The sequence below is a fragment of the Salvelinus fontinalis genome, chromosome 7 (genome assembly GCF_029448725.1).
Source record: "Salvelinus fontinalis isolate EN_2023a chromosome 7, ASM2944872v1, whole genome shotgun sequence".
NCBI classification, from domain to species: domain Eukaryota; kingdom Metazoa; phylum Chordata; class Actinopteri; order Salmoniformes; family Salmonidae; genus Salvelinus; species Salvelinus fontinalis.
In genome coordinates, this window is record NC_074671.1 from 46,694,330 (window position 1) to 46,838,508 (window position 144,179).

Genomic DNA, 144,179 nt, shown 5'->3' on the forward strand with positions numbered 1-144,179 from the left:
ACAGTATTGTATAACATGATGTCATATGACTGTCATCTGATGAAGTTGTTCAAAGGTTAGTGATTCATTTTATCTCTATTAGTGGGTTTTGTGAAAGCTATCTTTGCTGTGAAAAATGGGGGTGTGTTTTTGGATATGGTGGTGAGCTACCATAAATATATGTTGTGTTTATGATGATGTTTATCTTTCATTTATATGATGTTTATCTTTCATTTGCTGTATTGGACTTGTGATTTCATGTTATTATATTATTTACCTGTGGCGCTATGCTAGGCTATGCTAGTCAGCGTTTCTGATGACAATGATCCCGGATCTGGGATGGGTGGTTCAGAGAGGTATTAAAACTGCCTGCTTCTCGGGCCCAGAAGATATGATATGCATAACTGGTAGATTTGGATAGAAAACACTCTAAAGTTTCCAAAACTAATTTGGGCATGCATTTCATCCAAAATGTCAAATGCTGCCCCCTACCCTAGAGAAGTTAAAGGCCAAATAGCATTCTAGTTTGCTCTGTTGGTTTGTTAATTCTTTCCAGTGTATCAAGTAATTTTTGTTTTCTCAAGATTTGGTTGGGTTTAATTGTGTTGCTGTCAAGGAGCTCTGTGGGGTCTATTTGTGTTTGTGAACAGAGCCCCAGGACCAGGTTGCTTAGGGGACTCTTTTCCAGGTGTATCTTTCTGTAGGTGATATCTTTGTTATGGATGGTTTGGGAATCGCTTCCTTTTAGGTGGTTGTAGAATTTAACAGCTCTTTTCTGGATTTTGATAATTAGCGGGTATCGGCCTAATTCTGCTCGCTCTCTCACTCTTAGGAAGAAACTGTGAGGGGAAATTATGTATGAATATTGATAGTTTACAATTAATAGGAAGATATTTTTTTACTAATGATGTGCTTCTGTAACGGAATGGTTCTCCTCTAGCTCCTAGCAGTTGGTCTGGGCGTATCGTCAAGACCATGGTGTGACTCGGGTTAGAGATAGTTTTACTAACAGAACAGACCTGTTATTGTTTCTGATAATCTTTGCTTCTGAGAAACTAAGCCATTGGGGGGGGGGGGGGGGGGGGGGGGGGGGGGGGTAAACAACAACCGGTGCACATAACCACAAGAAGAACCCAAGGTAGTTTGTGATGCCCCGAGCTGCCGGGGAGTGGTGGAACCAGCCATGTGGAACCAGCCATGACAATAATTTTTTAGGTCTACTATGTAAGACCCATGTATTCTTTGGATGTCTGAGTTCTCGGTCCAACACTCAAAAGTGTGGTGTCGACCAGCTTCATTATTGCAATAATTAATCAACATTAGGTAAAGATGATTGTTTGAAGAAATAACAAAGTCTCTCTTACTTGGTTAGAATTTCCACAACAAAACCTAGAAAGGAAACAGTCTCTGAGGGGTGCCCAGTCCTCTTCTGGCTATGGCGGTTGGAGATTATAAGAGTACATGGCCATTAAGGCCTGTTGTTCTTCAAGATGTTAAAACGTTCATAGAAGATCAGCAGGGTCAAATGGTTGTAGAGGGTGCAACAGGTGTGCCCCTCAGGAGTAAATGTTAGTTGGCTTTTCATAGCCGTGCATTCAGAGGTCGAGACTGCAGGTGCGGTAGAGAGAGAGAGACTCTCTCTCTCTCTCTCTCTGACTCTCTCTTTCTCTCTCTACCACACATGCTGTCTCGATCTCTGAATATTCGGCTATGAATAGCCAGCCAACTGACATTTACTCCTGAAGTACTGATTTATTGCACCCTATGCACGCGATGCACCCTATGCACCCAACCACTTTTTCCTAGACACCGTGCCTCTATATCGGCATTGCTTGCTGTTTTAGGCTGGGTTTCTGTGTAAGCACTTTGTGACATCTGCTGATGTAAAAAGTGTGTTATAAATACATTTGATGTGATGTATAAAAGGGGTATAACTGCAAAAAAATTGTAAATAAGGGGCTGTTTGAAAGGAGGTCATGTAAACATTGCCTTGTATTTTTTTGCAGGTAACCACTGTGTGAAATAGGTATAAGTGTATCACATAAGCTGCTACCTCCAGGATAGCATGATGGTCCTGGATCTGACACAGTTTGACAACGTTCTTGATCATCACATTGTTGTACTTCTCCATGTTCCACTTAGTGTAGAGGCCCATCAAGCTTTTCTTGGGGTGCGCCAGATTGCGCGTTATACCATTAGTAAAAATGTCTGAATTACAAGGACACAGATTCACATTAATGGGCACTCATGGTTGATCTATTTTTAAAACATTCAAACATCTACGCTGATCAAATAGAACATGAGTTGGAAGTGGCTGTTATAAATTGTACTGAAATCTTGTGTTAAAAATGAGACTGGAATGTAACATCGACTGCTCATGAAAGCTACAGTATATCCTTTCCAATTATTCATCAGGAGGCTGTAGCAGGTGCTGAATACTACCATAAATTGGCCTGGGCATATCTGTCAATTCATAATAACATTTATTAAGATTACTTTCCCCCCTGTTTTCTGGGCTGCAGTTTAGAAAACACTCTGGATTTTACATTTTTAAAATTGTTTATCCAGTTATGATTATTTTATTACATCTCTATGAAACTGACAGGAATAAAATATCACATAACAGAAATAGAATATAAATATAAATAAAACGCATTACCTGGAAAGAGTGGAATATCTCTCAGTAGATCTTTATACTATCTATATTTACTCATAATGCTGTGGAAGTATTTATCTTTCAGGGATAAAAACACTAGAGGGCAAGTAAGCAAATGATTAAAGTCAAGAATTACACATATAGGAAACTTTTTTAAGCAAAAGCATTCTGACAAGATTTCTTAAAAAAAAAAAAATCCACAAAGACACAAGTAATGTAGTCTACAAATGCTTGATTGAAATGGGAACAATGAATGATTCACTTGCTCAGACATTGATTGAAAAAAAATACATTTATAAGGTAATGTCTCACGTCTACAATTTTATTCTACACAGAGTTCCTGGTTTAGGAAATAAAAGGAAATGTACCTGATTGGTTTGAGGGGTTCTGGGTAGCAGAGAAGACCAAACTAACTGTAACGGTTCTGACCTGTTTTATGTTGTTTTTGTATGTGTTTTTGGTCAGGGCGTGTGTTTTGGGTGGGCAGTCTATGTTTTGTATTTCTAGGTTGGTTTTTGTGTTCGGCCTGGTATGATTCTCAATTAGAGACAGGTGTGTATCGTTTGTCTCTAATTGAGAGTCATACTAAGGCAGCCAGGGTTTCACTGGGGTTTTGTGGGTGTTTGTTTCCTGTGTTAGTGTTTGGGCCACACAGGACGGTTTCGGTTTTGTCACGTTGGTTGTTTTTGTATTTTGTATTGTTTTGTTCACTTTCATTAAAAGAATGAACACTAACCACTCTGCGTTTTGGTCCACACCTTCTGTCAGCGAGGACAGCCGTAACAGAAACACCCACCTAAAGAGGACCAAGCGGAGTGGAGAAGGGCAGCGACAGCAGCAGAGACAGAAGGAGGAATGGACATGGGAAGACGTTTTGGACGGCAAGGGTTGCTACACATGGGAGGAGATCCTGGCTGGAAGGGATCGCCTCCCATGGGAGCAGCTGGAGGCAGTTAGGAGAGCAGAGGCATCCGGAGAGAGGAACCGGAGTTATGAAGGTACGCGGCTAGCACGGAAACCCGAGAGTCTCACCCAAAAATTTCTTGGGGGGGGGGGGGGCTAAAGGGGAGTGTGGCGAAGCCGGGTTGGATACCTGAGCCAACTCCCCGGGCTTGCCGTGGAGTAAGAGGGCGTCGTACTGGTCAGACACCGTGTTATGCGGTAAAGCGCACGGTGTCCCCAGTACGCGTGCTTAGCCCAATGCGGGCTATTCCACCTTGCCGCACTGGGAGGGCTAGGTTGGGCATCGAGCCGAGTGCCATGAAGCCGGCCCAACGTATCTGGTCTCCAGTACGTCTCCTCGGGCCGGCGTACATGGCACCAGCCTTACAGGTGGTGTCCCCGGTTCGCCTGCATAGCCCAGTGCGGGCTATTCCACCTCGCCGCACTGGCAGGGCTACGGGGTCCATTCAACCTGGTAAGGTTGGGGAGGCTCGGTGCTCAAGAGCACGTGTCCTCCTTCACGGTCCGGTATATCCGGCGCCACCTTCCCACCCCAGCTCAGTACCACCAGTGCCTACACCACGCACCAGGCTTCCAGTGCATCTCCAGAGTCCTGTTCCTCTTCCACGCACTCTCCCTATGGTGCGTGTCTCCAGCCCAGTGCCTCCAGTTCCGGCACCACGCACCAAGCCTCCTGTGCGTCTCCAGAGCCCTGGACGCACTGTTCCTTCTCCCCGCACTCGCCCTGAGGTGCGTGCCCTCAGCCCGGTACCTCCAGTTCCGGTACCACGCACCAGGCCTAGAGTGCACCACGAGAGTCCAGTGTGCCCTGTTCCTGTTCCCCGCACTCGCCCTGAGGTGCGTGCCCTCAGCCCGGTACCTCCAGTTCCGGTACCACGCACCAGGCCTATAGTGCGTCTCAGCCGGCCAGAGTCTGCCGTCTGCCCAGCGGTGCCTGAACGGCCCGTCTGCCCAGCGGTGCCTGAACTGCCCGTCTGCCCAGCTCCGTCTGAGCCATCTGTCTGCCCAGCGCCGTCTGAGCCATCTGTCTGCCCAGCGCCGTCTGAGCCATCTGTCTGCCCAGCGCCGTCTGAGCCATCTGTCTGCCCAGCGCCGTCTGAGCCATCTGTCTGCCCAGCGCCGTCTGAGCCATCTGTCTGCCCAGCGCCGTCTGAGCCATCTGTCTGCCCAGCGCCGTCTGAGCCATCTGTCTGCCCAGCGCCGTCTGAGCCATCTGTCTGCCCAGCGCCGTCTGAGCCATCCGTCTGCCACGAGCCATTAGAGCCGCCCGTCTGTCCCGAGCCAGTAGAGCCGTCCGTCAGTCAGGAGCCGCTAGAGCCGTCCGTCAGTCAGGAGCTGCCAGAGACGTCCGCCAGTCAGGAGCTGCCAGAGACGTCCGCCAGTCAGGAGCTGCCAGAGACGCCCGCCAGTCAGGAGCTGCCAGAGACGCCCGCCAGTCAGGAGCTGCCAGAGACGCCCGCCAGTCAGGAGCTGCCAGAGACGCCCGCCAGTCAGGAGCTGCCAGAGACGCCCGCCAGTCAGGAGCTGCCAGAGACGCCCGCCAGTCAGGAGCTGCCAGAGACGCCAGTCAGTCAGGAGACGCCCGCCAGTCAGGAGCTGCCCGCCAGTCAGGAGCTGCCCTACAGTCCGGAGCTGCCCTACAGTCCGGAGCTGCCACTCAGCCCGGACCTGCCGGAGTCCCTCAGCCAGGACCTGCCGGAGTCCCTCAGCCAGGACCTGCCGCCCCTTATCCCGGTGTTGCCCCTTGTCCCGGTGCTGCCCCTTGTCCCGGTGCTGCCCCTTGTCCCGGTGCTGCCCCTTGTCCCGGTGCTGCCCCTTGTCCCGGTGCTGCCCCTTGTCCCGGTGCTGCCCCTTGTCCCGGTGCTGGTCGCTCATTTAGGTGGGGTTAGTGGGAGGGTGGTCATTGGGAGGGGGATAAAGAAGCGGGGATTGATTATGGTGGGGTGGGGACCTCGTCCACCGCCAGAGCCTCCACCGTGGTCAACTGCCCACCCAGACCCTCCCCTGGACTTTGTGCTGGTGCGCCCGGCGTTCGCACCTTGAGGGGGGGGTTCTGTAACGGTTCTGACCTGTTTTATGTTGTTTTTGTATGTGTTTTTGGTCAGGGCGTGTGTTTTGGGTGGGCAGTCTATGTTTTGTATTTCTAGGTTGGTTTTTGTGTTCGGCCTGGTATGATTCTCAATTAGAGACAGGTGTGTATCGTTTGTCTCTAATTGAGAGTCATACTAAGGCAGCCAGGGTTTCACTGGGGTTTTGTGGGTGTTTGTTTCCTGTGTTAGTGTTTGGGCCACACAGGACGGTTTCGGTTTTGTCACGTTGGTTGTTTTTGTATTTTGTATTGTTTTGTTCACTTTCATTAAAAGAATGAACACTAACCACTCTGCGTTTTGGTCCACACCTTCTGTCAGCGAGGACAGCCGTAACACTAACTACCACGTAGAACTAAATCCTGGTTTGAATTACCATCCACTGAGCCAAAAGATGAAATATCAGAGGATATATATCCGAATACCTGACATTTTATTATATATATGGAGTAGACATGCTCCAGATACACATCTCCAAAATGTCATATATGGAGCTAGGATATACTTCATAATGGGACAGTTTCTACATGCATCCAATCCAGATCTCAGTTTTCACCCTGCTACCATATGAGTCCAGCGAGATATCTGGGGCGAGACCCCGTCAAGACACTCCCCTGATGCCTGCACTCGCTTACATAATTGTAGAATATTTTAAGTGTCAAATCAACATGTTGACCAATCGGTAAGCCTTCAAAATAAAAGTATGTCATTGACAGTGATGAAATTAATACAAATAGTAGAATTATGCCATAATTGAATAGATCATGCTAAACGAGGTTAGAATGTTGTTATATAAAAGCCTTGCCTATGGATTGTGGATCAATGACATGGGGTATCAGTCTACTCAGTGACACCCAGAAAACATCAGTGTCATAGCTCTTATTGCGGGACTCTGAAACAACTGTGAATTGAGACACATTTATTGTCAACCTATGTGTATTGAACACTATTCCTGAGGAAAAACAATACTGTGTGGATGTTTTGTAGTCTGACAACTCTGAGAAGGATGTTGGGACAAAATATATTGGGTATTGAGTAGACTAATACCCCATTTAATTGATTCCCAATCCTTAGGTAAAGCTGTACAGTGCAATATGAATGCCAATACACTCAATAGGCTGACTGGGGAGGTTATTTCACACAGTCACAGTCCCGTGATAAGAGCTACAACGCTAATAATTGCGTAAACTCTTCACAGTTGTGTTCTGTGGGTGTCCCCGAGTAGACTGAGACCCCATTTCATTGCTTCACATTGCAACCTTGGTTAACATTATCTAGTTTAAATATGGCATGATTCCACCAATTGTAACCTTCTGCATCCCTTTCAAATACCTACATGTACATACTACCTCAAATAACCGGAGCCCTCGCTATTGTTATTTCCCTGTTGCTCATTAATTACTTGTTACTTTTATCTCTTATTCTTATCTGTATTTTTTAAAACTGCATTGTTGGTTAGGGGCTAGTAAGTAAGCATTTCACTGTTGTATTCGGCGCATGTGACTAATATAATTTGATTTGAAATAGGTACTTTTATTTTGAAGGCAAACCGCAAATTCCACTATTGTGCCTAATCCTTATTGTGGCTAACTTCACAACTCATAACCCGGTCAGGTGGAGCCTCACTAGCCAGATGAAGCAAACTGGCTGCTTATAACTTTAATTTTGGGCAACAGGGTTACGTACCTGGCTAACTCAATTGGCGAACAACAAGGATTCCTAAATCATTGCTAAGAATAATGAAAATGACTGCAGTTTCTACTGGTCATCGATTTCAGGCTGGATGTATTGGTGTTAGCTAGGCACCGAGCTAAAGCTAGCTACCCCAGAAATTGCGGTCCAACAAATAATGCCTTATTACCAATGCGGTATTGTAAACACATCGTTCGTGGCCGGTGTTTGCAGACTTTTTTTTGTACAGCTTTGACAGTGCTACTGATAGTAGTTGTGGCGCTTGGCTTGCACGTGCAAATTCAGAACACACAACATTCTATAATAGAACTGTTATTTGCCTGACAAAGTGTTATTCGACGTGTATCTGTTTTGACAAGCAAAGACCCAAACGGCATTCCAAAGAAGCGCGCATCTTCAGAGGCGCCCAAGATCATGTAGTATCTCCACAAATGTCACTTGTCTTCGTTTTTCCAATCAACACAATTCACAGTACCATAGCAAAAATCACGGAATACAGTTATTTTGACAGTTCACATGAATCCAATAGAAACGAATCTTGTTCGATGTGAATCACCAGAGAGCAATCTTGCAAAATTCACGTTTCATATCACCTGACATGAATCTTCTTCATAAGGCTTCCAAACCACAATGATCCATAAGCCACCCCACAATTTGATGCTGCACAAACATTTCCAGACGAAATGTTGCATTGTTCATAAATCCATTCGAAACCGTCCCCGTATCAGATTATGTAATGACTTGGCTTCCATATCTATATGTCTACGTCTATAAACGCCTAAATACAGGTTTGGTTCCTTTTGCATTTTCATAGAAAACAGAAGTTGTTGAAGTTCAAATGTATTTATTAATTGTCTATTGTTGTTCCAGGTTGATAAATTGTCAAATAAAGCATAAACAAAGAAATGGTACCAAAAGCCAAATTAAATCCTAAAGAAATGGTAGCAAAAGCCAAATAGAATTTCAAAAGAAATGGTAGAAAACTGAAGCTCTACTAGGTGTCTTCAATCAGGTGCAATCACTTCCCCTCATGATTTACTGACAATGGTGTAAAGTACTTAAGTAAAAATATTTTAAGTATTTTTTTTGGGTGAATCTGTAGTTTACTTTACTATTTATATATTTTTTGACTACTTTTACTTTTACTTCACTACATAAAGATAATGTACTTTTTACTCCTAAATTTTCTCTGACACCCAAAAGTACTAATTACATTTTGAATGGCTAGCAGGACAGGAAAATAGTTAAATTCATGCACTTATCAAGATACCATCCCTGGTCATCCCTATTGCCTCTGATCTTGCGGATTCACTAAACAAAAATATGCTTTGTTTTTAAATTATGTCTTGTACATTTTTCCACCACTGGTTACGGACACCATCTTTTACCCATAACCATTAATTCTCTATTTTACAGGTTAACCATAGATGTCCACCAGGTGTCCCAATAGCATCCATAAAAGACTTCTAATATACATATTTTTGTACACTAGAGGGCAATATATGTTGGGGTCACTGGTGACATGTGTGTGTGTGTGTGTATATAGGTAGCACAGGTGATCAGGAAGGGTTAACACAGGTGAGAGGAGTTCTTACCGTATCACAGATACAGCATATAGAATGCATCTCTCTGCACCTTTTGTATAGGAATATGTGTATTGGAGTTATTTATATTTTTTATGCTCAATAAATGGGAACTTACCCAAAAAGAGTAACAATTCGGAAAGCTGTTACGTTATGGACGGCTCTCTACTGTGCCAATGGATTTCATAGGGAATCGCCATTACACCTCCTGTACACCCTGTTCACCCACGACTGCAAGGCCACGCACGACTGCAACACCATCATCAAGTTTTCTGATAACACGACGGTGATAGGCCTGATCACCGGCGACGATGAGAGAGCATTCAGGTAGGAGGTGAGTGACCTGGCAGTGTGGTGCCAGGACAACATTCTCTACCTCAACGTCTGTAAGACCAAGAAGCTTATCGTGGACTACAGGAAACGGGGTTGGACGAGCATGCCCCCATCTTCATCGACAGGGCTGCAGTGGAGCGGGTCGAGAGCTTCAAGTTCCTCGATGTCCATATCACTAAATATTTTAAGTGGTCCATACACACGCAAACTGAGCGAAGTACAGAGAGATCTTTGATGAAAACCTGATCCAGAGCGCACAAGACCTCAGACTGGGGTGAAGGTTCACTTTCCAACAGGACAACAACGCTAAGCACACAGCCAAGATAGCGCAGGTGTGGCTTCGGGACAAGTCTCTTAAACATTTTAATACATTTTAGAATAAGGCTGGAACATAACAACATTTTGGAAAAAGTCAATGGGTGGGAATACTTTCCAAATGCACAATATATACTGAACAAAAATATATATGCAACATTCAACAATTTCTACAATTTTACTGAGTTACATTTCATGATAAAATCAGTTAGTTTAAATGAATTAATTAGGCCCTAATCTATGGATTTCACATGACTCTCAATACATTTGTTGGTCACAGATACCTTTAAACAAAAGGGCCTCACAATGGACCTCAGGATCTCGTCACAGTATTTTTGTGGATTCAATTGCGATCGATAAAATGTAATTGTGTTTGTTGTCCATAGTTTATGCCTGACCATACCATAACCCCACCGCCACAATGGGGCACTCTGTTCACAACGTTGACATCAGCAAACCGCTCGCCCACACGATGCCATACACATGGTCTGCAGTTATGAGTCCGCTTGGACGTACTGCTTAATTCTCTGGAACGACGCTTTTGGTAGATCAATTAACATTAAATTCTCTGACAATAGCTCTGGTGGACATTCCTGCAGTCAGCATGCCATTTGCTTACTCCCTCAAAACTTAAGACATCTTTGGCATTGTGTTGTGTGACAAAACTGCAATTTTTTTCGTGACGTTATACTGTCCCCAGCACAGAGAGCACCTGTGTAATGATCATACTGTTTAATCAGCTTCTTGATATGCCACCCCAGTCAGGTGGATGGATTATCTTGGCAAATGAGAAATGCTCACTAACAGGGATGTAAACAAATTTGTGCACCAAATCTGAGAAAAAAGCTTTTTATGGATACGAAACGTTTCTGGGATCTTTTATTTCAGCTCATGAAACATGGAACCAATACTTTACATATTGCGTTTATATATATTTTTTGTGTACTTCCATTAATTTTTTCAATTGGTCCCAGGGGACCTTCAGAAGAGTCTTGTGAGGCCTGTGGGTGTCTTAGAGCAAAGCAAATGTATGTGTTTGTGAGAGTTTCACCTTTCCACAGAGGGGTAATATTAGTGTCTTAGAGCAAAGCAAATGTATGTGTTTGTGAGAGTTTCACCTTTCCACAGAGGGGTAATATTAGTGTGAAGCCCAAACTCAAATATAATAAAATACAATTTATTTGTCACATACATGTGTTTAGCAGATGTTATTGAGGGTGTAGTGAAATGCTTGTGTTTCTAGCTCTAACAGTGCAGTCATATCTAACAGTAATATCTAACAATTTCACAACAATATACACACCTCTAAAGTAAAGGAATGGAATTAAGAATATATAAATATTGGCAGAGCAATGTCAGAGTGGCATAGACTTAGATACAGTAGAATAGGATATAATACAGTATATACATATGAGATGAGTAATGCAAAATATGTACTGTAAACATTATTAAAGTGACTAGTGTTCCATTATTAAAGTGGCCAGTAATTCCAAGTCTATGTATATAGGACAGCCGCCTCTAATGTGCTACTGATGGCTATTTAACAGTCTGATATCCTTGCGATAGAAGCTGGTTTTCAGTCTCTCGGTCCCAGCTTTGATGCACCTGTACTGACCTCGCCTTCTGGATGATAGCGGGGTGAACAGGCAGTGGCTCGGGTGGTTGTTGTCCTTGATGATATTTTTTCATCTTCTTGTGACATTGGGTGCTGTAGGCAGGTAGTTTGCCCCCCGGTGATGCGTTGTGCAGACCGCACCACTCTCTAGAAAGTCCTGCGGTTGTGGGCGGTGCAGTTGCCGTACCAGGTAGTGATACAGCCCGACAGGATGCTCTCAATTGTGCATCTGTAAAAGTTTGTGAGGGTTTTAGGTGCTAAGACAAATTTCTTCAGCCTCCTGAGGTTGAAGAGGCGCTGTTGCGCCTTCTTCGCCACACTGTTTTTCTGGGGGGACCATTTCAGTTTGTCAGTTTGTCATATGTTTGCCGAGGAACTTAAAGCTTTCCACCTTCTCCACTGTAATTCCTTCGATGTGGATAGGGGGGTGCTCCTTCTGCTGTTTCCTGAAGTCCACAATCAACTCCTTTGTTTTGTTGATGTTGGGTAAGAGGTTATTTTCCTGGCACCACACTCCCAGGGCTCTCACCTCTTCCATGTAGGCTGTCTCGTCATTGTTGGTAATCAGGCCTACAGTACTACTGTTGTGTTGTCTGCAAACTTGATGATTGAGTTGAAGGTGTGCGAGGCCACGCAGTCATTTGTGAACAGGGAGTTCAGGAGGGGGCTGAGCACACATCCTTGTGGGGCCCCAGTGTTGAGTATCAGCAAAGTGGAGGTGTTTTTTACTACCTTCACCACCTGGGGGCGGTCCGTAAGGAAGTCTAGGACCCAGTTGCACAGGGCGGAGTTCAGACCCAGGGCCTCAAGCATGGAGGGTACTATGGTGTTGAATGCCTAGCTCTACTCAATGAACAGCATTCTTACATAGGTATACCTCTTGTCCAGATGGGATAGGGCAGTGTGCAGTGAGATGGCAATTGTATCGTCTGTGGATCTATTGGGGCGGTAACCAAATTGAAGTGGGTCTAGGGTGTCTGGTTAGATGGAGGTGATATGACCCTTGACTAGTCTCTCAAAGCACTTCACGATGACAGAAGTGAGTGCTATGGGGCGATAGTCATTTGGTTCAGTTACCTTTGATTTCTTGGGTACAGGAACAATGGTTGGCACCTTGAAGCATGTGGGGACAGTAGACTGGGATAGGGAGAGATTTAATATGTCCGTAATCACTCCAGCCAGCTGGTCTGTGCCTGCTCCGAGGACACGGCTTGGGATGCCGTCTGGGCCGGCAGCCTTGCGAATGTTAACATGTTGAAATGTCTTACTCACGTCGGCCACGGAGAAGTTGTTTAGCTTGTCCGGAAGCAAGACGTCAGTGTCCGCGACATGGCTGGTTTTCCCTTTGTAGTCCGTGATTGTCTGTAGACCCTTCCGCATACGTCTCGTGTCTGAGACGTTGAGTTGCGACTCTACTTTGTCTCTATATTGACATTTTGCCTTACGGAAGGAATAACTACACTGTTTTTATTTGGCCATATTCCCAGTCACCTTGCCATAATTATATGCGATGGTTCGCGCTTTCAGTTTTGCCTGAATGCTGCCATCTATCCACGTTTTTTGGATAGGGTAGGTGTTAATAGTCATCTCCTATACACATCATGACAAACTCACTCACCGTATCAGTATATACGTCAATATTATTCTTGGAGGCTACCCGGAACATATCCAAGTCCTCGTGATCAAAACAATCTTGAAGCGTGGATTCTGATTGGTCAGACCAGTGTTGAATAGTTCTTAGCATGGGTACTTCCTGTTTGAGTTTCCGCCTATAGAACGGGATGAAGAAAAAGGAGTCGTGATCAGATTTGCCGAAAGGAGGTCAGGGGAGGCTCTTGTAGGCATCCCGGAAGTTGAAGTTGCAGTGGTCAAATGTTTTAGCAGCTCGAGTACTACAGTCAATGTGTTGATAGAATTTCGGCATTCTTTTTGCTTTGTTAAAATCCCCAGTTACAATAAATGCAGCCTCAGGATATGTGGTTTCCAGTTTGCATTAAGTTCAGTGAAGTTCTTTGAGGGCCATCGTGGTATCGGCTTGAGGGGGGATATGCGCGGCTGTGACTATAATTGAAGAGAATTCTCTTGCAAGGTAATGCGGTCGACATTTGATTGTGAGATATTCTAGGTCGGGTGAACAAAAGGACTTGAGTTCCTGTATGTTATCACAATCACACCATGAGTCTTTAAACATGAAACATACACCCCCGCCCTTCTTCTTTCCAGAGAGATATTTATTCCTGTCTGTGCGATGAACTGAGAACCCAACTGGCTGGACAGACTTATACATTATATCCCGAGAGAGCCATGTCTCCATGAAACAGAGTATGTTACATTCCCTGATGTCTCTCTGGAAATAAATTCTTACCCTGAGCTCGTCAACTTTATTATCCAGAGACTGAACATTAGCGAGTAATATACTCGGAAGTGGTGGGTGGTGTGCGCGCCTCCTAAGTTGGACTAGAAGACCACTCCGAGTACCACTCCTTCACCAGCGTTGTTTTGGTTTGGCCTCTGGAATCAGTTCAAGTGCCCTGGGGAGTATGAAAAAAGGATCCGATTTCAGGAAAGTCGTATTCCTGGTTGTAATGCTGGTAGTGCTGGTGAGTTACCGTCGCTCTGATATCTAATAGTTCTTACCGGCTGTATGTAATAACACAAAAACATTTCTGGCTAATAATGTAAGAAATAACACATAAATTAACAAAATACTGCAAAGTTTCCTAAGAGCTAAAAGCTAGGCAGCCCTCTCTGTTGGCACCATTTCAAAAGCTCTGTTTGGACTCTACAGACAGAAGTTGACAGATCGGCTTTAGACGAGTCCCAAGACCCATGCGGGGGTCACATCGTGTTCATGAGAGTCTCTAGTTTGTAGGCAAAACCGTTCAGATGCTACAGACAATTTTGTGAGAAGACTGATTTCTTGGGATGTCTCATGGTCTGACAAACACTGCTCTAGCTCTGTTGTTACCTTTCATCACAGATGCGGAAGTGCGACATAGGCGAATGCTGTGGATTGAGATGCATCCAATTCACAAAATATCTCTATAGCTTAAACTAACTGATTTTTATGGGGACTTTTTTTATCATGTTAATTTGATTTCAGCGGGGACGCGCGGACATCGACCCTAGGGGATTTAAATATTTTCTCTTGCCCAATCACCCTCTGAATGGCACACATATACAATCCATTTCTCAATTGTCTCAAGGCTTAAAAATCCTTCTTTAACTGTTCTCCTCCCGTTCATCTACACTGATTGAAGTGAATTTAATAAGTGGAATCAATAAGGGATCATAGCTTTCACCTGGATTCCCCTGATCAGTCTATGTCATGGAAAGAGCAATGTTTTGTATACTCAGTGTATATTCCTCAATGTTGATAGATGAGTCCTGGTTGAATGAATCTTTGAACATATTCACTTTAACATTTAACATTTTAGGAATTTAGCAGACACTCTTATCCAGAGCAACTAACAATTAGTGCATTCATCTTAAGATAGCTACCTTAAGACAACATATCACAATCGTATCAAGGTGGACATTTCTGAGTTTCCTAGTTCCGACTAGTGACATGAACGCCACACAATTTATGCTGCTAATAAGCTATTTGCAATTTCCTGTCTATTTATAATGTTTTTTGCCATTGTTATTCTTTCCACTACCAATTGCTCACACAATGTATGTTACTGTTAATACTGAACAATCATTTGGTTACAAATTTAACTGAGTTCCTAGTTCCTGTTGTGGTTCGGTCCTTGTTCCTTGTCAATCATTGGCTCATTGGTGAAATTAGCATTCAGACAACATCTTTAATTAAATCATTCAAAAACCTTTATTAATGCAATTGCAGACAGAAGTTGACAACAGGAACATAGCACGCATGTTTCTGAGTAAGTTCTGCAAAATAGAAAAGTGTCCGAGTTGTTTTATTATGCCTACAGTCATATAGCTTAGTGATGTCACTGCCTACATCATTACCTTCTACTCATGAGACCAAACCCATGCCTACACAGCTATATAAACAAAAGTTTCAGTGTTTGCTAAAAGCTCAACAGTAAATGTCCACTCCCCAAGTTGATTTATAGTGTAATGTCTGACTAGTCTCCTATCTCTTACACTCCCCTGCAGAGTTCTGTCTCACAGGCACACATCTCAGAACGTTTCTTTATAAGATGCAGAGACTAGAAAAAACTGTGGAACAATATTAAACCTTTATAATGAATATATATATATTGTTAAACTATAGTCTAGGACCCCATACATGTAAGGAGGGAGGGGTCTTATAACCCCTCCCCTTCTATTAATACAACATAAGCATAATCAATTATTATAATACATCAAACATTTGGTACAGCCCCAATCATGACCCCAAGGTGAATCCAATATTCCAACTAGGAAGTTTCACTTGATTGACCCTCCAAGTCAGAATTACAAGTGGGAAACTACTGTATAATGGATAGGTATTTTAAGTATCATCTCACCACATCACATGTTACAGCAATTAGTCAGTCTATGACACAGTCAATAACGTGGCACGCAACCATTGGTTGTTGCATCGTCTTGCCTTAGCTGTAGAACGTGCCATTTCTCTGAACGAGCCCTTTCACGTCATGCAGGAAACTCGGACATTTCTGACTTCCTTACTCGTTTCCCACTTGGGAAGTATCGGAATCAACAAATAGGAAGTCCACGCAAATAATTGACTTTAATTTTAACTCGGAGGTCCAGAGTTTACGTCGTGACGTGAACGCGCATTGATATGATTTAAGCTATTTTCAGACATTAAGGAGCATTAGGTACTCCTGGAATATCAACGAATGGCATGTCCATCATTTGGAGCTGTTATAAAGTGCTACCCTTGTGTCTTTTGTTTATTATTTTTTTGTTAAATTATAACCCAGTTGTACCTGCAATTCAGCTTGTTGCTACAACTTGTACAATGTTTTGGTGAAGAACAGTACAACCCATTCTCTCTAAAGTGTCTGTGGAGAGGGATCTCTCTCCTTTTGAGGAAAAGTGTGTCTAGAAGCTGTCAGCTCTTCTTGATCCTCGCTTCAAGGCCTTCTGGTGCCCAGAGCAGGTAGGCTACCAGCAGTAACCAACCTTGCTCCACAACCTCCCCAGCCTGCCATTGCACAAGAACCACCTGCAAAGACAAGCACAAGTATTTTGCCTTGTTCTTACCCCTCAACCCCACTCCTACTGTTGTCCTCACAGAGGTATCAAACTACCTCTCTGCTCCTTTCCTGCTTGAAATGTCAGACCCCTTGTGCAATGGAATGACAACGCCTCCCGTTTCCCGAACCTATCAAAGTTGACTGCAATGTACCTGCATGTCCCTGCATCCTCAAACCCAGTGGAACGGGTCTTCAGCATCACTGGTAGAACATTCAGGCCTGACTGCTGCTCAATGAGTGACAAAACATTTGTGATGGATGTTTATCAAATGCAATCACCATCTTAAATTATTAATTAACCACCATCTAGAAAAGAAATTCTGAAAAATAAATGTTCAATAATAAAATAAAATCTCTTTGGTTTACATTTGTATTACTTTCCATTACTTCGATTGATACATGTTTATGTTTAAAACTTCTTTAGCATACTGGTTATTGTTCGGAATTTCGGATGACTGACATGCTCAAAGTAAACTGCCTGTTACTCAGGCCCAGAAGCTAGGATATGCATATATGGTAGCATTGGATAGAAAACACTCTGAAGTTTCTAGAACTGTTCAAAAAATGTCTGTGAGTATAACAGAATTGATATGGCAGGTGAAAACACGAGGAAAATCCATCCGGATTATTTTGTTGTTATTGTCACAGGCCATTTCAATGCTAGCCGATGGGATATACAAAATAATTCCTCTCAGATTGCAGTTCCTATGGCTTCCACTAGATTTAAAAAGTCTTGCCTTTATTTCAAATGCCAACTTAGAGAATCAACTAAACTACAAAGTACAATGATATTCTGCACAAGTCTGCTGTGTATAGTGAACTCCAAAGCAATCATACTCCATGGTAATTTAAAGCCGGCTACTACTATCACTATACTTTTCCCACCACTGCTTACTGTTGCTGTAGTTATGAGACAGTGAGCAAGACAGTGTTGAGCTCAGAATGTCAGTCATCATAGTGAATGAGTAAACATTTTAGGATTTATTCAATAGATTGTGAGGCAGGGATACTATCTTATTACACATCAATGATTTGGCCTGATTTACCCCCCAGGTCTGTTCATTCATGAACTTTGCCTGATAATTGCGATAAAACACTTGAATGACCTCTACGATGAAGAACCTTTAAACTTTCAAATGGTTCACAATGGTAAGGATGTATGAACAGAAGGCTACGCAAAAGCGGGTATATTATTGCTGGGAATTACTGCACAGACATTTACGCCACATTTTCTTTCATGTGTAAGTTCCTCCAGAGGAAATCCCATTCTATACATCATTTTGACAAGCAAGTTGTCATCAAGGTGAGTCCGCATGACATCATCTCAGTAGAAGACAATTTGCCTGCACACTATCCATCATAGGTTTTTATAAGGTTTCTATAGATAATTCTTAAGGTATCTGCATCAATATTGAAGAAATGTTTTCTTTCAGTTTGAATCGAGTCGATATGCTTGTCAAAGGTAATATTCTTTAATATTGGGTCCAGTTTGAGGGTTGGTTTTGGACAACCACTGAAAGACATAGGACCCCCGAACCATCCTCTCACGAACTGACAATGAATGACCTGATCAAAATGTTTCTTCCATGTGTATATTCCCTGTGTGTAAATAGAATGATTTGGCTCTACTTATTGAATAAAGTCAAGCAGTGTATGACCCATACTTGTTATAGCGATGCATGAAGATGAAACCCATTCAATGCTAAACGCTGCCATCTAGTGGTCCGTTTTCAGCACCAACATTATTAGGTAAAAACAATTCAGATTTCAGATGGACAACATCAGCAATGAGCAGTCACTATACTTTATTTTAGGGACAATAGCATACAATTTCTCTGTACAATATTTAACATCCACTTCCAACCAGGCATCTGAAAAAGTTTATTGAATAACTTGCAAACCATAAAAATTATTGGCAAGTCCACTAGAACAGTCATTTGTGCCAAAGTCACACCGTTTGACTATCAGCAAATACAGAACCAAAGCTAACCTAGGTTTAGCTTTAGTGTTGTTTTGAGAGGAAGTGTGTTACAGAAAACACTGTCTGCTGGTCACATACAAGGGATAACATTGTTGCAACATTGCTGGAATATTGTAGCAATGGTATCTCAATGCTGTAGCGTAACATCTGGGGTCTGAGCTAAAACAATGACCGGTTTCACACTACTGAGCCAACCCAAATCATAATTTGCTGGCTCTGATATTTTCCGATCACATTGTCATTTTCAGCAACTATGGTGGATGCTTAACCAGGCCACCCCAGTCCGACTCACCTCAGTAGTGTGAAAATGGTAAAACTATCAATATAGGGTTTCATTTGAGGGAATTTATCATTAGACCACCTTAGAAAGAAATTAGTCTCATCACGGGAAGGAAGAGTGACCGTTTTGGGCCATTTGGGTCATAAATTGATACAATTTAAAAACAGATATACAAAATAAACAGGTAAAATCTATCTTAATATGGAATAATGAATTCATCAGGGATCTTTTTGCTTCTTTGTAATATATTCTAAAAACAATAGAAACAACCTCATGCTATATCCATCATCTACAATCTAAAAATGGCATGTATATATACATAATGTGCATTTCAATATTCCAGTCAATCTGAAGTCAAATGTTATCGGGCTTTCTGAAGTTTATCTGAAAGAAATCAACTCACAAAAAGGCCAAGGTCTGATCAACTAAGAAGATTGTAGTGTGGTTTGGGGTTTAAAACGTCTGTACAGTGAAATCAGCTCTGTACAAGTAGCTGTGGTTTAAAAAAATAAATAAAATCAGGTAAACAAAATTATACCCTCAAAATACCAGAAAATCAGAGGATTTTCTCAAAAGCACATACGACAATCAAAATAATGCAGTAGTACTGTAGTGATTATATATCTGATTGTTGGTTCACCGCTAACTGCTTGGAAACTGGTGCCCCTTCCACTCTACCTCCAATGACCTTTGCTTGCTAGTTGTATTGCTGAGCGCTACAGGGTTCCAGTGTGTAGGGAGGGAGGGGGGGATTCACAGTAACGGCCACCATTCTATGGCTTTCTCAATTAAAATGTCCTTGAATCCTCACATCCCCTCTCCTCCTCCTCAACCATATTAGGCAAGGAGACAGGATGTGAGGAACCAAGGAAAGACAAATTGCGATAGAGCCTACATCCGCTGCGAGACCACTGGCCAACTGCAGCCTTTACCCCCGAGAGTACAGACACAATCTAGCAATGCAGTTGGGCCTTCCCTAAGTCCGTTCCACTGTCTTTCAGATAGAGGTAAAGTAATAATCGTTTGATTTGGCACCGGCCCACCTGCTCCCTGTCTAATACTCAAAAGCTCAGGTCTGCAAATAACTAAAAGATCAATAGACAAGATTAACTGTTTAAAAAAATGCTACAGTTGTGTGAAAGTCGCTCCTGCAGGATTGCAAGTATGTACGCCCTTGCACCATTCTGCACGGGTTGCATATACTGTGGTAATTACTGAAAAGCATAGTATTGAATCCCTGAACGTTGTTGTAGCTCCAGTTAAAACACTGACTCGGTGCGAAGAGAGAGAATGCAAAGATGAACGCATCATCATCATCATCATCCGTGTCAAATGTCACCCAGAAGACAAATCTGAGCTCATACGACAAGCTAGAAATGGTATACAGAACACATTCACAATTCATATCCCGGAAGGACGACGAGAGACACCCTAGTTTTGCCCAGGGTGGGTCTACAGTAGTAATGTTGTCACACTGATTAAAGGCTCAACCGAGTTTATCATCTCGAGAGGCTAGAAGTAGAGATGTCTTTAATGCTATGGTTAAGATGACACCAGGAAGAGATAGTCAGTGTGAAAGGTCACCCGGGTCTCAAAGCAGAAGGGTAGTAGTTAGGGACTGGAGAGACAGAAGGGTAGTAGCTAGGAACTGCGAGAGCGAGAAGGGTAGTAGCTAGGAACTGCGAGAGCAAGAAGGGTAGTAGCTAGGGACTCAGGTGAGACAGAAGTGAGAAGGGTAGTAGCTAGGGACTCAGGTGAGACAGAAGTGAGAAGGGTAGTAGCTAGGAACTGGAGAGACAGAAGGGTAGTAGCTAGGAACTGCGAGAGACAGAAGGGTAGTAGCTAGGGACTCAGGTGAGACAGAAGGGTAGTAGCTAGGAACTGGAGAGACAGAAGGGTAGTAGCTAGGAACTGGAGAGACAGAAGGGTAGTAGCTAGGAACTCAGGTGAGACAGAAGTGAGAAGGGTAGTAGCTAGGGACTCAGGTGAGACAGAAGTGAGAAGGGTAGTAGCTAGGGACTCAGGTGAGACAGAAGTGAGAAGGGTAGTAGCTAGGGACTCGGGAGAGACATAAGGGTAGTAACTACGGACAGGGTGAGACAGAGGGGTAAGTAGCAAGGGACTCGAGAAGTAGCTAGGGACTGGGAGATAAAGATGGGTAATAACTAGGAAGTCAAGAGAGACAGAAGAGTAGCTTCCTGAGCTTTTTAAAAAAGAATATCAAAGGCTAACCAAAAGGCATGCTCACATCATTAAATACTCAGTTGACACAGCAAGCCAAAATAAGGAAGTGTTAAAAAAAATAAAAATTTTAATGACTTAGGTGGTTATTGAAATACTCTTAAAATGTAGGATTAAAATGTTTCCAATAAAAACTAATTAAAACAGCAAGGGACAAAATAATGCAAAAAAAATAAAATCTCTTGGCGGACTAGTTTTAAAAACTGTGGTGATAATTATTATATTTTCACCTGCCACAGCTGTACAGTATACAGTTGAATAATACCAAAGTAATGACGTCATCTGAATAGTTTAGAGAGAGATTGTAGTAATCATAGAAATATAATTAACAGAACTAGAAACAATAGTAGTTCCATTTCTATGGTTGTAGTGTTGTAATGAAGATGGAACTGAGGTATACCTTGTTGACTTGAGGGAGGTCTATGGTTTTGCTTTCGAAGTAGTAATTCTTGGAAATGGATCCCCCCCCTAAAATAAACCTTGATTACCATTGTTTTGATATTATATACAGCAGCAGTACACGTGACATTCAGAAGCTGTTTCTTATTGGCATTATAATTGTCATTATCATACAAACACAGAAAGAAAACAGCAAAGGAATTTTAAAACAAGTTGCCCTTTTTTCTTTACTGAGCCGTGAGAGTTCGTCTCGTAGAGTCCATCCTCTTCCTCTTCTTTTTCTTAGAAAATAGAACAGAAGTCTGTTAGGAGGTCCTAGTGTTTTCTTCATATATAAAATATCCCTTTTGCCCAGCACACAGGGTTCGTTACAACCTAGTGTTGTTCCTCTGGAGGATTCTTCTTTACAGTTTGAGGCTCGCTATGGCCGTCCAACTGAGTCCAACACATCATGATACTATGAAGTGGGTAGAAACCAAACCAGTGTTGGTGGGCACAGCCAGGTATTTCCTGAATGACAGTAGTGTAGCGCACAGCACTAAAACACACCACGCCCATCTGAGGGGGTCAGGGGTCAGAGTTTAACCCGGGATCATCCAGAGTTCATGATCCTGTACGGGCCACTCTGGTTGATCAATGTATACCTGAAAACATCTAACCAAAATTGCTCCATGTCCACCACTTGACACGTCCAGTCAATGTCCGTCCATTCATAGGCTGGACTCTTTGGGAGGGAAGTCCACGTTGGTCACCATGGTGACGACGGTGACAATCTCCTCGGGGGCAATGATGTTGGTCTGGCGTTGCATCTGGATGATGCGTTCCTCCACGCAGCCTGCCGAGAGCCTCGCCTCGGCCTCGTGATCCCAGCACTCCTCGATGGTCTCACACAGCATCACCAGGCCCTGGGACAAGCATAAGAATATATACACTGCTCAAAAAAATAAGGGGAACACTAAAATAACACATCCTAGATCTGAATGAATGAAATATTCTTATTAAATACTTTTTTTATTTACATAGTTGAATGTGCTGACAACAAAATCACACAAAAATTAATCGAAGGAAATCAAATGTATCAACCCATGGAGGTCTGGATTTGAAGTCACACTCAAAATTAAAGTGGAAAACCACACTACAGGCTGATCCAACTTTGATGTAATGTCCTTAAAACAAGTCAAAATGAGGCTCAGTAATGTGTGTGGACTCCACGTGCCTGTATGACCTCCCTACAACGCCTGGGCATGCTCCTGATGAGGTGGCGGATGGTCTCCTGAGGGATCTCCTCCCAGACCTGGACTAAAGCATCCGCCAACTCCTGGACAGTCTGTGGTGCAACGTGGCGTTGGTGGATGGAGCGAGACATGATGTCCCAGATGTGCTCAATTGGATTCAGGTCTGGGGAATGGGCGGGCCAGTCCATAGCACCAATGCCTTCCTCTTGCAGGAACTGCTGACACACTCCAACCACATGAAGTCTAGCATTGTCTTGCATTAGGAGGAACCCAGGGCCAACTGCACCAGCATATGGTCTCACAAGGGGTCTGAGGATCTCATCTCGGTACCTAATGGCAGTCAGGCTACCTCTGGCGAGCACATGGAGGGCTGTGCGGCCCCCAAAGAAATGCCACCCCACACCATGACTGACCCACCGCCAAACCGGTCATGCTGGAGGATGTTGCAGGCAGCAGAACGTTCTCCACGGCGTCTCCAGACTCTGTCACGTCTGTCACATGTGCTCAGTGTGAACCTGCTTTCATCTGTGAAGAGCACAGGGCGCCAGTGGTGAATTTGCCAATCTTGGTGTTCTCTGGCAAATGCCAAACGTCCTGCATGGTGTTGGGCTGTAAGCACAACCCCCACCTGTGGACGTCAGGCCCTCATACCACCCTCATGGAGTCTGTTTCTGACCATTTGAGCAGACACATGCACATTTGTGGCCTGCTGGAGGTCATTTTGCAGGGCTCTGGCAGTGCTCCTCCTGCTCCTCCTTGCACGAAGGCGGAGGTAGCGGTCCTGCTGCTGGGTTGTTGCTCTCCTACGGCCTCCTCCACGTCTCCTGATGTACTGGCCTGTCTCCTGGTAGCGCCTCCATGCTCTGGACACTACGCTGACAGACACAGCAAACCTTCTTGCCACAGCTCGCATTGATGTGCCATCCTGGATGAGCTGCATTACCTGAGCCACTTGTGGGGGTTGTAGACTCCGTCTCATGCTACCACTAGAGTGAAAGCACCTCCAGCATTCAAAAGTGACCAACACATCTGCCAGGAAGCATAGGAACTGAGAAGAGGTCTGTGGTCACCACCTGCAGAACCCCTCCTTTATTGGGGGTGTCTTGCTAATTGCCTATAATTTCCACCTGTTGTCTATTCCATTTGCACAACAGCATGTGAAACTTATTGTCAATCAGTGTTGCTTCCTAAGTGGACAGTTTGATTTCACAGAAGTGTGATTGACTTGGAGTTACATTGTGTTGTTTAAGTGTTCCCTTTATTTTTTTGAGCAGTGTATATATGGTCATTTAAGCAGAAGCTTTTATCATACGCAGGAACTGAACCCATAACCCTGAAGTTGCTAGCTCTATGTTCTAACCCATTGGTTTCCAACCTTTTTCAGTTACTGTACCACCAACTGAATTTTGGTCTGCCCAGAGTATCACTGAAATACATAACTACTACTTAGGTAGTTTTGTGGCATCTGAACTTTACCATTTATATTTTTGCCAACTTTTACTTGAATACATTCTTAAATAAAATGATGCACTTCATAATCCATAAATTTTCTCTGACACCCAAAAGTACTCGTTACATTTTGACAGGAAAATGGTTTGCTTAAAATGTGATTTTTTAAAAACTTTTAATACTTAAGTATATTTTAGCAATTCCATTTACTTTTGAGTACATTTAAAACCAAATACTTTTACTCAGTTTTTACTGGGTGACTTTCACTTTTACTTGAGTCATTTTCTATGAAGGTATCTTTACTTTTACTCGAGTATGACAATTGAGTACTTTTTCCACCACTGGTCTTCACTCACTATGTGTTTCTGCCAGCACTCTCTGAGGCAGGGCCGTAGCTTCTTGTGGACCACCACCTCCTGCATGTCCTCTAGAGACGGGTGCTGGCCGACCTCCTCCTCGAAGGGCAGTGTGTACTCATCCACAGGACCTGCAACAAAAACACACACACACTGCATGAGAATACAGAGAAAACACACACACACCAGCAAAGAAACCACACACACGGTGAGTCCTTTGGGATCACATTCAGCACTAAGTATTCTGGTCACTTCCGTCAGCTCCACATGGAGTCAGCAGTCAGCCGTGTCCCCGAGTCACTGATCCTTACTGAGACGCACAAGGTCAACATACCCGTTGCAAACACACGAGGACACACACACACGTTTTTCTCTCACCGTCTGCAGCGGTGCAGCGAGCGGTCAGCTCCCACAGCACCAGCCCCATGGCATACATGTCTATCCTCAGGAAGGAGTCTCTCTGGAAGTTGATGGCCCCCTCCAGCACCTCAGGGGCCATGTAGCGCCTCGTGCCCACCTGGAGAAGCACAACACAAGGCTACACTCTGTCTCATGTCAACAACACACTGCCCTAAGTTCATAGTTCACTCCGAAATCAACGTTTGTCCGATATTTACACGCCTCTTACGGACCTCAATCGTGGGATATTACACCGCTGTTGAAGTCTGAAAATGTATTTGATTTTTAAGTGAACTACAGTACCACTACATTTGCGGAAAACGTATTGACAGATTCTGCTCTTTCTGCAGGTTAATACAGCATCAGAATAACCAGCGTCATTATTTTACCTGGCCGTGGGCGTCTCCTGCTGACTTCCCAGCTTCAAACTTCAGGGCCAGGCCGAAGTCCGCTATGCAGGCTGTCAGGTTGTTCTTCAGAAGCACGTTCTTGCTCTTCATGTCCCTGTTGGAGCCAGAAATAGAGTGATAAGAGAGAGAGTGCCGCCCCCCCCCCCCCCCAGAATAACGTTTTTTTGGGGTTCAAGGTAGGACCAGGCCGGCGAACACCACACCCTACCCACCTGTGTGCGACGGCGGGCTTGTGTCCGTCCTTCAGCCCAGGGATGTCCTCGTGGAGATAGGCCAGGCCACGGGCCAAGGTCCGGGAGATATGGCACAGCTCGTTCCACGACACCACGTTGGCCTTCAGGTAATCAGTCAGAGAGCCCTATGGGGGAAACAATTAGTGCTGGTCTTTTCTCTATTCACCCTGTAGGATTGTGCGCAGGAAAATTAGGACATTGGTTAATTTGACATCTCCTGCTACAGCTGTGACAGGGGGGGGGGGGGGGGTAAAGTAGTTGTAGTAACACTGTCCAACCACTGGAGGGCAGACAACCTGTAGTTGCCAGTCATTGAAAACCCACTTCAGGGGCTGACCCTGTGCTGCTTCCATTCTCTTGGTATATGTGTGGCAGAGGAGGCTGGTGGGGGGAGCTATAGGGGCACAGGTTTATTGTAATGGCTGGAATGGAATTCGTGGAAGGGAGTCAAATAAGTGGTTTCCATACGATGTGGAATCATTTATTCCATTCCAGTTGTTACAATAGTCTGTCCTCCTGTAGCTCCTCCCACCACCTCCTGTGGTGTTTGGTCGGTTGGGGGTTAAGAACAAATAGACCAGGGTTCCCCAACTGGCGACACGCAGGCCAATTTTATTTGCTCCCCCCCAAGTTGTCAGACTATTTTTGGGTGGTCTTTCAGCTCCAAGTGATTTTAATTTTGGAAATCTCTTCCAAAGTATTCCCACGCATAATAGAGAGATATGTGATTTTGAATGGAATATCTACATTTCTGTACAGAGGCCCATTATCAGCAACCATCACTCCTGTATTCCAATGGCACATTGTGTTAGCTAATCCAAGTTTATAATAAAAAAAAGGGCTAATTGAGCATTAGAAAACCCTTTTGCAATTATGTTAGCACAGCTGAAAACTGTTGTTCTGATTAAAGAAGCAATAAAACTGGCCTTTACACTGGTTGAGTATCTGGAGCATCAGCATTTGTGGGTTCAATTAGGCTCAAAATGGCCAGAAACAAAAACTGTCAAGTTTCAGAAGAAAGTTTTATTCTTGTTCTGAGAAAATAGTACCAGCAAAACACCAGTCTCAACCTCAACAGTGAAGAGGCGACTTCGGAATGCTGGCCTTCTAGGCAGAGTTGCAAAGAAAAAGCTATATCTCAGACTGGCCAATAATAAGAAAATATTAAGATGGGCAAAAGAACACGGAACTCTGCCTAGAAGGCCAGCATCCCGGAGTCGTCTCTTCACTGTTGACGTTGAGACTGGTGTTTTGCTGGTACTATTTAATGAAGCTGCCAGTTGAGGACTTGTGAGGCGTGTGTTTCTCAAACTAGACACTGTAATGTACTTGTCCCCTTGCTCAGTTGTACACCGGGGCCTCCCACTCCTCTTTCTATTCTGGTTAGAGACCGTTTGCACTGTTCTGTTAAGGCAGTAGTACACAGCGTTGTACGAGATCTTCAGTTTCTTGGCAATTGAGCAGTTAAGGACTTGTGTGGTGTCTGTTTCTCAAATCTTCAGCTGTGCTAACATAATTGCAAAAGGGTTTTCTAATGATCAATTAGCCTTTTAAAAATATAAACTTGGATTAGCTAACAACGTGCCATTGGAACACAGGAGTGATGGTTGCTGATAATAGGCTTCTGTACAACAATGTAGATATTCTATTCAAAATCAGCCGTTTCCAGCTACAATAGTCATTTGCAACATTAACAATGTCTACACTGTATTTCTGATCAATTTGATGTTATTTTAATGGACAAATTAGCTTTTCTTTCAAAAACAAGGACATTTCTAAGTGACCCCAAACTTTTGAACAGTAGTGTATCTGTTTGGGCTTCTTGCGGTCAATTTGCAGTCTACAAATTATGTGTAATTACGTTCCGGCCCACTGACCATCCTCTCAATAAAAAATCGTCCCGCAGCTGATTCCAGTTCATGATCCCTGAAATAGACAAATGTACATTTTAATGGACAATCAAGTTATATACATACGTTGTCGTGATAGGCTGTTATGAGCCAGAGGTCTATGTCCATGTTGTTGCCTCTCTTCTCCACGCCGATAAAGTGGAGCAGGTTCTCGTGTTTCATCCCAGTCAGGCTGTAGATCTCATACTCGTTCTGCCATGACAGCTTGTCCTGCAGGCGACACACCAACAACACAACGTTAGGTTCTCTGTAGCTCAGTTGGTAGAGGATGGCGCTTACCACGGCAGGATTGTGGGTTTGATTCCCGTGACCGCCCGTAAGGAAAATGTTTGCGCACATGACTAAGTTGCTTTGGATAAAAGCGTCTGCTGAATGGCATATATTAGCTATTCCACCGTGTGTGATGCACAAACATGACGCAAATTGAACACAATAACTAATAGTAGTTCATGGGACACTTCAGTCCCATAAAACATGCTGCTCAAGCCAACTTCCTACAACAGAGCTAAACCTCAATCAATCAATTATCTATATAAAGTCAGTCTTATATCAACAGTGTACCTCAACATCCAACTCATACCTGAATGGGGAAGACCTTGACAGCCACGTAGTCGTTGAGGAGCTGAGCCTTCCACACACAGCCGAAGCGCCCCCTGGCTTTGATCTCGATCAACTGCAATGGCTTCTGCCCCATGATGGGAGAGGGAGGGGTGTGTGGCCCCAGTGGGTCCTGTAGCAGAGGGCAGACAGACAGCAGGTTGATACTGGGATCAATGAAAACACTCACATGCTCTGTACTAGTGTGACATTGGGGCTACATACTTGGTGTTGGGCTCAATTCCATTTCAGTTCAGTCAATTGATTCAGGAGGTAAATTGAAATGCCAATTCTAATTTCCATCATTGCTTCTCAGTTGAGAATAGCGGAGAAAGAACAGGTGCACGTCCTCACAGTATTCAGTCCCCACCTGATGCTGATACACCGGATACAATTTTACTGTATCTAATTAGTTCCGTCATTGCGCTAACAGGAACAGCATTTTTTAACTCTAAAAGCTGTGTAATTGCTGGGCACACACTTGGGAAGACAGATCATTATTAAAAAGAGTCCAGACTAGACAAGACATTGATGAGAACCTGATGAGATTCATCTGAAAGATTTCTATCAAGGAAAACTGACTTAGGCTAGACACAGAGTGGTGTGACCGTTTAAAACACTGTCTGCAGGGATCATTCCAGGACAAGGAGAGAGCATTGTTGTATTCTACTTCAGTTATGTGGTCCTGTGTGGCTCAGTTGGTAGAGCATGGCGCTTAGTAACGCCAAGGTTATGGGTTCGATTCCCACAGGGGACAAGTACTAAAATATGCACTCACTACTTACTGTAAGTCGCTCTGGGTAAGACTGTCTGATAAATGACTAAAACGTTATAAGTTGAATGCAACGGTGATAGAGGTTGCATCCCTATGTAGTGCACTACTTTTGATCAGGGCCCATAGGACTCTGGTCAAAAGCAGTGCACTACAGTATATAGGGAATAGGGTGCCTTTTGGGGCACACCCAGAGTCTTCTCAAAAGACATCTCAAGGCCTTCACAGGGCATTAGCTCGGTCAGTCCTACCGTCTCTTCAAAGAAATGGACTGACATCCATTTTCAATTAGATCATTCCATGCTATTATAGGAATATTTGAAGACCAAGCGTATCTTCTACAAATCCTCCCGCATAAAAGGTGGAGTAAATAAGAGACAGAAGAGGAGAGGTCTGGGACTTAGATGAAGCTAGGTAATACAGAGAGGGGAGGGCGCCTTTAGCCTTCGATTGTGGTGATGCGTCCCAAACGGCTCGCTATGTTCTCAACTACATTTGACCAAGGCCTATAATGGCTCTGGTCAAAAGTAGTGCATTATATAAGCAACGGGGTGCCAACCCGGCAGGGTTGAAAACAAGGAGGGTGTGGCAGTAGCTGCTGTCAGAAGTAATGCCATGTATTTAGCATATTTATATCTGGGTACTGTATCGCATGAAGAGCAACCTGATATGAGTGGCCTGGATGGGTCAAGCCTCTCCCTCTGGTGATGGCTTAGGGCAGAGTTAGTTTCAAATCAACAATGTGCTAGAGGGAGCAAGTGTTACAAATTGTGTGTGTGTTCCAAATATAAAATGGGTCAAGTCAGCTGGTCCTCTGGATTAAACTAATCACTTCCACGTGTGACTTTCGAGAGAGAGAGAGAGTAAGATGTCACCATCGATGTGGAGCCCCAAAACCGAACGATACGTAGTGGCTGGTTCAATGTCCACTGGAGGGCATGGCAACCATTGATGGAAAGATGAACAAGTGAGGGGTGTTCGGGGGGGGGGGGGGGGGGGGGGGCTATTGTCACCCTGCAGAGCTGAGGAATGGTGAGAGGGGAGGTGGGGGCAGACTCTCGCCGCCATCAACAGCCAGCCAGGCAACAGCGCTGACATTGGCCACGGTTTCAGTAAACACACCAGACGCCTGCCTGCCCTACATGCTTACGCCTGACTTTTCCTCCCCATAGTTTCAATAATTAATCAGACGCTTGAATGCTGAGTCGTAAAAAGCAGGATTGAAAACCGTATTGTGTTTAATGGAGAGACGCCCCTGGGCACTAATAAATGGCCCTCAATAGAATTCCATCCCGTTTATGATGTTTTGAAAAAGGAGCTAAAAAAAACAAAACAATTGTGTTGTTTATTTTACGGCCGATTTACGATCTGGTCCGTCCTTGGTTTTGGTAAGAGGGTTATGAATCGTGGTGTGTGTCCCGATTGGCACCCTATTCGCTATATAGTGCACTACTTTTAACCAGAGTCCTATGGGCCCTGGTTAAAAAGTAGGGCACACTATAGGGGATAGGGTGTCATTTGGGAGGCATACCTTGGCTAGCAATGTAATGACACATGTGACAAGGAGTGATCACATTGAAGGACTGTTTTGTTTCTAAAATCCAAAGTCCTCAGGAACCATGACACAGCCAAGGAGGCTAAGGAGCATTCACAATAGATACCAGCTGTACTACAGGACAATTTGGAAGAGGTAACCCTAGGTAACCCTGCTAAGGAGGTGAGGGCAATTTGATCAGATCCACTGACTGTCTAAAGACCTAGGATGAGTCTCAAATGGCACCCTATTCCCTATATACGCACTACTTTTAACTGCGGCCCACGAGAGCTCTGGTCAAAAATAGTGCACTATTTAGGGAATAGGGTGCCAATTGGGATGCATCCCTAGACCAGTGGCAAACAGTTCAAGTGGCAAACAGTTCAAGTAAAGCACTACAAAAGCAGGAGCAGCATCTCTTTCTCTAGAATTGTTATGATCTGGACTGTGTACAGTGACCAGTCAGTCACAGTGTCACCTGACCCAGGCTCCGTTCACAAGGTGGTTGGGCGGCTGAATGGCGTGCATTACACTTTGTCAGCACACCACACTGTACCATAGGAAATAAAAAGATCTGACGTAATCTGCACAAAACCCACCCACCCTGATGTATGAGGCCTTCAAACAATCACACATCTCAGCTACTTCAATTACAGCAATTGACTTATGACATTGAAAGCATCACATGCTGCTGGGGGGTTAACAGTAGTCCTTTGTTGCGAAACGTTGGCTAAAATGTTGACCAGCGCCACATCAAAGGCCATACTTGTATTTAAATTGGTCCAATACCTCTTTCATCCATGTATCAGCACAAGAATGGTCCACGTTCCAAATGACACTATTCCCTACATAGTGCACTACTTTTGACCAGAATCCTATGGGCCCTGGGCAAAAGTACTGCAGTATATAGAGAAAAAGGCCTAATTTCAGAGGCAACCTTTCCGTATTCAATGGATTCCAACCCCTCTTTCATTTACATGTTGGCACACGACATCTTAGTTAGCTACCCTTGGTTGCATTGCAACAGACAAAAAAATGCAAAATATTATCATCCAAAGTGGACATCCATGCTCATAGAACGCATTTTGTACATTGACTCATGCATGCACTTTGTTTGGTCATTGGTTGATTCCACTGTATTTTGCATTACAAAGGATGAAAAAATGCATGACGTCCATGCAAAAATATGATTAAAAAGATCCATAAAAGCAACGATGACTCACATATAAAACAAACCCATCCCAAACAAATAAAAAATCGGGAAGCAGTCAGAAATTAAAACGGGCCCAGTTATCAAGCTCCCTCCCAACCAAAACCCACTGAAATTGAAAAGTGTTGGAGTTTAATTAAACGTATCTTACCTCTATCATTATATGAAAGGCGTGCTTGTTACAGGATAGAAAAGAGGCAAAAAGAAATGATTGTTTTCAGTGAGGGTGAAATGGAGGTAGATAAAGGAGCAGCAGTCACATCCCAGATGATAGATGACTCTGGTAAGAGAGAGATCTCTCCCCGTTTCTCCCCTCGCTCTCCAGCTTTACTCCTGGGCCTGTGATGTGAAAGCTGTGGGCCTCCTCCCTTTTCTTCTCTCTCGCCCCGCTCACTCCTCCTGGGTCTGGCGTGTGAAAGATGTGGGCCTGTGTTTGTAGTCAGCTACTGAATCAATTCCAGCTTCCCCTGATCTCTCATGGCTGTATGAAAAATAGAGCCCCGATAACAAATATGTGGACAGTATCGCCTGGCGCCGCAGCATCTGATGCCCATGTGTTTGTGCGGGAAAGCGAATATACGAAACATCTTTCCATGACAGACTGACCAGGTGAGTCCAGGTGAAAGCTATGACCTCTTATTGATGTCACATGTTAAATCCTCTTCAAATCAGTGTAGATGAAGGGGAGGAGACAGGTTAAAGAAGGATTTTTAAGCTTTGAACAGGGTTTGGTAGTAGGTGCCAGGTGCACCGATGTGTCAACTGCAACACTGCTGGGTCTTTCACGGTTAACAGTTTCCTGTGTGTATCCACCACCCAAAGGACATCCAGCCAACTTGACAACTGTGGGAAGCATTGGAGTCAACATGGGCCAGCATTCCTGTGGAACGCTTTCGACACCTTGTAGAGTCCACACCCTGACGAATTGAGGCTGTTCTGAGGGCAAAAGGGAGGAGGTACAACTCAATATTAGGAATGTATTCTTAATGTTTTGTACACTCAGTGCAGGCTAGTTAAAAGTATAGAATACTAATAGAGCAGCCATCTCCTTTTCTACCTAAGCCTTTTTTTATACTCAACTGTTTTCATACAGATGTAGGATCTTAATTTGATCACCCTGTTGCAGGAGAACTTTCCTGTAAGGTTTTAAAAGTTTGTAATTTCCACTTTGAAATGTCAGACTTGTTTCTCCCTAATGAAACGTGTATCAACCCCTACAAAAATATCCATTAATTATAATCCACATAAAAATTCAAATTTCCTGTTCCTGCAGGATTATTTTCCTGCTGTAGCGTACTGGCTCAAATTCAGATATGGACGCGATTGTGATTGTGGTGACCCTTGAAAGGTTGCCAATCCCTTCTCGCTCACTCTAACAAAGCACAGTAAGTGTTTACCTTTAAAAAGGCTCATTAATAATGGAGAGGCCTCAGCTCATGTTCCATACAGTAAGACAGGTAGTTAGGAGAGTGGCTGCTGTGCCCAAGCAGGACAGTCCTAAATGACATCCCTGCCAGAACTAGCCCTGGGCCTGTGTATGCATGTATTACTGCCAGACTCTGGCAACCTCTAGGACACTGGCTAACGGTGTCCTAGCATTTCCTGCAGTCCATTGTTGTATTCATAACAAATACACGGATGCTCTTAATGTACCTTCTCCAGGCTCACCTCACCTGTGTGTCACGACTGCTCGTCTGGCTACAGCAAAGCTTGAAACAAACCCACGTAGGGCAAATGAAACGGAGGGGCGCTCGTTGTAACAAATCAGACATGACGCAGAGATTAAGAGTCGAAGTGGGCAAGTTTAGTCCGGTGTCAGATCAGCTGCTCACAAGGCAATCAGCACTTCTGTTCAAAGGAGATGCGTTATAGATTAAACATGGACGCTTTAAGGGCCCAGGGTTAGAGCCAGCCTCCAGGGGAGGGAGAGAGGGGAGGAAAGGAGCGAGGGAGAGAGAGGGGGGGGGGGGCTGACTGCATTATTTATTTGTTTGTGCTTTACCCCTCACTTTCCCTTTGAGGCCTAAACCGCACCCTGGGTGCTCTCTCCTCCATGGCATCGTGGCCACGTAGTGCTGGGTTAGGGAGGCCAGAATAGTCCCAGCTCACCCCAGAAATAGATGACAAACACAGGGAGCCTGCCTGGCCCTGGGGTGGAGGAGTGGGGTCAGGACACATTGTTCCGTATATGACGCAGTAACCAAGCACAGTAACCAAACACTTCACGGCATCGTGGGCTCCCTCTCAAACACACTGCAAAGGGCAACAGGCGGAGGAAAGGCAGTGGCAGTGTTCTGGTGACATTTGTATTTATTGAACGGCAGTTTACAAAGAGCTGTACAGGAGCAGGCTTGAGTGAGCCACCCTTGTCCGACCTATGAGCACAGAGCCCTATCCTGTGAGCCTAACCAGGGTGAACAAACAACAGCTTTGTGTGTGTCCGTCGTGTGCCTGTGTGTGGGGCCATAGTAATGGCTTGAGTGCTGAGCAGATACACATTTCACAGTATTAGTGGCAGGCTGTGCCCACATACACTGCATGGCCTGCACGCACACACACACGGCCGCACGCGGTCCGAGTCGGGGCTAGGCTTCCTGTCACTCTCCAGCTAATCACGTGTGTTCACTTCAGATCAGCAGGTTCAATGTTCTCTCCTGCCATCCATTGTTTTGCATCCGTTTTCCTTGGAAATGTTAGTGAGTCACTCCTATATCAAGATTAAAATACCAAGCAGTGAGGAGTACGTCTTCCGTTTATTCTGGACATCGCACGCACACACTCTCACACTCTTACCTGTGTTGGCACCAGGACGGGCGGGTATGCCAGCTTGTGATGGCGGTACATCCAGAAGGAGAAGAGGACGATGGCGGCGATGCCCATAATGGGCACCAGAGAGTACAGCAGGGTGTTGAACAGCTGAGGCTTCTGGGTAAACGGGTTGGAGGTCGCTGTGGACGGGGGACCGGGGGGGAAGAGGGCGTTAATGGGGAGGAGGGGGAAGAAAATGAGAGGTAAGGGGTACATAAAGGTGCGTGAATGGGGAGGATGGTGGAAAGAGAGGGAAGGGGGTTGGTGAGGAGGCAGGGAGATGGAGAGGGAGAGAGAATACACCTTAATACAGGTTTGCAAATGGGCTTTGTTCCTCATATTTTCATCACGCCATACACAATGGTATCAGAAGACTAGTAGTGCAACACTCTAAAAATAGTTCCAACACAGCTCAACACATCTGGGTCGCTTCAACAAAATCCTCTAAATAGTGAGATTAATAGTGAAATGCATTTCATGAGAACTTAAGCCAGCAGCCAAAAATAACCACCGAAACAACCAAGTGACCCAAAAAACAAATAGCTAAGCCTTACTGTGCAGTGCGCCCACTTGTCATATCACAAAGATGTAGTATTTGATGTGATCAGCCACAGTTCTCTGCCATCACAGTTCTCTGCCATCACAGTTCTCTGCCATCACAGTTCTCTGCCATCACAGTTCTCTGCCATCACAGTTCTCTGCCATCACAGTTCTCTGCCATCACAGTTCTCTGCCATCACAGTTCTCTGCCATCACAGTTCTCTGCCATCACAGTTCTCTGCCATCACAGTTCTCTGCCATCACAGTTCTCTGCCATCACAGTTCTCTGCCATCACAGTTCTCTGCCATCACAGTTCTCTGCCATCACAGTTCTCTGCCATCACAGTTCTCTGCCATCACAGACATGGCTGGATTGCATTATTGCTGCGGTTTCCCTTCCTGTGACACTGAGGTTGTCTGGGGCTGGGCTTGGTGGCCCCGAAGGACGACACTAGTTGCTACACTCTTACTGGGCCTAGACTCAGACAGGTCCCTACTGGCCGCCATAGAGAGGAGGACAGTGGCCAGCCTGGACAGAGTTTCAAATTAAAGCAGTAGACCTACGGGCCCTGGTAAAGTAGAAGACCTTGTGTCTCCAGTGTTTGTTGGGGAATATGCCCCAGTGCCTCTTGGGTTATTCTTACTGACTGATTGTGTGTTTGGCTGGAAAACTGACAGAGGAGGATGTGACATTACATCAGCGTCCTGTGTGTGAACTTACATGATGATGACTTACTTTGGACAGCCTGCGTGTCGGGGCTGTAGAGGAACTTCTCGTTACACATGTTGCCTTCGCAGCAGCAGAAGAAGACGTCCGGACTCTCTTTCGTCTCCACACATTCACTACTGCGGCAGAGAGAGAGAAAGACAGAAGAGAACACCTCTGTCACAAAGGTAGAGAGCTGAGTGCTGGCAGCCCTCCACTGAACCGATCCACCTCTTTCTCTCTCTGGGGAGGAAGAACTACATCTTTACAGGAAGAGAGACAACCACTGACAAGTGCTGTAGTAGAAACGAGAAATGAAAGACAGGACGTAAGCAGAGCTTTATGCACTATACTAAAAGCCAATTTATGCTTGATCCGAAAATGTGGTGTGTGGTCGGAGACGCCGTATGGAGGGGTGTGATGCAATTGCGGAGCCTCCGGAGGCAGGCAGAGGCCAAATTGAGCTCCGTACCGCATCGCCATGCGCCTCTCAAATTTCGTAACAATACGGAGGGCTCCGTGTAGCGCCGCATTGACACAATTGGTTGACGGTAGGTGAGGGCGGGAGGTCCTGTATAAACACAAAACTCACTTCCTTGACAACTTCCTTCACAACAGCTCTGCGCTGCTCGGCGAAGGGCAATAAGTATGAACGCCCTGACGTCTGCAGAGGCCATATCACCGTACATTCTGCACGGCCAATGCAGATGTCGGATTCACCATGCAGCGCCTTTAAAAGACGTACTAAGTCAACCGTCATACAAAGGACAGTATGACCTAAACTAATTGTGTTAGTCACAATTAGACAGTGACTAACACCAGTGACTAACTATCTGGAAGAAAGGACTGAAGTACAGTGCTTCAGACCACCAACCCTTAAACACTAGCACTAAGTTTAATAAGAATATATGACATTTACCAAACACTTATCCAAAGTGACTGTTTCCGTGCATACATTTTCATGTATCGGAGGTCCCGGAAATCAAACCCACTATCTTGGCACCATGCTCTACTAACTGAGCTAAAGAGAACCACTAAGCCCTGAGGCTACAATCTTGCCTCAGAATAAGACACTACCTAACCTGTCATAGCAGTTGACATCGTCCAGCCAGCAGCCCTGCTTGACGATCTCGATGGTTCCCGAGGTGTTTTTCCAGGTGGCGAAGCAGTGGAGCCTCTTGTCCTTGTCTCCGTAGCAAGGCTCGATGCCACTGCGGTTGGTTCGCTCCTTCTCCCAGCTAGAGTTGTAGTATACGCACTCCTGTGTCTCCGAGCGACCCAGGATTGCACCTACAGGACAGAGCAAGAGACACACAAGGAGAACAGGTCATTCAGCCTGTACTCTACATACAGTGCATTTGAAAAGTATTCAGACCCCTTCACTTTTTAATCTTGCTACGTTAGAGCTGTATTCTAAAATTGATTAAATAAAAAATGTTCCTCAATCTACATACAACACCCCATAATGACATTGCTAACATTTTTTTTTTTAAACTGTTTTTGCTAACACAAAAAAACTAATTTAAATAACAATTCAGACTTTTTGCTATGAGTCTTGAAATTGAGCTCAGGTGTATCCTGTTTCCATTGATCATCCTTAAGATGTTTGATTGGAGTCCACCTGTGGTAAATTCAATTGATTGGGCATGATTTGGAAAAGCACACACCTGTCTATATAAGGTCCCACAGTTGACAGTGAATGTCAGAGAAAAAAACAAGCCATGAGGTCGAAGGAATTGTCTGTAGAGCTCCGAGACAGGATTGTGTGCGAGGCACAGATCTGGGGAAGGGTAGCAAAACATTTCTGCAGCATTGAAGGTCTCCAAGAACACAGTGGCTTCCATCATTCTTAAATGGAAGTTTGGCACCACCAAGACTCTTCCTAGAGCTGGCCGCCCGGCCAAACTGAGCAATCGGGGGTGAAGGGACTTTGTCAGGGAGGTGACCAAGAACCCGATGGTCACTGAAAAGAGCTCCAGAGTTCCTCTGTGGAGATGGAAGAACCTTCCAGAAGGACAACCATCTCTGCAGCATCCCAACAATCAGGCCTTTAAGGTAGAGTGGCCAGACGGAAGCCACTCCTCAGTAAAAGGCACATGAACGCCCGCTTGGAGCTTTCCAAAAGGTACCTAAAGGACTCTCAGACCATGAGAAACAAGATTCTCTGGTCTGATGAAACTAAGGTTGAACTCTTTGGCCTGAATGCCAAGCATCACATCTGAAGGAAACCAGGCACCATACCTACGATGAAGCATGGTGGTGGCAGCATCATGTTGTGGGGATGTTTTTCAGCGGCAGGGACTGGGAGACTAGTCAGGATCGAGGGAAAGATGAACGGAGTAAAGTACAGAGATCCTTGATGAAAACCTGCTCCAGAGAGCTCAGGACCTCAGACTGGGGCGAAGGTTTACCTTCCAACAGGGCAACGACCCTAAGCACACAGCCAAGACAACGCAGGAGTGGCTTCGGGACAAGTTTCTGAATGTCCTTGAATGGCTCAGCCAGAGCTCGGACTTGAACCCGATTTAACATCTCTGGCGAGACCTGAAAATAGCTGTGCAGCGACGCTCCCTATCCAACCTGACAGAGAATGGGAGAAACTCCCCAAATACAGGTGTGCCAAACTTGTATGGTCACACCCAAGAAGATTCAAGGCTGTAATCACTGCCAAAGGTGCTTCAACAAAGTACTGAGTAAAGGGTCTGAATATTTATGTAAAGGTGATATTTCAGTTTTTTTTTATTCTAAAAAAACGTTTTTTTTTGCTTTGTAATTATGCTGTATTGTGTGTAGATTGATGTTTAAATATGTTTTATAAATGTTAGAATAAGGCTGTAACGTAACAAAATGTGGTAAAAGACAATGGGTCTGAATGCACTGTACAACATAGGCTAACAGAGCTCATAACAGGGCAGCAATTGCCTCAACTAGTGTTCATTCATATCATTTGTTCAGTTCACTGGACAGTAGTGTATGGATGTCAAATAGGTCCGCTTTTACTATCGGACTGATTGATTAACTGACGCAGGCTAAAAGTGGCATTCTGTTTACAGCCTATGTGTCCTTAAAAAGACACAGACAGATGCAGTGCACACACAGGAAAACAACACGTGCATTTTCAAATAGAACAGCTAGGCTATTGATGTGTACAGCAGCTTCCATGTAACTGAGGTATGGGTCCAACTTTAGCTACGTCATGTATTTTTCAGCAGGGCACTGACAATCAGTCAGGCTGAAAGAAAAGGGCTACGGAAGTCAAGTGCTTTTGGCCAGAGTCGGGCTGCAGCGGTTGGTCGTTTTAAACTACAACGTCAACAGCATCCAGGCTGAGGGCACTCTCTACCAAAATGGTGGTGGATAAGGGGAGTTTCCCCCTTACTATGTAAAGCGCTTTGGGTACCTCAGTTGGTAGAAAGGCGCTATATAAATCCAATCCTCACTGTTGCTGTGCTTTGCACTTGCCTCACAGTTAGAGAACTGCACACACAGGGAGGGCCAAAGTCCAGCAATAATCATTAAGGAATGAGCTTCCCCCCTGATACAAGGGGGATTTGTTAATCCGATTTATAAGTGGTCAAAAAAAGATGATCCCATACAAACAGACCTCAGTTAACATCTATTAAACAGGTGAAACATAATTGTTCCAGCGGGTAAGAGAAGGAGTACTGCTCTCAGTGCTCTGTCCTACTGCTCTAAGCTACCATTCTTCCAGTGGGAATCCTGTAATTCCCACCTCACAACCCTGAGAAGACCCATGTTCGGGAACCAAACTCCCAGTCCTCTCTCCCTTGGCTTGGGTTGGCCCAGCCTGAAACTGATCCGGCCCTGGTTCTCCTGCCCCCTCAGCTTGCTCTGGTTGGTTCTCTCACTCAGGAACTAAGAACAGCTCTGGCAGTGGGCTGTGCTGCTCTGTGCCCAGGCTGTAGGCTGTTGTAGGGCCGTTTTATCCCCTGGTATCTCAAACCCTGGCTCGGCTTGGCAGACCTGGGCTCAACAGCACCACGTCACTGCCTCAGACACAGACTGCCAGGGCTGCTGTGTGTGGGTGGGAGGCCAAATGCTCTCTCTCTCTCCTCACAGGAGCAAAAGGCAATGCTGAGAATCAGATGCAGGTGGTTCTCTTCCTGTATTCAAGAATATGCTGTTTTATGGAAGCCTTTGGGCAATTCCATGGTAACGGAATTACGCTTCGACTCAGTTTTCAATTAAAATGTATGCCAAACAAAAACCATTGATTTCAAAGTTTAACAAACTAACTCCATGCACAATGTCTACATTTAAAAAGTTCCACAAATTGTCACAAAAACTAATTACTATTAAGAATGATGCAAACATTGCTAAGAGAATTACGGTAAAATATCCCTCTGTTAATGCAGGTTTTCCAAAAACTCTTAAATATCTGCTCCGAATTAAGACTGAAAAATGTCTGCAGAAAGAAAATGGTGTCAGCTATGACATGACAGCAATTTATTTTGGTTATTGAACTACGGTAGGTAGTAAGTGGATTTACATCCGGTAACGGAAATACGAGAGACAGAGAGAGAGGCAGAGGGAGATTGTCCAGACGGTTTTCACAGTCTTGCTTTGACCACCAGACAACAGAAAAAAACTGTTATGAGCTGAACATAACAGTATGCCAGTGGAAGGGAGAACAGTAGCAAGAGACCAAACTGTGGTTTGTGGCTACTATGATTTCTATGAATTCTGCTACTGATTTGGTAACAAAATTACCAGTTTTAAATCACAACCTAATAATTAATAACCAAACTTGTTATCAGTTAAAACACTATTACTACTTGGTAGGTCTACCTTTCCTTATCCTCCCTCTTCACGAGAGAGAGCGAAATGAGAAAATATCTTAAAAACAGGTCCAATGCAGATGTTTTTAACTCAATATAAAATAATTTCTGGGTAACAATTACAGTGACTTCAGAAAGTGTTCATACTCCTTGACTTTGTCCACATTTTGTTGTGTTACAGCCTGAATTTAAAAATGTATTAATTGAGATTGTGTCACTGCCCTACACACAATACCCCATTATGTTAAAGTGGAATTATGTTTTTAGAAATGCTTTCAAATTAATACAAAATTAAAAGCTGAAATGTCTTGAGTCAATAAGTATTCAACCCCTTTGCTATGGCAAGCCTAAATAAGTTCAGGAGTAAAAATGTGCTTAAGTAACAATACATTGTATGGACTCACTGTGTGCAACAGTGTTTAACATGATTTTTTAAATGACTACCTCATCTCTGTACCCCACAAATACAGATAATTGTAAGGTTCCTCAGTCAAGCAGTGAATTTCAAACACAGATTCAACCACAAAGACAAGGGAGGTTTTCCAATGCCTCGCAAAGGAGGGCACCTAATTGGTAGATTTATAAAAAAAAGACACTGAATATCCCTTTGAGCATGGTGAAGTAGTGACACTTTGGATGGTGTATCACCCAGTCACTACAAAAATACAGGTGTCCTTCCTAATGCAGTTGCTGGAGAGAAAGGAAACCGCTCAGGGATTTCACCATCAGGCCGACGATGACTTTAAAATCTCTGGCAAGCCATGAAAATGGCTGTCTAGCAATGATCAACAACCAACTTGACAGAGTTTGAAGAAGTTTTAAAAGAATAATGTTCAAATATATTGTAAAATCCAGGTGTGCAAAGCTCTTAGGTACTTACCCAGAAAGACTAACAGTTGTAATCGCTGCCAAAAGGTGATTCAAACATGTATCAATACTTATGTAAACTATATATTTCTGTATTTAATTTAATTACATTTGCAAACATTTCTAACAACATTGTTTTCAATTTGTCATTATGGGGTATTGTGTGTAGGGTGAGGGAAAAAAAGTGATCCATTTTGAATTCAGGCTGTAACAACAAAAGGTGGAATAAGTCAAGGGGTATGAATACTTTCTGAAGGGACCTTACTGTGATTGTTTTCTAGTAAAATGGTAATAAAAAAGCTTCTCGCAAAGAGAAATGTCTCAAGCAACAATTTTGCTAGGGCTGTGTGAGTGGTTTGAGTGGAGGGGGGGAATGGGCTGTTCTTGGCAGAGAGGTTTGGAACTCTTTCTTATTGGCCTATTAATTAATTTAACACATGGTGATGTCACAATGGAAGGACAAAACTCCATCCCACCAAAACAGGCTGAAATTTCAGCAGTCTTTTCAAACGCTCTTACACTAAAAGGGAAGTACACAATTTCAAAATATTATCCCAACCTCAGTGTGGAAATATATATAAAACACAGGAAAATCTCATTAGACTGCACTGCCTTTAACCTCTACAGGATCAGTGTCTCTAAACCGGGATGGTTGTTGCTAACATGCGCTAATGTGACTATAATGAGTTGTAAACAACAATCAACCTTCCGGGACATAGACATGTCTTATATGGGCAGAAAGCTTAAATTCTTGTTAATCCAACTGCAGTATTGAATTTACAGTAGCTATTACAGTGAAAAAATACCATGCTATTGTTTGAGGAGAGTGCACAACAAAACACTTATCATGGCAACTGGTTTGATACACTCACCTCTGAAGGTAAATAATGAATTTATATTCAGTAAACTTGCTCTGATTTGTCATCCTGAGGGTTCCAGAGATAAAACGTAGCATAGTTTTGTTTGATAAAATCAATAGTTATATTCAAATGTAGGAACTGGGTTCTACAGTTTGAACCCCTGCTGTCTGTTAGATTTGGGTATGTCATTTTAGGCGGAAATGGAAAGAAAGGGTCCGATTGTTACGCTAGGGGTCAGATTATTATTATTATTTTTTTTTTTTAAATAATGTTCCCAAGGTATACGGACTACATCTCAGGTCCAGAGCGTAGAATATGCATATATTTTACAGATTAGGATAGAAAACACTCCAAAGTTTCCATGCTAATTTGGGGCTAGCTGTTGTAGTATTGATTGATACACTCACAAAAGCTTGGATTGCTTTCGCTGCAAAGCATATTTTCAAAATCTGACACGATAGGTGGATTAACAAGCTACGCTGTGTTTTGGTATATTTCACTTGTGATTGCATGATAAATATTTTTAGTAATATTTTGCGCCCTGCAATTCAGCGGTTGTTTAGGAAAATGATCCCGCTAAAGGGATCCGTAGCACAGAGAAGTTAAGAGGTTTTAAAAGATGTGGGTTTTAGTAACGGAATTGGCAATGCAATGTTTTTTTAAACTTATAGGAGGCAAATCATTTATTTTGATATTAGTTGGCAGGGGTCTTTACTTCAACATGATTGTGTTTTGATGTACTGTATATCTAATAGCCTACTCTTTTCTGGTAGATGTCTTCCATTGGTGGAAAAAGTACCCAATTGTCATACTTGAGTAAAAGTTAAGATACCTTAATAGAAAAAGACTCAAGTAAAATCCTACTTGAGTAAAAGTCTAAAAGTATTTGGTTTTAAATATACTTAAGTATCGAAAGAAATTACAAATTCTTTACATAAAGCAAACCAGACGGTACCATTTAAAAAATATACATTTTAAATTTGTTAATTTACGGATAGCCAAGGTTACACTGCAAAAGTCAGACATAATTTACAAACAAAGCTTGTGTTTAGTGAGTCCGCTAGATCAGAGACAGTAGAGATGACCAGGGATGTTCTCTTGATAAGTGTGTGATTTAGACAACTTCCCTGTTCTGCTAAGCGTTCAAAATGTAACAGGTACTTTTGGGTGTCAGGGAAAATGTATGGAGTAAAAAGTACATCATTTTCTTTAGGAATGTAGTAAAAGATGTCAAAAATATAAATAGTAAAGTATTACTTAAAAGTATTTTAACTTAAGTACTTTACACCACTGCTGTCGTCTAGGACTCCTATTCCATCCATTTGACCAGAAATCAAAGCCTTTTCTTACTCCACATTTTTAGAATTGAAAAATCCACAAATACCTCAACTTCTCAAATATAGACTAGCTTTCATTTGACACCCAATTTGACATGCTCCTATGAACTTCACGTCGGTGCTCATGGGTCCTTTTAGATGGAAATTCCCCTTTACATAAATTAGCCAATGTAGCTCTACAGTACAAACGAAGCAATATTGCACACAATGTTCCTGTAGGATAAGTTTAACACTAGACTATTGAACAGAATGGAAGCAAAAAAACTTCCAAAAGAAATGCTCAATCAATCTCCTGACTCGATCGCTAGTTACTGCTCCTTCAGATACCAATCAGGGTGAGTGCATAGCATAGCCCACACAAAATGGCAGATATGCCTGAAGAACACATTCCCTCCCACACAACAGCTCTGTGTCCCAAATGGCACCCTATTCCCTACATAGTGCACTATTTTTGACCAGTGCCTCTGTTCAAAGGTAGTGCACTATGTAAGGAATAGGGTGCCATTTGGGACACATTAGTTTTATGGTACAGAACAACTCTTAATTTTTCAACACCTTTGATGCTGTTCTAACAATGATTTATTTGTTTGCAGAGAGATATTACATAAGTGAGAGTGAGAAACTTCTCGGAAACATCTTAAAGCTTTTCAGAATGAGTCATATGTTGTAGTGATTTGTGGGATTCAGGTTAAACTCAAGATTAAATAAATGGGTGGATGTTTGTAGCGTCATACTGCAATGAGGATTTCTGGGCAGGTGTGGGTATGAATAAATATTCAACAGATTAAAAACAGGCGCAATAAAACAAACAGCCTGAAAACAAACCAAAAAGCTTATAAATCTAATATCAAGATATTGAGGTTCAGAAGAAGAACTAAAAATGACTTCAGTCCAGGCTCACTGTTTAAAACCATTCCTAACCACAAGCCTCTGTTAAACAGAACGGATACGTGTGTGACATGTTTTCAATGAAAGTAGTTCATCCTTCTGTTTAACAAAAGTAATCCGCCAGAATTAACGTAATCCACAAAGCATGGAACAAAATAGTCATAACACTTTGCGAAACTAGTCTGGAGGAACCATATGGTTTCAAGCCCCATCATAATCGGAGCTGTTTCTTGTGGTTAGCCAAATAAACACTCAAGAGCCAGGCATTCAGACTTAACAAAAACATCCCTCACCACAGCTTTACAATGAGCTAACCCGCAAACGTCTGTCAACTCATGATCCCTTGTTAGAAGGAACTGCAGTTGTAGCGTTACGATAACCCAATGTCGGAGGAAATGTCAATATACAGAGGTCTTTGTGCTACAGAAGACATGGTGGTACTTAGTCATGCACCGATTTGACATTTTTGGCCGACACCGATATTTTCCTTGCCAAAAAACAATACTAATAACCGATATTTACAATTTTAGTGGCCTTTTAAGCATTCTAGTACAGTTAAATAGTTCACACACATGGATGCAACGGTCTCAGGCACTGCATCTCAGTGCAAGAGGGGTCACTACAGTCCCTGGTTCGAATCCAGGCTGTATCACATCCGGCCGTGATTGGGAGTCCCATAGGGCGGCGCACAATTGGCACAGCGTCGTCCGGGTTTGGCCGGGGTAGGCCGTCATTGTAAATAAGAATGTTCTTAACTGACTTGCCGAGTTAAATAAAAGGTTACACATACACACATTTTTTGGTCATATGTCCCCATTACCAGTAAAACATAATCAAAACCCATTTCTTTCACTTACTTGCTGTGCTGTTTTGTTCATTTGTTCAGTCGTTTCATTCTCAACCAGGATTTCAGCAAAAACTCAGCAAAAAAAGAAACGTCCCTTTTTCAGGACCCGGTCTTTCAAAGATAATTCGTAAAAATCCAAACAACTTCACAGATCTTCATTGTAAAGGGTTTAAACATTGTTTCCCATGCTTGTTCAATGAACCATAAACAATTAATGAACATGCACCTGTGGCACGTTCGTTAACACACTAACAGCTTACAGACGGTAGGCAATAAACGTCACAGTTATGAAAACTTAGGACACCAAAGAGGCCTTTCTACTGCCTCTGAAAAACTCCAAAAGAAAGATGCCCAGGGTCCCTGCTCATCTGTGTGAACGTGCCTTAGGCATGCTGCAAGGAGGGATGAGGATTGCAGATGTGGCCAATAAATTGCAATGTCCGTACTGTGAGGCCTAAGAAAGCGCTACAGGGAGACTGCGAGGACGATCAGCTGTCCGTCCTCGCAGTGGCTGACCACGTGTAACAACACCTGCACAGGATAGGTACATCCGAACATCACACCTGCGGGACAGGTACAGGATGGCAACAACTGCCCGAGTTACACCAGGAAGGCACAATCTCTCCATCAGTGCTCAGACTGTCCGTAATAGGCTGAGAGAGGCTGGACTGAGGGCTTGTAGGCCTGTTGTAAGGCAGGTCCTCACCAGACATCACCGGCAACAACGTCGCCTATAGGCACAAACCCACCGTCGCTGGACCAGACAGGTCTGGGAAAAAGTGCTCTTCACTGACGAGTCGCGTTTTTTTCTCACCAGGGGTGATGATCGGATTGGTGTTAATCGTTGAAGGAATGAGCGTTACACCGAGGTCTGTACTCTAGAGCGGGATTGATTTGGAGGTGGAGGTGGAGGGTCCGTCATGGTCTGGGGTGGTGTGTCACAGCATCACCGGACTGAGCTTGCTGTCATTGCATGCAATCTTAACACTGTGCGTTACAGGGAAGACATCCTCCTCCCTCATGTGGTTCCCTTCCTGCAGGCTCAACCTGACATGACCCTCCAGCATGACAATGCCACCAGCCATACTGCTCGTTCTGTGTGTGATTTTCTGCAAGACAGGAATGTCAGTGTTCTGCCATGGCCAGCGAAGAGCCCGGATCTCAATCCCATTGAGCACGTCTAGTACCTGTTGGATCGGAGGGTGAGGGCTAAGGCCATTTCCCCCAGAAAGGTCCGGGAACAGGTGCAGGTGCCTTGGTGGAAGAGTCGGGTAACATCTCACAGCAAGAACTGGCAAATCTGGTGCAGTACATGAGGAGATGCACTGCAGTACATAATGCAGCTGGTGGCCACACCACTGACATACTTTTGATTTTGATCCTCCCCTTTGTTCAGGGATACATTATTCTATTTATGTTAGTCACATGTCTGTGGAACTTGTTCAGTTTCTCTCTCAGTTGTTGAATCTTGTTATGTTCATACAAACATTTACACATGTTAAGTTTGCTGAAAATAAACGAGGTTGACAGTGAGAGGACTTTTGTTTGTTGCCGAGTTTACATGTCAAGCAGTAAAGTTTCAGCGCTGTCTGTCTGTGGCCTCACTTCCTCGGTGCGCACTGTCACTGTGTCCATTTCCATCATGTCCAGCTGTGTATGTAACATTTCACGTAAACCCTGTTTCTTGTCTGCGTCGAAGTAGCGGTCATTGTACATAGCATCGAGCATGGTGGCGACACAGTAAAGAGAGAATGCCACCGAATAGCTTTGTTGAGCAGGCGTTTCAATGCCACGACAGAGGGTATCACGTCAACTGCGCCTGCAGCACACAAGCTTATTTATCGAGTCAGTTGTTTGAATGGAGCTAGCTAGTGTGATCATGTTTCAAACATGTTCTCAAATGCCATTGAAATGGCAGCAGAGGTATGACAACCAGCACATTCATGAGCATGCACTATGACTTTCCTCAGTAGGAAATCCTCGACGACCCACTGTGCTGTCAGACTCATCATGCTCATGGGGTTGACATCGCTGGCCCAAATGTCAGTCGTAAAGCTAATAGCAGTGACGCAATGTAAAAACATTTTTTGTTGCAGTGACGCCATTACTGTGTAACTCCGGTAGGGCAAAATCTGAAAAATAGCACACTTGGTAGTGTGTACCGGTGCTCGACCAGTCGGCGAAAGCCAACATCACCCACGACAGAGAACAATTGAATGTCAAAGGCAATGAATTCCATTATATTGGAGTGAATGGATTTCGCCGCCTTTGAGTTGTCTCGCTGAAATGTTCTTACTCTTTCAAATGACTGCTCGATCCACACAGCAGACATTGAGGGCTAGGTTAGGAATGCTGTGTTGCACATGTAGCGCTACATTTTACGTGGCGTCATTACGTCATGTACCTACGTTATATAGGTATGCACGTCAGCTTTGACATCAGTTTTGCACATTGGCATTAAACTAGACATCGGGCCGATGCTGTTGGCATTTTTAGCTAATATCGTCCGATTCCGATATGTTCACTGATATATCGTGCATCCCAAGTCGTACTACTACTGTACATGGAGAGAGAGCAGTGCTGCTCACAGCAATACTTACTCTGATTTGCCCCCTGCTCAGTGTAGCTTAACTATCACTCTGCCCTGAGTGCCCTCCCTTTCTAGCTTGGAGAACATATTTGTCCTTATATGTACTGAAACATGCCCACAGTATAAGCATTAACTAAGTTTAAGGGAACTTTAATTGGCTACTTTCAGTACAAGCAAATGCAAAGTGAACATTGTCCACCAGACAACCTCCCATTCCCCACTCAACCTAAATGCAATCAAATGTTGTGGTTTAGACCGACAGGGCCATTGCCTTCATGTACATTACACTGACTGACAGGCTGGTGGACTGCAGTACAGGGAGCGAGTCTGGGCTTGGCAGCCTCACCAAAGGCTCCCTGACTCCCTGCCTGCCTGCCTTGTTGCCTGTCCAGAAGCCAAAAGGTGATGCTGGGACTGAGAAGGTAATCATACGAGCTTGAGGACCGGAGCATTTAAGGGCTCCGCTCAGTCCAGTGGCTATCAATGTGGCCCCCCTGTAAGGTCAGGGCCTCTGGGCAGGTGTCCAGTCGGTATTCCGCCATGATTAAAACAATTTTGTATAGCTGCCTAGACTAACTACCAATCTAAAATTGGTAGCTGACATGGCTAATTGAGTGACTGACAAGAGAAAAACTGCTGATACACAGCCACATTTCAAAATTGCACCTTGTGTATTGGGCCTCCCGGGTGGCGCAGTGGTCTAGGGCACTGCATCGCAGTGCTAGCTGCGCCACCAGAGTCTCTGGGTTCGCGCCCAGGCTCTGTCGCAGCCGGCCGCAACCGGGAGGTCCGTGGGGCGACGCACAATTGGCATAGCGTCGTCCGGGTTAGGGAGGGTTTGGCCGGTAGGGATATCCTTGTCTCAGTATGTAAAATGTAATGAAATGTAATAAAATGTATGCAATCTACTGTAAGTCGCTCTGGATAAGAGCGTCTGCTAAATGACTAAAATGTAAATGTAAAAATGTATTCTACTATTCTAACTCTCAACAGTAAGTTGAGACCCAGACTGAGTTCCTTAACCCTCCAGAAATGTAACTTATGTCTCTTACGTCTGGAACCGGCCCTGCATGGGGGACCTCCTGCACTGCCGTGTGTGTGTAAACCAAACTATTCATTAAAAGACTTGGCATAGTCATAGCAGACAGAGGGTGGAATTTCTCATGATGTTGATTAAATAAATTACAAGAATATTAAAATCGACACAAAGACACAGAGCAAATATCCTAATGAATAATGATTGACGATTCGCTTGTTGATTTTGTGAGAGATTGGCATACAGAACGCAAATAAATTCCACCGAATTACCTCAAGGTGGGTGCATCTTTACCCTTAAAAAAAAAACAATCCCTGTTCTCGCGATGATGCCCAGTGCCAAGATGGAGTGAAAGGGAATTCATTTGAGAAATCTCCAGTGAGTTATTAATTCAGTTGCTCCCCGAGTACAACATTACACCAGCCTTTACAACGGACTGATTTCAGGGGTCACTCCAGGATAAACTGAAGAACATATTTTTTTGTTTTGTTTATAATGTACTTTCAACCCCTTTTTCTCCCCAATTTTGTGATATCGAAGTGGTAGTTACAGTCTTGTCCTATCGCTGCAACTCCCGTACGGACTCGGGAGAGGCAAACGTCGAGAGCCATGCGTCCTCCGAAACACGACCCTGACAAGCCACACTGCTTCTTGACACAATGCTCGCTTAACCCGGAAGCCAGCCGCACCAATGTGTCAGAGGAAACACCTTACAACTGGTGACCGAACTCAGCGTGCATGCTCCCGGCCTGCCACAAGGAGTCAATGAGCGCGATGGGACAAGGACATCCGGCCGGCCAAATCCTCCCCTAAACCGGACGACGCTGGGCCAATTGTGCGCCGTCTCATGGGTCTCCCGGTTGCGGCCGGCTGCAACACAGCCCGGGATCGAACACAGGTCTGTATTGACACCTCAAGCACTGCTGCTAGTATAGGGGAATGGCAAGAAGTTAAACGGTAATGCTTTTACCTCCAACAGCACTGGAGCTAGCCAAAGGCAAGAGTGCAGAGGTCTCGCGAGACTTAAGAACTGGCTTTGTGAGGAGAGTAGTGGACATGGGCTAAGAATGAACAAGTTCAGTATATAGTATTTCACCCAGTTTCTTTGGATTGTGTTCTACCGTTTTGTTCCTACTGAATACAACCCGGGTTCTCTGCAGTTGGGACTAGGAGCAGCTTTTACTACACCTACTACAACTTTCTAGCTGGAATAGTGACTTGTTTCAGTCTGTCAAACTGAAAAATTGGGGCAATTACAGCCAGCTGTTTGTCTGACTGGAGGCACAGCAGCTGCCGAGGCTCGTAGCTGATACGTAGGAAGTGTCGCAAATGGCACCCTTTTCCCTATATAGCGCACTACTTTTGACCAGGCCCCATTAGAGCTGCATGGTGAAACACTGCTTACTTCTGCAAAGCTGATATCCTACGGAGTCAGCACTAATTGTAATGACATATAGCCTAATGTTTATTTTTCCAGGACCCTGATGCTTTCACGTGACGTTAGAAAAAACCTTTACGTCAGGCATTTTAGGGTCCAGGTCAGGTAAATAAAGCAGCATCAAGAAGCAGAGTAGCAGACGCCTGAAGAAATTGTTTTTCATTCTCTTCTTGGCTATGTCGAGAGTACCGGGGCATCATATTACAATACCAACAACAACTGGCAGGAAAAGATATGGGGTGAGAGAGGGGTCCCTTAAACAGCTAACAGCTCTACTGTCACTGGGGAGTGTTCAACTTCTAGAACCACTTGTTACTACTCAGTTACACTCAGTTGACTCCTTCAACCCAATAACTGTATTGCACAATTACAACCAACTTGAGTACGAAGATGTAGCGTTACCTGATTAAGAAAAACCTTTGGTTCTGTTCTATGCATTACAGATCTACTCGTCTCTCACCACAACCGCTGTGGGGGACCCTGAGTCTGGCGACCGAGACTACAGATATAGCTACTATATCCTGGACATTGCACCCACTGAATAACATGCCCGTGTTCTGCCATGATCAACGACATAGGAGGAGCTATGGAAAAACACTGGGCCTCGTTTCTCTCTCGGTGATGTGGCTGAGGGACAGGAGTGGCTAGCTATACAGCTGCAACTGCTGCAGTGTAGGGTTGCTGCTAACTATCAGCCAGCTTGCATTATGCAATGAGTAGAGAGACAGGAGACTCACTGCAGGCAGAATCATGTGGTTGTGCACCCTGCTGCTGCAACACACACACACACACACAAGGCCCCTATGCGGCTGGTTTCCTGGGATTGGGTTACAGTTATATAATATACAGTAGAAGTGCCACTGTAGCCCATCAGGAGGAACATTGCTCTCCACTACACCAGGCAGGCAGAATCACTTTACTGTGACAGGGTGAGGGATGCTGGACCCTTGGAATCAGCCACTTACAGCCAAATGTCGAGCAGCATCTCTAGTGACTGTTAAGAAGCAACTAACAATACTTGGAAATGGCTTATGTATCCTTATTGGTTATTCAATATAAATCATTTCTCTATTCATAATAAGTTGATACTGACTTCAAAACAAAGCACACTGAACCGGTTAGTTGCTAGCCAGACCCGGTCACAAAGCCTGCAGTCTTTCCATACAGGCCAGGAAAAACCACCAAACTCAGCAACAGCATCCAATCCCCTTAATCCTTGCTGGAATGTCTGACAGCCTATCAGTCTCAACTTCAATTAAACTGCTTACGGCCAAGGCTACAGCATTCAGGGCACCCAATGAACTAGTCTACTGTACAGGCACCCATATTCCAGGGCCCCGCGCCAGCCTAATAGGCTACATACAGCCAGCTCTGTGCATAGTGCACATTCTTACAGTTTATTCTACAGGAAGGAAATACAATTTTAAACGGCTAATCATCCTCAGCAGTGTTGGGTGTAGGGGTAAGTGCACTGACCCCAGCTAGCTAAATTGTCTGGAATTATCTTGAGGAAAATTGTGGTAAGCATAATTTATGACCAGAAGGGAATGGGGAAAGCTTAAATTCAATGCTTATCTTCAGAGCAATTCAACCACGTAAAAGCAAATGACTGCTCACAACCACCTATAGCTAGGACTATTAAGCCGAGAGGACCATTTCAGGCCTAGTTGATAAAAAAAAGGTCTTCCCCGGTATCTCTTACTACACTATTGTACTCTATGGCGCTTCTTTCATCCACAGGGCTCGAAAATACCTCATGCTCATGTTCTACAGGAAAAGCCTACATTTTCAAATAGGTCTTTAAAACAGGCCATGATTATTAGTAATTGGTCCTCCTCTAACCATTTAGTGTGCATTAGCCTACTGGAAGAAAATGAACCCGTCTGTTCAACAAGCAGCAGATACATATAACCCGTCTCCCTAAAACAGACTTCCCTTTGTGCTTTGGGAAGCGAGTCAGTGAGAGGGAGAAGAAAAAAACCTGATGACAGCAAGGCATGAAAAATCTTATCGGGAGCAAAAAGAGCAAGGGGAAAGAGAGTCTTGAGAGACTTGAAACAAGAACATGATAAATGTAGAACCAGTGTTAATCAGCCTGGATCTAAGCAAGGCCGTACGCTGAGCAGCCAGTCTGTCTAGACTACTGCAGTCCTGTGAAGCATAAGGCAACATCTGCAGGACACATTAATTACACTTAGGACTAGGCCCTTTTTACTTTAGGCCTCCTGAGTCCTGAGCACTGAGAAAATTGCATTGTGCTGAAAGTGAAACCCATGGTTTACTAACGGTAACCTTAGCCTAATTATGCACGTCTTACCATAGACATCATACCTTTGTGTAAGTGGGTAACTCCACCAATTGACAGAATAAGGGAAGTGCATCTTTCCCTTTCAAGACGATTCTATACGGCACAAAAATATAAAACGCAACATGTAAAGTGTTGGTCCCATGTTTCATGAGCTGAAATAAAAGATCACAGAAATGTTTCATACGTACTAAAAGCTTATTTCTGTCAAATCTTGAGCACAAATTTGTTTACATGTTAGTGAGCATTTCTCCTTTGCCAAGACAATCTATCCACCTGACAGGTGTGGCATACCAAGAAGCTGATTAACTTCTTATGGCTGCAGGGGCAGTATTGAGTAGCTTGGATGAAAGGTGTACAGAGGTGCCCATAGTAAACTGCCCGCTCCTCAGTCCCAGTTGCTAATATATGCATATTATTATTTGTACTGGATAGAAAACACTCTGTAGTTTCTAAAAGTGCTTGAATGATGTCTGTGAGTATAACAGAACTGATATGGCAGGCAAAAACCTGAGAAAAAAATCCAAACAGGAAGTGGGAATTCTGAGGCTGGTCGATTTTCAACCAAGATCCTATTGAATTCACAGCGAGATATGGATGAGTTTGCGAGGGGAATGAGAGGGGAATTAGTGAGAGGGGAATTAGTCAGGTCTGCCATGACCTGACCATGCGCGTTCAAATGAGGGAGCTCTGTTCCATCGCATTTCTGAAGTCAATGTAATTCTCCGGTTGGAACGTTATTCAAGAATTATGTTAAAAACATTCTAAAGATTGATTCAATACATCGTTTGACATGTTTCTACTGACTGTTACGGAACTTTTGGACATTGTCAGCTTTTAATGAACGTGCTTCCTGACGTTGGATTTGTTTACCAAACACGCTAACAAAAATAGCTATTTGGACATAGATGGACATTACCGAACAAAACAAACATTTGTGGAAGAGGGAGTCCTGGGAGTGCATTCCGACGAAGATGAGCAAAGGTAAGTGAAGATTTATAATGCTTTTTATGAGTTTTGTTGACTGCACAATTTGGCGGGTAACTGTATGGCTTGCTTGTGGCTGAACGCTGTTCTCAGATTATTGAATATTGTGCTTTTGGCGTAAAGGTTTTTGAAATCTGACAGCGGTTGCATTAAGAACAAGTGTATCTTTAATTCTATGTAAAACATGTATCTTTCATCAAAGTTTATGATGAGTATTTATGTTATTTGACATGGCTCTCTGCAATTTCTCAGGATATTTTGGAGGCATTTCTGAACATGGCACCAATGTAAACTGAGGTTTTTGGATATAAATATTAACTATATCGAACAAAACATATATGTAACATGAAGTCCTATGAGTGTCATCTGATGAAGATCAAAGGTTAGTGATTCATTTTATCTCTATTTCTGCTTTTTGTGACTGTCTTTGGCTGCAAAAATGACTGTCTGTGATTTTGCGGTGACCTAACAATCGTTTGTGGTGCTTTCGCTGAAAAGCCTATTTGAAAAAATCGGACACTTTGGTGGGATTAACAACAAGATTACCTTTAAAATGATATAAGATGCATGTATGTTTGAGGAATTTTAATTATGAGATTGTTGTTTGAATTTGGCGCCCTACACTTTCACTGGCTGTTGTCATATCATCCCGTTAATGGGATTGCAGCCATAAGAAGTTAACCTGTTGGGGATGGGGGCGCTGTTGAGACTATTTATGCTAATTGGGTAATTTTTGAAACGGCTTCCCACAAAATCCTTGATCGTACAATATGCATATTATTATTATTTTTGGATAGAAAACAGTCTATAGTTTCTATAGGAGTTGAAATTTTGTCTCTAAGTGGAACAGAGCCCATTCTACAGCAATTTCCCTGACATGGAGTCAGATTTCAGAAATGTTGGCCACTGTTCTGAAGTCAGTTAAAAGGGCAACGTTATTGCTATGACTATACGGACACTTCTTACGTCTTCCCCTGGATGCCTTTACGTGATGACGATTCCAATGGGGTCGATTGCGCGTTCACAGGCAATACAAATGAAAAAACCCTGTAGCTAGCAAGTCTTTTCTTGGTGCGTAACGCGCGTGGAGGACACCGACCGCTCCTGTTCCAAGCGTTAGTTTAGCCTGTTATATTTCTCCGGTCATCTTTTCACTCGTTATAGGAGTTAAAAACATCATAAGGTAGTTAATTTAAAGCGTTTAATAGCAATTTATATCCGTTTAGTGCGATTTTGGGACATTTATTTTTGAAACGATGTGAATAGCTGGGCACGCTTTTCAGTTCATCCCGAACGCAGTTGGCATTTCCACATGGCAAGAGGACAGCTTTCCACCAAAAGACGATTACTCCCAAGAAAGGATCCTTTGCCCAAGATACTGATGGAAGAACAGCTCAAAAGTAGGACATTTTTATTATGATAAATCGTGTTTCTGTCGAAACATTTTAGTGGCTTAGGACGCCATGTTTTTTGACGTAGCGTCGCTTGGCGCAAACTGTATTGAAAAGTAAGGATAAATTAAAAAATGTAATTCCGCAATTGTATTAAAAATTAAATTGTCTATCAATCCCTGTCCACCCTATATTTTTTAGTCACGTTTATGAGTATTTATGTATAAGAGTAGATCACTGTCTAAGTGGCGCAAGGACATTTTCTGACCAGCTGAGCTACATTTCACATTGTCTAACCATGATTTTGGTGGCTAAATATAAACGTTTTCGATCAAACTCTATATGGAATGTGTAATATGATGTTACAGGAGTGTCATCTGAAGAATTCTGAGAAGGTTAGTGAAAAAATTAATATCTTTTGGCGATGTTGACTTTTATCGCTCACTTTGGCTAGAATCAATGCTGGGCTGCTATGTGCTATGTGCTATGCTAATATAACGATTTATTGTGTTTTCGCTGTAAGACACTTAGAAAATCTGAAATATTGTCTGTATTCACAGGATCTGTGTCTTTCGATTCGTGTATGCTGTGTATTTTTACGAAATGTTTGATGATTAGTAAGTAGGTAAACACGTTGCTCAATGTAGTTTTTCTATTCCATTTGTGACGGTGGGTGCAATTGTAACCTATGCCATCTACCTGAAATATGCACTTTTTTCTAACAAAACCTATCCCATACCATAAATATGTTATCAGACTGTCATCTGATGAGTTTTTTTCTTGGTTAGGGGCTATAAATATCTTAGTTTAGCCGAATTGGTGATGGCTACTGGTGTTGGTGGACAAATAAAAGATGGTGGATTATGCTAATGTGTTTTTAGGTAATAGATGTACATCTTTACATATTGTGTCTTCCCTGTAAAACATTTTAAAAATCGGACATGTTGACTGGATTCACAAGATCTGTGTCTTTCATTAGCTGTATTGGACTTTAATGTGTGAAAGTTAAATATTTTAAAAAAATATTTTTTTTGAATTTCGCGGCACTGGTTTTTCAGTGGGGGGGGGGGGGGGGGGGGGGGAGTGCCGCTAGCGGCACGCTGATCCTAGGCAGGTTAAATGACACAGGTGCACCTTGTGCTAGCGACAATAAAAGGCCACTCTAAAATGTGCAGTTTTGTTACACAAGTTGAGGGAGCATGTAATTGGTTGCCAGGTTGCCAGAGAATCAAATGTTAATTTCTCTACCATAAGCCGCCTCCAATGTTTTAGAGAATTTTGCAATACGTCCAACTGGCTTCACAACCGCAGACGACGTGTAACCATGCCACCCCAGGACTGCCACATCCGGCTTCTTCACCTACGGGATCATCTGAGACCAGCCACCCAGACAGCTGATGAAACTGAAAAGTATTTCTGTCTGTAATAAGCTGTTTTGTGGGGTAAAGCTCATTCTGACTGGCTGGGCCTGGCTCCCAAGTGGGTGGGTCTATGCCCTCCCAGGCCCACCCATGGCTGCGCCCCTGCCCAGTTGTGAAATCCATAGATTATGACCTAATTAAATTATGTAAATTTACTGATTTCCTTATACGAACTGTAACTCAGTCAAATCATTGAAATTGTTGCGTTTCGATTTTTGTTCAGTATGAATGTGCATTTAACTTGTATTTTATGCACTGAGATTATTGTATAATGATAATGTATAAATGATAAATGCTGTACAAATGTAATACATTATTACTAATTAGTCATTTCTGCAGTTTCAAAGAGTTTGAGCTAGTAATGTATCAATATTTATCTCCAAAAATTAGCTATGATATAGCCAATGAATATGCAACTCTGGATTTCAGCCCCACCTAAAAATCTAAATGGTTAAGACCGTTTGGAAGTTTTATTTTCATTCTGCTTCAACCGTCAACTGCGGGTAGAAAATGTTATAAAAAAGGACAATCACTTTATCAACTTTACCCTGTATACAGTGCATTCAGAAAGTATTCAGACCCATTGACTTCCACATTTGTTCAAACCTTATTCTAAAAATTGATTCAATTGTTTTTTCATCAACCTACACAAGACCCCATAACAAAGCAAAAATAGGTTTTAGAAATGTTTTCAAATTCATAAAAAAATTCAACTGAAATAACATTTACATAAGTATTCAGACCCTTTACTCAGTACTTATTTGAAGCACCTTTGGCAGCAATTACAGCTTCAAGTCTTCTTGGGTATAAAGCTACATGCTTGGCACACCTGTATTTGGGGAGTTTCTCCCATTCTTCTCTGCAGATCCGCTCAAGCTCTGTCAGGTTGGATGGGGAGCATCACTGCGTTGTCTTGGCTGTGTGCTTAGGGTAGTTGTCCTGTTGGAAGGTGAACCTTCGCCCCAGACTGAGATCATGAGATGGGGCAGGATTTCATCAAGGATCTCTGTACTTTGATCTGTTCATCTTTCCCTCGATCCTGACAAGTCTCCCAGTCTCTGCCACTGAAAAACATCCCCACATCATGATGCTGCCACCATGCTTCTCCGTAGGGATAGTGCCAGGTTTCCTCCAGACGTGACACTCGGCATTCAGGCTAAATAGTTCAATCTTGGTTTCATCAGACTAGAGAACCTTGTTTCTCATGGTCTGAAAGTCCTTTAGGTGCCTTTTGGCAAACTCCAAGCGGGCGGTCATGTGGCTTTTACTGAGGAGTGGCTTCCGTCTGACACTCTACCATAAAGGCCTGATTGGTGGTGTGCTGCAGAGATGGTTGTCCTTCTGGAAGGTTCTCCCATCTCCAGAGGATCTCTGGAGCTCTGTCAGAGTGAACATCGGGTTCTTGGTCACCTCCCTGACCAAGGCCCTTCGCCCTGATTGCTCAGTTTGGCCCGGGCGGCCAGCTCTAGGAAGAGTCTTGGTCGTTCCAAACTTCTTCCATTTAAGAATGGAAGAGGCCACTGTGTTCTTGGGGACCTTCAATGTTGCAGAAATGTTTTGGTACCCTTCCCCAGATCTGTGTCTCGACACAATCCTGTCTTGGCGCTTTACAGACAATTCCTTCGACCTCATGGCTATGTTTTTGCTCTGACATGCACTGTCAACTGTGGGACCTTATATAGACAGGTGTGTGCCTTTCCAATAAATTGAATATAGCACAGGTGGACTCCAATCAAGTTCTAGAAACATCTCAAGGATGATCAATGGAAATAGGATGCACCTGAGCTCAATTTCGAGTCTCATAGCAAAGGGTTCTTAGTTTTTTATAAATTCGCAAATATGTCTAAAAACCTGTTTTTGCATTTTATTATGGGGTAATGTGTGTAGATTGATGGGGGAAAAATGTAATAATTTTTAGACTTTGGCTGCAAAGTAACAAAATGTGGAAAAAGTGAAGGGGTCTGAATACACTATCTAAAAATGACCATATATCCTGATGTTGAAAGCAAAACTACCAAAACTATTGATGTTGGTGAACCTGAACAATCAAAATAAATTTGAATGCATCCTAAGCCCTGATCAGCAGCTAGCCAGATGAGTCGTCTCAGGCAGTTGCTTAGGCTACTTTACTTCCGACAAAACACCATTTAACAGCACATTTGATAACAATAACCTAGCAAATTTCATTGGTTGTCACTCAACTAATAAAGCCTAAAATTGCGCCAGCCATTTCACAATCATTTGAATGCTGAAGATCACTCAAAAATGACACTTTTTTTAAATAGAAAACAACAAAAGTATGCTTGAAAACACATCAGGAGACCACTTTTGAGGTCTGGGAAAAAAATCAGAGAAACTTTTTGGTTGTTAGACACCCTTCAGTTCAAGTGCACAGCAGCAGAATTGTTTGGTTAGCGGAGTTTCTGTAGTGCACATGTGATTGCAGAGTTTGCTCAACAAATAGCACTTAGATTGATTAAAATAATCCTGATATCATTCTGCCAGGTAAGCATAGGCAACTTTGTAGTTAACATTTCATTGAAGGATTTTGGGAAAGCCTTTCCATCTATCATTTTTATCATTAGCATCATCGTTAACGGCTATACAAAGTAGAAAAACACACAGGCAGGGGAATTCCCGCGTTGCCTCTTCAGAAAGTTATAGGAAAATACAAATCAAATCTAATTTTATTTGTCACATGTGTCAAATACAACAGGAGTAGACTTTACCGTGAAATGCTTACTTACAAATCCTTTCCCAACAATGCAGTTAAAAAGAAAAATGTGCTATGAATAAAAACACAATAAAATAACGAGGCTATATACAAGGAGGGCCGGTACCGAGTCAATGTGAAGGGGTAAGAGGTAATTGAGGTAATGTGTACATGTGGGTAGGGGTACAAGTCACTAGGCAATCAGAATAGATAAAACAGAGTAGCAGCAGCGTATGTGAAGAGTGGGAAAGTGTGTGTGGCGTCAATACGCATGTGAGTGTTTTGTGTGCGTTTGTGTTGTAGTGTCAGTGTAGTTAGTATGTGTGAGTGGATGGACTTGGGTGGCTGGAATCTGACGATTTTTAGGTCCTTGCGCTGACACTGCCTGGTATAGAGGTCCTGGGTGGCAGGGAGCTCAGCCCCCGTGATGTGCTGGGCCGTACGCACTACCCTTTGTAGTGGCTTTGGTCAGATACCAAGCAGTTGCAATACCAAGCTGTAGTGCTGAGCAATTAGTGATTTGAGGACTGTATGGTTATAATTTTTTTTTGCGGTTTTCGATTTCCATAAAAAAAATTGATGTTAAATGCACTCTGGGTGAATTCTTTAAAACTGGGTAAAACAATAAAAGTCCATTGATGGTAGTAACTGCCAATTAATGCTCATTACTTACTAACCATAATTTACTCACATTAATAAAATGTTTGTTTTATTTGATAACCTATGTTCCCTCTAAGCTGCGCGCAGTAGCCCCGAGACCGCAGAGCAGAAATATGTGCACACAGAAAGCGGCAAGAGATTTAACTTCACTCAACTTTCTAGAGCAGTGGTCACCAACGGTCGATCGCGAAACATTTTTGTAAAAAACCCAACAATAAATCCTTGTGTTCCGAAAAAATATATATTCGTCTCGGGCTGTTGCGGGTAGATTCGCCTGCCTTGTGAACCAGGTAGGCGAATGGGTGCAATTTTAAACCATTTCATGTGTCTGAGGGTACAAACTCGATTTTCTCTCTGGGCCTGCCGGGAAAGCAAAGTGCACTATAGGCCTACAACTGGCCAATCGGATGGCTCAGATGACTGTGTCTGCAGTAACGCAGTAGGCATAAAAGAAAGCTACAGCAAAGTTGATAATGTGACATTTCAAAACGTTTAAAACCATGACTACAGAGAGACTCAACGAATACAGCAAAAGAGATGGTGTTTTAATGAGCGAGTTCATGTTTAAGTTAATACTCAGCACTGCCAAAACTTTGTATTCAACACTTTAAGCCATAAAATGCACGTTCTTCGTATTTCCAATCTGTGCTACAACAAGCACTGTAGCAGTAATAAATGAGTATCTATAGGCTTGCGTTGTTATTATTAGCGGCTTGGGACTTTGTTAATATCGAGGAATGTTTAACTTTGTCTGTTCATAGGAGTAACATGAATTTGTGCACGAGGCAGAAATAATGCAGTGCGACTCGAGTTGCCATCATCTGGAAGGCAGTGTCCCTTTTTGGTCAGTGTCAGTGGAGGAAAGGGAGAGGCGGACACTCAGTCTGCTGCTCTCTTCCTCTGCTGAGAATGTCCATCAGATGCAGGCACCATCAGCCCAGTAAAATAAAAATAAATTATTTAAATGTATGCTCACTCAGCTGTGTTTCACAAGTAACACAACAACTGATATATTACCAGTGTGATAATATAGCCTACCTCAAATATATATTTTTTTTAAATGGCCCAAACAATGCATTGGCAGGGCAGTTCAAGCAAAGCCAATATGCAGTGATAATGTATTGGACCTATAGTTTACTGCACAAACCTCATTGCTACATTTTTAATGGGTTAATATTGCATAGGCTTACATTTAAGTCATGTTTAAAAAAAATCTATGCGGTAGATCTCAGATTACATTTAGGGGTTTTCCTACTAACTTCAATACATTTTTGAATATTGTTGAATTCAGTTTTGGTCTGCATCACAGATTTTATAGGGCTCTAATTATTCAGGAAGGACACGAGGAAACAGGGACACAGTGCCAGCCAACTCCAGCAGCTCCTTAAACTGTGAGCGACCAAAATATTGCAGAAAGAGTTTAACCCAAATAACAAACTGTAAAAGTTCGGAACGAGTCCAATATTTTGGACACGTGAAGATCTTTAGTGCAACTCCCCTTGCTTCTTGAAAATGGTGCTAGCCAAAACTAAGGAGATGTTCTGCAGCTGTGCCATCCATCCATCCAGAAGCCTGGACCTAAGGGGGGGGGGGGGGGGGGGGGGCTAGACCTGCTACATCTGTCTCGCTTCATCATTTCTCTGGTCTGGTTTGCTGGTGGTTGACAGTGTCAACATGAGCCCTGGTGGGGGTGGGAGCATGCTCTTTTTCACTGACACAGTGAAGAATGCCTGGGCTCCGCTCTGGGGCCTCCAGGGTTCCTTGGAGACTGGTTACTCCGAGGAACGCTGCAGGCCTGGGTTCAAATAGTATTTGGCCTCTTTCGAATACTTCATGTGTTTACTTGAGCCTGCCTGGAGTATATGAAATGGAGAGGTTTGCACTTATGGTACTATTCCATTGGCCCTGATGCACCAGGCAAGCTTAATCAAACACAGTTTAAGCTTGAATGATTTCAAATACTATTTGAACCCAAGTCCAGACTCTAGAGAGCGAGGCAGCAGGTAACCTGAACCGGATACAAAGCCTGGAATGGGCCATGGGCAGGCGAGCGACAGCAATTGAGCCGTTTATTATCCCACACCAAACCTCAACCACTTCAGTCAGTCAGAGCGGAGTTTGGTTTCAGTTTTCGTAACAAATCTAGTCCAGCAGAGCATGTCTGTATTACTGTACATGACATGTCAAGATGAGTGTGATTCAATTATACTGCTGTTGCTTGGCTTTGGTGAAGCCAACATAAGTCATTACACATTTTTGAGCTGAAGATTTAAGCGGCTGGGCTAGAGCTACTTTACCCTCAGCATATGGCTGTGTAGTCTAAACTCCTTAGCCTTGTTTTAAAGAGGATCAAACTCTACATGGGCCTTTGTCCCAAATCAGAGTCAAAGGACTGCTTGAGGCTAGACATTTGAATTCTTTGTTGAGCATCACACTGCAGTACTTTCTTCAGGGTCTAGGTTATGCATATTTACTGTCCTCAATTCCTACTCACATCAGTATACAAACACCCACGTTCAGTAACAGATATTCAGGCTTAACACAGAAAAAAAGACGCAGAAGAAACAATGTAAATGTGTAACGTGGACAGAAAAGCTAATACTTTTGCATGCGTCATCAAACCTTGAAAATATAACCGTGACAGTGTTACCCCTAGGATTTTTTCAGCAGTGGTGGCAAAGGTGGCAGGGGTAGCTGTTTGCATAGACTTCCAGTCATTGAGCTAATGACTATCCCTTTAAAAGCACATCTCAGCTGCTAAATGAATATAGGGGAAACACTGCTTGACTGACCAACTGTTAGGGCAGCAGCAGCTTTCAAAAGCAGACAGCATACAGGATTATCTAGGCCGCTTGCTCCCCAGTGAGGATTCTGCATTTAATTCCATATAGTCTCAAGTCAGCAAATTGTAGTCTTTATTAACCTCTCTAGGGTGTGGGATGCTAATGTCCCACGTGGCCAAAAGACAGTAAAAATGCAGCGCCAAATTCAAATAAATTACTATAAAAATCAATCTTTCATGAAATCACACCAAATTAAAGCTAAACATGTTGTGAATCCAGCCAACATGTATGATTTCAAAAAGCATTTACAGCGAAAGCACACCAAACGATTATGTTAGGTCAGTACATAGCCACAGAGAAACATAGCCATTTTCCCAGCCAAAGATAGGAGTCACAAAAAGCAGAAAGATAAAACTAATCACTAACCTTTGATGATCTTCATCAGATGACACTCATATGACATCATGTTACACAATACATGTATGTTTTGTTCGATAATGTGCATATTTATATCCACAAATCTCAGTTTACATTGGCGCCATGTTCAGAAATGACTTCAAAATATCCAGAAAAATTACAGAGCCACATCAAATAACAGAAATACTCATCATAAACTTTGATGAAAGATACATGTTTTACATAGAATTAAAGATACACTTGTTCTTAATGCAACCGCTGTGTCGGATTTCAAAAAAACTTTACGGAAAAAGCAAACCATGCAATAATCTGAGACGGCGCTCAGATATAAAAAAAAACATTTGCTAGCACGTTAAGTACACATCCAAACGCTCGCGCAGGTCCGAAAACTTCAAAAAGTTATTACAGGTCGAATAAACTTGTCAAACTAAGTAGAGAATCAATCTTCAGGGTGCTGTTATCATAAATATTCAATAACGTTCCAACCGGAGAATTCCTTTGTGTCTACAGAAATAATGGAACACAAGGCGATATCATGTGGAATGCACATGACCAGGAACTGTCTCTGCCAGACCATTGACTAAAACACCTCCCATCCAGCCTCACTCACATCACAGTACAGGCTTCATTCAAGTACAGGCTTCATTCAACGTTCTACAGACTGTTGACATCTAGTGGAAGGCGTAGGAAGTGCAAACAGATCCATATCTTACTGGGATTTGAATAGGCGATGAGTTGAAAATCGACCAGCCTCAGAATTCTCACTTCCTGTTTGGATTTTTTCTCAGGTTTTTGCCTGCCATATGAGTTCTGTTATACAGACATCATTCAAACCGTTTTAGAAACTTCAGTGTTTTCTATATGACTATATTCAATAGTCATATATTAGCATCTGGGACAGAGTAGGAGGCAGTTCACTCTGGGCACGCTATTCATCCAAATTGAAGATGCTGCCCCCTATCCTAGAGAAGTGAATGAGACGAGGTCCACCACCAGACAAAAACATATGGTTTTATTTTACATTTCCAGTATAGGCCTAGAGGTTATGTGATGCCACAGTATGACAAACCAGTGACAACACTCAAATGAAAACAGTACAGGTCAGAATGGTATTTCCCCAATGACTTCCCATCTAAGATAACATCTATTGACAGTGGGTACTCAGGTGACACGACAAACAGTGGACGCTATGTGTGATCAAATACACCTTCACTAAATATGGTTGTTAAAATACATAAAGTCCTTTGAAAACCTGAATGTGGAAGTTAACCATGGGCCGAAATGTAAAGTGCCGTGCTAAAAACTGTCAAATCAAATCTGTCTTCAAACAGATTCAAACAAACCTTCACAAAACCCGTGTGCTCATATTTGCTCTTTGCCATTGGTATTACTCTCTACCAGAGTAAGATTAATGTGACATTGTATTACCAACAAGTATGGGAACGTTCTGAGGGTGTTTCACAGTCATCAGACATCCATTGGACTGAAATAGAAGGTTAAATGTTTTTTTCCTTCGCTTTGGTCATTCAGATGTTTTTAGAGACACTAAAAAAACATAACAGGTTACAAAGTAGAGTTTTGTAGCTACATTTTGGTGTAGAGAAGTCAAAATTCACATTCCCACCTGTTTTCATGACAAGATGTTAGCTAGCTGTATGAGGGAGTATGTTGGCTTGACGCCGTTTGCTGAGGTAACGCTTTGGGCGAGAGGCAGCGCTGCTCTGTAGTGGCTGTATCAGGGTGTCGGTTAGGAAAATGTGGCGCCGAACAACGTGACCCGGGAAGATTTGAATTTACCCGCCATTGGGTGCATAACCCATTAGGGCCTCCACCCACGGTGCTCAGAATGACATAAATCACATTTAAAATGGTAATACATCTTAACAGAACATGCAACTGATTTAATTAACAGCTTATAAAACATTATTTTCAAACACTTGCCAAAATGCAATGTGCCAGAAAACACAATTTTAAACAGTGCACCTGATGGCGCTTCCATATGTGACAGAGATTCAAGAATCTAAAGATGCAATAACTAGGATGGGTTGCTAATATGACTAGGGTTGTGCTTTAGCTTCTGGACAACAAAAGAAAGTTACAAATAAATATGCCAAAACTATACATCTCAGCAAAATACATTTAAACTCAGTTTCACAATTCCTGACATTTATTCCTAGTAAAAATGCCCTGTCTTAGGTCAGTTAGGATCACCACTTTATTTTAAGAATGTGAAATGTCAGAATAATAGAAGAGGATTTATTTGAGCTTTTATTTATTTCATCGCATTCCCAGTGGGTCAGAAACGTACATACACAATTAGTATTTGGTAGCATTGCCTTTCAATTGTTTAACTTGGGTCAAACGTTTCGGGTAGCCTTCCACAAGCTTCCCACAATAAGTTGGGTGAATTTTGGCCCATTCCTCCTGCCAGAGCTGGGGTAAGTCAGGTTTGTAGGCATCCTTGCTCGCACACACTTGAAATACATCCACAGGTACACCTCCAATTGACTCAAATTATGTCAATTAGCCCATCAGAAGCTTCTAAAGTCATGACATTGTCTGAAATTTTCCAAGCCGTTTAAAGTCAGTCAACTTAGTGTGTATGTAAACTTCTGACCCACTGGAATTGTGATAAAGTGAATTATAAGTGAAATAATCTGTAAACAATTGTTGGAAAAATTGTGTCATGCACAAAGTAGATGTCCTAACCGACTTGCCAAAATTATAGTTTGTTATCAAGAAATTTGTGGAGTGGTTGAAAAACGAGTTTTAATGACTCCAACCTAAGTGTATGTAAACTTCCGACTTCAACTCTATATAATTACTCCTACCTATACAGAAATAAATAATATTATTCAAATACTTTACCAGAAAGATTGACTTAGCCACAAAGGAATCGAGAATAATTTGCTTCTTTAAAAAAAAAGTTTTAATAGTTGTGCATTGTTTCACAAGCTTGCAGGCTTATGCCTTAGAGTTCGAACGATTAAATTGTCATGGCCGATCCGATTAATTAAGGCCGATTTCTAGTTTTCATAACACTCGGTAATCGGAATTTTTGGACGCCGATTATGGCAGATTACATTGCAATCCACGAGGAGACTGCGTGGCAGGCTGACCACCTGTTACGCGAGTTCAGCAGTGAGCCAAGGTTATTTGCTAGCTAGCATTAAACTTCTTATAAAAAAACAAAATCAATCTTAACATAATCAATAGTTAACTACACATGGTTGATGATATTACTAGTTTAACTAGCTTGTCCTGCGTTGCATATAATCAATGCGGTGCCTGTTAATTTATCACCAAATCACAGCCTACTTCACCAAATGGGTGATGATTTAGCAAAACTGCATTTGCGAAAAAAGCAAAATCGTTGCACCAATGTACATCAATGCCTTTCTTAAAATCAATACACAAGTATATATATTTTTTTAAACCTGCATATTTAGTTAAGAAATTCATGTTAGCAGGCAATATTAACTAGGGAAATTGTGTCACTTCTCTTGCGTTCAGTGCAAGCAGAGTCAGGGTATATGCAGCAGTTTAGGCCGCCTGGCTCGTTGCGAACTGTGTGAAGACCATTTCTTCCTAACAATGACCATAATTAATTTGCCAGAATTTTACATAATTATGACATAACATTGAAGGTTGTGCAATGTAACAGCAATATTTACACTTAGGGTTGCCACCCGTTCCATATTTCACTGAAATAAACTTTGTTTTCAAAATAATAGTTTCCAGATTTGACCATATTAATGACCTAAGGCTCATATTCCTGTGTGTTTAATATATTATAATTAAGTCTATGATTTGATAGAGCAGTCTGACTGAGCGGTGGTAGGCAGCAGCAGGCTCGTAAGCAATCATTCAAACAGCACTTTCCTACGTTTGCCAGCAGCTCTTCGCAATGCTTGAAGCACAGCACTGTTTATGACTTCAAGCCTATCAACTCCCGAGATTAGGCTGGCAATACTATAGTGCCTATAAGAACATCCAATAGGCAAAGGTATATGAAATACAATTGGTATAGGGAGAAATAGTCCTATAATAACTACAACCTAAAACTTTTTAACTGGGAATATTGAAGACTCGTTTTAAAAAGGAACCACCAGCTTTCATATGTTCTCATGTTCTTTGCAAGGAACTTAAACGTTAGCTTTTTTTACATGGCACATATTGCACTTTTACTTCTCCAACACTGTGTTTTTGCATTATTTAACCAAATTGAACATATTTCATTATTTGAGTCTAAATAGATTTTATGTATTAAGTTAAAATAAGTGCTCATTCAGTATTGTTGTAATTGGCATTATTACAAATACATATCCAAATCAACCGATTAATCGGTATCGGCTTTTTTGGGTCCTCCAATAATCGCTATCGGCGTTGAAAAATCATAAAATCGGTCGACCTCTACTATGCCTATTTGAGAAGTGTGCAATTTGGGCAGTGAGCGTGGCACTGATTATTGAGAAGCAGCTGTCAGTGACAAGCATCTAAAATGTGTCTTGAGTATAATTTGAAAAGGGTCACTAAGCAGAAATCTCTCCGCCATTTCCTGGTTGCTAAAATTCTAGTAGTTCGCCTAATTTCAGTTTGTGACAAAACAAGTATAGAGAACGTGGAGAATCAGTGTACCATCTAAACCGCTGTGAAATGTCTCATCAATAACCAAAAATATTGTATTTTCAGCTTGTGTACAAAAAAATAAAATGGGAAGCATAGAAATAGGTAGCCTAATTGTTAGAGCGTTGGGCCAGTTATCGAAAGGGTGCTGGATCGAATCCCCAAGCTGACAAGGTAAAAATCTGTCATTCTGTCCCTGAACAAGGCAGTTAACCCACTGTTCCACCATCCTTGTAAATAACAATTTGTTCTTAACTGATAGACCGTTGCCTGCATGTGAATGGGAGGTGCGCTTCAATAATCAGTTGAGATAAAAATAGCTTTTAAACCGTGCACAAAAACTGTTTTTAACAGGCGACTGTACTTAGAATTGTTGCGCAATATACGGTCTTATAACAGCACATTTTACTCCAGCAGCAACAAGCTGAGGACAATAGGCTCTGTATGCTGTGCGTGTGTGATAGTTGTTTATGTATCTTCTTTATCCAACACCTAAAAGCATGACAGTAAAATGTGTTTCCATCAATAAATAAAAAGCATTATTTTGCAATGGGATTTTTCCCCACTCCCAGACATTTTGGCTGGTAGTCATTTTTATTTAAAAATAAATAAAAATAAAAGTTTACTGATTTATTATTATTTGGAAAAAAATTGGGAAAGCCAGCATCTAACTGAAACCCTGGGCTGTATTGTGCCAGCATCATTACCAATCCCTATACATGTACAGTACCAGTCAAAAGTTTGGAAAACCCTACTCATTTGGGGGCAGCAGGTGGCCTAGTGGTTAGAGCATTGGGCCAGTTTCCAAAAGGTTGCTGGATCCAAACCCCGAGTTGTAAATAAGAATTTCAGCAAACTTAACAGGTCTAAATATTTGTATGAACATAACAAGATAGAACAACTGAGACATGAACTGGACATGTGACAAACAAAAATTGAAAAATGTGTCCCTGAACAAAATCAAAAGTCAGTATCTGGTGTGGCCACCAGCTGCATTTAGAACTGCAGTGCATCTCCTCCTCATGGACTGCACCAGATTTGCCAGTTCTTGCTGTGAGATGTTACCCCACTCTTCCACCAAGGAGCCTGCAAGTTCTCAGACATTTCTGGGGAAGAAAAAAAATATCGCCATAGCCCTCACCCTCCGATCCAACAGTTCCCAGATGTGCTCAATGGGATTGAGATGCGGCCTCTTCGCTGGCCATGGCAGAACACTGACATTCCTGTCTTACAGGAAATCACGCGCAGTGGCATTGTCATGCTGGAGGGTCATATCAGGATGAGCCTGCAGGAAGGGTACCTCATGAGGGAGGAGGATGTCTTCCCTGTAATGCATAGCATTAAGATTACCTGCAATGACAACAAGCTCAATCCGATGATGCTGTGACACACCGCCTCAGACCATGACGGACCCTCCACCTCCAAATCGATCTCGGTCCAGAGTACAGGCCTCGGTGTAATGCATTCCTTCGACGATAAACGCGAATCTGACCATTACCCCTGGTGAGACAAAACCGCGACTCGGCAATGAAGAGCACTTTTTGCCAGTCCTGTCTGATCCAGCGACGGTGGGTTTGTGCCCATAGGCGACGATGTTGTCGGTGATGTCTGGTGAGGTCCTGACTTACAACAGGCCTACAAGCCCTCAGTCCAGCCTATTGCGGACAGTCCGAGCACTGATGGAGGGATTGTGCGTTCCTAGTGTAACTCAGGCAGTTGTTGTTCCCATCCCACATGTATGATGTTCGGATCAGCTGTCCGTCCTGTCTCCCTGTAGCGCTGTCTCACAGTACAGACATGGCAATTTATTGCCCTGGCCACATCTGCAGTCCTCATGCCTCCTTACAGCATGCCTAAGGCACATTAATGCAGATGAGCAGGGACCCCGGGCGTCTTTCTTTTGGTATTTTTAGAGTCAGTAGAAAGGCCTCTTTAGCGTACAAAGTTTTCATAACTGTGACCTTAATTGCCTACTGTCTGTAAGCTGTTAGTGTCTTAACGACTGTTCCACAGGTGCATGTTCATTAATTATTTAAGGTACATTGAACAAGCATGGGAAACCGTGTCTAACTTCTTATGGCTGGGGGGCAGTATTGAGTAACTTGGATGAATAAGGTGCCCAGAGTAAACTGCCTGCTACTCAGGCCCAGAAGCTAAGATATGCATATTATTCGTAGATTTGGATAGAAAACACTCTGAAGTTTCTAAAACTGTTTGAATGATGTCTGTGAGTATAACAGAACTCATATGGCAGGCAAAAACCTGAGAAGAAAATCCAACCAGAAAGTGGGAAATCTGAGGTTTGTAGGTTTAAGTCTTTGCCTATCCAATACAGTGTAAAATTTGGCCCGATTGCACCTCCTAAGGCTTCCACTAGATGTCAACAGGCTTTAGAACCTTGTTTCAGGCTTCTACTGTGGAGGAGAGAATAAGAGCTGATTGAGTAAGAGGTCTGGCAGAGTGCCATGAGCTTAGTCTCACGCACGCCCGTGAGAGTTAGCTGCGTTCCATTGCATTTCTAAAAGACAAAGGAATTCTCCGGTTGGAACATTGAAGATTTGTTAAAAACATCCTAAAGATTGATTCTATACGTCGTTTGACATGTATCTACGAACTGTAATGGAATTGTTTTACTTTGTCTGGCCTGCGCTTCGTGAACTTGGATTTGTGAACTAAACGCGCAAACTAAAAGGAGGTATTTGGACATAAATGATCTTTATTGAACAAAACAAACATTTATTGTGGAACTGGGATTCCTGGGAGTTCATTCTGATGAAGATCAAAGGTAAGTGAATATTTCTAATGCTATTTCTGACATCTGTTGACTCCACAACATGGCGGGTATCTGTATAACTTGTTTTGGTCTGAGCGCTGTACTCAGATTATTGCATGGTGTGCTTTTTCCGTAAAGCTTTTTTGAAATCTGACACAGCGATTGCATTATGGAGAAGTTTATCTAAAGTTCCATGCATAACACTTGTATCTTTTAGCAATGTTTATTATGAGTATTTCTGTAAATTTATGTGGCTCTCTGCAAAATCACCGGATGTTTTGGAAGCAAAACATAACGCGCCATTTAAAACCGAGATTTTTGGATATAAATAAGAACTTTATCTAACAAAACATACATGTATTGTGTAACATGAATTCCTATGCGTGTCATCTGATGAAGATCAAAGGTTAGTGATTAATTTTCTCCTCTCTTTGGCTGGAAAAATTGCTGTGTTTTTCTGTGACTAGGTGCTGACCTAACATAATCGCATGGTATGCTTTCGTTGTAAAGCCTTTTTGAAATCGGACACTGTGGTGAGATAAACTTGTTAATCTTTAAAATGGTGTAAAATACTTGTATGTTTGAGGAATTTTAATGAGATTTCTGTTGTTTGAATTTGGCGCCCTGCACTTTCACTGGCTGTTGTCATATTGATTCAGTTAAAGGGATCTCAGCCGTAAGAATTAAACCCTTTACAATGAAGATCTGTGAAGTTATTTGGATTATTACAAATTACCTTTGAAAGACTGGGTCCTGAAAAAGCGACATCTTTTTTTTGCTGAGTTTACTTTGCATAAAATAGTATAAAAAGTTGCATTCTAATTTCATAAATTGGTTCATATTGTTACACATTCTGTTTTGCATAAATCATGATCATTGTTAATATGACCAACCTACCTTAAAATTATTGGTCTTGCATTACTGTAATTGTATTCCGTACTGACTCATTTGCATATTAAGTGGCATGTTTGTGTAATATTACATTTTACTTGAATCATCTCTGTTCTACACCAACCCTAAAAATGGCAAAACAATATCTTATTGGGGAAAAAACATGTTGAATGTAAGAATCCCAACAGGTGATTTGGTGCCATTATTGACTAGGGATTAACATAAGGTTGTGGACTGGTCTTTGACCTTTAAGATAACTTCAGATAAGATCTCAGCAACAGTAAGTCCTATCTTCATGAAATAGTGTTGTGTTCCTGAGAAGCTTCTATATGACATGAAATACAAAGTAAAACACCATATACAGTTTCATTTTGACCCCTAACACTCTACAAAATGATAGATAGCATAGGTGACTTATGGCTAGTTCCCCTCAGATGATAGCACCATGGATGCTTCTGATTTGATTTTGTTTTGTCAGTGGTCTTGGTGCACTGGAAATGTAATGCGGCACACACTGAGGAAGAGGCATATTCCAGGTATTTCCACACACTGCAATTCGTCTTAACTTATGAATCAACATATATCTTCCCACTTATACAAGTCCCTGATTCAGAAGACATCCAAGTGGATTAAAGTATCCAATCACTGCTACTGCACAGACTGAGCCATGCAACAAATTGCATTTTTTACATAACAGGAGGTATCAGTATACTTGTTAATGAGAAAGAAAAACAAATCGGGATCTCTGTTCAAGCAAAGTGTAATAAACTTTAAAATGAGGCAGGTGTCACGGTCAAAGGCCAAGACGCATTGTATCACTGACTGTGTACAGTAGTACAGTATTTCTAACACAACCATATATACAAAGCCAATTATTTTACCAACAGATATCCACCTACCTGAGGAAAACGAGATGAGAAAAACAGCAAACGCCAGCTCGCTAGCGGCTCCCATTTTCAATCCAATTGCAATCCTTTTATTTCCGGGAAATAAACAACACAGCTGCAAAGGTTTGCTCCTCCACTGTGTGTTGTGAAGGTCTGTGCAAAAAAAGAAAAATGTAACTTAGCCAGCTAGTTTGCAAGCTAGTATTGTCAACATAGTGTGGTATTAACACGGACTTTCCAGTTGACAGGTGTTTGTTGAGAAGACTCCAAAATATCCACTGGCCAGGCAAGAGGCTTGCTACTACGTTACACAGTTGAAGGTCCTGAAGAATTATGTCCAAAAATGTGGAAGAGGTGATACTTGTGTAGCTAGCTAGAGGCTACAAAATGGTTAAAACCATAGCTAATGACTGACTTGTTGCAGGTTGGTCTAACTATCCGTAGCACCTTACAGTACTAGTAGCTAGCAATAATACTAGGCAACTATTCCAGTGTTTAACATTTGTTACTTTTCTTCACATTCAATCTTGTTAATTTACCTAGTTAGACGAAACCGGGTAATAATGCTAAGCAGTCAAATTAGCAAAAATATAATGGAACATATCTAATTAACCCTCAATCTTAGCTAGCTTCAGGTAGTTTAAAATCACGTCGTTTTCTAGCTATCGTAAATGATCTAACGTCAGCTAGCTAGATAAGAAAGACGTTTCAATACACCACATTTCGCGGACTAACGTTATATTTGATACATCTAATTTCTTGGTACTCACGACGCTGTCTTCACCTTCCAAAATGTAAAGTTAACGTTATGCTAGCGCATAATCCGATTCCAAACAGAAACATTGTAATTCCCCTTCCCAATGGATTGCAATGTGTTCTGTCAGTTGGCTTTTACGAGCTAGTTGTGCACACCGTAAAAACTGGCAACCAGTGTCTGTAAAAATCGTATCCAATTGCAGCTTTGGAGCAACCAAAATGTTATCACACACGTCGTTGGGAAACGCACATGAGATCAACAGCGAATAAGTTTTGACAACACGCTGCTGTCAAGTCATGAGTGTATCAAAGACAAGAACGGCAGTACATCATTTTCCCAAGCGTGCAGTATCCTCAACGTTTCCCTCTCCTGTGACCAGTGCCACAGTTTCAAGATGGCGTTTGGTGTGGATTGTCTTTGTTTTTTTCTTTACTCCACCCTCAGACCCCTCCCCTCCGTTTACTCAAACGCCCTCTCGTCAAATCGAAAGCGAGCTCGGGCAGCCTAAAGATGACTGGAATCCAATCAGAGGAAGAGAACCGTTCATAGTTGGGATACATCTCAATAGTCTGCGTGGATTCCTCCTTTTATGTCCTCTCCTTCATATGCTCTGATCGAAGAACATTAGATAGGTGAAATAAATATGATGGATTCTTATAGGAAGTTGTTTAACGTGTCCTGTTCAGATCAACCCACGAAGGAAGAGAGACAATGCAAAAAAGCAATATACTCCCTAGCTGACAAAACTCAACTCCATGAAGTAGTTTCCCAGTAAGCAAATTATCTTGTCTTTTAGATGTATTTTCCAGACGTCAGGTGCATTTTAGGTGCGGAATGAAAGGTGAGAAGACGTATTTTCCGGGTTTATTTTCCGGATATCGAAAATACGTCTTTTCTAAACATCGCTAATATGTATTTTGTGGACATTGAAAATACATATATTCCGGATATAGAAAAAACGTATTTTACGTGAGGCAGGTAAACTAGTGGTTAGATTAAATCTCTAAACTGACAAGGTAAAAACCTGTTGTTCTGCCTCTGAACAAGGCAGTTAACCCACTGTTCCCCGGTAGACCGTCATTGTAAATAAGAATTTGTTGTTAATTAACTGACTTGCCTAGTTAAATAAAGGTTTCATTTTCTGGACATCGAAAATATGTATTTTGTGGACGTTGAAAATACATATTTTACGGATGTTGAAATCAGGTGCATTTTATGTGCTGAATGAAAGGTGAAAATACATATTTTCCGGACGTTGATTCTATGGCCAAATTTCAATTGCACATACAGTACCAGTCAAAAGTTTGGACACACCTGCTCATTCAAGGGTTTTTCTTTATTTTTACTATTTTCTACATTGTAGAACAAATGTGGAATCATGTAGTAACCATAAAACTGTTAAACAAATCAAAATATATTTTATATTTGAAATTCTTCAAAGTAGCCACCTTTTGCCTTGCTTTTTTTGCATTTCAATTAACAGGTATGCCTTGTTAAAAGTTAATTTGTGGAATTTATTTCCTTCTTAATGCATTTCAGCCAATCAGTTGTGTTGTGACAAGGTAGGGGTGGTATACAGAAAATATACCTATATGGTAAAAGACCAAGTCCATATTATGACAAGAACAGCTCAAATGAGCAAAGAGAAACGGCAGTCCATCATTACTTTAAGACATGAAGATAAGTCAATCCGGAACATTTCAAGAACTTTCTTCAAATGTAGTTGCAAAAACCATCCAGCGCTATGATGAAACTGGCTCTCGTGACGGCCGCCACAAAAAAGGAAGACCCAGAGTTACCTCTGCTGCAGAGGATAAGTTCATTAGAGTTACCAGCCTCAGAAATGGCAGTGAAAAAAATGCTTCACAGAATTCAAGTAACAGACACATCTCAACATCAACTGTTAAGAGGAGACTGCGTGAATCAGGCCTTCATGGTCGAATTTCTGCAAAGAAACCACTACTAAAAGACATCAACATAAAGAAGAGGCTTGCTTGGGCCAAGAAACATGAGCAATGGACATTAGACCAGTGGAAATCTGTCCATTGGTCTGATGAGTCCAAATTTGAGATTTTTGGTTCCAACCGCCATGTCTTTGTGAGACGCAGAGTGGGTGAAAGGATGATCTCCACATGTGTACTTCCCACCGTGAAGCTTGGAGGAGGAGGTATGATGGTGTGGGGGTGCTTTGAAGGTGACACTGTCTGTGATTTATTTAGAATTCAATGTACACTTTACCGGCATGGCTACCACAGCATTCTGTGGCGATACACAATGCCATCTGGTTTGCGCTTAGTGGGACTATCATTTGTTTTTCAACAGGACAATGACCAAACACACATCCATGCTCTGTAAGGGCTATTTGACCAAGAAGGAGAGTGATGGAGTGCTGCATCAGATGACCTGGCCTCCACAATCACCCGATCTCAACCCAATTGAGATGATTTGGGATGAGTTGGACCGCAGAGTGAAGGAAAAGCAGCCAACAAGTGCTCAACATATATGGGAACTCCTTCAGGACTGTTGGAAAAGATTCCAGGTGAAGCTGGTTGAGAGAATGCCAAGAGTGTGCAAAGCTGTCACCAACATGGCTACTTTGAAGAATCTAAAATCTAAAATATATTTTGATGAACATTTTTTTGCTTACTACATGATTCCATATGTGTTATTTCATAGTATTATTTTCTTCACTATTATTTTACAATGTAGAAAATAGTAAAAATAACAAAAAACCCTTGAATGAGTAGGTGTGTCCAAACTTTTGACTGGTACTTTATATACACTACTATTCAGAAGTTTTGTGTCACTTTGAAATGTCCTTGTTTTTGAAAGAAAAGCTATTTTTTTTGTCCATTTAAAATAACATCAAATTGATCAGAAATACAATGTAGACATTGTTAATGTTGTAAATGACTATTGTAGCTGGAAACGACGGATTTGTTTTAATTGGAATATCTACATAGGTGTACAGAGGCCCATTATCAGCAACCATCACTCGTGTGTTCCAATGGCATGTTATGTTAGCTAATCCAAGGTTCTCATTTTAAAAGACTAATTGATCATTAGAAAACCATTTTGCAGTTATGTTAGCACAGCTGAAAACTGTTGTCTGATTAAAGAAGCAATAAAATGGTCCCTCTTTAGACTAGTTGAGTGTCTAGAGGATCAGGATTTGTGGGTTCGATTACAGGCTCAAAATGTCCAGAAACAAAGAACTTTCTTCTGAAACTCGTCAGTCTATTCTTGTTCTGAGAAATGAAGGTTATTACATGCGAGAAACTGCCAAGAAACTGAAGATCTCGTACAACGCTGTGTACTACTCCCTTCTCAGAACAGCGCAAGCTGGCTCTAACCAGAATAGAAAGAGGAGTGGGAGGCCCCGGTGCACAACTGAGCAAGAGGACAAATACATTACAGTGTCTAGTTTGAGAAACAGACGCCTCACAAGTCCTCAACTGGCAGCTTCATTAAATAGTACCCACAAAACACCAGTCTCAACGTCAACAGTAAAGAGGCGACTCTGGGATGCTGGCCTTCTGGGCAGAGTTACAAAGAAAAAGCCATATCTCAGACTGGCCAATAAAAATAAAAGATTAAGATGGGCAAAATAACACAGACACTGGACAGAGGAACTCTGCCTAGAAGGCCAGCATCCCGGAGTCGCCTCTTTGCTGTTGACGTTGAGACTGGTGTTTTGCGGGTACTATTTAATCTCGGAGTACATCCTTAATATAGGACAGAGGAGCCAACTGGAGATTGCAGCAAAATATTTATTATTGCTCCCATGTCTCATGCACTTATGGTAGCCTTTTATGAGCTTTAAAACTGGCAGCAATGGTGTTCAAAGTAGTCTGACCTACAGAATAAACCAAAAGACCACTTCAACTACAATAACATTCTCAATAACAGTTACATCATTTTTTCTTGCTATGACTGTGATATTTTTGTTTGTGTACCTTAGCTGAATGTACTGACTGGATAAGAGCATCTGCTGAATTACCAAAATGTAAACTTTAAAAATAAGCATGCTGGGTATTATCCTAATGAACTCCGCCCTCAAACAAGTACAAATTTACTCGGTCCAGACCAGATCCAAAGCTGAATGAATCATAGACGTCTAGGCTGTGTTTCACAAGTTTGAACATCACAGTATAGTACTGCACAGTTTAGTACAGTAGAACACAGTAGAGTACAGTACAGTTCGGTACATATGGTACGGGACAGGACATCAGAGTTTTAATTCAGTAAACTACAGTACAGTAGAGTGGGGTGCAATACAGTATACTACAGTTTAATTCATTGGAGTACAGTACAATATAGTTTAATTCAGTAGAGTACAGTACAATACAGTTTACTGTGCTCTACTGTATTATACTCTACTATTCTCTACATTTCTTTACTGTACTGTGTACTGTACTGTGATGTACTGTACTCTGCTGTGCTGTGCTGTCCAAAATTGTGAAACATAGACTATCTATGATTGGTTCAGATTTGGTCCGGTCTGGACCAGGCTAAATCTGAACCAATTGTATACAGTTGAATTCGGGAGTTCACATACTTTTAGGTTGGAGTCATTAAAACTAGTTTTCCAATCACTCCACAAATTTCTTGTTAACAAACTATAGTTTTGGCAAGTCGGTTAGGACTACTTTGTGCATGCACTACTTTGTGCATGACATAAGTCATTTTTCCAACAATTGTTTACAGACAGGTTATTTCATTTATAATTCACCGTATCACAATTCTACTGGGTCAGAAGTTTACATACACTAATTTGACTGTGCCTTTAAACCGCTTGGAAAACTCAAGAAAATTATGTCATGGCTCTAGAAGCTTCTGTTAGGCTAATTGACATCATTTGAGTCAATTGGAGGTGTACCTGTGGATGTATTTCAAGGCCTACCTTCAAACTCAGTGCCTCTTTGCTTGACATCATGGGAAAATCAAAAGAAATCAGCCAAGACCTCAGAAAAAAAATTGTAGACCTCCACAAGTCTGGCTCATCCAACGCCTGAAGTTACCACGTTCATCTGTAGAAACAATAGTGCACAAGTATAAACACCATAGGACCACGCAGCCGTCATTCCGCTCAGTAAGGAGACGCATTCTGTCTCCTAGAGATACTTTGTGGCGAAAAGTGCAAATCAATCCCAGAACAACAGCAAAGAACCTTGTGAAGATGCTGGAGGAAACAGGTACAAAAGTATCTATATCCACAGTAAAACGAGTCCTATTTCGACATAACCTGAAAGGCCGCTCAGCAAAGAAGAAGCCACTGCTCCAAAACTGCCATAAAAAAGCCAGACTACGGTTTGCAGCTGCACATGGGGACGAAGATCGTACTGAAGAAACACGAACAAACATCACAAGTCCAGTTAAGGTTACCTTCACCGACTCAACACCAACCACCATCTTTTCCACCCGTCTTTTCCACCCAACTACCCATGGATCAGCCAAAAGGCCTGGTTCCACCCTCTTCAAAAATCTCACTCCCACTGGACGAAACATAACTTTACCATAACCATGTCCATCGATGCAAGGCTCAGGCTCCGAGCTCCTCACAATTCCTTCTACCCCTTCCATTTCACCTCCAGAACTCGAACTGGCATCCGGCCCACTCTGTTTTGAACTTGACACCAATCTTCCTCGACATACCCTCTCCCTTGTTATTGCTAGCTTCAACAGATTCAAACCTATCCTCTGCCTCCTTCAGTCTTTTCAACCTCCTCTCTCTTTCCCTCCAATCCTCCTCCCTTAACCAATTACCTGACTCCTTCTGAAAATATTTAACTTCTCCAAGCCAAAATCTCTTTTTAGCATCCTCGAGAGAGACATGCTAAGCCCTGTACTCCTTCCACTTCAAACTCAGTAAAGCCTCCAGTCAAGAAGCCAGCCTCCCAAAACCAATTTTGTTTAAAACCCTCTTTCTTGGGCTTATTTTTATGGACAGATTTTGGGCAGAGTAAAACCTCTCGCTTCTGACTACATCAATTCACCCAAGGTCAATACTTCAACATTTGAATGAATAAACGCTTACATTGTAACTATGTTTGTCCTCTGTAGTTGTGTGCCTTTTTTTGTTTGCTGAAATTCATACTTTTTCATTAAATGTTCATTTAATATAACCACCGATTGTTTCCTTGTTGAGATTCAATTGCCACATGCAACACATTCATTGAAAAAGTGTGAATTTCAGCAAACAACGAAAGGAACGCAACTACAGAGGAAAAGGCACGCAACTACAAAGAAAGGCACGCAAAATTTTTGGGGGGCGGATTGATGTAGTTGGCAGATTGATGTAGTCGGAGCTGAATTCCACAAAGCCTGGTCTCTGCTCCACTCCATTGGCGGAGTTCATCATAAACTTCCTTCACCATGGAGTGGAGTATAGTCAGCTAACCCCCCCGGAGTTGATTGGAAAATCAATGGTAAGTGGAGCAAGGAAAGGTGTAGGCCTACCATAAGCAGGATCATGTTTTTTACAATTTCATGATGGTGGACTGGTGGATAATGATTTGTGGTGAAATGTACCCATAAACCCTGTGTCTCAGGGAAATTAATGTATTTACCTCCTGCATGTTCGTAGCTGAAGGATTTATCTGACTGCACAAGGTGATCTATCAGGCTAAATTGCTTTTGATGGATGAGGCTATGATTAATGTACTCAGGCAACAGTGCCCCCCCCCCCCCCCCCCCCCCCCTCTCTCCCTCAACACACAAAGGCTGTACCCATTCTACTTGTGTGCTACTGTAACACATAAGGCTCAGTGTCTGGGATAGTTGGAATTCTTTGATGTCAACAGTGATTTGTCATACTGTAGTGTTTTTCCAAGCTACACTGATGTTGTCCTACCTACACAAATATAACACCACTGTGTGTTAGGTACTTTGTTGCCAGGCAAAATACAGTAGCATTGTGTTGTAGGAGCACTACAGTAGCCAGTAGAAATACCTTTTAACATTAAGTGTTTGGATTATTATGGATTATTGCTTTATGGTTCTGGTTTGAAAGATTCTGACCCAATAGGTCATAGGCACACGCATGCACTTAAACGTGTTCTCACTCCCAATCACAATCTCTGGCTGCATAAGAGACGGTAATTGGACTAGAGCAGCGTATCCTAATTACATGAGGACTAGTTCTTAGTTACAAAGGCCAAGTGGTCACACAGGATTTCAACTATTACCCAACCGAGCAGCCATGTCCTCCTGCTGTTGCGTAGCTTACTAAGTGTACAACGTGAGGTGAATAGAGTAGGGATGTCCTCCTGCCAATGTTACAGTAGGCCCACTGGTTTGAGGACCCCATTGTACACCTAGAACACTTTCTTTGTCAGTTGTAGTCAAGCAGCAGTGTATATAAATGTATGACAGGAGCACAGCCACAACCAACAATTTAAGATTTGAAACAATTCTACATGCCAAATGGGACAACCGCCAAACAAGGCCAGGGATCTTGGCACAGAAGAGATTACAGTATGCCACTAAGATAAATTCTCTCCCACTGCGAGCACACACACACATACATTTGTTTTACTGTTCTTGTGGGGACCAAACAATTGATTTCCATTGAAAATCCTATTTCCCCAAGCCCTATTTTTTTTGGAACCTTTATTTAACTTGGCAAGTCAGTTAAGAACACATTTTTATTTACAATGACAGCCTACACCGGCCAAACCCGGACGACGCTGGGCCAATTATGCGCCGCCCTATGGGAATCCCAATCACGGCCAGTTGTGATACAGACTGGATTCGAAACAGGGTGTTTGTAGTGACACCTCAAGCATTGAGATGCGGTGCCTTAGACTGCTGCATCACTCGGGAGCCCTCCCTAACCCCTAACCCTAATTGTAACCCTAAACCTAACCCTAATTGTAGCCCTAAACCTAACCCTAATTGTAACCCTAAACCTAACCCTAATTGTAGCCCTAAACCTAACCCTAATTGTAACCCTAAACCTAACCCTAATTGTAGCCCTAAACCTAACCCTAATTGTAACCCTAAACCTAACCCTAATTGTAGCCCTAAACCTAACCCTAATTGTAACCCTAAACCTAACCCTAATTGTAGTTCTAAACCTAACCCTAATTGTAACCCGAACCCTATAATAGCCGTTTTCCTTGTCCCCACTTGTCCAAATGTTCTTTGTTTTAATATCTTTGTGAGAACTTCTCTACAAACCTTGGCTACTTCTCCTTCCTATAACTTACCAAGTTCACCAACCCCATGTATTCCAGTTTGGGGATATTGTCTTCCTTTTAACATAAATGTATTTGAAGGATGAAAAAGGAGGACAGCCTTCAGAGTTTGCTGTTTGTTTATATTTCGTTTTTTGTTAGGGAATGTTAAATTGTTCGTACAGCACGGTACTGCTCTGACAAACTTTCTGCATTCCTATCCTTAGCCTAGAGCTTGCTATATAAGCCATGTGTGTGTAATAAAAGTAATCACTTGAGAAGGACACTTGCCAATGTTCTGGCTTGTTAAATTATTTTATCCAAAACATTTAGGGAGAAAACATTTGCGTCAGTAGTGTGGAATATAGCACCCCTACAGCTAGTATCAACAGGCCAGTATTTAATAGCGAGATATGGAAATTTGATCTTGAAGTAAACTGAATATATATCGCTTAGTTACTGCCTTGTAATGCCTACTCACGCCGTTGCTAAATCTAAAAGTCAAAGACAAGTGGTGACAGGAAGTACATTTGGATCAGAAGCAGATTCTAAACAGCTTGATCCATTGACACACCTGATCTTATTCACACCTGGTAATTGTTGCCACCTGCCTGCAGCTGATCTCTGCCAAAGCCATTACTGTCCTATAGTCCCAGGCCCCAGGATAAAATTGTACATTATTAGATGGAGTTCATGTAGTAAGGCTAACAGCCTAGTCATGTTGTCCTCCTTTCCTCTATCTTTCACATCACAAGGCTCTTCTTTTATTCTTTTTCTTTTTTTCCCTTTCTATTTCTCTCTTCTTGAGTGAAGGAGCAATGTAAGGGAAGGAAGAATAGAATAGTATATCGCATAGGAAAATGTGCTTTGCAATGAAGTACAGGCTTAGGCTACATGGCATAGAGATGACAATACATCACAAGACATACATGTAGGCTACAATCTACTGGCAACTGATGTGTCCCACATGGCACCCTATTCCCAACCAAGTGCACTACTTTTGACCAGGGCCCATAGGGTAATATAGGGAATAGGGTGTCATTTGGAACGCAGTATTACCCTCCTCCTAATCTCATTAGGAAACAAAATCTCCTGTAACGGCATTACACATCCATCCATTGCATATGATGATGCCAGTTAGTTAGGTTGTTCGTGATTGGCATACTGCATACGTACATTAAGTATGTCTTAAATGTACGTACAGAGCAGGCATGTGCCTCACTTCAGCCTCTCCAGCAAAGCGAGGAGTGGACACTTATGCAGCAACAGTTTTCAGTGAATATCTCAGGGGGATTTTTAGAGGCCTAATATTCCACTCTCTGATTAAGTTGACACATAATAGCTACTTCTATTTCAGCGTCACAAAAAATAATTTGGGTTTGGTTTTCTGGTTGATGTTGTGTTGACATCGGGTTTACAGCCTACATACCATGCACAGGAGGTTGGTGGCACCTTAATTGGGGAGGATGGGCTCGTGGTAGTGGCTGGAGCGGAATCAGTGGAATGGTGTCAAAGACATCAGACACATGGTTTACATGTATTTAATGCCATTCCATTCGCTCCGTTCCGACCATTATTATGAGCTGTCCTCCACTCAGCAGCCTCCTGTGATACCATACTACAATACTAGTTAATTCAATGATGTATTTGTTGTGCTCTAAATGTTTCACACATCCATTTCTCACACCTACACCGAGCAAACCATCCAAAATAGTTATTATGGCATTTCTGGGTCTCTCTTTCCCCTATTTGTCAAAGCGGACAGAATCTGTCTCTCCTCGACACCCGCACTCCATGGCGTTTGACATGAGTGATGGTATCAGTGACAGCTTTTTTCCTCATCCCTGTAACAGGGGCGGGACTGCACCTGAAACCCAAAGCCTGAAACCCTTGCTTTTATCTGGCACTGCTCTCCTCATGTCCTTACATGAACCCAGGTACCATCTTGCTCTCTCCATCTCTCTCTCCAACTCTCTCTCTCCACCTCTCACTCCATCTTTCTCTCTCGTTCTCTCTCTCCCTCTCTTCTCTCTCTCCCTCTCTCTGCTTTCGCTCTCTGATTTATTTCTCTCCCCCCCCCGTCCCTCTGTGCAGGGAGGCTTTGAACATGCTCAACATTAAAGCTGGCAAGCTCAGTGCTTTTTAAAGCAAAGCACGTATCAGTGTCTCTTTAATCTTAGCATGCCCAGCATTAGCTACTGTTGCCCCTGTTGCACTCTAGATAGACAGGCAAGACCTATTTATTTACCAGGCATTGCCAGGACAGGCAGGGATAAATGATTACAGGCATTATATCTGTATCAATATAAGGGTTTTAAAGTGTTTCGATTACCTCCATTCGTTTTCCTGGTACCGTGCAAAGATCTTCCCAAAGAATCTGATGACAAACTTTTCGCCACAACGAGAGTTTTGAGTCAAGAAGGATTTTACTCTTGAAAGCACAAAACTGATTTTGTGTACACAGTTGTGTGAGCAGTGGAGCACGTCTTCCAAGTTGGCAATTTTTCCATAGCCACTGTCATTTCAACTCACTCCAAAACGTACCAGAAACAAGTTGATAGGGGTCAACGGGTTCTCAGCATCAGTTCATGTCATCTTCGTCTCATCTTCATCTCTTTATGCTTTCTGTTCCATCGCCATTTATGGCATAAATGGCTTTTACTGTAAGGCCATCCATCAGGTAGATGAAGGCTTGCCCACCCATAGGCCTATTCACCTTTAAATTCAACTCATCGTTATTGGAACAAAAAAACATCTTTCTTTTCATATTCCAGGGAGCCACTGAAATTAATTGCATCTACAGATGAAAGCAATCAATTATTTGAGTTTACATATGGCAATGAAGGTTATTACTCACCAGCCTTTCATGAGTTCATATCCATACATATCCTTGCATAGAATTTGAATTCACACATTCACTTTTCATTCTAAGAACCTTGGGTGTTAATACGTGTATAGTGGCAGACTTCTGAAGTTCATTTCGATATACGAAATGTTAGATAAGCAAACTGTGTGACAGCGCATTGAAAAGTCACCACCCTAAATAGAAGATGGTTGTACTTGGCAGTGCCATCATAGTGTCTGTGCAGTCGGAGTTATTTGACCACAGGATCCGTCTTCTCTCAAATCAAAGCATGTGTTGATGGATTTGCCCTATATTGAACTCACAATGTTATGAGATATATTGACCTTGTGGAAAGGTCAACAAAACAGAAATCTCTTTACGCCGTCCATGTAAAATAACATCACAATATTACATAGAGTATTGGCAAATTGCAAAGCCATAATAAATAATTGTGAGGGCAACATGGTCATACATATGTCATACACCACTGTATACTGCTGACTTTTGTCTACTGTAGCTGCTCCTCCTCTCCAGCTGGTTCTGGTGTCACGCTGAAATACTTCCCCGCTGGCGTTAGCCTGTCAACAGGGCCTAAAGGTGCCCCTAAGTTAGGATCCCACTGGTGTTGAGAGGACGCTTATTGGTGCTGCTCCCAATTTAGGGTCCAGCCTCACGCTGAGTTTTGTGATGTCTCCAACAAATGCGACCTTAGTTATCACAGAGTATTAATCGGCATGTGATGGCTGTTCACATATAGACCTACTCCTGAATTAAGGAGCCCCAAATGGCACCCTATTCCCAAGTGTGCTACTTTAAAAAAAAAGTGTAGTCTGTCTTGTAGTGCACTCAATGGGAATGGGGTGCCATTTGGGACTCAGCCATGTTGTTTTCTCTCACTGGGGAGATGAAAGCGCGACAGACTGAGCATTGACTGCTCTATACTTAGTCCATCACCACCCGAGATATACACTATTATTTTCATAAAGCTCCTCTCATGAGGGCTAATTTGAGAAGAATATTAGTTTTGCTTTGGTTGGTAGACGATCAAACATGTTTTGAACATGACAGTACATTCACATAGCTGCTCTCGCCCCACAGACAGGCAATCAGGCAGGCAGGCAGGCAGGCAGACAGACAGACAGACAGACAGACAGACAGACAGACAGACAGACAGACAGACAGACAGACACACTGACACAGACAGCAGCCAGGCATTGTACTAGCCTGAGCAGCAGAGAACCCTGGTCGCTAAAAACAACGGCCGGGTCCTTTCATCCACTAGCCAGTCCACCACATCGGCCTGCTAGGTTCTGTACCCATTGAGTTCTGCCAGAATCCTGCCACCATCAGCATTTGCATATTTCCAGACTAAAGGGGATTTACCCCGGTCCTTTCTGTCCTTTTCTGTCTAGTCAGACAGGAGGCATTGAAAGTGTTGTTGTCGAGCTAATCCATAGTGTGGCGGAGGGAGGGTGATGGGTGAGGAGCAGGGAGCTGTCGCTGCAGGGTAAACATTAAGCATTATACCCTGTTAGAAGGAGGGGGGCAGGCAGGCAGACACAGACAGACAGACAGACAGACAGACAGACAGACAGACAGACAGACAGACAGACAGACAGACAGACAGACAGAGAAATAGCAGCATGGTCCTCAGAGCCCCAGACTAACTAGAATATCTGTCAAGAGGCAGGGGGAGAAAGACAAAACGGGTAAACAGGAAGAGTTTATTCAAGTGCCCTCTGTTCTGCTGGTGGTGTGGCTCAGCTCAGAGATAGTTTTTTAACACAGCCACCTAAACCTCAGTTGGGAAGCAGTAGCGACTCATTCAGGAAACTCCTGGGCAGTCTGAGATCCTGCTGTAGATAAAGTGGCGCCAGTCCGACAGCGATCTCGCTCAGCCCTACCCTTAGTTTCTCTCTCTCACACAATCTCTGGACATGGCCCATTTCACTCGACCCTCCCCTTAGTCTCGCAGGCCGCACACCAAAAATGCCAAGTATTCCCACAAAACAGGACAAACTGGTAAACAATGGGGTTTGAATGGAGTGGGTAATGTTGCTGTCTGAGTGTCTGGGTTTACCCAGTGGCTGGGTCTCTTGAGAGGAGGGGGTGGTGGTGTGTGTGTGGGCCATCTGTTGCAGGCTGACAGAGTTGTTGTGGCCGAGGAGGAGGATGTGTTCCCCAACTCCATAGCATTTAGTGGCAGCTAGACCCATTCACAGCTAACTGCGACCTGGCCAAGATAAAGCAAAGCAGTGCGACAGAAACAACAACGCAGAGTTACACATAGAATAAACAAGCATACAGTCAATAACACAATAGAAAAAAAGAAAGTCTATGTACAGTGTGTGCAAATGGCATGAGGAGGTAAGGCAATAAATAGGCCATAGTAGCAAAGTAAATACAATTTAGCAGATTAACACTGGAGTGATAGATGAGCAGATGATGATGAGCAGATGATGGTGTGTAAGTAGTGATACTGGTGTGCAAAAGAGCAGCAAAGTAAATAAAAACATTATGGGGGATGAGGTAGGTAGATTGGGTGGACTATGTACAGCTGCAGCGATCGGTTAGCTGCTCAGATAGCTGATGTTTAAAGTTAGTGAGGGAAATGTGAGTCTCCAGCTTCAGCAATATTTGCAATTCATTCCAGTCACTGGCAGCAGAGAACTGGAAGGAAAGGCGGCCAAAGGAGGTTTTGGCTTTGGGGATGACCAGTGAGATATACCTGCTGGAGCGCATGCTACGGGTGGGTGTTGTTATTGTGACCAGTGAGCTGAGATAAGGCGGAGCTTTACCTAACATAGACTTATAGATGACCTGGAGCCAGTGGGTCTGGCGACGAATATGTAGCGAGGGCCAGCCGACTAGAGCATACAGGTCGCAGTGGTGGGTGGTATAAGGCGCTTTAGTAACAAAACGAATGGCACTGTGATAGACTACATCCAATTTGCTGAGTAGAGTATTGGAAGCTATTTTGTAGATGACATCGCCGAAGTCGAGGATCGGTAGGATAGTCAGTTTTACTAGGGTAAGTTTGGCGGCGTGAGTGAAGGAGGCTTTGTTGCGAAATAGAACGCTGATTCTAGATTTTATTTTGGATTGGAGATGTTTAATATGAGTCTGGAAGGAGAGTTTACAGTCTAGCCAGACACCTAGGTATTTGTAGTTGTCCACATATTCTAGGTTAGAACCGTCCAGAGTAGTGATGCTAGTCGGGCGAGCGGGTGCGGGCAGCAAACGGTTGAAAAGCATGCATCTGGTGTTACTAGCGTCTAAGAGCAGTTGGAGGCCACGGAAGGAGTGTTGTACGGCATTGAAGCTCGTTTGGAGGTTAGTTAACACAGTGTCCAAAGAAGGGCCAGATGTAAACAGAATGGTGTCGTCTGCGTAGAGGTGGATCAGGGAATCACCCGCAGCAAGAGCGACATCGTTGATATATACAGAGAAAAGAGTCGGCCCGAGAATTGAACCCTGTGGTACCCCCATAGAGACTGCCGGAGGTCCGGACAACAGGCCCTCCGATTTGACACACTGAATTCTGTCTGAAAAGTAGTTGGTGAACCAGGCGAGGCAGTTATTTGAGAAACCAAGGCTATTGAGTCTGCCGATAAGAATACGATGATTGACAGAGTCGAAAGCCTTGGTCAGGTCAATGAAGATGGCTGCGCAGTACTGTCTTTTATCGATGGCGCTTATGATATCGTTTAGTACCTTGAGCGTGGCTGACGTGCACCCATGACCAGCTCGGAAACCAGATTGCACAGCGGAGAAGGTACGGTGGGATTTGAAATGGTCAGTAAACTGTTTATTAACTTGGCTTTCGAAGACTTTAGAAAGGCAGGGTAGGATGGATATAGGTCTATAACAGTTTGAGTTAGAGTTTCACCCCCTTTGAAGAGGGGATGACCGCGGCAGCTTTCCAATCTTTAGGGATCTCGGACATTACGAAAGAGAGGTTGAACAGATTGGTAATAAGGGTTGCAACAATGGCGGCAGATAATTTTTGAAAGAGAGGGTCCAGATTGTCTAGCCCAGCTGATTTGTACGGGTCCAGGTTTTGCAGCTCTTTCAGAACATCTGCTATCTGGATTTGGGTGAAGGAGAAGCTGGGGAGGCTTGTTCAAGAAGCTGCGGGGGGTGTGGAGCTGTTGGCCGGGGTTGGGGTAGCCAGGAGGAAAGCATGGCCAGCTGTAGAGAAATGCTTATTGAAATTTTCGATTATCATGGATTAATCGGTGGTGACCATGTTACCTAGCCTCAGTGCAGTGGGCAGCTGGGACGAGGTGCTCTTGTTCTCCATGGACTTTACAGTGTCCCAGAACTTTTTGGAGTTAGAGCTACAGGATGCACATTTCTGTTTGAAAAAGCTATTCTTTGCTTTCCTGACTGACTAATACTGTGTGTATTGGTTTCTGACTTCCCTGAACAGTTGCATATCGCGGGGACTATTCGATGCTATTGCAGGCCGCCACAGGATGTTTTGTGCTGGTCAAGGGCAGTCAGGTTTGGAGTGAACCAAGGGCTATATCTGTTCTTAGTTCTACATTTTTTGAAAGGGTCATTCTTATTTAAGATGGTGAGGAAATTACTTTTAAAGAACGACCAGGCATCCTTGACTGACGGGATGAGGTCAATATCCTTCCAGGATACCCGGGCCAGGTCGATTAGAAAGGCCTGCTCGCAGAAGTGTTTTAGGGAGCGTTTGACAGTGATGAGAAGTGGTCGCCATGTTATTCACATGGCGGCCATTGCTGACTAATGTTCCTTTTCTAACGTTCAACGTTGAGCTGTAAATACGGTCTAGTGGAGGCTCAAGAGGGACTGCTGAATCTAGCCATCTGTTCATCTGTTCACAGTGATTTTAAATGTAGAGAAGATCAGATAAGCAATTTCCTATCCTCCTTAGACACCTCTCTGGTGTGGAGGCGGAGGTGCGACCGAGCTCTAGGATGTGCGACTAGCTAAACATAGTGGTGTGCCTAATTTGAAGAGTATGTTTCTATTAGGGTGTTTGTTATCTTGTTGTTATCCATATGTTCTCTTCCAGTTTCTCTGGGAACTTTTAATAAACTGGTTCTACAGAGAACAGTTTACTTTCTCTTTGATGACTCATTGGTTTGTGGACTGTATGTTTCTGTGGTCAACAAATGGATTTCATCACATCACTTTGCACACTGCTATCTGTATCTACTATGCATTAGCTTATCCTAGTGGACTCATCTTACTATAATTCAAAGCCATGCATTAAAAATAATCTCCATATAGCAGTCTCTGGGTATAAATTGATTGGTGTGTTTTTGTGTATACTAATAATACCACTATGGCCACCTGAGAAAAACCAATGACTGAAACCAAAGAAACTCAATGTTCTTCAGTGGATCATTTTCTACTTTCTAATAACGTGAGAAAGAAGACAGAGAGAAAAACCCTGCAGTTGCTCAGAGAAGAAGGCACGGTCAAACCATTGGCACAATAGTGTTCTGAACAGGTTCCTCTCAGTGATCAACTGAAAGGATGAGGCAGATGTCTCAACACAGCTGTGAGTTTGGCATGTACAGTACTGAAAGAACCACCTTCCCCTTCACCATGTACCATGAAGAATATATGGCAACACAATGTACTCTCTCTCTCTCTCTCTCTCTCTCTCTCTCTCTCTCTCACTCTCTCACTCTCTCACTCTCTCACTCTCTCACTCACTCACTCAACTCTGCCTCCCTCTATCCCTCACTGTCTCTCTCCCTTTTTCTCTCTCTCCCTCCATACATCACTGTTTCCCATCAGCAGGCTGAACTGAAGTAATCAAATCCATGGTATAATGCAACAATGTTACAGCGAGGGAAGTCAATGGCTGTCTGCTGCGTTCAAGAACACGGTGTCCTCCAAAAGAGGGATATGACCCACTTTTCACGTCAGGTGAATTGATGCTTATGTTTTTGCTCTGGCTCCCTGCACACTATGCACCCTAATGTATGCCAGCAGCAGGAAAGGCATTTGTCCAAAGCGACTTACAGTATAGTGTGTAAATAAATTTTCACTCTGTGATCGGTGTGGGAATACACAACACTGGTGTTGCTAGCACCACTTTCTGTATTCAGAGATTGCCTCTTAAAATATTTATTCACTGGGGGATTCTGTTCCGATGCATTTTTGCTATACTTTTCAGTGACATGTTATATGTGTCAGGCAGACATTTTAGTTCTAATTCTAACAGGGAGAATTTTAACTCATCTATCCTAGATTTCTCTCAATGACCCGACACCTCTGCTGTACAGCAATTGTCGATGGGGATTTGGAGCTGTGCTGCTCTCTTTCAATGGGCTGGAATGAGAGGCGCCAGCCAGCCCAGGGGTTTTAAAGAGACCACAAATCTTCCACTGCCTTTGAAACCAGACACCCCGATTGCTATGGAGTGCGGACCACCAAGAATCACTATGTGTGGGCATCCAAAGGTCTGGCAGTTTAGCACAGAGAGAGAGAGAGAGAGAGAGAGAGACAGAGAGAGAGTGAGAGTGTAGTGTAGGGAGAGTGTAGTATCATGTATCATGTATCATGTTCGACTGTGTATTAGCCTGTATGATCAGAGTGATATACAATATACAGGGAACAAGAAAGGAGAAGGTTGCAATTTTTTTTGATAGATTATTATTATGATCTGTCCATGTAAAGGGATAAGTAGCGGATGGTGAATGACTTTGGAATCTTAAACCTACCAAGGTTGGGGTCTATTCCATTTAAATTCCAGTCAATTCTGAAAGTAAGCTAGATTCCAATTCTAATTTTAAAATGTTCTCATTGAAAAGCATCGAGGAGAATTGGAACTTCAGTACACTTCCTGAATTGACTGGAAAATAAATGGAATTGACCCCAACCCTGAAACCTACACACTCATTGACACAGGAAAATTCGACTCTTTAAACGCAGCTGAATTAGCCTCCTCGATGTTAGAGAAAAGCAATCTTGTTTTTAATAAGTGTGAAATGATCGGTGGTGGGACCCTGTTAGATGTTAGTCTAGTAAACCCGATCCTAAGCAATAAGTCTGCCTAGGGAGACTAGTTAAATGTAGAAATCTTCCCAAAAAACAGATGCTGTGGAAAGGCACCAGAGGGGATGGTTGCCGTTTTATGGGCTCCTAACCAATTGTACTGTTTTGTGTGTTTTTTCCGCATTGTTTGTAACTTACTTCATTCATAATGTTGATGCTTATGACCAAAAAGAGCTTCTGGATATCAGAACAGCGATTATTCACCTCGAATTGGACAAAGATTGTTTCTTTAATGAGTCGGACGCAATGGATATACAGTTGAAGTCGGAAGGTTACATGCACTTAGGTTGGCGTCATTAAAACTAGTTTTCCAACCACTCCACACATTTCTTGTTCACAAACTATTGTTTTGGCAAGGCGGTTAGGACATCTACTTTGTGCATGACACAAGTAAGTTTTACAACAATTGTTAACAGATAGATTATTTCACTTATAATTCACTATATAACAATTCCAGTGGGTCAGAAGTTTACATACACTAAATTGACTAGGCCTTTAAACAGCCTGGAAAATTCCAGAAAATTATGTCATGGCTTTAGAAGCTTCTGATAGGCTAATTGACATCATTTGAGTCAATTGGAGGTGTACCTGTGGATGTATTGTAGACCTCCACAAGTCTGGTTGATCCTTGGGAGCAATTTCCAAATGCCTGAAGGTACCACGTTCCTCGGTACTAACAATAGTACGCAACTATAAGCACCATGGGACCACGCAGCCGTCATACCGCTCAGGAAGGAGGCGCGTTCTGTCTCCTAGAGATGAACGTACTTTGGTGCGAAAAGTGCAAATCAATCCCAGAACAACAACAAAGGACCTTGTAAAGATGCTGGAGGAAACAGGTACAAAAGTATCTATATCCACAGTAAAACGAGTCCTATATCGACATAACCTGAAAGGCCGCTCAGCAAGGAAGAACCCACTGCTCCAAAACCGCCATAAAAAAGCCAGACTCCGGTTAGCAACTGCACATGGGGACAAAGATCGTACTTTTTGGAGAAATGTCCTCTGGTCTGATGAAACAAAAATAGAACTGTTTGGTCTTAATGACCATCGTTATGTTTGGAGGAAAACGGGGGAGGCTTGCAAGCCGAAAGAACAACATCCCAACCGTGAAGCACAGGGGTGGCAGCATCATGTTGTGGGGGTGCTTTGCTGCAGGAGGGACTGGTGCATTTCACAAAATAGATGGCATCATGAGGTAGGACAATTGTGTGGATATATTGAAGCCAAATCTCAAGACATCAGTCAGGAAGTTAAAGCTTGATCGCAAATGGGTCTTCCAAATGGACAATGACCCCAAGCAAACTTCGAAAATTGTGGCAAAATGGCTTAAGGACAACAGAGTCTAGGTATTGGAGTGGCCATCACAAAGCCCTGACCTCAATCCTATAGAAAATGTGTTGGCAGAACTGAAAAAGCATGTGCGAGCAAGGAGGCCTACAAATCTGACTCAGTTGCACCAGCTTTGTCAGGAGGAATGGGCCAAAATTCACCCAACTTATTGTGGGAAGCTTGTGGAAGGCTACCCAAAACATTTGACCCAAGTTAAACAATTTAAAGGCAATGCTACCAAATACTAATTGAGTGTATGTAAACTTCTGACCCACTGGGAATGGGCTCTCTACTATTACTCTGACATTTCACATTCTTAAAATAAAGTGATGATTCTAAATTACCTAAGATTTTTATTTGGATTAAATGTCAGGTATCGTGCAAAACTGAGTTTAAATGTATTTGGCTATGGTGTATGTAAACTTCCGACTTCAACTGTACCTACAAGAGGTTCAACAAAGGGCCTTAATTTCATTCATTAATGTAGGCTGTTGGTAATGGTAGAAAATAAGTAAACTACAACAATGAGAAGCAATTCCCGAAGAAAACCACTCCGATATTATCCTTAAAAGACCACTTGAAAGAAGTAAGCACTAGTCTTGTTGCTGACTGCTTTTTTTGTTAACTTTTAGTTTTTAATTTGGATTGATTACAGTAGGGTTGGTGTTTGCAAGTATTACACCTATGAACATCCACTGGGCTGTGGGAGAAAAAGCGATGATGTGTTATATATGAGGAAAAACATCAAATGAGATATCTAGTTTCAGAAAAGAAAAATCATTATATCACTAGTTTACAATACCTGCCCATTGGCACTGCATACAATTATATTGTAGACCATCTGAAAGGCTATGAATTACAGACACTTAGTAATGAAAGATTTCCCAGGCAGGCTAGCTTCTCATCAGTCTTTGTGCTCTCCTGAGATGGCTGTAATTGATTGTTGTGACAACACCGCAGAAAGCTAGCTGCCTGGCTGGTCCTTTTACTCTTTCCTGTGCTTGGAAAGCCAAGCATCTCTGCAGGTTTCTTTCCTCACGAGTTTGATCTTTCCTCAGAAGTGCTTGTATTCTATTTGTTCTGCACCAAGTGAGCAATGTAAGCCAATCTTTCCCACTGGGCACAGACGTCAATTCAACATCTATTCAACGTTGGCTCAACATAATGAAATGACGTAGAAACAACGTTGATTCAACCAGTGTGTGCCCAGTGGGTTGTCTGCAGATGAGACACACACATGCACACACAAATACACACGGAACACTCACACACAGAATCCCAGAAACTTCCAAAAGAACGGACATACAGTATTGACCCATATTTACAGTCTGACAGACCATTGGTAGCAGCAGGCCTATGTTACTGAGGCCCAGTGTTGGGGATTCCCATCTTTTTCTCTCTGCAACATCAGCAGATCTCCATCAGTCCCAGACAATAGTTTTTTTTTTCTTCTGGAGAATCCTGAAGAAAAGGACATGGGGGGAAAAGAGAGGGAACTCTTTGGGAACTCTTTTTAGGAAACTCGCGATGTCCAGCTGCTGATTGAAGCAGCAGCACATGGTCTTAAAGGTCCAATGCAGACATTATTTATCTCAATACCAAAGCATTTCTGGGAAACAATGAAGTACCTTATTGCGATTGTTTTCAATTAAACTGAACAAAAATGTAAACGCAGCATCCAACAATTTCAAAGATTTTACTGAGTTTGTATTTGTATTTATTAGGGATCTCCATTAGCAGCTACTCTTCCTGAGGTCCAAACACATTAAAGCACTTACATTACATATAAAACAAAAGATAAAACAGTACATCATTTAACTTTATTACACCACTACATATCTACAATACAAAACGTATAATACCACCATGCAACAATATTACAACGTATGCACATGCGTATGTCTGTACCTTTTGTGTGTCTCTTCAGAGTCCCCGCTGTTCCGTAAGGTGTATTTTTAACTGTTTTTTAAATTCTGATTCTACTGTTTGCATTAGTTACCTGATGTGGAATAGAGTTCCATGTAGTCATGGCACTATGTATTACTGAGCGCCTCCCATAGTCTGTTCTGGACTTGGGGATTGTGAAGAGACCTCTGGTGGCAGTGTGCTAGTATTTTAAACAGACAGCTCGGTACGTCAGGCTTGTCAAAACTTCTTACAAAAACTAGTAGTGATGAAGTAAATTTCTATTTAACTTTGAGCCATGAGAGATTGACATGCATATCATTCATGTTAGCTCTCCGTGTACTTTTAAGGGCCAGCCATGCTGCCATGTTCTGAGCCAATTGTAATTTTCCTAAGTCCCTCTTTGTGGCACCTGACCACACTACTGAACAGTAGTCTAGGTGCGACAAAACTAGGGCCTGTAGGACCTGCCTTGTTGATGGTGTTAAGAAGGCAGAGCAGTGCTTTATTATGACAGACTTCTTCCCATCTCTCCCCATCCCCACAACATGGTAGCAGCACAAAACATGGTACAAACATTATTGGGCACAGACAACAGCACAAAGTGCAAGAAGGTAGAGACAACAATACATCACAAAAGCAGCCATAACTGTCAGTAAGAGTGTCCATGATTGAGTCTTTGAATGAAGAGATTGAGATAAAACTGTCCAGTTTGATTGTTTGTTGCAGCTCGTTCCACTCGCTAGCTGCAGCGAACTGAAAAGAGGAGCAACCCAGGGATGTGTGTGCTTTGGGGACCTTTAACATAATGTGACTCGCAGAATAGTATAAGACTATATCATCTGCATATAAATCGATGAGAGAGCTTCCTGCTGCCTGAGCTATGTTGTTGATGTAAATTGAGAAATGCGTGGGACCTAGGATCGAGCCTTGGTGTACTCCCTTGGTGATAGGTAGTGGCTGAGACAACATATTTTCTGACAATATACACTGCACTCTTTGAGAGAGGTAGATAGCAAACCAGCCCAAAGACCCCTCAGAGACACCAATATTCCTTAGCCGGCCCACAAGAATGGAAGGGTCTACTGAATCAAAAGCTTTGGCCAAATCAATAAAAATAGCAGCACAATATTTCTTAGACTCAAGTGACATCATCGAGAATCTTTAAGGTTGCAGTGACACATCCATAACCTGAGCGGAAACCTTATTGCATACCTGAGAGAATGCTATAGACATCAAGAAAGCCAGTCAGTTGATTATTGACAAGTTTTTCCAACACTCTTGATAAACAGGGCAAAATAGAAATAGGCCTATAACAGTTAGGATCAGCTTGATCTCCCCCTTTAAATAAAGGACAAACTGTGGCTGCCTTCCAAGCAATGGGAACCTCCCCATAAAGGAGAGACAGGTTAAAAAGGTTGAAGATAGGTTTGGAAGGCATCTGACCCAGATGGTTTTTTGGGGTCAAGTTTAAGGAGCTCCTTTAGCAACTTCAACTTGTATGTTTAATATGTTTTGACCATGACAATTTACAATCCAGGGTTACTCCAAGCAGTTTAGTCATCTCTACTTGCTCAATTTCCACATTATTCATCACGAGATTTAGTTGAGGTTTATGGTTTAGTGAATGATTTGTCCCAAATTCAATGCTTTTAGTTTTGGAAATATTTTGGACTAACTTATTCTTTGCCACCCATTCTAAAACGAACTGCAGCTCTTTGTTAAGTGTTGCAGTCATTTCAGTTGATGTAGTATTTGATGTAGTAGCTGATGTGTATAGTGGCATGTCGTTAATAAAGATTGAAAAAAGTAAGGAGCCTATATATTCAACAGTGAAAAGGTGACTCCGGGATGCTGTTCTTCTAGGCAGAGTTGGTCCGCCTTGGTCCGTTAATTCTACAAACGACCGTGACAGAAGATCCCACCACTCACGGACCAAGCAGTGTGCACAGGAGGAGAGGGTATCCTGGGCCTGTGAGGATATCCAGGAGGTAAATACATCCTGGACTTGGGAGGAGATAATGGCAGGAGACGAAAGCCTGCCATGGAAGCAGACGCAAGGCATTATTTTTTGGGGGGAGCCACACGGGGTGGTCGGTGAAGTTGAGGTGTGAGTCAGAGGCCGTTGAGGAGTTATTGGACAAATTGGAGGAGAGTGAACGGAGGGGAGAGTTAGAGACATTCGAGGAGCTGTTGGACAAATTGGAGGAGAGTGAAGCGAGAGAGCTATTGGTTTGGCGTAGTATGCACGACATGCCCCCTGAGGAGCGTGTTAGCCGTCCGATGCCACCTGTGCCAGCTCCCTATACCCGTCCTGAGGAGCGTGTCATTTGTCCGGTACCATGTGGAACAGTTCTACGCACCAGGTCTCCAGTGCGCCGCCACAGCCCAGTACGTCCTGTGCCTGCTCCTCGCACACTCCCTCAAGTGCGCCTTCCCAGTCAGGTGCGTTCTGTGCCTGCTCCTCGCACTCTCCCTCAAGTGGGCCTTCCCAGTCAGGTATGTGCTGTGCCTGCTCCTCGCACTCTCCCTGAAGTGCGTATCCCCAGTCAGGTACGTCCTGTGCCTGCTCCCCGCACTCGCCCTGAAGTGCGTGTCCCCAGTCCGGTGCCACCTATGCCGGCCCCACACATCAGGCCTCCAGTGCACCTACCCAGTCCAGAGCTTCAGGCGACGGTCCCCAGTCCAGAGCTTCCAGTGACGGTCCCCAGTCCAGAGCTTCCGGCGACAGTGCCCAGTCCGGAGCTTCCGGCGATGTTTCACAGTCCGTAACTTCCGGCGACGGTCCACAGTCCGAAACCTCCTGAGACGGTCCACTGTCCGGAACCTCCTGAGACGGTCCACAGTCCGGAACCTCCTGAGACGGTCCCAGAGCCTCCTGCGAAGGTTCCCAGTCCAGAGCCTCCAGCGAGGGTTCCCAGTCCAGAGCCTCCAGCGAGGGTTCCCAGTCCAGAGCCTCCAGCGATGATCTACGGTCCGGAGTCCCCGGCGACGATCCACTGTCCGGAGCTTCCGGCAACGATCCATGGTCCGGAGCCTCCGGCGACGATCTACAGTCCGGCGACGATCCACGGTCCAGAGCTTCCGGCGACGATCCCCGCACCAGAGCCGCCACCGAAGCTGACGTATCCGCGAGCGGAGTGGGTACTTCGCCCCGCACCGGAGCCGCTCCCGACGTTAGATGCCCACCCGGACCCTCCCCTAATGAGTCAGGTTTTGCGGTCTCAGTCCGCACCTTTGGGGAAGGGGGGAGCGGGAGTGCTGTCACGCCCTGACCATAGAAATCCTTTTATTCTCTATGTTGGTTAGGTCGGGGTGTGACTAGGGTTGGTTATCTAGGTTATTATTTGTCTATGTTAGCCTGGTATGGTTCCCAATCAGAGGCAGCTGTTTATCGTTGTCTCTGATTGGGGATCATATTTAGGCAGCCTTTTTCCACTGGGTTTTTGTGGTATCTTGTTTGTTTGTGTGTAGTTGCCAGTGTGCACTGCAGTTGACTTCACGTTTCGTTTTTGTTCTGTATTGTTTTGGTGAGTTTCTTTAATTAAACATGTGTAACTCTACGCACCCTGCGCCTTGGTCCGTTAACTTCTCTAGGATAGGGGGAAGCATTTTCACTTTTGGATAAATAGTGTACCCAATTTCAACTTCCTTCTACTCATCCCCAGAATAAAATATATGCATATTATTAGTAGATTTGGATAGAAAACACTCTGAAGTTTCTAAAACGGTGTGAATCATGTCTGTGAGTATCACAGAACTTATGTAGCAGGCAAAACCCCGAGGACTAACCATTCAGATTTTTTTTTTTTTGAGGTCACCGTCTGTTCAATGAGCTTTCATTGGGATACTAGATTTCTAATCAACCTGTTTGCAGTTCCTACCGCTTCCACTGGATGTCACCAGTCTTTGGAAATAGGTTGAGGTTATTCCTTTGTGCAATGAAGAAGAACGGCCATCTGGAATCAGTGTAACGTTATGTGTACTGTTTGAGAGTTGAGCAAGACTAGAAAAGTAACGTTAGTTTGTTGTCATCCTGTATTGAAAACAGATACACCCGTCTTCAATTTGATCGATTATTAACGTTTACAAATACCTTAAGTTGTATTACAAAAGTAGTTTGAAATGTTTTGGCAAAGTTTAGAGGTAATTTTTGAGATATTTTGTAGTGACGTTGCGCAAATTGGAAGCTGTTTTTTTCTGGATCAAACGCGCCAAATAAATGGACATTTTGGACATATATGGATGGAATTAATTGAACAAAAGGACCATTTGTGATGTTTATGGGACATGTTGGAGTGCCAACAAAAGAAATTCGTCAAAGGTAAGGCATGATTTATATTTTCTTTCTGCGTTTTGTGTTGCTGCTGCAGTGTTGAAATATGCTACACTCTCTTTGTTTACTGTTGTGCTATCATCAGATAATAGCATCTTGTGCTTTCGCCGAAAAGCCTTTTTGAAATCTGACATGTTGGCTGGATTCACAACGAGCTTTAAGTTGGTATCTTATATGTGTGAAAGTTTGATTTTATATCATTTTTTTTAATTTGGCGCTCTACATTTTCCCTGGCTATTGGCCAAGCGTCCCACATATCCCAGAGAGGTTAATTCTACAAACGACCGTGACACCCATGGTGTTAATACTTGCGTACTATTGTTTGTACAGATGAACGTGGTACCTTCAGGCGTTTGGAAATTGCGGTCTTGGCTGATTTCTTTTGATTTTCACATGACGTCAAGCAAAGAGACACTGAGTGTGAAGGTAGGCCTTGAAATTCATCCCCCGGTACACCTCCAATTAACTCAAATTATGTCAGTTAGCCTATCAGAAGCTTTTAAAGCCATGACATCATTTTCTGAAATTTGCCAAGCTGTTTAAAGTCACAGTCAACTTAGTGTATGTAAACTTCTGACCGACTGGAATTGTGATACAGTGAATTATAAGTGAAATAATCTGTCGGTAAACAATTGTTGTAAAACTTACTTGTGTCATGCACGAAGTAGATGTCCTAACCGACTTGCCAAAACTATAGTTTGCTAACAAGACATTTGTGGAGTGGTTGAAAAAACAGTTTTAATGACTCCAACCTAAGTGTATGTAAACTTCCGACTTCAACTGTATGTCTTTGCCTCATAGTAGATTGCTTTCCAAGCTGTTTCTGTTTCTGACAGTGTCACAGTGATGTACAGGTCTTGTGTGTGCGTGTGTGTGTGCATGTGTCCTTGTGTTTTCTGTGCATGCATGTGTGTGTGCGCCCACATGTGTGGGTGCATGTGCGTGTGGAGATCCAGCCAGGCATGGCAGTGATGTATTGTACACTGCTGCTAAGTCAATGAGGAAAACCTCCTGGGGTGATGTTGAGAGGGGATCCTCCCTTCAAGACAGCTAATGTGTTCAGGAAATGGCTACACCAGACATCCTGAAGATTGGCTACCTTGTCTGAGCACTGAATAGTAGACAGCCTATTTTCCAGTGGTGAGCATTGCCCTTTCACTCTGAGAATGGGTTTTCCTTGGTCAGGTCATTCACAGCAGTACTTACTTACAGACAGGATACAGACAGTTTGTTACAGCTGTTAGTAATGTTCAAGAGGACAGCTGATGCTTAGAAATAGTATGCAAAAAAGTCAATAATATGAGAAATGATCCAATGGGAAAAAGAATGCCTGCCGAGCATGAAGGTTTCCTGGTCCTCGTTTCTCCAACAAAACGTTAATGAGACACTTTCCTCTGAAGAGGTCGGAGCACAGCGGAGCCCCCCCCCCCCCCCCCCCCCCCCCCCCCCGCCATCCTGCTTCCCAGGTCCCAGACCGTACTCTCTAGTCTCGGCTCTACTGTAATTAAGCAAATGCAGTTGCCAAGAACCGTTCCCCAAGCTCCCGAAATAGGACCAAGGTGTTAAATATGGAAGATTAAACGCACACTGCAGTAAAACACCTCTTTTATGTGATACATATTATAGGGGTGACGGAATACAGATAATCTTACAGTATATACACAACTCTGTGTGTCTCCATGTGAATGTGTGTGTGTGCATGCATGTGTGTGTGTGTGTGTGTGTGAGAGAGAGATTTAGACAGGATCAGATGATCACACTAGTCCTCCATGGCTGTCTGGACACTTTTTAGGCCCACACCTCCCGTCTCCAGTTTCATAAGCCACCCATCTAAACATCAATAGTCCCTAATTACTTTTACAGACAACATTTGGTGTGATGAAAAGTAATTTATTGCTTGATAACATTATTAGCCTTGAACATTGGGCCTGAGGGAGGAATTATGTCATGTGAAAAACAGAGAAGAAGCAGGAGGAATCTACTGACTACTCTCTCTCTCCATCTCTGCAGGCAAGGACATACTGTCACTGGTGAAAATGCAATACAGAGAGATCTGAGAACTGCCTGGAGGGGTCCACAAATACCGTGCCTTCAGAAAGTATTCACACCCCTTGACTTTTTCCACATTTTCTTGTGTTACAGCCTGGATTTACATGGATAACATTTAGATTGTTTTGTCACTGGCCAACACACTAATACCCCACAATATCAACATGGAATTATGTATTTCGATATGTTTGCAAATTAACAAAACATTTCAAGTTTAAATGTCTTGAGTCAATGTTATGGGGAGCCTAAATAAGTTCAGGAGTAGAAATGTGCTTAACAAATCACATAATACGTTGCATGGACTGCAATAATAGTGTTTACCATGATATTTTAAGGATGACGTCATCTCTGTACACGACACATACGATTATCTGTAAGGTCCCTCAGTCGAGCAGTGAATTTCAAACACCGATTCAACGTCAAAGACCAGGGAGGTTTTCCAATGCCTCACAAAGAAGGGTACCTATTGGTAGATGGGTCAAAAAGGTTGACAGTGAATGTTCCTGAATAGCCGAGTTACAGTTTTGACTTAAATCTACTTGAAAATCTATGGCTTTCAACTGTTCTGCCTGCGGCTATGGAACCCTGACCTGTTCACCGGACGTGCTACCTATCCCAGACCTGCTGTTTTCAATTCTCTAGACAGCAGGAGCGGTAGAGATACTCTGAATGATCGGCTATGAAAAGCCAACTAACATTTACTCCTGAGGTGCTGACCTGTTGCACCCTCGACAACCACTGAGATTATTATTATTTGACCCTGCTGGTCATCTATGAACATTTGAACATCTTGGCCATGTTCTGTTATAATCTCTACCCGGCACAGCCAGAAGAGGACTGCCCACCCCGCATAGCCTGGTTCCTCTCTAGGTTTCTTCCTAGGTTCTGGCCTTTCTAGGGAGTTTTTCCTAGCCACCGTGCTTCTACACCTGCATTGCTTGCTGTTTGTGGTTTTAGACTGAGTTTCTGTACAGCACTTTGTGACATCAGCTGATGTAAGAAGGGCTTTATACATACATTTGATTGATTGATTGATTGTCTAGCAATGATCAATAACCAATTTGACAGAGCTTGAAGAATTCGGAAAATAATAATGGGCAAATGTTGCACAACCCAGGTGTTGAAAGCTCTTAGAGACTTACCCATAAAGACTCACAGATGTTATCGCTGCCAAATAATTCTACAAATGATTGACTCCTACAGCATATGTCTGTATTTCATTTTCAATACATTTTCAAAAATGTCTAAAAACATGTTTTCACTTTGTCATTATGGGGTACTGTGTCTAGATCGGTGAGCATTTTGTATTTATTTCATCCATTTTGAATTCAGGCTGTAACAGAACAAAATGTGGAATAAGTCATAGGGTATAGGGTATGAATACTTTCTGAAGGTACGTAGACACACACCGTAGATATGGATATATAGATATAGAGATATAGACAAAGATAAGATATTGGACAGTCTCTACAGACATATAGTATAATACCACATATGATAACGTTTGAACTCCCTGGTCGTTAACGATCATCATTGTGTACTTGCTTTACTCACTCCTTCCTTTTCTATAGATCCACCAGATGTCATGAAAAGACGGAATCCCATTTTAATCCATCAGATTAGTGATAACAGCCTCTCCAGCCTTAGTAATGATCATTATCCTTCCCAGAAGGTGTTGGCGAATGTGTTGCAAAACAATGACATTATCTGTGCTAGACTATCATCTAATGGTTCAATCTCTTAGCATAGACATATTCATTGGAATGAACCCTGGTCAAAAGGGGATGCCTGGAGGGAGCAATGAACTCTTGGTAATTTCATTATCTGCATCATGGCTGTATCAACACTCAGTGAGTGACAGCCAAGCTCTCTCCGTTTCATCCAGGTAGCTGCATGCCAAAGTCCACTGTGTGAGCTTTGTTGTCCGCCAACCTTAAATGGTTCACTCCTCCTCCTTCCCTGACTTCGTTTCACAGGGCGTGGCTTGTCATACGATCTATGTGGAACCTCTTCACTGTGGCAGCATCCCACAGCATTATCGATTCCAGGTGGACCTCGATCTGTTCGTACTGCACATGCTGTTTCCTACCCTAGTCAAGAGTCATCTGTGTGTTCAGCCTAAGCCAATGTACTGTTTCTTTGAAGTCATAATCATCTTAACCTTTCTGGCGTTTCTAGCCCCCTCTGCTGGTATACCAGCAATAGCACCACAAAACTGGCTTCACTACCTACTCATCCAGCCTGTGGTTTCTTTCACCCTTTAGCTCCCGAGAGGAGGCCTTATGTTGTTAGAATGCTGTTACATTAGGTAAGATTCCCTCACCTACCAGTGGTGTTCTATTAATATAGTTTCCGGTAAACCTACATTTAGAAAAAAGAAGAACCGAGTAACCCTTTTGGAACCCTTTTTTAAAAAGAGTTTTAGTGTTCCTGGTAGACATGGCGTTTTATTGTATTATATATTGCCCAAAAAGTATTCATTTGTGTTCCATTCTACAGTTTATATAACGTGGTGTGGCATGTTCTGTATCTAGAGATTGCAATGAGGAGGAGGAATAGGAGGTGGACAGCTTGTTGGCTGAGCACACGCACACGCGCACACACTAACAGCATTCTGCTTGATTAATATTCCAGAATTTTAGGCGGCTGTGCAGGGTGGGGGAGGGGGAGCTAGTTTAGCTCTCTGTGTGTGTGTGTGGTATAGTGTGGGCTTTACTGTATGTTTTCTGACTGCAATATGTGGGTCACAGTGTTCCTCTGCTGCCCATATCAGAACATTGGTCTCTTAGTATGCAGCGCCATACTCTATGGGCGCAATACTTCAAATATGAGTTATGTCCCAAATGGAACCCTATTCCCATCGGTCTCTGGTAAAAAAGTAGAGCACTACATAGGGAATAGGGTGCCATTTGGGACATGCCCATCGATCATTCTACATGTTAGTTGCTATGAAATGAAACAAAACAAACAACGATAACATTTCCTATGGTATTCGTGTTTGTGAGTGTCTATAGCTACCATCCATAACTACATGCTTCAGCACTGTAGGTCTGATTGCTTTCTGAGATGGATGAAAATGTAGCCAGTTGGATAAAATATATTACATGTCAAAGGTTCTTTTCCCCAAAAGCTCTTTTTCATTAATCTGTCATTATGCTAAAGACCACTGCCATCGCCTCAATAAACTGTAATCAGGACGGATCATCTCATCTTAGGTATTATATGAGGATTTGGTTGCAATCGTGAATATTCCATGTTTTGAATTAATTTCATATTTGCTTGATTTTCAACTGGGTTGGCATTTGTTACAGGCCATACTGTAGGCCTGTACAAGTCAAGTTCAAGTTATCAATAGTGTCATAGAAGGTAGACTTCACTTCATATATATAAAGTACAGGTCAAAAGTTTGGACACACCTACTCATTCAAGGGTTTTTCTTTATTTTTACTATTTTCTATATTTTAGATTCTTCAAAGTAGCCATCCTTTGCTTTGAAGACAGCGTTGCACACTCTTGGCATTCTCTCAACCAGCTTCACCTGGAATGTTTTTCCAACAGTCTTGACCTGGCCACATTATGCTTAGCACTTGTTGGCTGCTTTTCCCTCACTCTGCGGTCCAACTCATCCCAAACCATCTCAATTGAAAGAGGTCGGGTGATTGTGAAGGCCAGGTCATCTGATGCAGCACTCCATCACTCTCCTTCTTGGTCAAATATCCCTTACACAGCCTGGACTGTGTATGGTCATTTTCTTGATGAAAAACAAATGCAGTGTTTCGCTGCAGAATGCTATGGTAGCCATGCTGGGTAAGTGAGCCTTGAATTGTAAATAAATCACAGACAGCGTCACCAGCAAATCACACCTCCTCCATGCTTCACGGTGGGAACCACTCATGCAGAGATCATCCATTCACGTTCTCTGCGTCTCACAAAGACACGGAGGTTGGAAACAAATATCTCAAATTTGAACTCATCAGACGAAAGGACAGATTTCCACCGGTCTAATGTTCATTGCTCGTGTTTCTTGGCCCAAGCAAGTCTCTTCTTATTATTTGTGTCCTTTAGGAGTGATTTATTTGCAGCAATTTGACAATGAAGGCCTGATTCATACAGTCTCCTCTGAACAGTTGATGTTGAGATGTGTCTCTTACTTGCAGAGGTGGGACCAAGTCACTGTTTTACAAGTCACAAGTACATCTCAAGTCTTAGCACATGTCCCAAGTGAAGACAGGCAAGTCCGAGTCAAGTCTCAAGTCAAAACCAAGAAGTGTCAAGTCTCAAGTCCTAAACTTTGAGTTTCGAGTCCTAAACAAGTCATAATGTGCTCTTCACCCCAATGTAATACCATTTCATATTTTTAACAAGAGTAATGGTATATTACATTTACACAAATCATGAAGGCTTTTAAAAATGTCTATATATTGACTTTCCAAATAATCGTTATATTTCCATGGAAAAACATTGGTAGCCATGAGAATGACCCCCCCAATAGTGATCGTCTATCGAGGATCGCTATGGGGCACAATTGGGCGATGTAGACTTGTACACAATCGCCCAACCTTAACACACACACGCTCTCTCTGTGTGGTTACAGTAGGCTAACGTATGTAAATGGTTTTAGGAACAGCAGTATAATCAGGCAGGATTTAGGCTACCAACTGCCTAGCCAGTTGTAGCTCAGTCTTGAGTGCAATGATCACATTCCCGCACTGAATGACTGTGTGGAGGCTCATTGATTTAACGTTATGTTAGCCTACATGTTACACCAGTAAAGTAATAAAATATATAGCTGTCGGCTACATTAGCCACGACTTACCGTTCTTTGTGCAGCTTCAAATGTGGAACAAAGTTGGAAATTGTTGCGTCTCGGTCTGTAATTTTCTTCCCGCATGTTTTGCAAGTTGCAATCCGTTTTTGGTTAATACAGTGTCATCTTTATATCCGAAAATAATAATTTAGGGTATCATCTTTCCAAGGGCTACATCTGAATTCACCTGCTGACGATCCTCTGCACTGCCACGCACAACTTTTTCTCAGCTGGCACAATTTGATTGGCTGCTGTCCGATTCAAACAGTAATCCGTTAAATGAAGGGTTGATGCGCTGCACTTAAATTTCATCATTTTTTATATTTGGGCTTGGGGAGGGTATCAAGTCAGGTCGAGTCATAAGGCTCAAGTCCAAGTCAAGTCACGAGTCATTGGTGTTAAAGTAAAAGTCGAGTTGCAAGTCATCATATTTGTGACTCGAGTCCAAGTCATGTGACTCGAGTCCACACCTCTGGTTACTTGAACTCTGTGAAGCATTTATTTGGGCTGCAATCTGAAGTGCAGTTAACTGCAGCAGAGGTAACTCTGGGTCTTCCTTTCCTGTGGTGTTCCTCATGAGAGCCAGTTTCATCATAGCGCTTGTTGGTTTTTGCGCCTGCACTTGAAGAAACATTCAAAGTTCTTGAAATTTTCCGCATTGACTGACCTTCATGACCTTTAAAAATGGACTGTCATTTCTCTTTGCTTATTTGAGCTGTTCTTGCCATAATATAGATACAGAACAAAAAGACTTAACAACTGGGTCGCGTCCATAGATACAGAACAAAAAGACTTAACAACTGGGTCGCGTCCATAGATACAGAACAAAAAGACTTAACAACTGGGTCGCGTCCAGTATGAATAAATTCATCAAAGGAACGTTACTGAAAATATGTCAATCATTATTTGAAGATGTTGGTAACGGGTTGTATAAAAGTGATGATGTCCTCAAAGCCCGTGTTTGGAGAATATATTGGCACAGTTTGCTGGCCCTTGACTTCGTCTGGGCCTAACAACACCCGTGCTAATATATCTTCCAAACACTGGTTTCTCTTGCCTTATCACTTAAATATTTCACAGGACTGAAAACTCTCTCCCTCATCCAACAAATTGCCTAGACGACGGGTCTGGGATGTGAAATGGGTGTTTTAGAGCTGTCTGTTCGATAAAAATAAAACAGTACAAGAGCCACAGTCTGAATCCGAAATGGAGCCCCACGGGCCCTTGTCAAAAGCATTGTGCTACAGGGGGAATAGAGTGCTATTTGGTACGCATTCACTGATCAGCCGCTGGCCTACAGCCAAGTTTCCACAGAGAAGGGAAAAGGTTACGGATGAAGAGCTTCTTCATTTTGAGAGCAAAATAATCATTTCCCGGAGACTTTCAATCAGGTCCATTTGCAGCAGTTGCTATCTTGGCATGGCGGTTGAGATCAATAACAACCTGAGTGACTCTGCCAAAATGATCAGAGTAGCTGAGCAGGCCTCGCATATCTTCCTCAGTCTTTCATATTTCAATAGTCAAAATAGAGACATCGATCACATAAACAATCAGAATAGGCCTAGTGGCTTACCCCCACCATTGGCTTAACGCCAGTGCACACCACTTTTTCGGCTCTGGCTTCAGTCTGAACATGGAAAACCCTTCACCATGAGGGTCTATGTGGGCACTCCTGACATGTGATCACTAGAATTGCAAGTCAGTGTATTGGTAAGGTATTGGTTTGAATCCCACTTCTGACTCCATGTATAGACAGGTCACCATTATGTTAGCTTGAGAACTTAAAGCTAGAATCCGGAGTTGAAACAATAACAAAAGGGACACCCCGCCTCTGTTTTGGTAATAAAGCTGAGGGATGGGTCTGGATAAATGTAGCCACTCTCAAATTCATAGACAGTGCTATGGATATAAGCACTGACCCTCCATGATATCAAAATTATAGCTTTAACCATGTTTTGAGGCTATACTTTTTAAAATGTTTACATTTACATTGTTTACAAACATTGGAGTAAAACAAGCTTATATTGTGGGTTCTGATGGAGTTAGACAGATGAACTATGCTCATGAGGTGCTTATAAGTTATAATCTTTAAGAACCAATGGTTGTAATTAAGTTAAAAATGGATGCAGCAACTGCAGATTCTAGATTTAAGTGCACTTGGTGAGCCTATAACTGTCATAACATTTAGACCAAATGAAAGCACAGTTAAAGGCCCTCTTTGTAAGCTACACTATGGAAGCTATTGTTATATGCTACTACAATACTGCTGCTGACGTCACTTCATATCGTTATCTCAATAATTTATACATTTTCATCATGGGCATTTTGGTAATAACTTTGTTTTGTTTTGCACACAAGTTAATAAGGGAACTTGATTTATGAAATTACCTCCTCTAATTGCAGAGTCAATTAGACCGTAGATTATAATTATCCTGATTTGACAACAAATGAAGCCACTTGAATTAAGCCAGAGAGCAAGAGGTGGGTAACACGAGATACAGGGAGGAGGAAACACAACACAGCAGCTACATGAATTACCCTGTTCGTTCAACACATTTGTTGTTGCTGTTGTTGTTATACGCATTCTCCATCCTCACGGGGCTAACATCAGAGAGACTCGGCTCAGGTTAATATCAGAGACAAATCCTCTCCTACATAACAGCCTATTCTGATGGGGAATGGGTCCTCTGTAGCTCAGTTGGTCGAGAATGGTGCTTGCAATGCCAGGATAGTGTGTTTGATTACTGGGACCACCCATATGTAAAATGCATGCACACATGACCGTAAGTTAGTTTGAATAAAAGCGGCTGCTAAATGGCATTTATTATTATAATGTTACGTGTCTTTTCCTTCACTCTTAGTAGCACTGATGTTGCAGATGGCTGCTAGTTTTGAAGATGGTTTTACATTCCTTTTTATTTTTTTTATTTTTTTATTTCACCTTTATTTAACCAGGTAGGCTTAGTTGAGAACAAGTTCTCATTTACAACTGCAACATGGCCAGGATAAAGCAAAGCAGTGTGACACAAACAACAACACAGAGTTTCAAATGGAATAACAAACATACAGTCAATAATACAATGTAAAAGTCTATATACAGTTTGTGCAAATGAGGTAGGATAAGGGAGGTAAGGCAATGAATAGGCCATAGTGGCTAAATAATTACAATATAGCAATTAGTGATAAATGTGCAGAAGATGAGTGTGCAAGTAGAGATACTGGGGTGCAAAGGAGCAAAATAAATGAAAGAAATAACGGTATGGGGATGAGGTAGTTGGATGGGCTATTTACAGATGGGTTATGTACAGGTGTAGTGATCTGTAAGTTGCTCTGACAGCTGGTGCTTAAAGGTAGTGAGGGAGATATGAGTCTCCAGCTTTAGTGATTTTTGCAGTTCGTTCCAGTCAGTGGCAGCAGAGAACTGGAAGGAAAGGCGGCCGAAGAAGGAATTGGCTTTGGGGGTGACCAGTGAAATATACCTGCTGGAGCGCGTGCTATGGGTTGGGGCTGCTATGGTGACCAGTGAGCTGAGATTAGGCGGGGCTTTACCTAGCAGAGACTAGGTCTTCTTCTTGATCATGTTCATTGGTTGTTTTTCCTACTTTACTTGAAAGCACTGATTGTAAGTCTTATCCAGAGAGACTGAGCTGTAAAATCTAAATGCCATGTAATGAATCTGTGCCATGGTCAGTTACATGTGCTCCTACTCTGCAGTAAGGCATCCATGCACATTTTAGTTGGGCCCTCAAAGGGTGCCACAGCAGCTGCCGTGACAAAGCTGCAAAAAGACACAAAACCACACAACGGCCCACTTATTATAGGTTTAAAATATGGAGATAAGCACTTTGTACTTACACAGAGACCTGTGGACCCAACTGGGATATGTGTCCCAAATAGCATTATATTCCCTATGTAGTACACTACTTTTGACCAGGGTTGGATGATCCATAAGGCTCTGGTCAAAAGTAGTGCACTCTATAGGGAATACGGTGCCATTTGGGACAAAACCTGGGTGTTGTAGGGTGACGGATCAGGTGTCTCTCTGCTGATCTGACTTAATCTGCATCCTAAATGGCACCCTATTCCCTAAAGAGCATAGGTCAAACGTAGTGCTATTTGAGAGGGAGAAAATTTTGCAGCGTGTGCAGGGTTAGGGAGGATAGGTGGGTATAGGGTGCCATTTGGGACTAATTCCTTAATCTGTAGCACTGGCACCACCTCTGACAAATCATTACAACCTGACCTGCCATTGCACCTTTTGTTGTAAATGTTTTTTTTATAACCTTTATTTAACTAGGCAAGTCAGTTAAGAACAAATTCTTATTTACAATGACGGCCTACCCTTGCCAAACCCTAACAATGCTGGGCAAATTGTGCGCCGCCTTACCTTATGGGACTCCCAATCACGGCTGGTTGTGATACAGCCTGGAATCAAGTCAGGGGCTGTAGTGACGCCTCTAGCACCAAGATGCAATGCCTTAGACCGCTGTGCCACTCGGGAGCTCCATCACAGCAACAGGTTCAGAGACTTTTTATCTGAAGAGAATCCACTGCTGGGACAGTTCTTTATTGGGGTAGAAATCCAATGTTGTTGTTCTATATAGAGCCATAGTTCTAACATGGGATTTATTTGGGATGATATCAAGCTAGTCATCCGAAGATATAGCTCTAGAACCGTCCACCATCTTCAGTAGACGTCAGAAGATGTACTGTGTGTTGCTTGTGATAATGAATGGCCTTGTTAGACAATTCAGCAGGACCGACAAGTTTCTCCCAACACTGCCAGAAGACATCCCATCAGACATCATCAAGAGCAAAAACACACACACACACACACACACACACACACACACACACACACACACACACACACACACACACACACACACACACACACACACACACACACACACACACACACACACACACACACACACACACACCCTGCTCCACAACCCTGCCCACACTAATGTGCCAAGCCTGTCACCACTGCTTCAAACATGGAACAGCCTAGCTTAGCCTATAACGCATGCTGCGTCTATGAGTTGTGGTTTGTGATGAGATGCATTTGTTTCTGGAGTTAATGTAGCTGTCCAGCAGCTCCTGGTGGGCCCATTATCCAGGGCTGGGTCTTGGGTCTATTTTAGGAAGAGCTACATGGTACACAATGTACTGTCTTAAAGGGCATGGAATTCTAATCATCCAGGGGGGGGTATGTGTGGGGTTAAAGGGGGTAGGGATGCAGGGTGGTGTAGGGGTATTGGAGGGTAGGTGGGTATAAGGTTAGAAGAGGTAGGGGGGCATTAGGGACTAATTCCTTAATTTGTAGCACTGGCACAACTACTCCCAATGCATTACGACCCGACCTGCCATTGCTGCCATCTCACATCACAGCAACAGGCTCAGAGACTTTTTATCTGAAGAGAATCCACTGCGGTGACAGTTCTTTATTGGGGCCAAAATCCAGTGTTGTTGTTCTATCTAGAGCCATAGTTCTAACATGGGATTTATTTGGGATGATATCAATCTAGGCATCCGACGATATAGCTCTCCAACCGTTCACCATCTTCAGTAGACGTCAGAAGATACAGATGCAGTGGAAACACTACAGGTTCTGTACTGTGTGCTGCTAGTGATCAAGAGTGGCCGTGTAGACAATTCAGCAGGACTGACAAGTTTCTCCCAACACTGCCACGATGCATCCCATGAGACGTCATCAAGAGCAATCCACCAGTCAGTGGTGAAAACAATGTGACGTGCTGAAATTAAACAACGGTAATGCTTTTTGATTTGCAGGAGAAACCACACACACTGTTCCTCCCATTGGGCCCTGCTCAAAGGTAGTGCACTATATAGACTGAGTGTACAAAACATTAGGAACACCCCCTTTTGCCCTCAGAACAGCCTCAATTAGTCAGGGCATGGACACTACAAGTTGTGGAAAGCGTTCTACAGGGATGCTGGCCCATGTTGACTCCAATGCTTCCCACAGGTGTGTCAAGTTGGCTGGATGGCCTTTGGGTGGTGGACCATTCTTGAAACACACAGGAAACTGTTAAGCATGAAAAACCCAGCAGCGTTGCAGTTCTTGACACAAACCGGTGCGCCTGGCACCTACTACCATACCCTGTTCAAAGGCACTTCAACATTTTCTTGCCCATTCACCCTCTGAATCACACACATACAAATCCATGTCTCAGTTGTCTCAAAGTTTAAAAATCCTTCCTCAACCTGTCTCCTCCCCTTCATCTACACTGATTTGAAGTGGATTTAACAGGTGACCCCACTAAGGGATCATAGCTTTCACCTGGTCAGTCTATGTCATGGAAAGAGCAGGTGTTCCTAATGTTTCGTACACTCCGTGTATGTGTGTCATGATACAGTGAGAGGTCAGGGGGTTCTTGCAGGCCCTGTGTGTAGATGTCCTGGTTCTCTGATGTCTCTCCATGTCCCTTCGAGCCCCATGCATGTTGTTGTTGGAGGCAGAAATAGCCTGAGCATTCCTCGCCTGGGCCAGAAAAATCATGATCGGAGATGCTGATGAACCAGCCACCCGTTCAGGAGTGAGACTGAGAGAGAGAGTGTGTGTGTGTGTGTGTGTGTGTGTGTGTGTGCGTGTGTGTGTGCGTGTGCGTGTGTGTGTGTGTGTGGAGCAGGGGGTTTATAGGGACTATTTTCCATAAACACAAACACCCAACGGCCCTAACCGCCCGCTGCCGCTCCAGATCCTACCCCATTACCCTGGCCAACAAATCAGTCAGGGAGGCACCATGGTCCCATGTGGCTCGGTTGGTAGAGCATAGGGCCTGCAATGCCAGGGTTGTGAAATTCCCATGGGGGACCAGTATGAAAAAACTGAATGTATGCACTCACTACTGTAAGTTGCTCTGGATAAGCGTGTCTGCAAAATGACAAATGTTAAAAAATGTAAAATGTAATGCACTGTAATCACACGCCACCTGCTCTGCTGGTTCCCTGCCTGCTTACATCACTACATGGCCACTCTCTGAGTCCTGCTGTGCCCTGTCAGTGTGAAACACTCCCCACCGGGCAATGTAATTTCAAAGAAATTATGTTGAACCAATGTTGAATTGACATCTGTGCCCAGTGGGACGAACACAATTGTGGTTGGTGATGAGATCCATTTGTTTCTGTAATTTATGTGGCTGTCCAAGAGCTCTTGGCGGGCCTATTATCCAGGGCTGGGTCCTGGCTCTATTTTAGGAAGAGCGACATGGTGCACAATGTACTGTCTTAAAGGGCATGGAATCATCCAAGGGTATTAGGGGTGGGGGTAAAGGGGTAGGGGGACTGGAGGATAGGTGGGGATAGGGGATAGGGGATGGGGGGCATTTGGGATTCATTCCTTAATCTGTATCACTGGCACCATTTCAGCCAATGCATTAGACCCAACCTGCCATTGCTGCCATCTCTCATCACAGAAACAGGTTCAGAGCCTTGTGATTTTTTATCTGAAGAGAATCCACTGCTGTGACAGTTCTTTATTGGGGTAGAAATCCAATGCTGTTGTTCTATCTAGAGCCATAGTTCTAACATGGGATTTATTTGGGATGATATCAAGCTGGTCATCCGACGATATAGCTCTACAACCGTCCACCAGCTTCAGTAGACGTCAGAAGATAAAAATTCAAAGAGTCAGGGGAGAAACTCAGTGGGCTCCTGAGTGGTACAGTTGTCTAAGGCACTGCATCTCAGTGCGAGAGGTGTCACTACAGTCCCTGGTTCAAGTCCAGGCTGTATCACATCTGGCTGTGATTAGGAGTGTCATAGGGCGGTGCACAATTGGCCCAGTGTCGTCTGGGTTTGGCCGGGGTAGGCCGTCATTGTAAATAAGAATTTGTTCTTAAAAGATTCCACCCCCTTTTTTTTTTTTTAATTTTCACCTAAAATGACATACCCAAATCTAACTGCATGTTGCTCAGGACTTGAAGCAAGGATATGCATTATAATTGATACCATTTGAAAATAAAAACCCTTTAAAGATTGTGGAAGTGTGAAATGAATGTAGGAGAATATAGCACATTAGATCTGGTAAAAGATAATTCAAAGAAAAAATCATGCATGTTATTTTTTTGTACCATCATCTTTGAAATGCAAGAGAAAGGCAAACTTGTATTATTCCAGCCCAGGCGCAATTTAGATTTTGGCCACTAGATGGCAGCAGTGTATGTGCAAAGATTTAGACTGATCCAATGAACCATTGCATTTCCGTTCGAAATGCTGCATCAAGACTGCCCAAATGTACCTAATTGGTTTATTAATAACTTTTCAAGTTCATAACTGTGCACTCTCATCAAACAATAACATGGTATTCTTTCACTGTAGTAGCTACTGTAAATTGGACAGTGCTGTTATTCACAAGAATTTAAGCTTTCTGCCAATATCAGATATGTCTATATCCTGCAAAATGTTCTTGTTACTTACTATCTCATGCTAATCGCATTAGCCTACGTTAGCTCAACCGTCCCGTGAGGGACCCACCGATCCTGTCGAGGTTAACTGACTTGCCTACTTAAATGTAGTTAAATGTTTATTGTTTACTCCATGTGTAACTCTGTGTTGTTGTCTGTTCACACTGCTATGCTTTATCTTGGCCAGGTCGCAGTTGCAAATGAGAACTTGTTCTCAACTAGCCTACCTGGTTAAATAAAGGTGAAAAAAAAAAAAAAAAAAAAAAAGTTCAATATAATAAATAAAAACACTACAGGTTCTGTACCGTGTGGTGCTAGTGATCACGAGTGGCCTTGTAGACAATTCAGTAGGACCGACAAGTTTCTCCCAACACTGCCACAACACATCCCATCAGACATCATCAACAGTAATCCACCAGTCAGTGGTGAAAACGATGTGACGTGCTGAAATTAAACAACGTTAATGCTTTTTGACCTGCAGGAGAAACCACACACACTGTTCCTCCCGTTGGGCCCTGCTCAAAAGTAGTGCACTATATAGGGCAGAGGTATTCAACTTTGACCCTACGAGGTCCGGAGCCTGCTGATTTTCTCTTGAATTGCACACACCTGGTGTCCCAGGTCTAAATCAGTCCCTGATTAGAGGAGAACAATGGAAAAATGCAGTGGAACTGGGTTTGAGGTCCAGAGTTGAGTTTGAGGTATATAGGGAGTAGGGTGCGACTTGGGACTCAACCTGTATGTACTGGATGTTTCTGCAGTCAGTTGCAATAACATGTGGAAGGGAATCAGAGAGAGTATGTGTGTCATAGTAAGAGGTCAGGAGGTTGTTGCAGGACCTGTGTTTCGATGTCCTGGTTCTCTGATGTCCCTCCATGTCCCTTTGTGTCCCATGCATGTTGTTGTTGAGAGGCAGAAATAGCCTGAGCATTCCTCACCTGGGTCAGAAACATCAGGATTAGAGATGCTAATGCAACAGCCACCAGCTCAGAAGTGTGTGTGTGGGTGTGGGTATGGGTGTGTGGAGCTGGCTGGGAGGGGTCGTCAGGACTATTTTTCAACAGACACAAACGCCTAACCTCCCTAGCCTCCCGCTGCCGCTGCAGATCCTGCCCCCTGAACCCCAACACCCTGGCCAACAAGTCAGGCAGGCACCATCATCACACGCCACCCTTTCTGCTGACTCCCAGCCAGATTACATCACTACATGGCCACTCTCTGAGTCCCGCTGCGCCCTGTCAGTGTCGAACAGTGTGAAGCACACACACACCCCACTGGGCACACACTGGTTGAATCAACATTGTTTCACGTCATTTCAATGAAATGAAGTTGAACCAGCGTGGAATAGACGTTGAATTGACGTCCGTGCCCAGTGAAAAACACACACCAACAACCCCATAACTAGGGGTGGTAAGGAATAAGGGGTGGGGGGGGTGGGGGGGTAAGGGGTACAGTGGATGAGGGGTGACCTCATGTAACCGTGTCTTTGAAAGGATTGGAAATGGTAGCGGTAATGAGGACAGCACATGGCTGGTTGTCATTTACAACACCACACTGACTGCTGTTTAAGAATATCACAGGCTGCCGCGGCTTCCATCAAAACCTTGACTGGGATGTGTATGAAAGCCCTGCTCTGTAACGTGACACTGACAATGTGGTCAGTACTGGTCCTAAGGGTTTTACATGTCTCAACTGTTGAACTGTATGAACCCTTCTCTTCACGTGCAGGACAAAACTGTCTACTGTGATTGGCTCCTAGCCACTGTGTGCCTGTCCTTTGGGGTGTACGGCATTGTGTAGGAGGGTTTTACGGTCACAGATGAGACTGTCTCCACTAAAACAACACCCCAGCCTGATAGGCATCTTATATGACAACACTACATTTACACCACCAGGGTCAAGGCTCCCTATGTTTTTCCCTCTGTCACTTTACATTTACGTTCTGTTCAAAGAAGCCTTTAGGCCACAGATCTCCTCTCTCTCGTCACAGTCATTTCCGGTCCTATTTTAGAGAGCGCTGATACCAAGGTACACAGCGATGTCGAGGCAAAATAAACCTTGTTTTGATTGACAGAGGAATGTGCGGCTATTAAGTTGCTGCAGGAGGGCAAGGGGTTCAATGGGGAGCTGGGTGTGTGAGTGTGGAGAGCTTCTTTGCTTGCACACACATTCTTCTTGTTCCAGAGATTTTTATTTTTTAAACAGAAAGAGACCTTGGTCACCCCATCGTCCCCCTGAGAGGGTGAGACCTTGAGGCCTGTCACTCTAGGAATCCGATACCACCAACGGTATGATTGATGAGGTGGGTGTGTGTGTGAGGCCCCTTTTTCATTTTCAGCTCAACGGTGAAAGATTTAACATGCCTCCTGTTGCTGTTTACACAGTGTCATTTCATATGGGCCCTGTTTGTCTGTAGGCTTCAAACTAAACCTTGTTTAACATCGTTTTTACTGGTTTAATGAGTTTAAATGTCTCTGCAGAGCAGGATGCTGATCTTTTTCTACTTTTCACAGTTATTTCCCCTCATTATCTGACACAGAAAGGATGAAAAAAAAAGTCTATAGTACAGTAAATGGATGTCCCCAACCAGGGTGAGAGCAGCCGATTGGCTAGTGGTGATGTCATGCACAAGATAAATTATGCCCTGGGCTCCTCCCACTCCAGCCAGAATGAGCTCATCGGTTGCCCTTGGTCTGGGTTCTCTCTCTCTCTCTCTCTCTCTCTCTCTCTCTCTCTCTCTCGCTCTCTCGCTCTCTCGCTCTCTCGCTCTCTCGCTCTCTCGCTCTCTCGCTCTCTCTCTCCCTCTGATCCTACTGTTCATTTCATCATGAGATGCAGTGTTTCTGCCTGCTTCACCATTCTGACTGATATCCCCTTTTCCCCGTGCCACACCTTTTGAATCCCAAATCAGATTGGAAGTGAGCTGGCCATAGAATTAGAATCATTCTATTTCTATAGAGATGGCTGGCATCAGTATCATAGATGCCATCACCCCAAATGCCATCTCCTGCTTGATTCTGTTGACTAAGCACTAAGCCATAGGGTTCCAAATGTATAGTATTTCCCCATGCCTCTACTAATCCACTCAAATGTAAAAATAGTTTCAAAAGGGTAACACGTTATAGTAACGGTTGGTAATACATTTCTAAAGCATTTACGAACAGTTTGACTCCCACATTTGTAAATGTTAGTAAGCTAGTTATTCACACATTTATTTCAAATGTTCAATATATTTCCCTAAACATCCTGCTTATCCTTTTACCAATTTACCATGTTCTAGGCAATTTTGTGACCTTAAAGAGATTCTCCGGTACTTTTGTATACTTTTTAGCCAGCAGTTCTGAAAGTAGCTCCCGTAAGCCAAAAGTGGTCCCCGAAATATTCATACTACTTCACATTCCTGTATGTGCAGATATGAGCACCACGTCATCGCTCTCTCTCTCTCTCTCGCTCTGCTGTGCATGCCTCTTGCTAGCTGTCACTCACATGGAGAGTGGCTGAAGCTCTTTTGCTAGAATTTGAATTGCTAGGGGGCTGGCCCACACCGGGGGAAAATTTTGGGAAAATGGAGCAGTATAGCTTCCAGAAAAATAGTTGCTTTCAAACTAGGGATTTCATGGCTAATTATGGTAAGACAGTAATTCTGCTCATAGATTATGCATGTACAGTATGAACTACACATTGTTTAAAAAACGCCAAAGTTCCGGAGCATGTCTTTAAGGAGCGTCAGGTAATGCTGGAATGTCTACCAATGGCATCTCCAGAAGTTCTGTGAGAAATTACACTGGTCACTCAAAATATTTACAAAGCTTTTATAAAGTACAAACAGCGCTCACTTTAGATTAGGGACTGCAAAAACAGTATTAATGATTAGTAAATTGTTTATAAAAGTGGGAGTAATGATTAATATATAACTATTATAACGGCCTTATAAATGGTTTATTACTGAATGTTAATATAAAATGTTACCTTCGAAAGCACCAAGCCATCTCTCTATCTCTAGATTTAATCCTGAGAAGCTTTGAGCTTTGCTACCTACTACCGAACGACAAAGCACTGGCCTCTTGAATATCCTGTATGAATCATAGGAATTGATGGAATGTTCATATAACAGATATAGCCTCTGTGCATTTTCTCTTCTTTCATATAGCGATGTGAATGGATCTATAGTACCTAGTGCCCACGCAAGCAGAGAGATGGCTATGTTTATAGGTAGTCTTTTGCCATACCAAGAGTACAGTACATCCCATTTATGTTGGTTCAATGCCAAGGAAATTTGAGGAAGGACCCTATTTCAACATCAAGAGAGGTGATTCAGGTTGGGATATAGTCTTTGATCTTCTATAGAGTACAAAATGCAGTGCTTTGTCATATGCTGCTCTCTGGTGGCCATTTTAAAGTATTACCAAAATATCACAACAAGGGACCAAGAAAGACAAGGAATGGGTAGAATGGTTGATTGAATTGGCTTCTAGTGTATGTGTCATTACTGACATCTAGTGGAATCTCAGTTTAATTCCAGCCACGGCCATATATTTAGGCTATATTATTTTCTATAATGTGGTTCTGGTAGCAGCTATATCTAAACTAGAGTAAGCAGCCTACATTAGAAGTGTGGCACAAAGCAAAGCGATAGGCTACTCTGCCCACTCGCAAACAACACCCTCACTATCCTATGTGTAGGCCTTCTGTCCACACAGGTATGACAAATGGCAGAATGCAGAGAAAAAACATATGGTTTATTTGTTTTAACGTAGCTATATAGTAGCACATAGGCACGCCCTTATTCCTATGTTTTGCAAAATGGCGGATCTTTCAGTTTGCCCTAGCCCATGTTTCTAGATCGAATTGGATCTTGGGTCTAGTATTATAACATATACCCACCCACCTGGCGAGTTATTTGCCAACCCATGCCTGGCTGTAGCTGCTTGGCAATGCTACCAGCCCCTCCAAATCAAAAGCAAACATGGATTCCATGTTGTGTTCTCGCTTCGCGTGCACACCTGTCTGTGCTTCACACCTGTTTCTCCTAGCTAATCAGCCTTGCAATATGGCCACCATGCTGCCACAGACAGGAAGTAGACAAGAAGTCAAATGGAGCGTCGGTACACAACATTGACATTCATGTTTTGGTTTTGATTTGGAGGGGGTGGTAGCATCGAACAATTGGACGTAATCATTTTTGGGCCACTGCTTGGGGACGCAAATTAGGACTTCCTAATCAGAACCGTCTACTGATTACGGACATACCTTCCAACATCGGATACAGTCATCTGCAGCGTCCTTAACTCGAACACTTATCCAATGTTATGCACTAAGACGGAGCCTTACTGTTAAAATAACTGCACTTACTGTTATTAACTGTATACATGAAGACGAGCTCTGTAGGGATACGTTTGATCACACACCTATGACCGACCTGTGTGTTTATGGTAAGAATCACATTGTTTTAACTTTTATTTGAATTTGGATGAAGTTACATTTCTGAACATATGGGGCTCATGTTTTGGAAACTTTGTTTTCACTCGGCTACAAAATAAAGTTTGTTTGTGTTTACAGGAGCTTTGACATGCTACTTGATTGATTGAGACAAGGCAAGGTGAACGCTGATGTAGGCTACAGCTGAACCAGCGAGAATGAAATCACACATATTTCCGAGTGGTAAGTGCTGCTATACTTACTAAACGTAGGCTATTTATTTCTATTTACTTGTGACTAGGGTGGGCATTCTAGTTTCTTTATTTCTATGTTTTCTATTTCTTTGTTTTTGGCTGAGTGTGGTTCCCAATCAGAGGCAGCTGTCTATCGTTGTCTCTGATTGGGAATCATATTTAGGCAGTCCTTTTTCCCTCTTTCATTTGTGGGTTTTTATTTTTGCATTGGTTGTTATTTTGCCCTGCAGAACGTCACATTCGTATTTTGTTTTGTTGTTTGTCGGCGTTCATTAATTTAAAAAAAAAGTCGAATGAACACGTACCACGCTGCGCTTCGGTCCACTTCATCCGACAACGAGCGTGACAGAGAGTTTGAATCGGCTAGAGCTTCCTGTTTGGTAAATGAACTATCTCTGTTTTCGCCCTTGTTTTGGAGAGCTCATTATGCAATTAAACCAGATACAGTGCCTTCCAGAAAGTATTCACACCCCTTCAATTCTCAGACATTTTTGTTGTTACAAAGTAGGATTAAAATGGATTAAATGTTATTTTTTGGTCAACGATCTACACAAAATACTCTGTCATGTCAAAGTGGAAGAAAAACAATATTTATATTATGTTTATTTATTAACAATAAAACACTAATATATCTTGATTAGATAAGTATTCAACCCCCTGAGTCAATACATGTTAGAATCACCTTTTGGCAGCGATTACAGCTGTGAATCTTTCTGGGAAAGTCTCTAAGAGGTTAAAGTCAAAACTGTAACTACTGTAAGCCCCTCAGGAACATTCAATGTAGTCTTGGTAAGCAACTCCTGTAATGGGTGCGTGTTGATGGCAGGGAAGTCAGGCGCAGGAGAACGAACTTGGTATGAACGGAGTCGTTTAATAAGTGCTCATAAAACTCCAAAAACCAAAATATTAAAAAAATTATAAAAGTGGGTACAAAACCCGTTGCACACCGACACATGACTTGCACAATACATACAATCAAACAATCTCCGACAAGGACATGAGGGGAAACAGAGGGTTAAATACACAACATGTATTTGATGAGATTGGAACCGGGTGTGAAGGAAGACAAGACAAAACTAATGGAAAATGAAAAATGGATCAGTGATGGCTAGAAGGTCGGTCGACCGCCGAACACCGCCCGAACAAGGAGAGGGACCGACTTCGGCGGAAGTCGTGACAACTCCAGTGTAGGTTTGGCCTTGTGTTTTTGGTTATTGTCTTGCTGAAAGGTGAATTAATCTCCCAGTGTCTGGTGGAAAGTGAAGTCAATGTATGTGTTTATACACTACCTTAGTCTATCAGAAACTGAGGTCTGAAAGGCATCTTTCCCCTCATCTAGATACCAGAGAGAGGATATATACAGTGCCTTCAGAAAGTATTCACAACCCTTGACTTTTCCCAATTTTTTTTGTTACAGTTTGCATTTAACATGGATTAAATTGAGATTTTGTGTTATTGGCCTACACACAATACACCACAATGTCAAAGTGGAATATGTTTTTCATATTTTTAAAACAAATTAATTCAAGTTTTCACCCCTTTGTTATGGCAAGCCTAAATAAGTTCAGGAGTACAAATTTGCTTAACAAGTCACATAATAAGTTGAATGGACTCACTCTGTGTGCTATAATAGTGTTTAACATGATTTATTCATGACTACCTCATCTCTGTACCCCACAAATACCATTATCTGTAAGGTCCCTCAGTCGAGCAGTGAATTTCAAACACATACTCAACCACAAAGATCAGCGAGGTTTTCCAATGCCTTGCAAAGAAGGGCACCTATTGGTAGAAGATAAACAGACATTGAATATCCCTTTGAGCAAGGTGATGTTATTAATTACACTTCGGATGGTGTATCAATATACCCAGTCACTACAACGATACTGGCGTCCTTCCTAACTCAGTTGTCGGAGAGGAACGAAACCGCGCAGGGATTTCACCATGAGGCCAATGGTGACTTTAAAACAGTTACAGAGTTTAATGGTTGTGGTAGGAATAAATAACTGAGGATGGATCAACAACATTGTAGTTACTCCACAAAAGTAACCTAAATGACAAAGTGAAAAGAAGAAAGCCTGTACAGAATAAAAATATTCTAAAAACATGCATCCTGTTTGCACTAAAGGGAAATTGCTCAAAAATTGGCAAAGATATTCACTTTATGTCCTGAATACAAAGCGTAATGTTTGGGGCAAATACAACACATAACTGAGTACCACTCTTAACATTTTCAAGCATGGTGGTGGCTGCATCATGTTATGGGTACTTTTGTCATTGGCAAGAACTAGGGAGTGTTTTAGGATAACATTAAACAGAATCGAGCTAAGCACAGGCAATATCCTAGAGGAAAACCTTGTTCTGTCTGCTTACCAACAGACACTGGGAGACAAATTTACCTTTCAGCAGGACAACAACCTAAAACACAAGGCCGAATATGCACTGGAGTTGCTTACCAAAATGACATTAAATGATCCTGAGTGGCCTAGTTACAGTTTTTACTTAAATCGTCTTGAAAATCTATGGCAAGACCTGAAAATGGCTGGCTATTTGTTATGATCAACAACAATAGATAAGATCTTGCTACCATGGAAAGGAAAATACCTGTCTATTTGTGGAAAAATCACCCTGATTAACTCTTTAGTCATATCACAGTTTTCCTATTTGCTTATGGTTTTTCCTACACCTAGTGACCTGCATTTTTATAATAAAACAACAAAAAATATTCAATTTTATTTGGAATGGCAAGCCAGACAAAAATAAAAGGGCCTATTTATATAACAAATATGAATTCGGAGGGCAGAAATGATTAAATATTAAAGCATTAAGATCTCTCACTGAAGGCATCAGTCATACAAAAGGTATACGTAAATGCAAACTGGTTCTCTAGTAAATTGGTAGGAATTTATTCAGATTACAACTGCTCACTTTCGGTTGTTTGAAAACGAAATCAGCTCCAAAATATCGTTATTTTTTAAACAAGCCTAAGAAAGTGTGTTGCAATTTCAGTTTAATACACCTGAAAAGACAGAACAAATAATACAACAAATATTGTGGTTAAACTCAAATATACTAATTGATAATAATTAAAATTTTTCTATACATTTTTTAAAAAGGTATAATTTTTGAAAAATTATATCATAAATAGGACTTGTGGAGGTATGTCACACATGTAGCTAACACAGACATATGGAAATGTCTGCTCTACCCAAGTTTACAACCAACTAATTGCAGCATTACAACAAAAATGGAAGAGGCATGTAGAAGGGGGAAAAAGTAAGGAACTTGTCTGTCGGCCCTGCATTAAAGAACATAAATGGTTAAAGAAAATTGCGGTAAATAAAAACAAATACAAATTTCATTTCAGGACCAAAAAATTGACAGCTGTGCCATACAAATTGCAAAAAAGTTGGGAAGAGATTTTACCCATTCCATGGCACATGGTTTATGAATTGACACGCAAAACAACGCCGGATTCAAAACTTAAAATTGTTCTATTTAAATTATTACACAAAATTCTTGCAACCCATAGAATGTTATATATATGGGGGATACAATCTTCCCAGCTATGCAGATTTCGCTGTGAGGAGCCAGAGTAATAAGATCATTTATTTTGGCACTATCTTCACGTAGCTCGTTTTTGGTCACAGGTTCAGGAATGGCTGAAAAATTGCAACATTTGCCTAGATCTAACGCTACGGATAGCAATACTGGGTGATTTGAAAAGTCATAGTCAATCAATCAATAATTTAATGATTATTTTAGCAAAATGTTTATCTTTAATTTACAATCTGTAGAAGCTATGAGAATAGAAAGGTTCAGTATTTTTGTGAAGCATCACAGCACAGTTGAAAAATATATGGCATAGAATTCTAAAATTGATGGTGTTAAGAGATAGATGGGTGGGGTTGAATGGAGCTGAAGGGTGGGACTAATAACAAGATAACCAATGTAAAACATACGGGGTCTGTAAAATGTGTATATAGGTTCAGATATTTAGTAAAATAGCACAGTTACAAATAGAAATCAAACTGGACGGACATCAGAAATAGAGGAAGGACTAAAAACAAACAAAATATAACTATTGTAAAATAGATTGTGTCTGTAAAATGTGTATAATATGTATAAACTGAAGGTAGAAGCCTAAGTGTTATTGTTTATTAGTTTACTCCAATAGGGGGAAGGGTGGAGGGGTTTGCGGGATTCGGAAGTTTACATACACCTTAGCCAAATACGTTTAAACTCAGTTTTTCACAATTCCTGACATTTAATCCTGGTAAAAATTTCCTGTCATCAGGTCAGTTAGGATCACCACTTTATTTTAGGAATGTGAAATGTCAGAATAATAGTAGAGAGAATGATTTATTTCAGTTTTTATTTCATTCATCACATTCCCAGTGAGTCAGAAATGTACATACACTCAATTAGTATTTGGTAGCATTGCCTTTCAATTGTTTAACTTGGGTCAAACGTTTCGGGTAGCCTTCCACAAGCTTCCCACAATAAGTTGGGCGAATTTTGGACCATTCCTCCTGACAGAGCTGGTGTAACTGAGTCAGGTTTGTAGGCCTCCTTGCTCGCACACGCTTTTTCAGTTCTGCCCACAAATGTTCTATAGGATTGAGGTCAGGGCTTAGTGATGGCCACTCCAATACCTTGACTTTGTTGTCCTTAAGACATTTTGCCACAACTTTGAAGTATGCTTGCGGTCATTGTCCATTTGGAAGGCCCATTTGCGACCAAGCGTAAACTTCCTGACTGATGCCTTGAGATTTTGCTTCAATATATCCCCCAAATTTTTCATCCTCATGATGCCATCTATTTTGTTACATGCAGCAGTCCCTCCGGCAGCAAAGCACCCCCACAACATGATGCTGCCACCCCCGTGCTTCACGGTTGGGATGTTGTTCTTCCTTCGGCTTGCAAGCCTTCCCCTTCTTCCTCCAAACATAACGGTGATCATTATGGCCAAACAGTTCTATTTTTGATCCATCAGACCAGAGGACATTTCTCAAAAAAGTACGATCATTGTCCCCTTTTGCATTTGGAAACTGTAGTCTGGCTTTTTTTATGGCGGTTTTGGAGCAGTGGCTTCTTCCTTGCTGAGCTGCCTTTCAGGTTATGTCGATATAGGACTCGTTTTACTGTTGCTATAGATACTTTTGTACCTGTTTCCCCCAGCATCTTCACAAGGTCATTTTCTGTTGTTCCGGGAGTGATTTGCACTTTTCGCACCAAAGTACGTTCATCTCTAGGAGACAAAACGCGTCTCCTTCCTGAGCGGTATGATGGCTGCGTGGTCCCATGGTGTTTATACTTGCGTACTATTGTTTGTAGAGATGAACGTGGTACCTTCAGGCATTTGGAAATTGCTCCCAAGGATGAACCAGACTTGATTTTCTTGATTTTCCCACGATGTCAAGCAAAGAGGCACTGCGTTTGAAGGTAGGCCTTGAAATACAACCACAGGTACACCAACAATTGACTCAAATGATGTCAATTAGCCTATCAGAAGCTTCTAAAGCCATGACATCATTTTCTGGAATTTTCCAAGCTGTTTATCGGCATGGTCAAGTTAGTGTATGTAAACTTCTGACCCACTGGAATTGTGATACAGTGAATTATAAGTGAAATAATCTGTCTGTAACCAATTGTTGTAAGAATTACTTGTGTCATGCACACAGATAGATGTCCTATCCGACTTGCCAAAACTATAGTTTGTTAAAAAGAAATGTGTGGAGTGGTTGAACAACTAGTTTTAATGACTCCAACCTAAGTGCATGTAACCTTCCGACTTCAACTGTATATGGGAATATACGTGTATGTATATGCATATATATAATTATGGGGATTGGAAATGATGCAGACAATTACATCAATGGAAGCAACAATCTTTCCGCAATATTAAGCTGATCCACCCCTAAAAAAAGAAAAAAGAAATACATAAAAAAAAGATCAACAACCAAACAACTAAAAACAATAATGTGCAAATATTGTACAATCCAGGTTTACAAAGTTCTTAGAGATTTACCCAGAAAGACTCACAGCTGTAATCACAGCTAAAGGTGATTTGAACATGCATTGACTCAGGGGTTTAAATATTTGCTGTATGTAAATTAGATATTTCTGTATTTCTTTTTTAATAAATGTTTTCACTTTGTCTATATGGGGTATTGTGTTTAGATGGGTAATTATTATACTTTTTAAAAATCAATTTTGAATTCAGGCTGTAACACACCAAAATGTGGAATAAGTCAAGGGGTACTTTCCTGTTCTATTTGTTACCAGAAGGGTAATCTATGTGGAAGCAGTAGTGAAAGAGTCACAATACAGCTGATCTCTAATAAACTAGGTATTTTACTCAAGAACAGCCCTGTGTGTGTGTAGGAGAACTGCGTCCTTCGACTTTGCACTCTCTGGAGTCTTTTATTAATTATTAAAGAGGATCTAGTCTCTGGTGTTCCCAATCAATATTCTATTTTCGTTTAAACATCAAATGTGTATGTAAAGTTGCACCGTGCATACAAATGTACAATTTGCTTCTGATTAATAAGGTTTCTATTGCTTGCATGAACATATCAAACGATTTCCATTTGAACAATGTGTGTGTGTGTGTGTGTGTGTGTGTGTGTGTGTGTGTGTGTGTGTGCACAGTACACAGTATCTTCTGCATTTGGAAATCAGGACATCAGGAATTGAACACGTTCGGGGACAGGCAGGATGAGTCTCCGTCCTGAAGCCCGGGCCACGTTTCAGCAGTCAAACGTTGTTGAACGTTACAGATAGAAATGCCATGAATAGAGCAAACATGATTTCTTGTTCTTTAAGTTGGAGAGGCATGTTTGTGCCTACATAACGTAGTTCTATCTGATCATTCCCGAAACGTTGTGTCCTGCCGAAGTCGCCCCTGGATTCATTGTATTTATTTAGAGGTCTATTATGGGCATCATTTTAGATAACGTATCCATGCTTGGCATGCTTTGTGTGGTCTAGGCCTACCTCTTTTTTTATTGCTGAAGTGTACAGTACCAGCAACAGTTAAGTTAATGAATCACTGAATGATTGAACTCATTGATCAACGCTACAGTCTTCTCAGTGCAAATGGAACAAATGTTTTATTTTCCAGCGTCTGAGTCCCGCGCTATGACCGTGTCTGTGATTGATTGAGGAGAATTGAACCGTAATCGGTCAAGTGTATCTTTCTCCGAGTCTATCTCTCTATCTCTCTCACTGCCTTTCACGCGGTCCGTTTTTCACAGGGAGTCAGTCAAGGAAGTGCGATGACTTCAGTTTTGCCTCAGCACACAAGCCATTTACTCTACAACGGTGGGAGCGGCAGTAATCACGAGGCCAGTCAGGTAGAATCTCTCTGAAGCAATACTAAACGTGTTCATTTCACTCTCACTGCCTGCCATGACAAAGCCCTGAAAAAGAGTGCGTGTATGTGTGAACATGAGATATGAGCCTTGCGTCTCTAGTCGTAGTTGTTCTACAATGGAAATTATATTTGGGAAAAAAGAGAAAAAAAAGGGGAAAGAAGAGTGCTGTCAATTCTGAGCGGGGCATTAAAAGTGTAATAACAGTTTAAGGATATAATCCATCAATCCTGTCTATTGTTGCGACGGAGAGAAAAATAAGTTGATCCATCTCTTAGGTCATCATTTTCCAGCATATTAGATGACAAATAATTGCCCATTCATCAATAACAATAGATGAAAGATGAAATGATTTATTGCTGTTTGGCTGAATGTCTGTGATGGAGCCTCGCGGGTCACTCATGCACAGCGCTGCAGGAGAGGTTGAGAGAGGGAGAAAGAAAGAGGTGGGAAGGGAGAGGGAGAGAGAGAGGGGGACAGAGTGAGTAAGAGAGAGCTAGAGAGAGGGAGAGAAAGAGGGGCGAGGGAGGGATAGTGAGTGAGAGAGCGAGAGAGGGGGACAGAGGGAGAGAGAGTCAGAGAAAGGGAGAGAGAGTGGGAGAGTGAGTGAGAGAGGGGGACAAAGGGAGAGCGAGAGAGAGGGAGAGAGAGAGGGAGAGTGAGTGAGTGGGGAGAGACGAGGGAGAGTGAGGGAGATGGAGAGAGAGGGGGACAGATGGAGAGAGAGAGACAGAGAGAGCTAGAGAGAGAGAGCGGGAAGAGAGGGGGAGAGAGGGGGGGGGAGTGAGTGAGGGAGAGAAAGAGGGAGATAGAGGGAGAGAGAGAGAGCTAGAGAGAGGGGGGGAGAGAGAGAGAGAGAGGGGGGGGGGAGAAGGAGAGACAGAGAGTGCTAGTCTGATTTAATTTTCACGGGTCCACATTAACATAGTCATAGACAAAAGGCTGAACCCACCTCAAACAAGGTGGATCATTCAGTGAAAGATGACAGAAAGGTGATTGGTGGGGTGGTTCTTCACGAGCAGTGGAGCAGCACAGGGAGACTATCCTCTGCCAGGCCCCCTGCTCTGTAAACTACTAAATCACTCTGGCCTGGGGTGGGCTGCTCCCTGGCACTATGGTAATGAAGGGAAATTGTACTACTAATTCAAGATTAATGACTTTGAGGACTGTGTAAATGTAGCACTTGGTGACGCTGGTGGGGTTGGGACAGGAGGATTCTAAGTGTCCTTGTTCGTCCGTGGGACCCAGGACCTAGGCCCAGTTAGTCCATGGGCCAGAAGGCCAAAATTCACATGTCGGTACCAAGTCAAATGTCAAAGTCTAATTATGATATTAGCAAAGATCCATGTACAATGACACAGTTGTGTGAAGACAAACAGGGGCTCAGTATAGGCTACAGGAACCTATAGCTCAGATGCTGTTGTAGATGACGTGGCGGGGCTATTGACGTAAATTCACGATTGATCATTTGAACAGGATATCTTGCACAGCTGCACGCAGTGATGCACAATAGCACTATTGATTCTGTGAGTGAACTGCAGATCCCTGTGAGATCAGGCCCCTCCATCCCTCTTGCTCTAGTGACTCAAGTCATTCCATCTGGGCACTATCAGGGCTATTTCTCTTGGCTTTGTCTCTTTTTTAGGATTTAGGATTGTTATTTTGATCCCCTCTTCTCTACGGTTATATTTAGTATGGTTCTCTGTTCCAAGTGGTACCCTTATTCCCTATATAGTGCACTACTTTTGACCAGGGCCCATATAGCTCCGGTCAAAAATAGTGCCCTATGTAGGGAATAGGGTCCCATTTGGGATACAAGCTGTGTACAGCAGGCCCCTAGCTCTCGCTGTTTTGGCTGGGGCTAGATTTGAACTATATATTTGTGGACTAAAGCAGGCTATTCGGTTAGACAGGTACTCAATTGCAGTTATCAAAACTCATAATCTCTATATTTATCTACAGAGGAGCTTTGCTGGCAGGAGCTCAGCCACTGAAGTCTCTGGATCCTCTCATCTCCTCAGCTCATCCAGGACTCTCTCTCTCTCTCTCTCTCACTCTCTCTCTCACAGAATCAATGAATCCGGATACTGTAAGAGGTCGTTTATCTTGTCATCTTAGGAGGAAGTGAGACGCGGCCCAGACACTCAGTCACTCAGTCTCACTATTACATTGTGGGTAGTCTGACAGACAGACAGACACAGGAGACAGAAGAAAAGAGAACTGGGGGAGTGAGGTGTAGGTGCATAGGAGTCTTGTTACCACGAAACAGATTCTATAACTGTCAGAGTAGAGAGAGTGCCTTACCTGTCAACGATAGAAGCCACATAGAACTGACTCACATCTCTTTCCCTCCACCCCTCCTTCCTTTGATAGTTGTCCTTATACCTGGAACTGTCAGAGCTCTATCATACCTATCAACAATGAAGGCTTTCTTGACCCCTACTGGGACAGTAGTACAATAATGTGAGGCTCTTTCTCCTCCTACTGACATCGTTAAGAGACGGGAGGGGAAAAAATCTTGTTGGTGACACTTACAGTATATGCAAAGGTAGCCTTATTATTACCAAACATATAGATGCCTGTGTCAGAGGACTGCTTTGTCATACCTGTCAACGATAGAGATTGTATTCAATTGACTCCTTTTGGGATAGTAGTGCAATGGCCTACGTGAGGCCCCTTCCTTCCTTTCTTCCTTCCTTCTTTCCTTCCTTCCTTCCTTCCTTCCTTTTTTCCTTCGCTGTCCTTAGTTGAGCTGGTGTCATGTCGTTGGGACTTTCTCTACGGTTCAGAGTGTCCCCTCTCTCTCTTCTGCTTGTGTGCGTCCCTCTATTATCCTGTTCTCCCTCTCTCCTTCCTGAGTAATTGAAGTAATTTCCCACCTTGGCCATGATGAATGTGTCTCCGGCTTGGAGCCTGCCCTTCTACTTTACCAGACCTAATTAAAGAAAACATTCCATGATTGCCTATTTTTCCTCATGCGTGACAACCTAATATTCTTCCTACTACCTGATTAGAGACTTATTATGCTTAGATTTAGATTGATTTAACAGAGAAGTCTAATAAAAGACTACTTGGTTTGATTTAAAGGGAATTGCAGGTTTGAGCCGTGCAGTCTCGGAATGTAATTGTCATTACTCGGTCATGATATGAATGTGGCGTGGAGAGGGGGGGCAGAGAGTGTGGGGAGGGGGGGGGGGGGGTCGAGGCGGTGGAGGGGGACTGGAGGAGGCTGAAATTGAATTAGAAAATTAGAAGGTCACTCTGTGAACAACAGGTGACATTTTGGGGATATTCTAGCCACAATAGAGCTGTCAAAGAGGCGCGTTAGATGGTAGGTTTGTCCAGTATGATAAATCACATCCATCATGGTCGTTCTGAAACTGACACATTTCCATCAAAACAAGATTAATCTTTCCATCAGCAGGAACAAGGTTTTCATAATCATTTGTAAGTCTTGGATGCTAAACTGGAGAATAAATTGCCTTTTCAGTGTTTCCCCTGTATTAATCTATCTGCGGCGCATTGCCGCTGCTAAATTGTTGCCGCCACACCAAAAATATATAGATATATACAGTATATATATATATTTTTTATGTTTTCAGTGTAAACTTAAATGACTAAAATCAGACAGAAAGATTGTAGAAAAGATAATTGACCTATATATTTTTTTTATCATATAATATTTGAGAACTTAAAACCACAAAAGAAATTTTAAAACAAACCAATAAAATAAAATGATGAATTTAGGAGTTCTTTTGGCATGGCTGGATTACCGACTCGGCATGCAGGTATGGTGCCATATACAGGCTATGGTAAATGAGTCACCCCTACAATAATTGTTTTACAAATATAGAAATTACCTTTTCAAAGTCACTGCTGCTAAAGAACAATCTAGGGGAAACACTGCTTTTATTTGTGTAGCAGCTTGCAAGTGATTGATTAGATTCTTCTGTCATGAATGTGTTAATTAGAGGATACAAAAACTTCTCTCTCTGATTGGTGAGTGTTTATGAATCGTTTCTGGTCATATATCCCTCTGATGAATATAGCTTATTCATTTAGGTAAATGCATTAAATACAACATTTTGACTCCATGAGGTATCGCTAAAATGTGGCATTGCTACGTTTATATTGATACATACACTATCTTGAATTATCAACGAAATCAGTGACAGAGAAAAAAATGGTCAACCGACAGAAAAGCCATGGTTGATTATGCTTTAAGTAAAGTTGCTTTCTGCGGAACTTCTTGAAGTTAAATGATGGCAGCCCCCCTGTGCCCTTGCTTGAATCTAGTTAGTGTAATCACACATATCGACGTGCTTCAGCAGCAGTTTGATAAATGACACGATTAGAGGTAAAATGAACAGTTTCACTTCAGCCATGAGATAAAGGCATTAAGATCTTATGCGTGTGCGGCCGGGACACTCCAAGTCCATCCTTTATTTTAGAATTATAACAATTTATTGTGGATTCCAATGTAGCCTGGCTTTGACATGTTATCATTGCATGATTATTGACCATGTTAACTTTTATATTGGTTTCTTGATTATGTGTTTCTTGGTTAAAAGACTTCTAGCATGAACCACAGAAAGGAGACATCCAAGATTTTGTTTAAGACCCTGAGTCCCTGGCAACATAAGGTAAGTAAGTAGCTTTGCGTGAGCCAGAACAGCTCATAGGGGCGGCAGGTAGCCTAGCGGTTTGAGTGTTGGTCCAGGAACTGAAAGGTTGCTGGATCAAATCCCCGAACTGACAAGGTAAAGATCTGTCGTTCTGCCCCTGAACAAGGCAGATAACCCACTGTTCCCTGGTAGGCCGTCATTGTAAATAAGAATTTGTTCTTAAATTAACTGACTTGCCTAGTTAAAAAAAAAGAAAAGGGAACGAGCCTATCTCTGTAGTGTGAGGCAACTTGATGTACCTGTAGACCCCCTGGACAGGACACTAGTCTATCGCAGAGCTTTACACCCAATATATCTTCTTAATAAGGCCAAGCAGAGACGCATCAGGTCCCATTTTTACAGTCTTTGGTATGACTCAGCTCCGGATTTAAATCACAACCTTCTAATCTCAGGGCTGACACTCTAACCACAAGGCCACTGAGTTGGTGGCTACATAAGGTGGTGACCATTTTGTAGATTTGAACCCATGCTGCAGTGGTATATGTGGCCACACACTGTTGTAGACTACTGAGCTCACCTAGAAAGATGAGAGGGATAAAAAAAAAAAAAAAAAAACATTTCTTCCCCACAATTGTGTCTCACAGACAGCCAAGCTGTGAAGGCTTGGAGCAGGGTGGGTTCATTTTCATGTGTGCAGAGCACTGTAGTATCCAGTAAATTGTTTGAAGGAGGATGAGAAATAATGCAGATAAATGATGAGATGTCAAGCCCCTGATGCTCTTAAATGAACCTATTATGGCAGGAGAGGGGCTGGGAGGGGGGCTGTGGAGAGAGGACAGGGGCTGGGAGGAGAGGAGGAGGACAGGAGGGGGGCTGGGCCGGGTTGGGGTGTCTGAACAGGAAGGGCGGGGTGTCTGAGATGGAGGGGGGAGCAGGGTGGTGGGGGGAGTAAGGGGGAGGAATCGCAGTCATTGCCTCATTATAAGAAGTGTTCAACTTGTCAGTAAAGTGAAAAGAGCTGGAATGATTTCCAGTTTATTTGTCATTTCAGTTATTAAAGCTGTCTACTGGGCTGGCATGAAAATGAATGAATGGGAAGACCCTATACAGAGTAAATTGTGTAGTGACGCAGGCTTGGCTTCCTTCACACAGATAGATAGATCTTCTATTTGTCCAGTGAAGCAGCAAAAATAAACCTTCAAGACATGAAGTGGCACTACATGAGAGAGAGTGGAAGCGGGAGCAGAGAGAGGGAGTGTGAGAGAGCAGGCAGAGAGAGAGAGCAAGAGAAGAGGGAGAGAGAGACAGCAACAGAGAGGGGGAGAGAGAGCAGAGAGAGAGCGGTAGAGAAAGAGAGAGGCAGGGAGGGGAGAGCAGAGAGAGAGAGAGAGAGAGAGAGAGGATCAGAGATCCATGATGTTTATTAAGCCCTGCGTAAATGAGATGGTGCCGAGCAGCGGGCGGTGGGGCGAGGGGGCGGGTGCGGTTCCCGGTTGGGACTGACGGAAGATAAAGCTAAACATTAAAAACTGATTTCTAAAATAATTAATAACACTCTGAAAGCCATTGATGATCACTCACTGACGACTTCATTATTGCAATTAATGGACCCCTTGGCTACTTGACCCAATCATCAAAATTAGTGCCAAGGAACCTTTAGGACTGATGGATGGACTGCTGGTGCCTCACGGTGGCTAATTGGCAGCAGCCACAATCAAGAAGGAATATGTTGATGAGACTGGGTGCATCCCAAATGGCATCCTATTCCCTATGTAGTGCACTACTTTTGACTAGAGCAGATGGGGCCTGGACTAAAGTAGTGCACTACACAGGGATGTAAACATTGACTGGCATTCATTAGTTAACACAGAGGCAGAGAGAAGAAAAGGAGAGGGACAAAAGATGCAGAACAAACACATGATGACACACCATCTTCCAAATTTGGATGAATAAATGAACCATTGTCGGAGGTGTAATCCAGAGGTTTTTGAGTAACGTGGCCTGTACATTTTCATGTGATGTTTATATCCATGTGCTGTTGCCTTCGTCACAAGTTGGTAGCATTAGATACTTGCTGTTTACTCTTCCCCTTTTAACACACCTGCTGTAACAACTAGGAGACGGTGTGACTTGGACAGCTGTGGATACCAAAGGAAACATGATCATGTCTGGTCATAAGGTAGAGCAGTTTGTCTCCTCTCCTCCCCTCTCAGGGGTGATATAAACATGATGTATAAACACAAGATGTACAGGACCCAGGTGAGCCATCGCTGGGACGTGGGACGTGGGAGAGCGGGCCATAAAAAAGCAAACATAAATGATAGCCCCCCTGCGCTAGACTCATTGATTTCCCTTTCAGCGAGAGGGAGAGGAGGGAGAGGACAAATGGCTCCCTACTTTTCTCCCATACACAGACTAGCCAGGCAATAAAATAGTTTGCCTGGATGGGTGATCATGAACTTTGGCTGACGGTGAGGGTTAGCACGGATAATGTATGGGTAACGTATGCTGTACCGGTAATGTATTGATAATGTACGACTAGTATGAATGCCTATTGCAATAGATCCACTTTTATCTTCCTGGTGGCTAGACATCAATATCATCTGAAAACTTGGATGGGATCTTAGTATGTTGTCCACCAAGGCACAGCTTTAGGCCTAAGTGAGAGGCCCCTGTTTAAAACCTCAGTCAGATCAGCAGTCCCTTTAACTACTGCCGAGTGCCTATATCTCACTAGATCAGTTTGAGATGGCTCATTAGGCCTAAGCATATAGATAACACTCTCAATTGACAAGCACAAAGTATGGGGCTGGCTCCCTACATTTGGAAACAAGGAGAGAGAGAGAGAGAGAGAAGGCCAGGAGATTGATGTTCATGCTCCTTGGGAACACTCGTTGACTCAGGCACGCTCCTACAGAATGTTCCGACGTATTCCGGAATTCCCAGGGCTTGGCTTCTATTGTTCAGTGGTTTCTGAGTCCTGCAACCTCAAGGACAGCCTTCACCATTTGACTTGAGCAGTGACAGATGGGTTGCTATAACGCTGTGTGATGGATAACATCGCTGCACTGGGACTTAATACCTCTAATTGTAACAGCTACATTATCATGGAGATTAATGGCCTTGTCAAAACTTAACTTCTCCACCCCGATTATAACCCCCCTGCCCCTATCCTCCCCCATCTTTACCCCCATTTTAAAACACTTTTCAGCTGTTAAAAAATGTTGCATCCAACTAATTTATTCAAATTATCCCGTCCCTGGTTCCTCGTCTTCTCAGCATTTCTTTTCTCTCTCTCTCTCTCTCCCCCTCCCTTCCTTCACTCAGTCTTGAACCTTTTGGTGCAAATTAACGTTACAAAAAGTATATTAATTAATGTTTGTGGCTTTTAATTTCTGGCAAAGGATGCCTGTCTTGAAGCAGCTGGCTGTTGGGGGGGCCGGGGCGGCTGTGGGCCCATATCGCTAGCGTTGTGGTTGAACCCATGCCAGAAAAGTGCAGATGTAATTCTGTTATCTCTTGCTTAGTCGTTTACGCAAATTAATTTCAACAATTAGCCCTCTACCGGTCTTTCATGAATCATGCAGGAGGAGCTGCCTGGAAAGGAACACTTGCTGATGTGGAAGAAGCAGTTAATGCCTGACTAGCATCTAAATGTCTAAACAGCACCCATGGAGGCTCAAATGTCTCAAATGGCACCCCATTCCCTATGTAGTGTACTACTTTTGACCATGGTTCATAGGGCTCTGGTCAAAATTTGTGCACTATATAGGGAATAGTCATAGAGTGGCATTTGGGACTCTTTATAGCAGGGTTACCCAACTTGCATTTTTTATTTGGCACCCTAATTTTTCTGAGCAAAATATATTTTTTTAAATGATCACTTAGAGCTGATTTGCTGGTGTTTTTATTGTGTTTATGTCCAAGAATAAACATTTTAAAAAATTATATATTTTCCAAAGTATTCCAATGCATAATAGAGAGATACTTATATGTGATCGTACACAAATGTAAGCAAGGTTTGAAATCATTATGTTTTCGTCAAATATGATATCTGTCTGGGATTCTTGAGGACAATTTGCAGTTTACAAATTATTTGTAATTATGTTCCAGCCCCCTGACCATCCGCTCCAGAAAAAAATCGTCCCACAGCTGAATCTAGTTGATGATCCAAGCTTTATAGTGTACTACTTCTGCCCAGGGCCCATAGGGCTCCATGGTTAAAAGTAGGGCAGTATAGGGAATAGGGGTGGGAATTGCCAGGGACCTCACGATACAATATTATCATGGAACTTAAGTGCCAACACAATATGTATTGAGATTCTCACGGTTCTACATGCATTGTAATTCCATACTGTGATTCTATTGCAAATTGACGTTCCAAACATATTGCTGACTATATCTCTGACGCAGAGAGACAAGAGAGAGCATGAGAACGTTTGTTTGGATCATTCACGGAGATGAAAGTGCTTGAAATCATGTTGGCTCACTAGTTGAAAAGGAGACGGAGAACAATCTACGGGATGAAAAATACCGGCGTCAAAGTATCGCTATAATGTCGTCCAAAACAATATTGCGATATGTATCATCACTAAGGAATAGGGTGACATTTGGGACGCATGCATTCTTTGCGGGTCGTGAGACTATTATACAGTATGTGCCTCAGACATGCCCCATGTTCGGGCTCCTAACTGTTTAGTGTATTATTTAATCCCCTGTCATACTATGTACTGTAAGTAATAACATGACATGGCTTTCGAAATGCAATAAATCAAATGCCTTAGATTAGAAGAGAAAGTACTCCCATGCAGTTATGGCTATTACTGTATGACCTTAAGCAATAGGCCTATGCTACTCCTGACAGAGACACACTGTCGTGAATCAGGCAATTTGCTTTCGTTAATATCCCTGATGTGGTCTGTGTGGGTCTGGATTATAACTAGTTTAATCTAGATCGCTGCTGTATTTTGGTTGCAACCCTTGGAATTTCAAGTGAATGGAGAAGTGGTTAGTTAAACAGGATTCTGTTGTAGACAGAATATTGCTCTCGGTGATTTGATTTTCTTATCTTTTGCTCATGTGTTTTACATGTCCAATGGATACAGCCTCCGTTTGATATGCATAGGTCTCCTCAAATATAGTCCACCGTTTGGTTTTCAGAACTAAGCTCGTCAACAATAACGCTTACTCAAGTGTCGGTTTAATGTAAAATGATAGGTTGTGAGCGTCTTTCATATGCATGGAGATTTTCCCCAATGCCGAAAATACATCAGAAATTGTATCTTCATTCTTTTGCACTGAAAGTCCATTTTGCCGAGAGGCGGGCGTATGAATCAACACTTCCCCATTATGACCAGTAGGGGGAGTTTGTCCCCTATAGTTTCTGACTGAGCAGTTCATTTCCATCACTTTCCTCTGAGCGTGAACTCTGTGCTTGATTGCTCCTCGTCAAAGATTTACGACTATGGAAATAATGCAGATTTTGTGTCACATTTTTTCTGTGATAGACCTAAGCATACTGTTGAGGAAAATGTGTAACCCTTTAATGGTTCATAATGTAGATTAAGACATCATGCAACAACAGAAAAACATAGCCCATGTCAGGGGAAGGGGTCACCACTGAAAATCAGGTTTTTGATTTGCAAGTGTTAAATATGACACTCAGAGAAAGATGCGTCTACTGTACGGGGAAAGTAGAGTTTGAACTAGCGTCATGTACAGAAGCCACTGGCAGCCATTCAGCCTAACATCTGCACAAAGCTAATGAGATGGACGGCAAAAGGAAATCGAAATGGAGGTTTGCTTGGTTTGAAATAATAATCGAATAAGCAGGTTTCTTGGTGTAGAGGCCAATGGAACTTGGACATGATCTGTAAATACTATACTAGACATGTTTTAAAAAGATACCATTAAATGTAATAAATGGAATCCATACCCCCTTGCTAATGACATGTAATCTCTGTGACATTTATGTGTTGTTTACGCAAATGTATTGGGAACATTTTCCCAGTAAGTGCCTGCTAACTCAATTGCACTTGTATATTTCTTCTGTTCAGTGTTTAATGTCCATTAAGAGTTTGAGACGCCATGACTGAGAACTATAATGGTGAGTGTTCAGGCTGCACACTACACAACAGCATCAGTTTTTCATGGGCTTCTTAAGAGCAATTACTGCAAATGTCTTCTTTTTAATTGCATTTGCCTTGTCACTCTCTCATAAGCCATTATATAAAACAAGGATAAAATGACCTTCGATTGACGTAATCTGATGGACACGTTTTACCAAGCGGTTTGAGATATTGGTTGGGGGTTTCTTTTATTCAGAAGAATGCATATTGTATAAGCAAATATACTGTGTGTATTTACAGTACTTAAATATATATATTTTTTATATATATATATATATATATATATATATATATATATATATATATATATATATATATATATATATATATATATATATACATATATAAAATATGTGTAGGCTAAAACTTCAAATTTAGATTTAATAAAATCCATGCCATCATGTCTGTCATTTGAATTACAGGTTTAGCCTGGATTTCATAGTGTCTCATGCTTATTTTACAACGGTAAATCCTCAATCAGTGTTCTTCCTGATGACAAGTAATAACTGATGTAACAGAAGACACATTCAACATCCTACACAGGACCTATATACATAGGAGACTCCCCTTATATCCCTACACAGGAGAACTGCCTGTCACAAATGACTTGTCTCTGTGAAATGCAGAATTGAGTGTCTGTGACTGCGTCTTTGGTGTATGTAATTCCCCATGTCCTGTCCTCTCCTGTAACGACAGGAGAGGAAGTGTGTGTGTGTGTGTGTGTGTGTGTGTGTGTGTGTGTGTTCTGGAGATCCGCCAAAACCAGTGGAGAGGCCAGAGAGTCAAAGGTCAACAGGAAGTGATGTCATCAGTGCTTGTGTTCTGAGATGGCTCTTCTCTGCTGCAGGGTAATGGCAATGGCAGCACAGTATCTGATACGATGGCAGGCAACGGGATAGGAGGTGGGTGGGGATGTTGTAACATTCACATTCCATCAGGTAAGTCTGCAAAAAGCAGTTTTGCTCCTTAACCTGCCAATGTAAATGCAATTACAGCTGTACCGTAAGGTCAAATATTTGACTTGGGTTTAACAGAAAACAACAGTCAGAGGTTTGCAGCGTTCAAATGTTTGCTGACAGTACACATTGTTGTTATTATTTATATTAATATTATTATTAATTATTATTATTATTATTATTATTATTATTATTATTAAAAATAAGTATGATTTGTATAGTAGTACTACTACTGTAGCACTATTAGCAGTAGCAGTAGCAGTGGCAGTATAGGCTATGCATATTTGAATCGCACTCCAAAAACCAAAATAAACACGACATACTTCTACAGATTTTTATGAATGACAGTATTGAATCTGTAGTAATATAGTGCCCAGAACATTCATATTCTCATTGCTTGTAATCATCCAAATGCAGCATTTTATGAAGTTGCCAAAAGGGAAAGTGTATTGTCTGAAACCTTTGCATTTTGTAATGGTGTTGTCATAACTATTCTTCTCTATTCAAGGCTAAATGAACGTGAGCCACATCTTTTAAACTAAGCTAACAAATGAACACATTCTCCATCATCAAACCAGCTCTGACAGTGATGTATGGATTCCAAGATGGGCTCTGAAAAACTGATGGATTTGTGATCTTATAAATGCTTAGACAAACTAATGCATGTAATTATATTTTTTTTCCCATTTGAAGTCTATTGCAAAGCATCTTATTACAATATCATTAGTCAAAATGGACCCAAAAATGATACAGTTTGCACATTTTTCTTCTGGGCAATTATGGGACGTCTATTTCTTTGGCTGGGATAAAAAACGAATTCAATTTGTTTCTTTCTCAGGAAGACATTATTGGTCATTGCAGTGTAAGTGTTGGTAATTGTAGAAAATCTTATTTACCGCACTCTTGTGGATAACCCTTAGCCAATGGAGATTTGGAGATTGCTCGTGTGGGGTGTGCATGCATACAGATGTATGCTATAGAAGAGTGCTGCTGTGTCTTGTGTCTCTGTGTGTGTGTGTGTGTATGTGTGAGTGTGTGTCTGTCTTTCTCAACGTTCTTGAGCAAGAGAATGAAACATGGTAGGAGCGGTAGCAAAGCTCATTAGCAGGGTACCAGGGGACCTTAGGCTCATATCAGCGCCCTCTACCCCAGTCCCAGGGCTCTCCGCTGGGCTAGGGCCACGGCGTCTACAGCGTCTAGAACTTCTATGACACGGAGACCTTGATCTCTCTCTTCCATATCATCATATCAGGACATCAACAAATGTAGCTGCACTCCTTCACTATGACCTTGTTTCTGTTATATTACGCTTAGATTCATGACGATTTGCATTTGTCCAGAAGATCCTTCATTAAATAGGCTCACACACTATTTGCAACCTGTATTCTTCATGTTATGTTTAGAACTGCCGTCTGAGTTATCAAGTAAAGTCTACGGTGTCCTTTCTAGGCCAAAGTGTCAGTGTACAGTGCTGTACTTCACTCAGCACTTCACTCTTTCTTTCTGCATCACTGTTTTAACACTAACAGTGTTAACACTGCAGTGAGACTGTAAGGTCCTCATACTAAACCCTTTATCATAATCCTACTGGTCTCAGAGTTGAAACTGCGGCCATTTCCTGGTGGCTGAAATATGTGATATGATACCGGAGTGACTTTCTTATTAAAGGCTGTCAGTATTGAAACTGGAATGAATGTATCGAGACATAATGAAACGAACTTAGCCGCCATATAAAAAACATACAATTATATTTGCTATTATTATTATGATTGCATTATTTTATGGGAGTGAACTACAGTTAAACCCGTGGCATGCCAACGTTTCCCTGCCTCTCCTTTGACAAATGAGATGTTCATTGAACAATTATCGTTTTCACGATCGCAAATGTGGTAATATAATTTGTCACTGTCTCATTGTGTGTTTAAAACCATATTAATCAAGTGATTAATTGCTAAATATTACTCATGGAACAAGTACTGCGTTTCCTACTCTAGTGCATCACCAATGTGCCTTTTACAGACTCTTGTATTATAACATTTTACTTGGTGTTAGAACTACATTACCAGTCAAAAGTTTGGACACACCTAATTCAAGGGTTTTTCTTTATTTTTACCATTTGCTACATTGTAGACTAATAGTGAAGACATCAAAGCCATGAAACAACACATATGTAATCATGTAGTAACCAAAAAAGTGTTAAACAAATCAAAATATATTTAATATTTTAGATTCTTTAAAGTAGCCACCCTTTGCCTTGATGACAGCTTTGCACACTCTTGGCATTCTCTCAACCAGCTTCATGAGGTAGTCACCTGGAATGCATTTCAATTAAAAGATGTACCTTGTTAAAAGGGAATTTGTGGAATTTGTGGAATTTCTTTCCTCCTTAATGCGTTTGAGCCAATCAGTTGTGTTGCAACAAAGTAGGGGAGGTATACAGAAGATAGCCCTATTTGGTAAAAGACCAAGTCCATATTATGGCAAGAACAGCTCAAATAAGCAACGATAAACGACAGTCCATCATTACTTTAAGACATGAAAGTCAGTAAATCCAGAAAATGTCAAGAACTTTGAAAGTTTCTTCAAGTGCAGTTGCAAAAACCATCAAGCGCTATGATGAACCTGGCTCTCATGAGAACCGCCACAGGAAAGGAAGACCCAGAGTTAACTCTGCTGCAGAGGATTCATTAGAGTTACCTGCACCTCAGACATTCAGCCCAAATAAATGCTTCACAGAGTTCTTGTAACAGACACATCTCAACATCAACTGTTCAGAGGAGACTGTGTGAATCAGGATTTGCTGCAAAGAAACCACTACTAAAGGACACCAATAAGAGGAAGAGACTTGCTTGGGCCAAGAAACACGAGCAACGGACATTAGATCCGGTGGAAATCAGTCCTTTGGTCTGATGAGTTGTGTAAGGGATATTTTACCAAGAAGAAGAATGATGGCCTGCTGCATCAGATGACATGCTCTCCACAATCACCCGACCTTAACCCAATTGAGATGGTTTGGGATGAGTTGGACTGCAGAGTGAAGGAAAAGCAGCTAACAAGTGCTCAGCCTATGTCGAACTCCTTCGAGAGATTTGGAAAAGCATTCCAGGTGAAGCTGGTTGAGAGAATGCCAAGAGTGTGCAAAGCTGTCATCTTTTTAATACTTAAACTTGCTTACAGGCATAATGGTTCTCCCTTCTATTCACATGTCAATGACGAGTTGAACATTCTCTTAGAAGATCAAAGATGAATACATGAAAATGGATAAATCATTCCAACATACTGTGAATATGAATCACCGGAGAGGATCCTACTCACAGTTTTGATTTGACTGTTATTGTTTTTATTTTTTAAGAAAGTGAGCAGTCTTAAATAAAGTAAATAATGCTAATAGTGGTTGATAGAGTAATCACTTAATGTTGTTTTACCTTGTAATAGTTGTGTGGTATCACGGTTTATTAAAGACGTTGAACGGGTGCTCAAAATGGCCACTGGAGGGGGCTAAGTTAATGTGTCATACCACTCTTTCTTTCTGCACATCTCTCTCTGTCTTTCTCTCTCTTTCCTCTCATTTTTGAACACACTCCAGTTCAAAAACAATTCTAATTGGGCCTTTTGCTCTTTCTCCCCTTCTCGCTTCGCCTCAGTGATAGACACATACCGTGTTCCCGTTCTATCTTAGATGCACAATTTAATTCTGACAAATGTGATGTTTCAGTTAAAATGTTAATGGGGATAACAGGACTGTGAGAAGAGAAGCAGACATCAAAGAGACTGCATTAATACTTACTACTCATGTTATTTCTGCTGCTGTTTAGTCTCCCGGGGAGAGGAATATTCCAGGCGTGTTTGAGGAGAATCTCCTGTTTTCTCGGTGTTGTTAATACGTTCTGATATGTCAGTTCCTCAAGGTAAAGTACCTCGGCGTGCAAATGAGGTAGGTTGATGAGTTGATCGTGGTGGGTGCTCTTCCAGATGACAGATCTGAAATAAGGGGGTTGAGCCCTCGGCCCAGATCTACAGATGGAAGGAGTGGTTGCTTTGAAGAAGATTCCATCAAAAGAAACAGTAAATGAAGGAGAACGTTGCATTTAATACCTTGTGTTTTGAACTCTGACAGACAAATCTCAATTGGCTGGCATTTGAATGAACAATGGTGGAGTCGGGCCTGTGTGGGGGAATATGAACGACTTTCCAACGATGAATTCCTCCTTCAGATGGGGTGCCTGATTGTTACAATTGTTCTGATAATGTGAAAACACCTAAGTGTAACTGAAACCTCTGTGGATGTCTACTTCGTTTAGAGGAAAAGGACCTGAGTCTCGCAAGGAGTGCTGATATAGCATCATTTTAGCCTTCTAGATCGATTATAGACAGAGAGCAACTGATCCTAGATCAGCACTCCTACACGGGCCTTGGCCTGCTTGTCTCATTCCTGTACTGTTGATGGAAAGTGAGCTCAGTTCAGCTCCTCACCATCTCATTCGCTCTGGGTCCCCGGGCTAGATTCTCTCCTCCCGTGTGATGTCAGGTGCTGTGCTCACCGTCTTACCGACAACCCTGCCAACTGCGCTAAGTGTCTTTTAACCAGGTGAAACAGCGCCGACCTCCCTCCGACACACATCCTCCTCATGACAAGTGAAACGTGGGGGAGGGGAGCGCATTCACCGAGACGTACGGTATTTGGCCCTACTACATGTCTGCCAGAAGCAGTTATGTGTCAGTCTAAGACGATGTAAACATTGACGTGACCAATAAGGCCCAGGTAGCAGTGGATCTGTCAGTGTGGATTTGTACAGCCTTCGCTCTCCCTCTCCCAGCTCTCCTTCCTAGTGCTTTGCTGGCCTGTGTGTACACACACACAAACACACACACACACAAATTTGCAGTAGCTACGCTCTGTGTTTACTCATAGTGCAGCAACGGGTCGGTCATGTTTTCCGCAGCAGGCAGTTTCTAAAATGTGATACTGAGGTTGTTCTCCGAGTTACAGTTTTCTCAATCGCTTCGGTGCAATTTGCACAAGTATGTGGTACACTTTCACAACCGTTAGTACAACATTCAAAAAACAGATCATCAAAAAGGCAGTTGTTTCAAAACTAAGCACATTTTCAATTGGCTAAGTACAACACACAAAATCACACAGTCGCATTTTCAAACGTAATCGGTGTTTCATCGAGAAATTCACGTTTCACATTGCAATACATGTTCATATAAAGTAATTGCCTTTCACAATGCAATGCTCTCATCATTTTTTAAATGATTTTGTTAAAATAGATTTTACTACTGCTCTTAATTGATAATCCCTGAACAATTTGGTAAACCCATAGATCTTTCGACTGGTTTGTCTACAACTAATTTTAAGAACCATAATACATAATGAAAATGTCTGTTTGTAAAATATAAACATATAAAGTATGATATATACTGTACTATGACTATTATGATTTAAGTTTAAAATCAATCTGATATTGACATCAGAGATGTACTGTATGTAATGCATACTCTATACAGTAAACATGTATCCATAATGATGTTGCTGGGCTCTTTTTGATGGTTGGTTTCATACTGCTTTACTAAAATTGCATTGGCCAATACATTACTGTAATACCGCAATATATGCCATTTACGTATCCAAAGGGACAACAGTGAGTCCACACATTTTCATATGTGACCCCAATGGGAATCGAACACACAACTCTGGTGTTGCTAGTGCCACGCTCTTACTAACTGAGCAACACAGGACCACTACAATACATAAATAC

The 144,179-nt window shown here is 42.6% G+C and overlaps 1 protein-coding gene across 6 annotated transcripts; it reads right to left on the minus strand.

Moving 5' to 3' along the window:
• Positions 1–18,185: 18,185 nt before the first annotated feature.
• On the minus strand, positions 18,186–73,144 carry LOC129859543 (activin receptor type-2A). 6 transcript variants are annotated; one of them, XM_055929426.1, is made up of 13 exons: positions 72,744–73,144; positions 71,986–72,126; positions 36,540–36,747; positions 35,473–35,597; positions 34,197–34,351; positions 31,555–31,578; positions 27,871–28,020; positions 27,357–27,500; positions 25,360–25,505; positions 25,127–25,241; positions 24,717–24,855; positions 24,339–24,469; positions 18,186–22,203 (listed from the first exon to the last, which is right to left on the minus strand). In XM_055929426.1, exons 2-13 carry the CDS (start codon positions 72,038–72,040, stop codon positions 22,009–22,011), a joined length of 1,587 nt encoding a protein of 528 aa, XP_055785401.1. In that variant the 5' UTR covers positions 72,041–72,126; positions 72,744–73,144; the 3' UTR covers positions 18,186–22,008. The 6 variants fall into 6 exon arrangements, with proteins under 6 accessions (XP_055785401.1, XP_055785402.1, XP_055785403.1 ...); XM_055929427.1 differs by having other exon boundaries at positions 35,473–35,594; positions 71,986–73,144; XM_055929428.1 differs by having other exon boundaries at positions 35,488–35,597; positions 71,986–73,144.
• Between the last annotated feature and the right edge of the window lie 71,035 nt (positions 73,145–144,179).

Bases quoted from the DNA above. Each gene is read 5' to 3' on its own strand.
- LOC129859543 (XM_055929426.1), bottom strand. From the start codon at position 72,040: ATGGGAGCCGCTAGCGAGCTGGCGTTTGCTGTTTTTCTCATCTCGTTT. The intron at 25,506-27,356 runs GTATGTATATAA...TTTCCCCCATAG, and splicing joins TAACAGCCTATCACGACAAC to GGCTCTCTGACTGATTACCT. The intron at 24,856-25,126 runs GTAAAATAATGA...GTGCTTCTCCAG, and splicing joins CAGGAGACGCCCACGGCCAG to GTGGGCACGAGGCGCTACAT.